The 122,708-nt window shown below is 32.0% G+C and overlaps 6 protein-coding genes and 1 long non-coding RNA gene across 21 annotated transcripts; 4 read left to right on the forward strand and 3 right to left on the reverse strand.

Moving 5' to 3' along the window:
- Positions 1 to 11,192: 11,192 nt before the first annotated feature.
- LOC135143067 (ethanolamine-phosphate cytidylyltransferase) lies at positions 11,193 to 24,163 on the reverse strand. The gene is made up of 4 exons (XM_064074911.1): positions 23,833 to 24,163; positions 15,923 to 16,240; positions 13,986 to 14,716; positions 11,193 to 12,750 (listed from the first exon to the last, which is right to left on the reverse strand). Exons 1-4 carry the CDS (start codon positions 23,892 to 23,894, stop codon positions 12,719 to 12,721), a joined length of 1,143 nt encoding a protein of 380 aa, XP_063930981.1. The 5' UTR covers positions 23,895 to 24,163; the 3' UTR covers positions 11,193 to 12,718.
- Positions 24,164 to 31,087: 6,924 nt separating this feature from the next.
- LOC135143153 (contactin-1-like) lies at positions 31,088 to 36,528 on the reverse strand. The gene is made up of 6 exons (XM_064075019.1): positions 36,281 to 36,528; positions 35,978 to 36,226; positions 35,740 to 35,918; positions 31,817 to 31,946; positions 31,480 to 31,623; positions 31,088 to 31,404 (listed from the first exon to the last, which is right to left on the reverse strand). The coding sequence occupies exons 1-6, from the start codon at positions 36,336 to 36,338 to the stop codon at positions 31,241 to 31,243; spliced, it is 924 nt and encodes a 307-aa protein (XP_063931089.1). The 5' UTR covers positions 36,339 to 36,528; the 3' UTR covers positions 31,088 to 31,240.
- Positions 36,529 to 36,668: 140 nt separating this feature from the next.
- LOC135143170 (protein retinal degeneration B) lies at positions 36,669 to 69,894 on the forward strand. Of its 10 annotated transcripts, none has more exons than XR_010282703.1 (22): positions 36,669 to 36,961; positions 55,282 to 55,401; positions 55,531 to 55,675; positions 57,459 to 57,591; positions 57,667 to 58,128; positions 58,177 to 58,329; positions 58,768 to 58,960; positions 60,131 to 60,282; positions 60,332 to 60,424; positions 60,481 to 60,832; positions 60,893 to 61,056; positions 61,112 to 61,276; positions 61,347 to 61,532; positions 61,585 to 61,755; positions 62,696 to 62,824; positions 63,302 to 63,564; positions 65,354 to 65,608; positions 65,679 to 65,839; positions 66,067 to 66,247; positions 66,304 to 66,575; positions 66,677 to 66,795; positions 69,705 to 69,894. XR_010282703.1 is itself a non-coding variant. In XM_064075044.1 (22 exons), the coding sequence occupies exons 3-21, from the start codon at positions 55,598 to 55,600 to the stop codon at positions 66,767 to 66,769; spliced, it is 3,639 nt and encodes a 1,212-aa protein (XP_063931114.1). In that variant the 5' UTR covers positions 36,669 to 36,961; positions 55,282 to 55,401; positions 55,531 to 55,597; the 3' UTR covers positions 66,770 to 66,795; positions 69,705 to 69,894. The 10 variants fall into 10 exon arrangements, 9 of the variants coding, with proteins under 9 accessions (XP_063931114.1, XP_063931107.1, XP_063931109.1 ...); XM_064075044.1 differs by having other exon boundaries at positions 66,694 to 66,795; XM_064075037.1 differs by lacking the exon at positions 66,677 to 66,795.
- Positions 69,895 to 70,261: 367 nt separating this feature from the next.
- Positions 70,262 to 79,106, forward strand: LOC135143174 (uncharacterized). Its single transcript, XR_010282704.1, has 2 exons — positions 70,262 to 74,098; positions 74,149 to 79,106. It is a non-coding gene; the product is annotated as an uncharacterized LOC135143174 (long non-coding RNA).
- A 12,080-nt stretch (positions 79,107 to 91,186) lies between these two features.
- LOC135143173 (chymotrypsin inhibitor-like) lies at positions 91,187 to 91,575 on the forward strand. Its single transcript, XM_064075052.1, has 2 exons — positions 91,187 to 91,265; positions 91,319 to 91,575. The coding sequence occupies exons 1-2, from the start codon at positions 91,202 to 91,204 to the stop codon at positions 91,504 to 91,506; spliced, it is 252 nt and encodes an 83-aa protein (XP_063931122.1). The 5' UTR covers positions 91,187 to 91,201; the 3' UTR covers positions 91,507 to 91,575.
- LOC135143172 (uncharacterized) lies at positions 91,466 to 99,789 on the reverse strand. Of its 6 annotated transcripts, XM_064075048.1 has the most exons (7): positions 99,570 to 99,781; positions 99,395 to 99,514; positions 99,163 to 99,339; positions 92,575 to 92,818; positions 92,327 to 92,520; positions 91,648 to 91,666; positions 91,466 to 91,550 (listed from the first exon to the last, which is right to left on the reverse strand). In XM_064075048.1, exons 2-5 carry the CDS (start codon positions 99,506 to 99,508, stop codon positions 92,348 to 92,350), a joined length of 708 nt encoding a protein of 235 aa, XP_063931118.1. In that variant the 5' UTR covers positions 99,509 to 99,514; positions 99,570 to 99,781; the 3' UTR covers positions 91,466 to 91,550; positions 91,648 to 91,666; positions 92,327 to 92,347. The 6 variants fall into 6 exon arrangements, with proteins under 6 accessions (XP_063931118.1, XP_063931117.1, XP_063931121.1 ...); XM_064075047.1 differs by having other exon boundaries at positions 91,541 to 91,666; XM_064075051.1 differs by lacking the exons at positions 91,466 to 91,550; positions 91,648 to 91,666 and having other exon boundaries at positions 92,276 to 92,520; positions 99,395 to 99,509; positions 99,570 to 99,789.
- A 5,541-nt stretch (positions 99,790 to 105,330) lies between these two features.
- On the forward strand, positions 105,331 to 115,150 carry LOC135143116 (myosin-11-like). The gene is made up of 6 exons (XM_064074980.1): positions 105,331 to 105,435; positions 108,771 to 111,007; positions 111,414 to 111,819; positions 111,877 to 112,092; positions 112,144 to 112,386; positions 114,823 to 115,150. Exons 2-6 carry the CDS (start codon positions 108,786 to 108,788, stop codon positions 115,057 to 115,059), a joined length of 3,324 nt encoding a protein of 1,107 aa, XP_063931050.1. The 5' UTR covers positions 105,331 to 105,435; positions 108,771 to 108,785; the 3' UTR covers positions 115,060 to 115,150.
- The last annotated feature ends 7,558 nt before the right edge of the window (positions 115,151 to 122,708 follow it).

The following is a 122,708-nucleotide window of genomic DNA, read 5'->3' on the forward strand; positions in this document are numbered from 1 at the left end:
CGAAAATGAAAAAAATTAAACGTTAACAATCTCTAATTATCCTAATTTTTATTCTATTCCCAAATTTTCGGAAAAATGGAGTAAGCCGTTTCTGATTTAATCAATAAAAGAGATTCATTAATTTTTTTGAGTCACTCTATATAAGTAATTCTAAAAAAATATAAAAGTGGCCATTCGTCCGATGATGAATATGAATTTAATGTTAATGATCAATTACAAGTATAGACTCATCATATTTTGCGCATTTTCTATAGGATTTGTTCGGCAAAATTTTGAAATGACATCATCATTTTTTAGAGGTGATTCACGGGATATATTCTGATTACAAATTTACAATACTTAGGATAACTTTAAAACGTCTGCAAAATTTCAGAGCATTTGGTTTTGGAGATTATGATTTGATCACTAAAATACATTGACTCATTTTTACTTTTTTTAAGTCACCTGTATAAGCAATTCTAAAAAATATGGAATAAATAAACCATAATTATATTTTGCACATTTTCAATAAGATTTATTTGACAAAATTTTGGGTTGACGTCATCAGGTTTTACGGGGTCGTAAACGGATAAATTTGGTTTACGATTTACCATGTTTCCGATAACCTTAAAGCGTTTGCAAGATTTCAGAGCATTCGTTTTGCAATTTTAATGTCAAATTGTAAACTGTTGTTATACAATTTTGATTTTTTTGCAAAAATCTGGATGGCTAGGATAAAAATTCAATGCGGATTCATAAACTACAGTGGAGGAATATGTTATTTTGTAAAAGTTAGATAACATTTAAATCAGACAAATTTTGGTTAGCATTTTACCATCTACACGATATTTCAAATGTACAAAATTTGACCACAATCGATCCGGTAGTTTAGAAGATATTATTATCTACCTAGTAAAAATCAACACAGATGCGGACAGGAGGCACACGACAGACGGCAGACAAACACACAGAAACGAGAGACCTATGTTTTCGTATTCTAGATGTCTTGAAACGTCGGAAAAAAATAAAGTTGCGAGTCGCCTGATGGACTCGATTACAATACTTCCCTAGCTTAAGAACTCTCGAGAAGTAAAAACATATTAAAAAAATCCAGATCAAATTTTGTTATAAAAATAACATCGCGACGCCACATTTGCATCTGAGGCTACTGTTCAGTTACAGTTTAGGAAGTGGAAATATATCCCATAAAATTTTATTACCAATAACCAAACGGACAGTAGTACAATGATAAGAAATATTTATGGTTCAGATTAGTTCACCGGTTTGTCCAATGTTGAACTCTAACAATTTCCATTTCGTATACAATTAGTTCATGAACTACAAGGGACTGACTTTCCTCGAAGATTAGCATTTTGCATTTTTTGGTGTATTTTTATTTCCTTAACTATGATCAAAATTTGTTCTAAAACTATCGATAATAAAAACAGTTAATGAAAGGTTCTTCAAAATAAGCATTATTTAGTTCATAGAAACTAAAATATCAACAATAAATGAATATGTGGCACACAAATTAAGATAGTTTGGTATACATATGTATTACTTTATTTATGATTCAGATAAAACAATAGTTTGCATACCCCAGACAATTGTAAATAACGTGAATTTTAATGAATCATTTTCTTTTTTATAACAGCAATGTGGGTATGCATGTATACTTTCGCAACGGTACTCACTCTCGTTTAAACTTTTATTTACATATATTATGTCACGAACAGCATGTCAAACATATTCTTCGTTTCTAGGTACTTACAAACTTGATAAAAATAAAGCGATCATGAATTTCTGGATAATTATATGTTTTCAAATACCTAAAGAGAACAACGACATATTTTCCTACGTTTTTAGCGTGCGCTCAGGAAGTATTGTAATAGGGTCCATCCATCTCTTTCATGTTTTTTCAACGTTTCATGACTCCTAGAGTACAAAAAAATTGGTTCCTGTTCTCGTTCCCGTCCGTCCGTCTGTCTGTCTGTTTGTCTGTCTCTCTGCCGTCTGTCCAGATTTTAATATTTTAATTAGATCTTGCAAGTATATTGGAAACTACTAAAGCGATTGTTGTCAAATTTTACATGTATTTTAGGAATATCGTGTAGATGGTAAAACGCACACGAAAATTTACAGTAATAAATAATATTTAAATTGTATAAAATAAGATATTCTTGCACATGTGGTTTATGAATGTGTATTGAGTTTTTAACCTAGACATTTAAAGTATTTTGGAAAAAAATGAAAATTGTATAACAACATTTCGCAATTTAATTTTGAAAATGCAAAACCGAGAGCTCTGGCATCTTGCAAAACGTCTTAAACGTTATCGGAAGCATGGTCAATCGTAATCAAAATTTAGTCGTTTATCCCCTCTCAACAAAATGGATGATGTCATTTCAACATTTTGCCGAATAAATCCTGTCTAAGATAAGATATATTATGAAATTATACTTGTGGATTATTATCAATGTATTCATATTCAAACAGGGTGACTAAAAAAAATGCGTAAGGCAATCTATTTTATTCAAATCAATCTATCAAAAAAAAGGACTTACCCCATTTTCCCGAAAATTAGAGTATGCAGTACCGTTATTATTTGGATTACACTGCAGCTATTCAAATTGTTATTTTTACCTCCCGAACGTAAGCGAAGGAAGTATTGTAATCGAGTTCGTCCACCTATTTTCTACTTTTACGTTTTCTCGAACTTTCATGGCTCCTACAGTACGAAGAAATAGGTCTCCCGTTTCTGTTTGTCCATCTGTCTGCCGTCCCGAATTTTTATTAGACAGATAATCTTCGAAAGTACTGGGCCGATTGTTGTCAAATTTTTTATTTATCGTAGGAATATCATGGAGATGGTAAAACGCTAACCAAAATTTGTCTAATCATCCCACCAATAATGTGAGGACATGACTTTAAAATTGTACTTAGTAAATGGGTTTTAAATTGTATAAAATAAAATAAAAATATAGTTTATGATGCCGTATTATAAAACAACATTTTGCAAGTTAATTTTGAATCTGTAAAACCTGAAATCTTGCAGTTGTTTTAAAGTTATAATAAGCATGATAAATTATTAATCAAAATATACATATTTGCTTATGCCCTCCAAAAAATTGATGACGTCAGCTCAAAATTTTGTCGAATAAATCCTATCTAAAATATCCAAAACACGTGGAGTCTATATTTCTGATTTATTATTTCCTTCGCATTTTTTGGATTTGCTTATACAAGGTGACTCGAAAAAATTAATGGATGCGTGAAGTTATTTTATTGATTACATGAAAAATTGCTAAACTGAATATTTCGAAATCTTGAAGACGTTTTGAAGTTATTGCAAACATGGTAACTTTTTAAGTAAAATGTGTCTGTTTCTCAACCCCAAAAAATTGATATGACTGCCGAATAAATCCTGTCTAAAATGTGTAAAATATAATCAGTCTATATTTGTAATTTATTATTGCATTCATATTTTTTAGATTTGCTTATACAGGGTGACTCAAAAAAATTAATGAATCAGTCAATTTATTTTATTGAATAAATTAAGAATTGCTAAACTGAATACCTTGAAATTTTGCGAACGTTTTAAAGTTATTGTAAGCTTGGTAAATTGTTAATCAAAATATATGTTTTTTCCTCCCGAAAGATTGATGACATCATCTCAAAATTTTGACGCATAAATTCTACCCAAAATGAGCAAAATATGATGAATGTTTACTTGTGATTTATAACTGCATTCATATTTTTTAGATTTTCTTAAACAAATGGCTCAAAAAAAATGAATGAGTCAGTTTATTTTATTGATCAAATCAGGAAAACTCCATTTTCTCAGAAAATTTTTGGGAATACAATACTGTTATTTTTAGTATCACACTGCACCAATCCATGTTGATATACGTATCCTTGCAAAAATATTGCTGACGTCATCACAAAATTATGTAAAGAAAAAACTCAATTCGAAAATGCTGGATATGTTGCATTGTACTTCAGAGCGAGGGAAGTTCTGTCGAAACAACTTTTGACCAATCTTTTTATTTTAATATTTTGTTGTCAACAGGCCGAGGCCTAATTATAGGAAATATGACATACACAAACAACTAGAGGCAGGGCGGGAATCGAATCCACGACCCAAGTGTAGCGGCCAGGCTTGAATCCAACTTACCCGCCCGTGTCGTTCCCAATTATATGTGTCCTTACTAAAATGTTGATGACGGAATTGCAAAAATTTGTCATGGAAAAACTCACTTGAAACACAAGCATAGCATACTTCTTTACCTGTGCTTTAAGAGTGCAGACTTATTATTATTTTAATTTATAGGGGTTATCATAAGAAAATTGAATTCACAAAATTTGGTTTTATAATTTTTCGAGAAAACTATATTTGTTCGCCAATGTTCCAGGGACTAGGGAAGTTCTAAATAATTGCAGACCAGTTTTTTGTATCTATATAAGTCTCTGTAAATAAGCATTATTTCCATCCCCCATGTCGTTTTTGTTTTAAAATTTCATTTTTACTTTTAGTTTATATGAATTTCTTTATTTGTAATTACTTTTGCACATATTTAGTTCTTATTTTCGATATGTCGTCTTATGGATCTTGTATCTTTTTCGACATTAAATACATGTTATTATTCTTATTATTATAAAGTATCCACCCCGGAATTTTCTGAGAAAATTGGGCTATAGTCTTTTTAATGCATGTCCTGTGTATATATATTTAGATAATTCTGTGAATTATCTAAATTACAGAGCAATTCTTGCAAGTATTTTATCTATTGTATTTACCTTAACTATTCTTGGTTGATGCATTTACCATTCCTATAAACATAACAAATCGGTTAGGTCAGGTCAGGTCAGGTCAGGTCAGGACAGGTACCAACTAATAACGACAGGCTAAATAGGAAAAGTGAGGAAGGGAAAGAATAATAAAAAAAAATAATTGGGAAGATGGGAAGATGACTAGGATGAACTTGGACACGGAAGAAGGAAAGGGTTTTAGCCCGTAAAAGTCCTGGCACTACCAGGGACGGTCGAACTTAGGTCCCTGGTGTCCATCACGGTTTCCCTTTTCATAGAAAAAAAATGTCTGGTCAGGTCACGTCAGCTCATTTACCATTCCTGTAAACATAACAAATCGGTCACTTCAAAATATTTTTGTAATATTTCTAAAAAACTGTTTGGTTGATTAATTACTGCAAATGATCGAGGGACTTGTGTTTTATTAGTGTTAAGTGTTGTAGCAATTATAAATTTCTTTTCGTCTAAAACATTATCTATACCTAGTCATCGTATCATCACAATCTTGAATAATTGCTCGATTCTAGCATAATCTTCCGTTTTGTTTGTCCCACTTTTTTTGTTATATGTACTTAAAAAAGTATAAAATAATTTTAAAAGCAAATAAGAAATTTTCCTCACGCGCAATAAGATTCGCTACAAGACTAGTTATTGTTCAAATCAAAATATCTACTTCATCACTATACCTTGCTATAAAATGGAATATCGTACTTATATCTTAGTTTTTTATGAAAAAACTACAGTCAAATTTCGACAAATAATATATTGCTCAAGAGATTTTTGTGACTTATTAGTTTGGAATGGAATCAGTTTCTGCCTCGATGTTTTATTACGTTACGAGTTATTCACGTTTAATCCGACATAACACGGTAACATAATTGTATAAGACGATGACAAGTTTTGTTTTTGTTTCCTTTCTGAATGAAAGAGGTATCCTAGTTGCTAGTATAAAATATCTTACATTTAGTTCAATAGGTTCTCTGTTTGACGTAAGTATGTGTTATTAGTATTACTTATGGGATCTAAAACACCGCTTTTTTCGTTACAGCAGAAATAAATTAACACTGTAGAAAGATATTGAAACTAAATCTATCGAGAGTGGTGACAAAACAATTAATTTAAATATTTTTGTATTTTTTACATGGCTGTGGGTCACTAAATTTTCAAAAATTTAGTCCCCTTAGTATTATTTCAGAGCTCATTTCAGTCCCAACGGTTGATAAACTTTTTAAATATCTGTACTTACCTACTACTAAATTTGAATCGCACAAAATATGGCAAGCTGTGTCAAAACCATGAGAAATGAATTTTGTTAAAACATATATACAATATTATTATTGTCAACTGAACAATTAAGTATCCGCAGTGTAACAGTGGGTAAAAAAACGATTAATTGACCTTATCTACCAATAAGTGAAGCGGAAAGCCTACAAATTAGTGCCTACGAAACAAACATAGCCAAAGTCCCCAGCGGCTGGTTCACGTTATATCAAAGCGGCTTTAATTGCATCCGCACTCCAGACACCTTAAAAACGTATGTGTGTTAAGCAGCTATTTACCATATTCATATTATCTTCAAGTGCATTCATTAGAGTAACCTAGATTCTTAATGCGGAAATATCTTACTGATTTTATAGATTATTTGTAACTGTTTACTATGCAACTGGTGCATAATCTAGAAACGACACACTGCTATTGCTATTACTGTGACAGTTTTTTCGCCACTACACGTGTACACGTATAATACTTCTCGTAAAAAATATGATTCGAGTCTGTTTGGAAGTAATATATTCCGTTACGTCTACATGTAGAACTGTAAATTTGTTATCAGATTCAAACAATTACACATAAGGTTCGATAAGACAATAACTCAAAACAATGCAAATTTGGAAGTTAAACAGTCAGAAAATTTTCCAAGCATAAAATGACTTCCAAGCGGCCTACATGTCCATGTATTATTGAGAGGACTTGAAACTAACAGTACATGTTTCACAATTTTGTGATCGTAGCGTTAAATTAGTGAGAGAAATACAAAAATGCTTGTTCCAATAGTTGCCTGATTTAAAATCAGTTTTTGTAGTAATGTAGGGTATATTTGTTTTCAGATATTGGAAATATAAATTTAAAAAAACGTTCATAAGTGAACATGTAACTTTTTGGGAACTGTTTTAAATTCTTGTTTTTTTTTCACAAATAAATCGGAAGTGAACAGGGCCTCATACATATCAGTTATTGCTTCTGTGCAGTTTTTATCTGACCTAGTTTCACGTTGAATGAATAAATTTACCGTACTTACGATTTAGTGGTTTGATTACTGTCTTTCACCAAACGCTTACAATAATGAAAAGAACACTTTTCTGAAACCGGAGCGAAAGTACCATTTTCGCGCAGCAAATGCGAAGCGAAAATTGCATTTCCCTGCCTAGGCAGGGAAATATTTAAACGTTTTTTTTTAAATTTTATTTAATTAATATTAATATTTACAGTTGTATTTTGTACACTGCACATGTTAATCGTAGACAAAGCGCTCTTATTTTTTATAACAGCATTATTTTCTCCACTAACTGTCAAATTTCGAAGACCCGGCAAGGCTTGATTTTTTGATTTGATATCCGTCAATTTGTCCGTTCAAGTACGCAATAAGCGTTTATTTCCATTAGCCTTACACCAATCTTCAAAAGCTTGATAAACCCCGTTGTACCTCATTTTTGAGTTTTTAGTAGCAGGTCCGTCACGCCCTAGATGCCTAAAGGAACCTCGTCCCAAATATTTCTATTGCAAAAAACTTTGAAACAAAAATTGCAAAAAATGACGGTTTTTGTTTATTTACTAATTTTTTTGGGCCCTAATTAGAAACGAACGAAATGCACCACTAGATATTTATAGAAAAACAGATTTCAGTATTAAATTTTAAATTAATTTTTATTGTAATTAACGGTTTCACAAAAAATGTAATACATTAAACATTACATACAGTAAAATATCCGCACTTGACTCGGAGCCTTAAATTACTCCAAGTAATTTCTTTGGCATTGCTCCAACTGAATGAATTCCTACCCTTTGTAGTATACACCTGCGATTTCTATATCTCAAAAACAACATTTTGTTATTTAAATTTTTTGGTCTTAGTGATACATATTTTTAGAATAATTTTAAAAAATTCAGTCTTACTTCATTAATTATAGTAAAAATCCTTATTTGATTCGTCTTTATATGAGAAATAGTAATTGCCAACTGGGACTCACTTTCTTGAATTTCGTCCAATGATATGTAATGCAATTCTTTCGGCCGGCAACCGCCGGCGCCGGCTGTTCCAATCATGGCTACCACTATACGTATAATTAAAGAAAACAGCTTACAGTGTGTGTTTATTGTTATAATGTTCATCTTAATTTTATCAGAAGATATTCATCAGTGGGAGCTTCTTGCAGAAATTTGTAAATCTCCTCCCTGGTTAATGTCTGTCTGTTTCGGTTGGTGATCAACTGATGGTTTCTTAAGAAACACTACTAACTTTGTGAAGCTGGAGATATCAACATTTTGATTGATAAGCAAGAATGATTTTATCATAGAATATTTTGACCATAATAATGACGGACACATTTTCTTAGACTGAAAACAATTAATTTGTGAAATAATCATTTGATTGAACATTTAATTTCTCACAAAAGCTAAGAAAAATGCAAACATGATTTCCTCGCCAATTGTTTGTACATTATTTTTCGATCGCCACTTTCAAAATTCGCTAAATTCTCTTTAAATATCTTTCAGACGATTTCGTCGAAATCAGTTGCGCACTCGCTTCTGCGGATTTTTCCAAATTTTTTTTTACTGCGAAAAATTCATTACAATAAAACAATAAACATTTTTTGCTACGAGCCCTAACAACTAAATATTGGGACGACAAAAAATGTTTATAAAAAAATCACCAAACTTTTTAACAAAAATTTAATTTATTTTAGATAATTAAAATTTTAAAATTAATTCGTTTTGCAAAACTGTTAATGTTTACAGCACAACAAAAACTGATTTCTAACTCAAACAGTGACATAAAACTCTAAAACAACGTAACATTTTGTGACACATAAATATTGGGACACAGCAAATTCAGTAACTGGTCACATCTCCTTTTGCCTTAATAACTGCAGGAATTCTTACCATCATACTTTCAACTAATTTTCTGCAATACACAGGGGTTGTTACCGTATCCTACACTCGCTAAATTTCCTGTTGAAGACTGACAATCGCTTGTCATGGATGATTTCCTAAATATTTTTTTATTCCACGCCATACCGTCTCTACTAGATTAGGATCTGGGCTATTCAATGGTCAGGGCAAACATTTATATTATTATTCTTTGTAATAAGCAGTGCGCGGAAATTTATCTTGCGACTGCAATTCCCCAGTTGAAGTAAAGTGTGTTTTACGGTGAGTAGCGGGGACTCTTTGATCTGGTCCACAACGTCGTAGCCAGTGCGTCTCTAGGAGTGTTTACAGCTAGTAAAAAAACTACTATATTACTGTATTACTTCAAATAATAATACTCAGTGCCCTTATTAATTTTTCAACCACAGGACTACAGATTTGTGATCTTGAAATGTTATATTATGTTGATATAGTACAAAAGAAAAATATATTTGTAATCAAAGTATCGACGCGGCAGCACTGGTAGAAAAAAATACGAGCGTCTGAGATATTATTCCGCCCGTTGGTAATAAGTGTTGTAGGTGTGTAACTTGAGGCATCATCCTGTTGAAAAATATAAATATCAACAGGATAGACTGCTTCAGTAGATGTTAATATTTTTTTTACAAAGTCTCTTGATATTTGTTTTCATTTGTAATTTCCCTTCCATGAACGCTGTTAACTGGTCTTTAAATTCCGTTAATAGACATGCACCCCCAAACCATTTTTCCGCTTGCAAACTTGACTGTTTGTTTGAGATAATCCATATTAAAATTCCTTTTTTATTTCAATAACTCTTTTTCGACTATTATCTCAGCCAGTGATCAAATTTGGACACAGCGTTATATATTACTTTTCTCCAGTTTTTATTTTAGTCATTTTAACCGATTTTTCTTGTGGCCAGTTTTTAATTGTGGTTTTACTTTAGCCTAAAATAATATAAATAAATAATAAAGTCCATCAAAGATAGCTTTATTTAAGATTTACAGTGTAAAAACCAAGACCTGATTTGTGTATCCATTCGCGACAATATTGTCTTGAAAAATTTAGTTGGTTATCGCTATTCCAGCAAGTGGTAATTTCTCTTGAAGTACTCCGTCGTCCACTTTTATAAATTTTCATCAGTTGTCATTGATCACGCGGCTTCACAAGTGTGGTGGCCTACCGGGAATTTTACCTTTTATTCCTCTGTCTGCGTAATATTTTACGATGTTTACCATCGACGACTAAGCTATTTGGAACAAATCTTCAGTTTTCCTTATCGATTTTCCTTTGCAGTAGGTACTGCGAAATTATTATTTTCAGAACTTTTACTAAAACTAGCCCACCGCTAACTATTTTTTTCTAAATAAAACCAACACTAGCATGAAATGCTACGATCCCTATACTAATGGCAGCATTTACCAGCTACTACGTTTGTATTTTGATAAAATAAATTTTGAATGACAAATAACCAGTTGGTAGGTGAGAGCTACTGGGTGGAAAAGGTTGATAATATTGGTAATTCTTGAGTTGCAGCCATCGACTTCAATTTGTGTTTAAACATTTCCAAAACGACCTTTTTCAGTGTTTAACTAGTTTGTCTGAGTCCTAAAAATTTTGATATCACCAACCGTTTTCTTAGGTTCCGTAGCTCAGTTATATCTATCTTGCCTATTAAGCTGAAGTAGTCGACAAGCACAAATTCTTGTTGGTTTCATGAGGAACGTTTTTTCAAACCAGTTGCATGAGTATTTCATGATCCTGTAAATCAATTTGATCGCACCGATTTTTAAACGAATCATACAGAATATAGTATAACGAAGTAGTTGACGCTTGTAAAACCAAATTTGAGTTTTTTCAAGTAATAACTCCACAATTCACAGGCCTCACACATTGACACAACAGAATAAATTATATTTAGCAGTATAGAATCAAAGATTCTGGATGGCGATGAGTTGAGTGTTGAGAAGAAGGGATAAAACGTTTTAAACTGAGATCCGTAACAACATAATAGCGTCATTGTAAAACCAGTTTTTTTTTCAAACTTTTAGATTTTAGAAACTAAATTTATGTCTTGGAATGGGAGGGTGCGGTCTTTACGCTGTTGTCTAAATGATGACAATTTCACTTACGTTATGTCAAAGATTCATGAAACTGGGTTTGAAACGAAGAGCCAGTTTCAACACTTACATTCGTCATTTTTGATAGGTATATACATTACTAATAATAGACAAAACATTTATGAACAATATATTAGATGTATAGACACATAATCACATAAAGATAAAATTTAATTGGTATGAAGCTATACGTACCCTGGAATTAAATCATTAAACTAAGCCTACTGCACTTGCGCCAAGAAATGAGTTTTAAACAAAATTTCTAATGGCGATTGATCTCACCAAGGATTTTAATTATAACATATTAACCAAAGATGTTATATTAAGAGGACGGTATCATTTCAAATATGTGACTCCTCCTACGAAAAGCCATAAGCAGTAACTAAAGAGAGAGAAGGAGCGTGCAGTAGTGACAAGCCAGTTGTATCACTCCACCAACCGTATGGAAATATTTTAAACATAAATAGTGATGAAAACTTAATTGGTTTCACCAAACACAGTGAACACAACAAAAACAATCGACGAGAGTAGTTAACGAAAATCGATGTAAAAAAGTTTAGCAAAAAAAAACGAGTGGCAGTGACTTCCTCGTTTTAGCCGACGGGATGTTTCAAAAAAGATTGTAAATGGCAACTGAGGAGTGAACGAATGGGCCACTTTCTCAACACACCAAACATACATTTCCGTCTTCTTAATACAACGTCCGTGATATTAACATTTAAAGCTTTCACAATAAATTTTTTGAAAATTTTTAGCTCCAATTTTTTATAATTACATTTCTCTTATGAAACAAAACTGTAATAATCAGGGATACAAATTTGGTACTGTAATTTAGCCCTGTACAAATAACACTTGCTCATAACGAAGGCCAACGTATTTCCTGATACTACAGTTTAATACAACGTTACTTAATTGCAGACTATAATTTTTGGTTAGAGTACTGTTGTATGATGTTATGTTATATTGACAATCAATCAATATTGAGTAAAATATTTTCTTCCTATTATAATTCAAATAAGTATATCATATCAAATTGTACAGTTACAGTATTCCAGTAAAAATTATATACAACGTGAATGAAGTAGGTCTGTTATTTGTCAGTCACACTTGTGAGAAATCAATACTACTTCGTCCTAGTTGTACAGCATATTTTTCACTAATCGTATTAAATATAAACAAAAAAAATTGAATAGAACTTCTACTAACTTATGTAATCGGTTTCATTAACTGACGTTTGTAATTTTTTCATTAATTTTGCTACACAATTAATATAAATAAAAATTCGCTTTCTATGTTGGTCAAGGAATAAGAGGTTTAATTTATTAAAGTCGAAAAATTTGAATACAAATAAATGTCATGCTTTAAATTACGAAACGTCAATCTATGATACACTTATAATGAAAAATCTATTGTAATTAAAGTACAGTAACAACTGTTAGGGGCTAATCTACTCAAATCGCTTTTCAATATCCATTTCATTCTATTCGTGTAATTATAAATATGACTAAACTGAGAACCAAAACTTCAAATATGGTACATTAATGCCAACTATCATAACGATAACTAAACACTGGTGAAGAGCTATTTATCCAAGCTGCGCTGGAGACTACGGACCGTCGGATGTTGGGTGGTAATCACAGCGTTTAAAGTCTTGCTGATATTTTAAAACTACTCTCTACAATAGAAACTGAATTACTTGACAATGATGTCTACTATTTCTGTGATATAAAGTACTCGCATTATTAACAAATAATAATTAAATGTTGCGTTCAGAGTGGTAATTTTTAATATTTTTTTTAACAAGTTTAGATTACATTTAACAAATCATTTTAAAATCTAGGAACAATATAAAAATAAATCCAAAGAAACTATAAACGTTGCAGGTTCCTTCATTAAGTGTATTTACTCATAAAACCAAACTTAACCTAATATAATTTCTAGCAATCGTAACACTACATCATTGCACTAATGAAACTTGACTGGTTTGTTACCATGATGCAGTAGTAACATCTCCATTAAATAAAATTTAGGTGCATATTTTTTTGCTTCTTAAATACACTTTTTTACATATAAATTTTTTGTAATAAGATTTGGATTTATGACATAACTAAACAAAAGTTCACATTTGCTTGGTACCGCATAAAAATGTTACATGATGAAAATATAACAAACACGTCTTTTAAATTAAAATAAGTAAACATTAAAACAACGCAACATTTGGCATAATAAGGCAATTCTGGATTTACATGAGTACCTATTCGAATAACTGATGCTATCAAAAAGTCCATTAACCTTTGTCCTGTAGTTAAATGTGGCAACAAATACAAAAATTCATTTGTAACAGTTCATCAAGTTCAACTATACACTTCCGTAAATAAGTAAGTGCTTAACACCACGAAACTTTTTTGCAATGAAAAAGTTAATTAAGCAATGATTAAGATTCTAATTCGAATAATGTCAAAGGTTAAAGTAGTCCAGAAACCTGCAAAGTCTTTTTTGCTTTTTTTTCACTTGCATTATTTTTCTGTGTATAACATACTGTGTACACTTAATTTCAATATCTACAGGTCTTGACTATATTACCATTCCTCTTAAAAGAAATAAATAGTTCAGTGAAGGCAAGCCTAGTTAACTATTATGTATATGATTATAATAATTCATTTAATTTTGTGAATAACGGAATGATAAACGGAAACAAGCTCAAATACGTAAACATTACAATTTCAATGTACTCAGCACAGTGATATGCTTTTGCGCAGACTACGTTAATTTAAGTAAAATATTTGGTATAAAACTGACTAGTAAAGCAAAATTAACAACAAACTTAAATTTTTATCGTTCTTCCTAATAAATTTGTACTTGTATAAACAACAAACAATATAAATTAACAATTAATATCAATAATATCACCTTTTAATTTATCTTTTTCTAGGAATTTTATGACTTCCAGTTCCTTCTTTTCTTTTTTTACATTTCTTGCTTCAAATTCCAATCTATTTCTAATAATTCGATCAACAATTTTTTCAGTAGTCATATCATTTCCTGACTCGACAGTAATAAATTTTTTGATTTGTTTAGGGTATGCAAATGGATCTCTTCCATCAACATCGTTCATAACAGGTGTGGTCCCATGTATTACAATGTCAACTTTAAAATGATCCATAAGATCTTTGGTTACCGTGTAAGGGGCACCAATAACGACCTCGGAAACATATTTACACGCCAGTACACTCAAAACACGTTCATGTAGATTCATAATCGGATAGTTGGAACCCTTGTAACGATTTACAACGGGATCTGTGTGTAACCCCACTATCAAATAATCTCCACACTCTTTGGCTTTTTCTAAAAAGTCTAAATGTCCCACATGAAACAAATCAAAGGCTCCTGCTACGTAAATGACTCTATCGCTTGGTTTGGGCGGCTTCCCATCAGAAAACTGAATAATTTTCTGAGTTGTTGGTAAAAACTGTGAGCATCCAGTCCATGGTGACCTTGCTAAAGAGTCTTGGCCCATTGTTGAAGAATGTTCTTTTTCAACGTCATACTCATGTTCACCTTGTCGAAAATGGTTTCTTGTAAGCAATAACATGCGACCAACTAGATCAGTTGTAGATACACCAGCAGTCCGTTGTACTTCTCTGAAAGAAACGAGAAAATTTATTAAAAAAAAAACTGTGCATTCAGGAATTGTGAAAAGTAAAAATCAAATGGAACATTGGTAAATACACTTTTTTAAAAAACAGCAATAAAAAATACCCGTCGCCGGTGAGCAATGGAAAAATGTTACATACAACTGAAGGTCACAAAAATAACTTTTTTATGATTCATACTAGAAAAAAATAAATTCCTGATATATTCAAGATGATTAATAAAGTGATCATAAAGTAACACTTATTTTTGTGTGTATACAATTTTAATTATTATTATACAGTGATTTCGGAGGCAATATCATAATTCATAATGCAGCAAATCTGTTCCCATAACAGACTTTAAGTCAAAGATTTTCATAGTTGTGCGGTTATTGCAACCACGAAATATGGGAAATAGCGATGTCCGGTTAGCAACCGTACATTTGAAAATACTTTTTAATGAAATGTTTAATAGTGATGTACTAAAGTTGTTTTATTATTATAAATTATTACGTCAGCTCTAAGAACTAACCAGCTTCATAGCATCAACTCAGTGGTAAGCTATAGCCAGAAGTTTTCTTAAGGACAATAGCAGGGATCACTTTTCGAGAAACTTGCATCTCATTTCGTTTTTGTGTGAAATTAATAAAATCCGTGTGTGTGTGTGATTTCTGCAGGAACACTTCCCAAAGACGTTGCCTATTCTCCTTATGAAATACTACTAAGAAATACAATGCAAGTGAACAATAAGTTGTTTATCACGGCTTACTGTCAGCATTAATACTTTTTAATGCTAAATAAAACTAGGAATTTTTAGTAACATACTAAAAATACATTTATGATATCAGATTTTTGCAAATGAACACCCGTTATTTACTTAAGGAACTTCTCATAAATAACCCTGTATTTAATTTCGTTTTAAAAATTTTTAACTTACGGTTTCCAAAGTAGACTTCACTTTAACGGAGCTGTATTTATGGAATGTTTTTCAATAAATTTGCATTTTCAACTAGATAAGTTACTTTTAGTGATTGCGGTATAAATAATGAATTATCAAACGAAATGCAAAACAACATTTTTCATATTTACAGTAACTAAGCAACTGTGTCACTACCAAACATATTTACGTCTCTCTTTGAAAAAAAAAGTCCAATCTTATTTTTTTTTTTGACAAATTACTGAAATAATTTAAAATATTTAAAAAATGCACAGTACCTGTACCGTCCGGCAGTTTTAACCATATGATAAGTATCTACTCCATCAGCGGTCATTGTAATGTCATCTCCATGACAACAAAAATCACAATCATATTTATCCAAAGTTTCCAGAGTAGTTACATATGGTGCTCCTTCCACTACTTCGTCTACCCACTTTATTCCTCTAACCATTTTATACCTCTCTTCTTGAGTAAATACCGGAGGCCCTTTATGTTTGGTAATTTCTTCGTCAGTGTGAACACCGACTATTAGATAATCTCCTAAGGCTTTCGCTTGTCTCAAAGAGTTTGCGTGACCAAAGTGAACCATATCATAACTGAAACAAAAAAAAAGTCAAACTTCGTAACTGATTTCACAAGATTTTTCACATTCATCGATTGGTAAAAAATGATTACTATGGAATTTTTCGACGAACAATTGCAAAATAATTCAGGATTGCCCCACTGTACAGACATATTCTTTCTCATTTTATTTAGGTTTTAAATAAAATGGATAACTGATAATAATAAATGATTAAATAAACCAATACCACAATATTTTAAATCTTTGTATGATTTATATTGTGACGAATAAATAAATAAGGAACACAACACTGGTGTTATTGTTACAATGTGTGTGTCAAAAACGATACATTTGTCTCCAATAAAAAGACAATTACCTTATCTCACAGTTCTGTAATGAAAAACCCATTGCAGATATGCTGCAAAGTCCCTTGCCTGTGATTCTATGTTTATTTTCATATAGGGGTTATTATAAAAAATCCATTATTGGTGGACGAAGTTTGGTTAGCGTTATACTAACTTTTCATAATTATTACGCATATAAAATTTGACAACAATCAGTCTGGTAGTTTCGGAGATTATCTGTCTAAGAAAAATCGTCGAACGAACGGACGGACAGAGGCAGACAGACAGACGGAAACGGGAGGCCCTTCCTGAATTCTAGGGGTCATGACCCGTCGAAAAAATTTGTTAGCAGTCAGTCGCCCGATGGACTCGATTACAATATTTGCTTAGGTTACGCTCGAAAAGTAAAAATAAAAAATGTAATGAAGGATAAAAAGAACTATATTTAGTACATTTATTTAGTAATTATGAAGAAATACATTTTTAATGAGAAATATTTTAGTATCATTCACTGTATAGTTTTATCGAGTTATCGATTCCGTACACAAAATTTAGATCATGACCCACAGTAGATAACACCGTTGATCTACGCAACACAAATAGATAATTCATAAAGTAAGTACCTTTGCAGTTTCTTAACATATAATGAGCCACTCAACAAAAATTACACACATTTTTTTGCCGGTACAGGCCTTTGGTGTTTATATTTTTCCATTTCCATATTACTACAAATTTTATGCTTTTTTATTGTTTTTTATGATAATCAGTTATTAAGACCAACCAAATTTTTCTTATCTGTCATGTTATTATTGTTTTAAAATTATAAAATTTGTAATATGTGGGTCATTTAAGAAATGGGCATTGTAAATAGCATTAGCATTTTTTTTATTTTAATTAACCTCGAAAGTTTGGTACTCTATACTTTGTTTTTGGTTAATGCCAGTAAATTAAGAAAATAAAAGAATATCTTTATTCGCAAAAAAAAAGTTGCTACCCCAGGATATGCTGTGCCTCAGGTGAGTTTGGCAACAATTCTAACTGTACACAATACAGACGCCTTCTTTACAATCAATACATACAAGCCACTGTTTAATTAATTTATTGTCACAGTTGCAATTTACACATAGTAGGTAAAGTAACTGTTCGTATGTAGAACTAAAATTTTATTTTGAAACAAATAGATAAGCTATCACTGAAAAATTTATAATTAGTTATAACTACAATAATTATAACCTAAAATCGAAATCATCGTATTTTATTTGTTTAAAAAATAAACAATCGGTAAATATTTCATAACTACCTGCTTACCAAAACAAAATTCATCGTAAAGATAATATTATAGGTCCTTGAAATTTATAAACACGAATATAAGGTATAACCTTATCAGTTACAGGTAGATTGTTTAAAAGTTATGCAAAGTATTGAAATATCAGTGACTCATGGAATGGAATTTTAATTTTTCTAGGGATAGATATGATACCTACATTCCGTAAGTTAAAGGCTAACACTAAATTAAAAACATGGTGTAAGACGAAAAAAACAATATTTTAGTCTAAGCATAATAGAAGATAAATTTATTTAAACGTAATTAATGCGTCAGTCTTTGCGCTTTTATTTATTTTTAACATACTGGTGGTCTTGCTGCTGGCTCAATTAAAAACACAACAATTATTATTAATCCAGTAAATTCGGCGTTAAAAAAGGGGAACTCGTGCATTTTCGGTATGCAGCGATTTTTTTTATGGATCCATAGGGTGGTAGACCGTGAGTATAAATCTGAGTTTTCGGGACTGGGGGCGTTGTCATTCGGCCACCATCCTCTCATTAGCTCCGTAACCGTGAAACCGACGAAAAATTTTGTAGATAGTATCTGTAAGTTTTATTCATGATTTTTTGGCATAACATTAGCAATAAAACGGTTATGGACAGAAAAATATGAAATATTTGAGATGAAAGATTCTGATGCAGTCTTCTAATGTTTTACCAGTGCAGAACCAAATGTGACGATGTACAAGGTGGCTCCTCAAAAAGAGACCAAATTCTACGATTGAAATTTTCATGTCTAAAAAAAATCTCTTCAAAAAATGTTGGTCAGAATCACCGTTACGAAGATATATAAAAAAAACTAATTGTCCCCTTCTTTACAAGATTTAGTTCCGAAAACTTAGTTTTGGTCTCACGGCCAACCCCCCTTACAAACCCCCCCAAAATCGCTACCTACCCAAAATGGACGATCTCATTCCGAATTGACTGTAGTAAATTAAATAATATAACAATAATCTGTTCGTACAGGCGGAATAAGAATTTAGCAGACTAAAGAAAAAAACATAAGACACATAATATGTATTATAAACTGTTAAAATTTGCCTAACCGTTATCACGTTACTATAATAAATAATATGTTAATTAATAATTAAGGTCTTTGAGGATTTTATACCATTACAGGTTTATTACTTCCCGATCGTATTATTGGTCTATAATGGTCCAGAATTCAGGTACGTTATTTGCCAAATAATACCCTAGGGCATTAAGCATTGGTGGGTGTGTAGATACCGTGTAAGCACTAAATATCTATTATATTATTGGAATCAGGGTCTCTGGTAACAAGCAAAATTTAATCTGTTTGTAAAAATCATTCGTCAGCAACAAGTAATAAGACTAGTAAAGCATATTTTTATGGTTAATTCGCTGTTTAAATCCAAGGAAATAAAATAGTTCTTCTGAACCAATAAAAGAATGTGCAAAGATGCCTCTTTTTCTAAATATCAAAAATCACATGATAAGTCATAATGAACGTGACTGATAAGTGATAACGACAAATAAATTAATCAGTGAACAATGCGAAAAAAAACCTTACAAATACTGTACAAAAGTGAAACAAATTGAATACCAATAAATCATCGAAATAAGTTAGGCAATAATTATTACTGACAGTTTCCTTGTGTCATTCGGGTCATAAATATTGCACACGTCCTTTCTAAGATAATAATCGATAAAACAAAAGCTAGACATGACTAATAGTAATTTTTTGTCGTTTCAGATGCATTCTTGTATTCACTAAAACTTAAAGGTTGGCGGCTCTTTAAGAGGTGGCGCAAAATTTTTAAAGTAACAAAAATATTTGTCACATTATTTAGGGTTATCATGGGTGCAGTGCAAAGACTTTTATAATAAGCTCAAAATCGGAGAAGTTAAGGCTGCTTTTCCGGTGGAATTATGCAGTTTTGTTAATTTTTTTCCGTTATAATTTGAGTTATCTAGATGCAGTTTTCACAAAACCGTTCTAAAAAATATTTTTCATGTTTTGATGGGAGCATTTTTTTCAAATTGTTTATAGTTTGTCTATAAAAAAATAAAATGTATATTCGCATTTCCTTACAACGTCGAATTTTAAAGCCATGATGACATAGAAAATAAAATAATAAAACGTACAGTTTTTTCCCGATTAAAATTATTAAAAAATGACACTAAAAAATGTACATAAAATTGTAACATTTTTCACAGTGTGCGAAGAATTCATCTAGTGAAACGTGAAACGGTGGTTGTCCGAGAGGCGGGGCCAAATCTCGATTTCAACACCGCATGCCTGTTGTATACCGCACTATTCTCTCTTGGCGTATTTAGAATTCTAGGGAAAGATCATAAACATAACACCCTTTTTGCCCTTTTGTATAGAAAATATCGCAAACGGACGACGGTCATTATGAAATGAATAATAAAAACGAAGATGATTCTATTGCGGTAATATATTAAATATAAAAATAAGAAAAAAACACACACCTACACAGGTGTCTCAGGTAAAACTCGGCGGCCTAATAACTTCAGAACGGATAGAGATATTGAAATTTTGTAAACGCCATTGTTTTTAGCTTCAAGGGAAATTTAATTTAGTACATTGCAAATATGACGCATATGTATCGTCAGTGTCTTGACGCAAACGCATTTTTAATTTCAACATATATTTTTTTTACGGATTGGGAAAGTCAATTAAATTACGATTACAATAAAACCGAATGCTTTGAAATCTTGCAGATGTTTTAAGGTTATAAAGAGCATAATAAATGTTTAGTCAAAGTATATTTGCTTATCCTCTCCAAAAAATTGATGACGTCAGCTCGAAAGTATGCCGAATAAATCCTATCTAAACTGTACAGAATATAATGAGTCTGTACTTGTGATTTATCACTCCATTTATATTTTTTGGATTTGCATATACAGGGTGACTCAAAAAAATTAATGAATGCGTAAATGTATTTTACTGGTTTACTCAGGAACTACAAAACCGAATGCTTTGAAATCTTGAAGATGTTTTAAAGTTATCATAAGCATGGTAAATTTTTGATCAAAATGTATTTGGTCGTCCCCCCTAAAAAAATTTATGACGTCACCACAAAATTTTGCTGAATAAATTCTATCTAAAATGTACAAAATATGGTGGGTCTCTTCTTGTGATTTATCATTCCATTCAAATTTTTTCGATTTCCATATACAGGGTGACTCAAAAAATTAATGAATGCGTGAATTTATTTTATTGAGTTAATCAGGAACTATAAAACCGAATGCTTTGAAATCTTGCAGATGTTTTAAGGTTATAAAGAGCATAATAAATTTTTAGTCAAAACATATTTGGTTATCTTCTCCAAAAAACTGATGACGTCAGCTCAAAAGTTTGCCGAATAAATCCTATCTAGAATATACAAAATATGATGAGTCTGTACTTGTAATTTATCATTCCATTCATATTTTTTTAATTTGCATATAGCGGGTGACTCAAAAAATAATGAATGCGTAAATTTTTTTATTGGTTTACTCAGGAACTACAAAACCGAATGCTTTGAAATCTACTGGGAAAAAAAAACATAATAGACATGCAGTCGTTACGTTTTGCGAGGGAAGTACTGTTTAAACTCTTTAGACCAATTTTTTAAATAACTAACGCTGGTTTACCTCTCACAAAATCATATCGGCTACGGTCCACTACAAAGTGTACCGCTTGCATTTCAGATTTATTACTTCCGGGTACGGACCAATCCCGAAAGAAAGAAGTGTTTGGCAGTCGGTCTAACAAGCGGCTAAAACCTATCTTTGTTTATTTACTGAAATAGAAGTATCTCTCATTTTATGACGTATTTCTATACTTGTTTCGTGTAACGAAAACAGTTTCCGCCTACATCGAACGACGAAGTCCACCAAAACGAAAAGACAGCCTTAACTTCACCTATTGACAATATTCCACCCGTGGTTACAAATTTGGCGGAATCAGATTCGGATGACCCAGAATTTAAGTTTGTACACGAATCAGATATATAGACTGACATTATTGACATTTTATGGAAAATTAATGTTCACAGTGACATAACTCAAAAAATAAAGACACTAGATTTAGCTACTTTTAGCGATCTGAAATGAATAATATGTATCCATTTTTGTCTGACATCGTGTGTAAGAAGTTATAAACAATAAAGAACTATTACCATTGTTGCACCTTGGAGCGATTTTTTTCAGTAGATTAATTTTATAATTTTTGAGATGATGTCAACTTTGATGCTCACAATAACCTTACCGTGTTTCTAGGACACTTGGAAAAAAAATCTAAAGTTATTTAAACAAAACTTCCCTAGTCCCTACAGTATATTCTGACAAATCCCGCTTCTTTAAAAGTTAAATATACTTATTAATTTTTTTGGTAATAATTTCCATAAATAAAAAAATAAATAATAAGAGTTCCGGTTTAAGAAAAAGAATCCTCTCGCCCATGTGCGTTTCGGAGGTACGACCTTCGCGGGTTATACAGCGTTGACGCCGACTCATAAGCTATTCAGGTAATAATTCACGTGTCGCTTATACTAGTATAAAAGGCTATTATACAATTTAGGTTTTTTTTGCAAAAAAAAAATGAATGCCTAGCGTAAAAAAATCAATGCGGATTCATAAACCATAAATATAGGGGTATGTTGTAATTTGAAACGGTAGACCCCTTTTTAGGTACTCTTGGGTCATGAAACGTCGATAAAGTATGACACTAGCAAGTCGTCCGATGGACTCGATTACAATACTTTTTTCGTTTACGCTCAGGTAAAAATAAAAGCATATTACTGCAGTACAAGTAAAACCGCATGTTACTGCGTTTGTGTAAAGTACAGATTTACTGAGATTTAAATATAATAAACAGATTTCCAAAAAAGCTGCCTCATTTTTGTGATGATCTATAAAATTTGGCGGTATTTTTTTTGACCAATCCATGGATATGTAGGGTTAGAATATTGTTATGGCAAGGTACATTTATTTAACAACGTCAACAAATTTTGATTAACTTTTTACCATTTCCATGATAACTTTAAAGTAGTTTTCTAAAATTCGTGACACTTGTTTGGTGGTACGGAAGTTTCCCGTAACTATCTACCTACCTAGTACAAAACTTGTCATACTTTTTATCAGTCATTATTAACGTGCTAACAAAATCTTATCAAACACTTTCTAGTATTTTTCGGTTTTGTCTTAAAACATCAGTATCTATGATTTCAAACTTTATAAAGACCAATTCACCAGTCGTGGGTGGATCCATGGTGGATCCGCAAGTAAAGATTGTCCAGAATTATATGAATTTTATGGACTCCCAAAATTAATTTGTTTTACAGCCCTGTTGTCAGTTTTATTGTTTAGCTGAAGAGCGGGGCGAACTCAGGTACAGAAAAGATCGGCTTTCCCCTGACAGGCTCTTTACCTGTACAATAGAATTGACGCCTGAGCTGTGAAACAAATTAACGTTGGGAGTCCATAAAATTCATATAATTCTGGACAATCTTTACCCCATTATATGTATTATGTATACACCTATATATAAATCACTGACGGAAAAATACTTGCCTGTGATGTCACACTCACAATGTCATAGATAGATGTCAGTAGATTTTACCATGACAATATAGGTACTTAATAGTAAAGTACACACACTTAAGTATCAATAGATCAGTTAAAAAATTCTGTTTGTTTACCATATAATTGTATATTGTATACATTTTTACTGGATCATTATCGTGACGTAACTACAACTGTTTTGATCAAGGGTGGTTACATTTTCTTTTATTAAAGTTTTTTTCATGCAATGTTAAATAAGACTGAGTAGTGGGTACTTATAATAATGCACCAACATTTACTTAAGAAGATCGTAAGGAGGAATAGCTGCTGAGGGAGTCCATAATTTTGCCACTTACAGGTGCAAAACAAATAACAAACTTTTAGGTTATGTTATTATCAAAAATTAATTTAATTTTATACTTACCACCCGTCGCACCAAACTCGAACTGCTTTGGTTCGACCGTTTTGTAATTTACTTTCTGGCATTGTTATTATTTAAGGCAGAAAATTGTAAGAGAAAAATAAATTTTACAAGTTACAACACAATCCAGTGTGTAGTATAAACCATCACAGAATCACTAATAACTTGATATTTTTAAATCACTTCCTATATATGTTGCTTCAAGTTGATAAGGTTGTTGCTGTTATCAGCTTGTACGTACACCACATCGCATCAAAACTGAATGAAAATATGACATCCAAATCAACCAACAACGCATGAGTGCCCTTTAGATGTATCACACCACACCAAGTCTAGCAAGCCACGTCTCTCTCACCCCCACCACTGCTTTATAATTCAGTTATTGATTTTTTTTACATATTCAAAAAAATATTCCGTAACAGTGAAACGGAAATTTTTCTAGGAAATGCTAGTCGTTTCTTTCCTAAATTAAATTAAACCACTATCATCTATGTGTTGAAGTAATACAGTTTAATATACCTTTTTAAGTATACAATTAAATTAATGTTTTCTGATTTTTTCTTAACTTGCATATAAAATTGTATCATAAAAAGAATATGAAGTGACAATAATAATGTGCATTATCTATAATAGATCTATTATACATATATCTTACTAGCAGAGATTGAGCCCAGGCAACCAGTAATACTTCACGCGTCGAAATGAATCACTATTTATTAGTAGATGCGGCGTTATTCTACTATGGTTCTACTACTGTTGGGTTGGGTTAGTGGGCATAACATGGCCATAATTTATTTATGAATTTAGTAAACATCAGTTTCTCCATTCGTTTTGTAAAATTAAAACGGCTGGTACGGGCTGGAATCACTTTAAGCAGCAATCACCCAAACAATTGAATACACTTTTATATAGTTATTATTTAATTAATTCATGTACCTGTTTACCCTTTTTCTACAACCCATTTTATTCTACAGTCTTCAAACAGCCAAGTTTATATGATAGGATCATACCAACAAGTCAGCTGTTTTTCCATGGTAGTAAATGTTACTGGCTGCTGCGGCTAACGGGACGGTGAGTGAATTACTTACCCTTTCGACGAACTGTATTCAAGATTATGTGATTTGTACGTGGGTGAAACCACAGCAACAAATTTTGAAAATTAATCACAGGTGTTGTTGATGTGTCTTTCAACATCACAAAAATAGCATCATAAAAAAGCTTGAATTTTGTCGGTCTTAGATAAAATAGTGTACGCAAACTGGAGACGTCGCTTCGTTCCGTCTTCAAACTTTTTTCTTTGACCAGTACCGTACTTAACATTTATTACGGTACTACTGCAGAACACTGAAGGATAACGCTTGTACAGTCGGTCTCGCTTATTTACGTTTACAAATATGTTGGCGTTGGCGCTTCAAGAGTTCACTCGCGTGGGTCCGTGACGTGGTAATAAATAGGTGATAAGCAGTGGCGGCTCGTGAAGTTTTCTTCAGAGGAGGCTCAAATTTGAAAAGCACTACTTTTTATATCTTTTATTATCTGAATAATTTTTTTCGTCATGCCCACGAAAAGAACACTCTTGTGTTGACAGATAAATTATATTGCATCGATTAGTCTTTTCAAAATTGCCCAATTTTCACCAACTTTCTCGTAATAGTTCTCCCTTTTATGAGCCGAATCTAAATTATTGGCAATGTTTTGCTTACCAAGTGTTTCTAATTTAATCGAAGAAAATATGTGTTCCTGTGATTTTTCTTGCCTTTCTATAGCTCGTGACAAATTTTGTAAATTATTATAGCCTGTTTTACCCCAAGCGGAAGATTTATCAGTTTATCACTTATAAATAATACATAATTCCAACAGTATAATTTGTTTCTTAAAACCGAAGCCGTTAACTATTTAGTTTTATTATAATTATTTTCATGAAATGCTCTGTTTTGTTTCTAATTGTAACTGTCAATACCATTAATGGGAGTGATGGTGTTGGTCTTTCCTTTTATACCCTTACCTACGTAAAGCCTAAACACCACCACCACTGAATAGAAAGCTCGCGAAACCACCTCAATGTTTTTCCTACTTACACCCGATTGCTCCAACTAATAAGAAAGAGATAAAGTTATCTGTACGACTTGATCTGAAAAGAGATGAACTAGCCGGAGGCTAGCGGCTTGGAGCGGCAGTCCGATCAACGTTTTAGCCAATGCAATACACACTGACGGTGCGTCAAAGTTAGGGTCTCATTATTCAGATGCATCGTCGTTCGGAGGCTAGCGGCTAGCAAGCCTCTGCCGCTGAAACCAAACGCGGAGTGGTGTGAATGTGAATTATGATTGTGAGGGCGCAAATATAAATTTTTCCGACATTTTAACCTGATATATGATGAAAGTAAATGAAATCCAAGAAAATATTCTGAAAAATAACAAATGTCTACAAAAATATAAATTCTTTCATCGAAAAAAATTAGAGGAAGCTCAGCTCCAAAAAATAGAGGAGGCTCAGCCTCCCCTGCCTCCTCTGAGGAGCCGCCACTGGTGATAAGACGGTGCTGTTCCATGCGAACCACTTTCCGTTTTGTTCGATAGAATATTCTGAAGTATTCAATATATTTTTCAGCTGCTGAAGAAGTTCGCCACCCCTCTTCTCTCCTCTTCTGATGTTGCTCAAAACCGAAAAATCTAACAGTATTAGAAGTAAAATAATTTGAGACTAGCAGACTTGTCGAGTGACCTATCTATTACTTACAAGTGTGCTTAAGTAACCGCATTTATAATTTGGTTATAAATATGATTCAGCTCCTGTTGTAAAAAAAAAACAGCTTTACGCTGCAAATATAGGTATTAAAAAGGTCGAAAGTTGTTTCGACAGTACTTACCTCGCCACTGAAGCACAATGAAACATATCCAGCATTTTTGAAAAATTAGAAAATATATAAATAAAAAAATTAATGCAATTATAAATCACAAGTATAGACTCATCATATTTTGCACATTTTAGATAGGGTTTATTCGGCAAAATTTTTGGGAGGATCATGGTACAAGAGGACTTCTGTCTTTTTGTACCCTGGGGGGGTTAAGCAAATATATTTTGATTACAAATTTACCATACCTATGACAACTTTAAAACATCTGCAAAATTTCAAAGTATTACGCGGTATTGCAGATTCAAAATTAAATTACAAAATGTTACATAATTTTTTTTTTCCTAAAATCTGAACGTTTCGGGTAAAAAGTCAACACGGATTCATAAACTATACGTGTAGGGCTATGTTATTTGATACAATTTAAAACCCATTATTACTATGAACAATTTTGAGGTGACGTCATTACATGTGGTGGGGATGATTAGACAAAGTTTGGTTAGTGTTTTACCATCTACATGATATTCCTGATACAGATACCTATAAAATTTGACAAAATCGGGTAATTTCGGAGAGTATCTGTCCAACAAAAATTGACATAGACGGTGGACAGACAAACAGACAGACGGAAACGGGATACCCATTTTTGCCTACTGTAGGGGTCATGATCCATCGAAAAAATATGAAAGCAGCTAGTCGCCCAATGGACTCCATTACAATACTTAGCTTACACTCAGGAAATAAAAATTAGAAATCTTTTAGTGACACTTTTTATAACGAACAGAGTAAGTACGTAAATGTTAAGATGAGTAAAAAAAAAACGTAGGCACAAAGTAAATGACAAAAGCAAATAATAATTCTTACGTAATAGAGGTCAATTGACAAACTATTAGTAAGATGCTTTGACTCCAGTTTAATAAATGATGGGCGGCGTATTCCTTTAATAAATGTTTTATTACACTAAATAGCATAATATTTACAACTGGTAAGCCAACTTATAACTATATTTGTTGGTATACGTAAAGGAACAATAAATTAAAGTGTACTTGAGATATTACAAAAATATGAGTTATGTACGTTCTACAACGTCCATTAATATAAATTAATAATATAAATGTACATATTTAGCCTAATTCTAAAAGAATCAAAATCGTCAGGTAATGCTCACAACCGTTATTAAAATTCTATATAAAAATTTAATACAAAAGTTTATCATATTTAAATTCTATTAGAATTAAGCACTTCTTGTGGTATACGAATAATGAAAAAAAATGCAACAAAACGATAATTCTCTGTAAAAATTCTCGTTATTGATATTGATACAAAATTTTGGGAGCTTATATTTAGAAACAAAATAGGAAAAAGAAATGTAGGTACTTCAACACAACATTATAGAAACTGTCTTCCCAGAAGTAATACGTAAGCCTGAGATCAGGGCTACCTACTCCATGGGGAATATATCCATTTGAATATCAAACCTGCAGTCATGGGTGAAAACACCGACCGCTATATATATATACATACATATGCTTAAAAAATGATTCATTACTTCATTACACGACCGAATATGAAAACCATAAGTGAAAAAATAAATTTATATTCGTATAACAGAATCGAGGTGATTTTTTATCGAAAGTCGAATAGTAAGGTTAGCCTCAATTGTATTTAATGACGGCATTTCAACAATTGTCTCCTGTTACGTTTCAACGGATATTTCCCAGTATATTAAAAAAAAAAGGTTGTTCCGCTTAAACAATACGATGGTTTTACTGATGACGTAGGACTAATGCTATAACTAACTTTATACTGTCCCAAAATGTCACCTTGATTTAAATGTGCTCTTATATTCTATGATCGGCATTTTTTTGTCATACAAGAATGTCATTGTAGCTCGTCTTTATGCTAAAGATTGTACATCCGGTACAGGCTTAAATTAATTCAGAAGAGCATAGTTTTAGACTTTGTGAATAATTAGTTACTGTGTTCATAAATATACACAAGCTGTATCACAATTTCAAATGCAAAAATTATATGTCGGTGACTCATTTTCAGGAAACTATTGTGCTTTTAACTCTTGCAATGGCACTGATTATACTTCTAGTGTGTAAAATAGATGCTCAAGTCAATTCTTTCTGTTTCATTGCCCACAACTTTATCGATTTGCTATGAGTAAGTCGGTCCATTATTTTTATCGTTTTGTTAAAATATTTTTTATAAAACCGTTACTTTTAAACAAATTTGATTATCTACTGCAGAATAAGCATGTATGCGTACGTTCGCGTGTTTTCTGTAAATGTTGTCTGAAATCAATATTGCATGATGTGCTAATACTCCCACAAAAGTGTACCAATACTTTTAGTCTGATTGACAAATAGTTCAATATTGTTTGTAGCACTGTACGTTTATCTGGTGCTGAACTATGTTTTGTGAAAAATTAAAGCAACTAATTATCATTAATTTATTAAAAAATGACGCGTTATGCTAGAGACAAAATAATATGTGGAAGATCAGGTTGAATTTTCAAATTTAACCTATACAAAGTACTGCTAGAAAGTGAACCGTAACGAATCTAAGGAAGCAATGGCACACAGAACAAATAAAAATACAGTTTCACAAAAGCTCAGTAGATATCACTGGTTATTATTAGTATAAAAATTAATTTTTTACGTTAATTTAATTTTTATGTACTTAGATATGAATACGACAATACAAAGACATACACAGTTACAAGTAAAATGTTATTTGTATAAAAGCACAATGTATAAATATGAATACATTTACCGCATATGAATATTAAACAAATATAGCTGATCTTACTTCATATCTTTCAGGTGAAATAACTAGGCAACCGTTATTTACGACAAAACAAAATCTACAAACAAAATATCGTTACCTAATTTACTTCTTTTGATCTGTAATTTTGCAATTATACGTATGTATAAACAATGTTAAGAAAGATATGCAAGACCAGCCTGTATAAAAACGTCATGACAATGAACAAATTTAATGTATGTATGTACATACAAATATGTTAAATTTTATTATTTTGTTCCGTAACAAACTTTTCCAACCTCATTGGAAAATTATTAAAACTTTTATCACTGAAATATTTACAGTCTGCTAAGTCTGATGACATGTGTAGTTAAATTAACTTTTCCGAAACTAACCTAAAATTTCACACAATACTATCAATATCCTTTCGTTTTAGTCCAAGATATCGTATTACTCTAATATCTTTGGTTTTAGTCAACACCATACTGGATATTATTTAGTTTCAGTGTTAAAAAAAAACATAGCGTAACCAATGTCTCCAATGAGATAAAAAAAATTGATAAGTGTGTGTATATTGTGTACAATAAAAATACATAATAAATGTCACACAGCTTATAACAGACTTTCTTACATGTCCTAGCAACAAAGCTAGTACGTTTATTAACATCGTTTTAATGCAATTACTTTACATTATATTAGAAAATTAAATATCAGTCTGTGATTATTACACTTTTTTGTCACAAAAATGTGCTCGAAGCTATTACATGTAAGTATTATCAAACTATCATAGGCACTGATACATTTTCACAACATAGAAGATTTATATATATAAAAAAAAACACCTCAAAGAAATTATTGCATCAAATAAGCGAGCATTAAGATGTTTTGAGCTGATATGACCGTAATATCTTTCGCCAATACTATTAGGCACAATAAAAATGACTACAACCTCATGAAGTAACTTTATTTTGTAGTTACAAGGTGTTTATCTACCTTGTACGTGGAACTAACTTATTTTTCACAACTCCGAGTGTAAAATGCATGAATAAATATACTTAAGCATTATGTGTAGCATAGAACTACAGAAACTAAACGCAGCAACATATTTCTATTTTCGATTCCAATATATTTATCTCTACTGTTTGGTTGTCATGATTCTATAAGATGAAAACAAAAGTAAATAATCAGAAGTTATGAAATGTGTTACGATTTTTTATACTTTAATTTTTTTCACCGGATGTTTCTATTTTTATGAAAAATAATCGACATATTAACAAGCTGTATAAATTACGGTTTACACTGACGATATAAAAAAATGTTTTTTACGGATTTTTCATTCTATAAAAATATGTTGCGAAATTTTTAGCAACGCTGTCAACCGTTTCTATGATTCTACTGTATAGACTGGAAGCCATTTTATTTTTGTAATTTTGTAATGTTAACGCGTTGATTTAAATAATTTTTCGAACTTTGATATGATGCACAGTGTCTACAAAGAAGGTAACTTATTGGATTAACTGCAAAAACATTTAGCAACAAAATCTCTAAAAGATGACTAGAAAAAAAAACTTGAGTTGAATAACCATAAAAACTAGGAACATAACATACGCTAAATCGCTTAAATAAAAAACATTTTAAAACTTAACATTTCTAACATTAAATCACATATGGGCAATACACCCTTGAACACAAGCATTCGAGAAAACTGGAATTATAAACTATTCATCATGTGTCCCCGTAATGTTTTCTTCTATTGTATTTGTAAAAGCGAAATCTAGTAAAAAACTATACATTCCTAGGCTGCACTACTGTATTATTGTTCAAACGCAAAGGCGTTTCATTATTAGAATTTTCGTCTGTGGGCATTTGTTCACTTTGTATGTTGCCCTCAAATCCAGGATTCAATATAATATTCGGAACTAGTTCTATAATCTCTTGTTCTTCTGGAACTATGAATCAATTACTATACTTCTACTTAAAATAACTGCAAAATGTAAAATAAATGTTAAAATTAACTAACTTACCACTAGGAAGGCGACATTCTTGGTATAATAAGAAACATGTTCCCAATCCCAGTAAAATAAGAGTTCCCATAACAATCCCAACGGCCACGGCCCATACTCTCGTGTCGAATTTGTCTGCTCCAGCTAACATGCGTCGAGCCAATTCTGGATTAAAAAACATCTTTTGCTACAAGTTTTGATTACAATTGACCACTTTGATAAAGAAGCAATGGATTATAATTATCAGCAAAAATCACAAGCGATGGCCATTATAGCAAAAGTGGTCCATTATACTAGATTCATAAGTAAACTAAATATAGCAATACTAGCGGATAAAAATGAAAATTTTAGCTCCTACCTTCTTCTTTATATTCATGTGAAGTAGTTCCAATCACTTCAGTTATTTCCCCCCTACCCAGTTTATTGGTAGCCCAAATTCTAAATTCATAGCTAGTATTCGGTTGTAATTTATAAACATCAATCTGTCGCTGAAACGAAAGAGTGAAAATTTTTAAATAACAGTTAAAGTAGTAGGTTTGTGATGCTAATACTATATGTTCTAGTATAGGCAACAAAATCAAAAACATTATTTAATAGTAATGCACAGAAATTATATAAAAGACACAGAAGATTACATAGAAAATAGATATATTTCCTTCATGACCTTCCTGTATGAAGAATTTCAGTAGCAGAACGTTTTTCATTATGAAACAATTCTTCACTAATAATGTTCCGCCGAAAATGTCGTTTGGTTTTAGTTTTATGCTAAAAAAATGTATAGCCTGTATGTGTTTATATTTCGGAAGAATGTCGCGTAGAAATATGTTTGAACTGGATGAGTTTGCCGTTTCAAAACAAAGAACTAACACTATTAATTATGCCACAGTTGAAGAAAATGTTCTGAATATTATTATTATTATTATAATTCTTACTAAATTGTAGCGTGGCATGCATCACCAAGGCTGCTGTCGGAAAGTCACCGCCTTTACGGTGACGAATGAATAATAATTTTAAGTCTTTATCTTGTTTATTAAAAAAAAATAATTAAGTTTTCTTTTCATAACTTAACTCTGCTCTCTCTCTCTCGCCTTTTCGAGAACACGAAGTGACTCGTTGTCAGTCTGACCAATGGAACATTTATTATGACGTCATACACCTAGATAATATATAATAGATAAAAGAAAAAACAAACGGCCAAGCTTGGCATCGAACGAGGAATCGCCGGTTCGCGTTTCGACCTGTAACCCACTAAGCCACAATCTGGATATCCTCTGGATCTGGATTTTGATCATTTAAAATTTAAATAATATTTAAATATAATTTTTTGAAATGACGTCATCAAATCGTTGGTGGGGACGATTAGCCAAATTTTAGTCCGATGGACTTTGCTTCGCTCGAGTCAAAATTAAAAAAAAAAGGTACATGAGGCGAAATCCAACGTATCTGTCCGCATTTATTTTTTATATAAACTCTCGAGGTCGGCGCTTCTACTCCTTATGATACGTATGTACACCGACACGTATAAAAGGTTGTTGTAGTTTGAAAATTTTGATGCCTCAGGTAACAACTCAATGGGGATTTAAAATTTTTGGCATTTTATATGTTATTGTATAAAATGTAAATGACATTAAAAAAAAAATACTTCCATTGAAGCTCGAGTGATCCTTCTTTTGAATGCTTATTCATTTTACACATGATATCAGTGTTTAAAAAAGTCATTGATGCAAACACAAAGGAATAAGCGTATTTCGTATTTATGGAAAATGTTGAATATGTAACCTTAATAAATATTTGATATTGTTACGAAATAAACCCATACGCCGGCCCCGGTACGATGCCTATGGGTTTTCTCAAGGGCTTTCTAGTATGCACGGCAACGATGGGTGACTCATCGTCGATGACGGCGACCGGACGGCGTTCGCTAAAGAAAAGCTTGGAAACGGAAGTCGCAATCGGTATTACAGAAAAAAATTATTCAGTCAACGAATCAACTCCAGTGAATGTTGAAAGAATCTAGTCAAGTTGCGCCGGAATTACTTTGTACATAATCGCTGTGTAATCAGTCGTGGAAGTTTGAGTCAGTAAGAAATAAATTGTTGAGTTTTACCCACGTCGATTTTAAATACCCGTCCAACGTAACAATATGGAACTCTTGGACGTTTCGACAGAAGTAAAACCTTATTTCAACTAAATGTTCGAGAAAGTCAATTTGAACATATTATGGTCGTCTAACTAATATATATACCAATTTATTAACAGCTAAAAATAATATTTATTTTTTTCTCTTGAACAGACTTTTGGCATCATGTGTTGAATGATTAAGCGCTCAAAAAGGGGGTCACTCAATCTTCCAAGCCATTTAAAATTTTGTACGTACATGTCAGTCATGAAATAAATCTCTAATGTCTTGATCACGTTTTTATTCTTCTTTGTTCCTTATAATATTGTTAATCCCACTGCTTCAAAAGCGTAGTAGTGAAGCTCCAGGGTTAAACACCGGAATGATCATGTTTATTCACAGTGTTAAATACATATTAATAAAAATTAAATGTTCATTAACGTTTGAAAACGATTTCATTTAAAACAATTTTTGGGAGTAATGAATTATTATAGGTACGGCTACGTCGACGCAAATCACGTATTAGTTGCGGGATGCAATATTGTAGCCTGTATCGAATTAATATTTTAAAATCTTTTTCTGAATTTAAATCGTACCACTGCTTGCAATATTTGTTTTAGATTCTTTTACAAATTTAGGGTATCGAATGGTGTGCTATTTAATTATTAAACAATATCTTAAAATTATTTTTAGACTGGGGGCAAGTGGATTTGGAATTTTGATCATCTTGTTGTCGAATCGGACTGTAAAATTCTCTTGGATGAAAAATTATATTTCTTCATTTTCTCTTGTAGATTTCTTCAACTTCCTATAACGCCATAATTTATATGTTTTTATAAATGTTCATTTAGCTTCATTTAATGAATTAGTTAATTCGTTAACTAACTCTTCCTTTCTTACTATTTTCACTTTAATATTATCTTCTTAGTTCATTTTAAATTGTGCAGTTTGTGAAGCTTTGTTTTGCAGTCTTGGCTAGTTTATATAGCGTTTGTTCATTGCAAGACAACTATTTAAATCTTGAAACGTCTGTTTTCAGAATTCTTGGTGAGCAAATTTGGTCGTTTCAGGGTAACAGAAAGACCATAATTAAATTGTGGAGACTGATATTTTATTTTCTACGAAAATAATAACAATTACAACAAGATTACTGTACAACTAATAAAAAGTGTGTTCATATTTAAATTGAACGTGTCATGTAAATTAAAATATTATACGATTCTCCTTTTTAAAACAAGAGTTCTATAAACAAGTATTGTGATCTGTTGTTCAGCATATTTTAAATTCCACTCAATAGTTTTCTTTTTTATTGTCATGTTAACAATAGATAGTTTAGCAAAATTATTTTCTAATATTGTTTTAATGAAAACTAATAACAATTTTTAATAAAGTTTTAATTTTAGTTACAAAGGGAAATTTTTTTACTAATCTTTATGGCTAGTTTATACAATATTTTAACTGAGATTAAGTTAATCACGCATTTAAAGAGGCGTTTATCGATGTGTGATTGGCGTAGAGTCGGTCACGTGGTACTTTAATAGAACTTTTAACTTTTATAAATCGAGTATTTCAATGTGTTAAAAACGATTTCGTTGTTTTATTTAAAAACTGGATTTTAATTAAAAATTGCAAGAGGCAAAAAATGAGCTAAAAATATAATTAATCTGAGTTTAGTGTTGAAAATGGTAGCAAAACTAAAAAAATTGAATTATTTAATTTCTAAGAAGTTCAAGGCCTTGTGAGCCCCCTTTAATGATTATGACAATTTTCGAAATAAACTTTACCAGGAGTTAGTTATCCATATTACATGTTGGTACTGTGACCAGAACTGTTGCTATAAAAAAATCTAATCATCACTTTTTGGGCATGATAACTCTTTTATTACGCCATATGTTTTCTTTGACATTTTGGGACTGGCAAAATTTCAAAATTAATTTTTTTAAATTTATCAAAATATTTTTATATATGCACTCTTTAAACAACATACAATTAAAACTCAATTCTAATAAGTGATTTCTTTACAAGAACGTCAACATTTTATGGATAAAAATTGACAAATACATTAAAATTTTATTACTTCCAAGTATTAAACAAAAATGTGTGCAGTCACTAGCATATTGATAATCATTACTTTTTTCAAATGTATTTTAAATGATACTTACAGAATTTGGTGTGATATGATTTGGGGATATAGGTAACCATTCACCGTTTGAACCGGCTAACCGATATTGAGCAGTAAAATTTATTATTGGGTATCCACCTGTGCCATTCACCTCCCACAATATTAAAGCAATAATAGAACTTGGTCGTACAGAAACATTCTCTAGTGCTGGAGGAGGTGCTGAAATTGTTTAAGTGATAATCTTTGGTTTTAGAGTAGACGGAGGGTTGTACACTCACTTCTCACAACAATTTTCATTCGAGATTTTTCATCATCCACACTATTAGCTTTCAAACAAGAGTAGATTCCTGCATCACTTCCCTCAATTGTAGGTATAAATAAAGAGCCATTTTCTAGTATTTTCATTCGAGTTTGCTGATGGTCGTTTCTTTCTTCTTTAATCCACATGACATCTTTAGTATTATGTACTGGACATGGCAGTGTAAAGTTACGTCCTACATCCACGCCAAATTCTTTAATTTTTGCACCTACAAAGATATGACTTCAACATGCTTTTCATCATATACAAACCGGTAACAAACCTTTTACAATTACAAAACAAAAAACTACACACAGAATTGATACCTTTTTAATGCACATACTTCCATATTTTTACGGAAGATTGTTATAAAAAATATTTTTATTATTCTTATTCACAAACATATCACTTTCTTCAGTTATTTCACGTGTTTACAAAAATTTACATATTTTAATATTACCTAAGTGATTCTGATTACCATCTCAAATATGATTGCAACAACACAGTGATAAAAATAATCAAATACAACACCCAAGTGTAAATTATTGATCGCCAATGCTGTGACACGAAAAACCCTAAATACCATTCAAAAATACGCTATGGAAAAAGTTATCTCCTTTGTAGTGTATTGGCAACACTGTTACCGGCGCATTCCTTCTGTCATCTGTCAGTTTCTGTCATCATGAATTTTTTGACGTTATCAAAACTCAAAACATGCATAAAATGTCAACACAGCAGCTAAGTGTTGAGTGCCAGCACTACCTATGAGCGCTACCAACTGCAAGTGCTAGAAGTAGACGGCAAGTACGCGTTTAAATGTGATTACAAGGAACGTCGTGTGCTGTTGATGTGATGTAAATTGATGTAAATGTAACAGAACGTGATCTTGAAACTGTCAAATGAGTTAAAGTTCAACTTCAAAGACCCTAACGATAAAATAAAATTTGGCTTCAAAATGAATTAAGTAAGTAGAATGAGTAACTCAGAGCGATAACAAGTTAGTTAAACTGATTATTGCCACAAATTTACACATTTTATAGATTTGTTAATATATAGAATCAGACCAAAACAACAGTTTTGATAGGCCAAAATCAAATCCAAGTATAGCCCATTTAAAACATAATACCTACCTACATTTTTGTCTCAATTAAACACAATAATTAATTTTATTTAACCATAATAATAAACGGATTAAAAGATATCGAATGTACGTACAGTCGCGGCCAGAAAATCTTGGACGTCATTTTCCTGTCATTTTGAAAATTTTGATGTAGTCCATACTTTATTGTCACCTTGATATTTGAAGTTTAAAAGATTTGTCACGTCGCATCCAGTGTTAACATGCCTGCAGCGTCAAAAATGACAAAACCAAAAAATAAGGTTCCAATACTTCTAAAGGTGTTTCACATTTACTAACAGAGGAATGACACTGACGTCCAAAATTTTCTAGCAGCGTTTGTATGTTCTATACCGGACAAAAATTTTAAACGGCTTCAGATTATATTGACATTGCCTTAACGAACTAACCTTATTTCTTACTTTTGATTTGTTTTGCATAACTACTACAAATTCATAGTGTCAAAATTTCAAATTTATCTTCAAACGTCAGTCAGGATGACAATAAGGAGTGACTTACAATGATGGTTTTTAAAATGACTAAAGCTTGTCTTTGAATTTTTTTTGTCATGTATACTACTTGTATCGTAAATTATTAGTATTTAATTATAATTTGAGTTGGACAAGAAAAGTATAGCGGGGTATTTTAAAATTCTTTACTGATTTTAAATAACTGTAAAATGAATGTAAATTTTATTTGTATTATTTGTCAGAGGTGATTTAAATCTGTCGTCGGAGAAGACTACAGCGAATAGTCAACAATTGTGAAAAATTAATATTGAATAGTCTAACTTAAGGAACACCGCTGTTTTCATGCTGTTACCAAGATTTAAATGTTACTTGATTTTTAATTCAATGGATTTCAGATTTTACCCAGATAAGACCGAAAATATTTTTTTGATAAAAATAGCAAAACCAAATCAAATTACGATCTCTCTGAATGAGGAAAAATAAAGCTTCACATTATAATGTACGTTCAAATTCACGTCAAATGTGTCACTTGTCATTATATTTTGCTGATTTTGACTCCATCGCGAGTCAATAATTTCTGGTTTATATCAGAAGTCATCATCTCTTTCAATCAAAAAATATTCTAAATCTACGTCAGTCTAGATAATAAAATAACACCATTTTCTTTTAGTTATATGCAGTTGACCCTGCACCTGATACATATAGTTGTGGTTGGGGTTCAAAATAATTGTATTATAGTTTCCCCAGTTCTAATTCGGTTTTATGATAATATCCCTTTGTGTAAAAGTTAGGTTCCTTGACAATAGCTTACTATATACTGCCGGTGATGGGACAGTCATAAATAAGGATTTAACCATAACGTTACCATTATACTGTATAATGGTTAAATCCTTATTTACGACTGTCCCATCACCGGCAGTAGTAATCTATTGTTAAGGCAGTTAACTTTTACACATAATAAAACCGAATTAAAACTATATCTGCATTTATTGTACAATAATTATTGAGTTTATTCTGAATAGCTTCTTTAATATTTTTATCGCAAGCCGCATATGAACATTTAATCTCTGCGATTGGATCAGAATTTATTAACCAATCTGGAGAAGCTCCTAGAAATTTCTGTTTTATGGAAAGGACTGGGCTCATTTTTTCGAAATTTGATAGCACTTATAACAATTGTTCTAAATTTTAGAATACTATTTTTAAGAACATTTTTAAGAGTGATATCTGCTTCCGTTGTTTTAACTATTTCCCTAATTTTAGAACAATAATTACGAAGCTGGTGATTTCTACATCGATTTTTTCTATAAAATAATGTGCATCATATGGTTTTGCAGCCCGAACTTTTTTTTAATACTATCATGTCGCCTACAATTCTCCTACAACGTAAATTGTAAAGTTCCTCAGACTTACACAATATTTTCTAGAATTTTTCTTAACATTTTATCTGAAAATCCAAAGGATTGATGACATTGGTAACTAACCACTCCTAATCCAATGTCTTCAGGGAATGCCTAATATTCTATAATGACTTCTGCGAAAACTTATTGTTATTGTTACAATATTTCGTAAGGGTGTATTTGTCTAATTGATAATACTAACTAGTCACGAATTTCACTAACTACGTAAAATTTTTTGTGATAATGTCAAAATTTCGTATTGAACAACGTTGGGTTTATTTAATAAGCAATGCAATGTAATAAATTATTGTACGATAATAAATAAAATCTGTCAAAAAAAAGTAACAAACCCTCTCATTGGGCCTAAAGTAGTGACAATAATAATAATTAGTGTAATTTTTAAAATCATTGTTTTTCTACAGTCACATATTTTTAATATGTTGGTGTTGAATGATGCATGCAATTTAATAGGTGTGGTATCCTCCCTTGTTCGCGGCCCCACGTGAGGGCGACAGATTGTGGTAGCTCAGCGGTTTATTAATAATAAGAACAATACAAATCAAAAGTAGGGTATAGGTTCTCGAAGTGGTGGCAATTCTCGTCGGGGATGGTGGCGGCTCCTGGGACTCAGAGCGTCGTAGGGGATGACGGCAGCGATGTATGTAGCACAGGGCACCTGGACAGTGCGACCCTGGAGATGACGACGTCGGCGATGCGGCACAGGGGACCTAGAGAGTGCGACCCTGGAGATGACGTCGTTGGCGATGCGGCACAGGGGACCTGGACAGTGCGACCCTGGAGATGACGACGTCGGTGATACGGCACAGGGGACCTAGAGAGTGCGACCCTGGAGATGACGACGTCGGCGATGCGGCACAGGGGACCTAGACAGTGCGACCCTGGAGATGACGACGTCGGCGATGCGGCACAGGGGACCTAGAGAGTGCGACCCTGGAGATGACGTCGTTGAAGCGGCGCAGGGGACCGTAAAACAGTGCAGCCCTGGTGAAGATCTCGAAGCGGCGCAGGGGACCGTAAAACAGTGCAGCCCTGGTGAAGATCTCGAAGCAGCGCAGGGGACCGTAAAACAGTGCACCCTGGTGATAATATCTCGAAGCAGCGCAGGGGACCGTAACACAGTGCAGCCCTGGTGATGATCTCGAAGTAGCGCAGGGGACCGTAACACAGTGCAGCCCTGGAAACGACCAGAAGGGGACCGAGACAGTGCAACCCTTAAGGTGGAGATGGTGGAGTTCCATCTGCCTGAAAAGCGGCCGAGTTGCCCTTTTATAGGCAGGGTTGAGATGCGTGGGAGTACCTGCACAATGAAGTAACTTCAGGTGGGGTGCGTTCCAGTGGGGGTGAGCTTGGTGGGGTTGATATCGGCGCTGCCGAGGACAGCGCCCTCGAGAGGGTACTAGCGGAGCGCTTTGAAAGCTCCGCTACATAGGTAGATTACGTATTTCCAAACAGTGTAATGTGAGAAAGTATAATAGCGAACTAAGTTTAGATGCCGGAAGAATGTATAATAAAAAAGAGATAAATTTGAAATAAACAAGTGCCAAACGTGATAAAGAAAGTTAAACCGCAAAGTTATCAAGTTAAAAATTGTGTTTAAATTCAGCGAGGAAGAGGCGAATGCAAAAGTCTGTACCGACCACCAGCTGTTGCTATTGTAAAGGGATAAATATAATTTCCTGTTGAGTTCTCGGTCCTAACCAAAAATACACGGCAGGGTACGTTCCATAGGTACTTAGGTAGTTAGGTATAGTTAGGTACTACAAGTAACATAGAAATTTCCGTGAGGTGTGATGGAGCCTTAAATGTAGTGGCTAAAGCTTCAAAATTTAATTGAAAGTTGAGTGAAACAAAGAACTACTAGTATTTTACGACAGTTTGAATATATGCAAAACTAGCTGCTTTTGAAGCAGATCTTATTGATTTTAAAATAAATTCCAAGTGGTTCATTTTATTCAACTTTTTTACTTGCCGATCGTAAGGAATCAGTCGGCCGACTCTCTACTTTTACATTTTTTTCGACCGTTCATGACCCCTAGAGGACAAAAAAAATAGATCTCCAGTTTCCGTCTGTCTGCCGTCTCCGAAAGTACTGGTCCGATTGTTGTCAAATTTTGTATTTATATTAGGAATATCATGTAGATGGTAAAACGCTAAACAAAATTTGTCTAATCATCCCCACCACTAATGTGATGACGTCACTTCAAAATTGTACATAGTAAATGAGTTTTAAATTATATAAACTAACATAGTCCGACACATGTAGTTTATCACTCCGTATTGAGTTTTTGCCCGAAATGTCCGGATTTTTAGAAAAAAAAAATTCAAAATTATAAAACAACATTTTGCAATTTAATTTTGAATCTGCAAAGCCAAAATGCTTTAAAATCTTGCAGCTATGATAAGCATAATCAATTTTTATTCAAAATATATTTACTTATCCCCTCTAAAAAATTGATGACGTCAGCTCAAAAATTTTTCTGAATAAATCCTATCTAAAATGTCCACGAGTCTATACTCGTGATTTACCATTCTGTTCATATTTTTTGGATTTGCGTATACAGGATGACTAAAAAAATTAATGAATGCGTAAATTTATTTTATTGATTTAACCAGGAACTACAAAACTGAATGCTTTGAAATCTTGGAGATCTTTTAAAGTTATCATAGGCATGATAAATTTTTGATCAAAATGTATTTGCTCATCTCCCTAAAAATGTACTTATGATTTATCATTCTATTCCCATTTGTCATCCTTCAAAATCTCAATTATCCGCAGAGAGGGTACGACCAGTCATTGCTACTTTCTAAATTCAAATTTAAGTCTTTAAAAACACGGCGTGTGATTCTATCAAATTTTTGGTTAATTTAGTTAAGGGTCAAATTGACTGCCAATATCTTTTGCAAAAACTTAATTTTCGCGTCAGTCGTTTACATTTTATTGTAGTACTAGTAGAACCAAACCATATTTTGCGAAAGTCACCTGTTTCTAATATGTAAAATTTATTTAATATAATTTCTTGTTGTGATATTAATTTTGATTCATGTCAGCATGTTTGTAATTGTGTTATTCTTAATTTTGGTATTTAGGATTGGTAATATGTTATAATTTGTTCATATAAAAAAAAATGTATTTGCTCATTCCCTCTAAAAAATTGATGACGCCACCCCAAAATTTTGCTGAAAAAATCTTAAATGTGCAAAGTATGATGAGTTTATACTTGTGATTTATCAGTGCATTAATATTTTTTAGATTTGCTTATACGGGGTGTCTAAAAAAAATAACTGAATCAATTTATTTTAAGAATGTGAAACCTTCTAGGGGGTCCCGACTGTTTTGTTTTAAGACTGTGAAACCTTCTCGATGGTCCCAACTGTCCTTATTTTAAGAAGGCGAAGCCTTTTCGAGGGCCCCAAGTGTCTTTTTTTTCAGAATATTAAATCTCCTCGCGACTTACAACTTTCTTTTTTTCTATTACACTGTGACCAACACTTTCTATATGGTTTTTACTCCAAAGAGGTTATCACGAAAAAGAAGTATTTGTTAGACTGTACTTCAGGAGCGAGGGAAGTTCTGTCGAAATAACTTTCTACCAATTTTTTATGTTTATAATTTGTATTTTATTTATCGACTGAAAATGTAATCAATATCTAAGTATGTATATTACTGTAATCGTAATTTAACGATGTATCAAAATTCGTAAAAAAATGTATGTTGCCATTTAAAAAATATAGGTTGCCATATATAATAATATTAATAATAATACTAATACGGTCTTTATTGAAGAAAGGCGAAGTCTAGCCGAGGCTATTCAATTTAACCTTAAACAAACCTTTACTGTGTATAATTTTGAGGTGACGTCATCACATTGTTGGTGGGGATGATCAGACACATTTTGTAGCGTTTTACTATCTGCACGACATTCCTGAAATACAAATCGAACAATCAGTCCAATACTTTCGGAGATTTTCTGTAATAAAATCGACACAAACGAGAGGTGACACACAGATAGACTTACTGAAACAGCAGACCAATGCTTGAAACTCTAGGGGTTACGAAACCTCGAAAAAACATTATAGTGGCCGTTCGCCCAATGCATCTTATTACAATACTTCCCTAGCTTACACCCGAGAAGTAAAAAATTAAAAGAAAATTAGCGTTTTATTTTATTAGAAATGTTTTATTCCAGTTAGTGTTCAATTTATTTTGAACTGCCTTCAAAAGGCGTAATATGCAATATATTTTCGTTGTTTGAAAAGAAACTTAAAAAAATAAGAATGATCTAAATCGGGCCAACCCTGATAAAAAGACAAGGGACTGGCAAAATTCTACAATGTATAAACAAAAGTTGACAGTGTTCATTGTATGAAGCATTACTTAATACATATAGGTATTAATCCGACAACTTTCTTTTGTTTAAACGCCATTCGGGTGAATTGAGTTTCCCCATAATTGGATCCCATAGACGATATAATATGTGAATAAAAGTTGAGATAATAGGTCGTTATTAATCCAACCGTTGAATGAGACAACTTTGTTATGTTTTGATTATTTTTAAAGGATTTTTATTATCTGCTTATATTTATCCAAAATATTTATTCTTAATATTATGACGGTGTAAGACTAGTAAAAAAACGACGTATAATGTTAGTCTATTTTTGTCAAACCGTTAAATATAAAATAAAATCAGTTTATGTCGGCATGTTTATACCTACTATTGCGAATAAATTCGTTTGATGCTATAGACTAATAGTAGCACTTTTATTAACATTGAATTTAAAATAATATTTAGGTATAATTCCGTTATTGGAAAAAATAAAGGACCTCTCGAAGCCGATGCGCAGTAGGAAACCTTTCGTAACCTTTGACATTTCACTAGCTCGAGCCGGGCGAGGATATTATTCTTCCTATTTCCTCTCGCTGTCGTTGGGATCTCTAGTTTTTGAATATCTGTATCCACATAATATTGGATATTTGCAGCAGAAATTTACAAAGGGTACAGCTACGATGTAAGGAATGAATTATACAACGCACAAAATAACCCTGACGTGTTACTTGTTTGTCTAAATATATTAGCTGCTAATTGTTTGTTAATCAGGTTTACTACCTCAATATCTATTATTATTTTAAAGCTTAAAAAATTTAGCAAGTGTTATTAATAACTTCAAATACGTCTCGTAGTTGTGTTTTTATTTAGAACATATTAATAAAAACATCTAACCAATATTAAAAATAACTATGTAATCCAAATCATTCAACACATGCCTCATTTCTTTTCATTTCAATCAAAATGTAACATTTTTATACTTTATGAATTTTTAAATTTTTTAAACGAGTAATGGATTCCACTTTAAAATTGTAATATATAGGTATCTGTCTAAAAAAAAGATTTTAGAATTTAGAATCTTAAAAATAATGGTAGGGCACCATAAACTTCCGGTTTGACCGCAAATGGTGCTAATTTTTGTTTTTTATTTAAATGCAACGTCTTTTTTTATAACTTTCTTCGAAAAAATATTGTTTGCTCTACATCTGTCACAAAATTGACAGTAGGTTGATCGTTGAACGATATTCGTGTAAGGGTAGCATTAGTTTTAATTATGCTATATTTTTTAAGTGAGCGGACAAGTTAACATAAAAATGTGTATTATTAGCTGCAACCATTATGAAATAACGTATAATTGAAAGTAAATACATTTATTTTACATATGCATAAGTATTACGCAGAGTGGTAAATTTCGATCGTTCTCATGCTAAAATACCTAGTAATAATATTCTATTTAATATATATGTATATACAGTGCAACACTAAAATTATAATAATATTAATTATTGTTATTATGCAACTGTGTTCACAAAATTTCGGGGAAAATTAGATGATCCGTTTTTCAGACAATCGAGAAAATAAGTCTGTATAAGCATTCCCAGCACCCACGAGCATCTTTTTCAGTAAATACATTTTTGTAGATAATGTCATCAACTCTCTGGAGGAAAACTCAGTTTTGTGATCTCTGAAATAAACTGTAAAATTTGATGATTTAAACCTATCTGTTACACCAAAAGTAAAAAAAGTTTCGCTTTAACCAAGTCACGGATATGAAGATGTGAATATCTTATACCGCGTGATCAGAAATAACTGAGTCTGTTGGCAATTTTGGACGGTTGTCAGTGTCAAGAATGATAGATTGTTGACATTTTTAATTTGCAAAATGTATCCAAAACAACATAAATTTATCACATGTCACGATTGACGTACCTGTCACACTTGCCAACATAAACGCAAGAAAAATTCACCTTTTTGTTTAAAAAGTACTGCCAACAAACTTAGTCATTTCTGAACACGCGGTGCATATACAATATAGCCTGGTCTCGTAGTGGTTTTATGACACCAAACGGTTTTTTATTTTTATTGGTGCTACAATCGTAATTTGCCCCATATCGGAACCTTATCATTGTAAATCTGTACTAGAGAAAATTTGGTTAGGGTTTTATTATATGCACAATCATATTGCAATATGTATATCTATAATTTCAAACTATGGTGGTTTTTGGAGTTTAATAAAGAATTAAGGAAAACATGCAGTTAACGGTTTAAGAAAATGACCCGGTTACAGAGCTCCTCAAAGAAGTAGTAAGAAAAAATACATTTCTATTTGAAAAGCTGCTTTTATTTCTGTTGAAATTGAAAATGTTGGGATGGAACATAACAAGGTTTTACATATTGTATACTTTTCATAATTTGTGTTGTGTAAAGTTCACGTCAGAACTTCTTGGACATCCCTCAGTATTAAAAACTCAATATAGTTGAAGCTTAGCTGTCACTGCCTGACGTTTTTTCTTAAAGTCATCTTGTTCGAAATGTCATATCTAAGCTGTAAAGTCAGAATAATATCGTTGGTAGAAGGTGCTATGTCCTACCGGCAAATTGCAGCGGTTTTAAGGTGTATTCTTAATAATATTGATAAGTTGTCACATTTTGTGAGGGATTGCCAGAGTGTCAAATCAAAACGAAAAATAAGGTTAGTAAGTACTAAAGGTCGGTTTACAGTTTGTGACAACTTGTTGACATTGATGTCTAGGAAGTTACGACGGGAACTGTACAGGTAATAATTTTGAATTAATTCTCATAAAGCATAAACCAAGAGGACTATAACCTATTATAATAAATCACTGTCATGATTGGATTGATCGTTATCGGATTCTACTGACATTACATAATATCAGTGCATCTATATTTGCATAATAATGAATGAATAAATAGGCAAGTGACTATACTACGCTAGCAATTGTAGTTACATGTGATATAGGATGCTAGCGTATAGTACGGGTGGGCGATACGATATTTCGGATATCGATAATACATATAGATATATAATCGGTATTACATTTGCACGGTAAACCACGATATATCGGAAAATATCAAAATTTGACATAACTGATAAATATATCGTTAAAATCGGAAAGTAATAAATAAATGTTATATCAATAGTTTCGTTTCATTTATAAACAGTCTATTCTAAAATAAATTATTATTAAAAGAAAATATTAAATGCTTTATGGTTTGTATGATATAAAAATTCAGTTGGTATAATTTAAAAAATAAATCTACTCACACTGCTAGAATTGTATAGTCATACTTGATCAGCCAGTTGAGAAAAATTAATATTTGTCAGTCTGGTTCAGCGAAAGAAAAATGTTTTTCTGCATATTGTTCCGTTGGAGAAATCCGTAAATCGGTTGGAAGTTATAAATTAGTACTATAAATTGTAATTACAAACACACAGCGTACTTTTCTGGCATATATGCTCAAATGAAGAAATTTTTTTGAACGATATTTCTTCAATCACGTGAATCTATTTTAATATAGTCTAAAATATTGTATTATTGACCAGTTTATTAATCCACAATACACAATAATTATTCAGTTTCTCGGCGTTTCGTGGGAAGCAATAGATTCCCCGTTTCCATCGGTCTATCGTCTGTCGGCGGTTTGATTAGATATAATCGACTAAACTGCTAGACTGATTTTAGTTGTATTCTAAACGCTTCGTGAAAGTGAACAACCGCTAATCAGAAGTTGTTTTGTTTTGATTAGAATAATTATTCGTAAAGAATTATGCGGTCGAATTTACGTAAGTGGAGACAATTATCTTTCTACGGAGTAATATCGTGTATATTAACAAACTCAAAGCCCTTTTTTGGTGTACAGAATTATTTAAAAAAAGACCAATTGAATTGGAAAACAGAAAGAGTGAAACGGAAAGTTATTATTTTATTCAATTTTTTTTTGTTTTGCCTGTAGCGTATCTGTCATCTGTTATCCGTCATTTTGTTAGACATAAAATTTCCACAACTACTGGACAGATTGTTGTGAAATTTTTGACGTAAGATGTGTAAAAGAATGTTTTTTTTTGTGTACAGATAAATGTTTAGTATGTATTCTAAATGCCGTAACAAAATTTTGCAATCTTACTTTACTGGATTACCCTGAACTTTAGTATGCACTTTAATATTATCGTAGATATGGTAAATTTCTAATCAGAATTTATTTGTTCATCTTTTCCAAAAGCTTGATGGCGTCATCTCAAAATTTTCCAAAGTCAATCTCATTTGAAATATTTAGAAAAATATGCCTTTGTATATGGGGTTTATTTATGCACTTCTATATCTTAGAATTGTTTATACAATGAATTACACAAAATTCAAAAGATTTACAATTTACCTAAAATTCTAGTAACGCAGTGATGTTGTTATTGGTATTAAACTATGCCTGTCGTAGTGGATATTGTGTCCCTATACAAAGTGTCACTAAGACAATTCCACTTGAAGCATAGCATGCGCTTTTACCTGTAGTTTAACAATCCACCTCTATCTTATATTGGTTAGGGTAACAAATATATAAATGTTCGCAGAATAAAAATTTATGGGGTATTAATGAAACTAGACTTGTTTATAATAAACTGTGTTTCAGGGACGAGTGAAGTTCTGCGTAAATCCACTTTTTGAAAGGAGTGGTAACACAAAAATAGTTAAAGATAGATTTTGATAATAACTCGCATCGTCAAAAATATCATTAAACACGCAACAAAATGATGAAAGTAAACAAAAGTGGGTGAACCATTAGTTTATTCATTGTACTTTAATTTTATTTGTAAAGGATTTTTTTATTTTGCTTAGCTCATAAGCATCGTTATTTCTGTGCTTCTAATTTTTATATAAAATCATAAGAAATGTGTGTCACATTATTAACTTATAAAAACTTGGAGTGTGTTTGCTGGAAAAATTTGAAATTGCGTCTTTGTTTATCTGACAGTTTCTATGATCAGTCGTATTTAGAATTTACGAACAATCAAAATCAAACTGAATAGTTGAAACAATTTAGTCATAAAGTGTCCACAACTTGAAAGATAACGTGCCTTTTGCATTCTACTATTAAGCATATTGTAGATTATTTCTCCGTCAACGTTTTAGTGGGCTCCAGACTCAGAGTTGGTCGATCAATAAGGTTTCGTCTCGACGCCTAGATCGGGTACACCCGCAGATTCGCACCTTACTCTAAACCTTATTGCGAAAACATCAGTTGGTGTTCGTTTTTCGTATAGGCGGTAAAATGGATTTAAAAATAAACTCGATGTGTTGTCCTACACAGTTCATAGTTAAGTGAAACATGAAACAAACTGTGCTTACGTTGTCGATAACATATAGTTATGAATGATTGTTTTATTGTGACGACTTCAAATACATCACACGCAGTAAGATGTTTGTTTTTTAAATAATAATAGAGTTTCACTGGATTTCAATTCGATGACTGGAAGATCTGGTCTATGACTGCTGACCAATATTCATCTAAATTTTATTCAGGTGCACATCTATCTTCAGTTTGTGCTTTTTATGTACGTTTATAGTTGATTGTATTTCCTGTTTATCAATCCATGATGTGATACAACATACAAGCAGTTATAGCTACACAGGTATGAACAGGTAGTTAGTCAGTCATCTTTTGATAATTATTTGGGTTCTGTGCTACAGTTTGGATTTTATTAGATTTTTTTTTGTATGTAAAACTAAGTGTTACTTGTGTGTAGACTACTTCACCCAGACAGGTAATTCTAAAAACTTTCAGTTATACGAACCTGATTGTTATTCACTACGTGTTTCAAAGACTAGTAAGTTCAGTAAAAAAATTGATAAAGGAGGAAATATGGAGTGAACATACAGCATGTATACTCGTTACCTGTGCATTTGTTGTAGTCAATTTATTTTAGAATTCAACTAATGAAATTTTTTATTTCATTAAAAAGCTCTTATGATTTCAGTTTGATCGCGTGAATGTGAATATAATTAATCTAGTGCGTAGGATTTCTTTTACAATGCGTCACGCTAGATTTGTAATTGCGCTCGCTGTGAGATTAAAATTCTCTTTGCGTTTTTAAAAAAGTATAAATGTACTAATCATGCTAATAATTCCACCAAAAACTTTCTGGAATTTTGTTTCTGAAGGCAAGAAAACCGACCAGCAAACGAATTGCTTTTCTTGATAATGAAATGAAAGCTCTAGAACCCAGTGTATTGTCATTATTATCATTGTTGTTGTTGTTTAGCGTTTAGAACAACGCCAGTATAACCAATTCAAAGTTCTATTGCACAACACATTGTTGTTAAATTCTTACCAACGAAAATGTTAGGCCCGCTCAGTCAAAGAGGTAAATGTCCCACAAGAATTTTAGGGAAGACCGAGCACCGACTTTCACATACAAATCGTCCACAACCTTCAGATACTGAAATAAACATTTCTAGTCGTAAATTGGAGAACACAGTGCAATATAATGAGTGTGAGTAGTACTTGAAAAGTTATTCATGTAGGTTGAAGTGTAATAAAGTTTATGCCAGTTAATGCTAGATAGAAACAAGAAGGATAGACAATTTTCAATTCTGTACTTATTGCCTTAAAACGTGAGTATATTACTTGATCTCTAAATATAATAGATAAAGAATCGAATAGCGGAACAAAAATTAATCAAAACCGACAAGGGCAAAATTCATCCCTTGAGTCGGAGATATTATGGGCACCATCTTATAGGATAACTCGGCAATTTTATTTCCGGATTTTACCGACAGACGTAGAACTAATGTTCTTTAGTATGGGGAATTGTAACTTGGAAAAATTAAAGTGGTTTTTTGGGCCAAAAAAAAACGAAAGCGTTAAGTCAGCGGTGTGATTCGTCTTCCTCAGGACAATGCGCGACCACATAATAACACAGTAGCCAGTCTTGATTTGTTACTTTGTAATTTTCGTCTTTTTGGTTACTCAAACAAAAGTTGCATGGTATATATTCGGCGACGACAAAGAATTTTTTTTTTGACAAAATTCAAGGGACAAAAAAACTCATTGTAGAGAATATTACTAACCCACTCAACAGATGATGAAGATTTCTATGAACATTATATGAAAACTGGATTTTGTGAGATTTGTTTATTGAATGAATTGTTACAATTACCGAGTGTTTCAGACCGGTTATTAACTAGAATTTCGCTATCTGCGCTAACTGAGAACATAAAGTATTATATGTTAGATTGCTAATCTCAGCCAAAGAAATTGTGCAGAACAATATTCCACGTTCATACTACATTTCTATTCTTCTTTGTAAAAATAGATTATACAGGATTATTCACGCCAAAAAGTTCAAGACGCAACCACACTATTTAAAAAAAAAAGTAAAACACATATATCTGTTTTGTGTAACAACATTGACGTAGTGCCAGATACTGTCATGCCAAAACTGACATTTCGTTATTGTCGGTATTGGAGATGCCTTGACGAGCTCTTGTTTGGAATAGGTTTGTTTTTGGGTTTAACCTTGATGGTTTAAACCACAGGTTTAACCTAACAGTTGACGTTTATTTCGAAATTAGCAAATTCAAACAGCTGACAATGGGTGGTATGATTAAAAGAAGCATTTGCTTTTACTTCAAGTAGATGCTTCAAGGCCGAAGCATATGCTTAAGCATAAGCTACAAAAAGTAGCATTTACTTCCCCTTTTATTTGAGCAAATGCTAAAATATAAACTAAAAATGTTTACTACACTGATAATTTTTTAGAATATCGCGTGGAGACAAAAGGTGCAGTGTTATCGTCTGTTCAAAAGACAGAAATATTTGTAAGGAATCTTGGTGATCCCAGATTTCAAGTTGGAGTAGGGACAACTATTGTTATTCATCAAACCACAGTATCTAAAGTGGTCAAAGAAATGTCAACAAAAATTGCCGAGAAAAAAAAATCTGTGGATGTCGTTCCCTCAAACACTAAACGAACTAGAGGTTGTTAAGAATGAATGGCACATACCTGGTGCGATAGGGGCATTAGAATGTACTCACATAAAAATTTTACAACCTCACGATCACGGATCCGAATATTTGAACAGAAAAGGGTTTTGTTCTATTAATGTTCAAGCAACATGTAATTATGCGAGCATATTTACATCTGTAGACGCGTCGTAGAATAACCAGGGAACAATTTTGTTAGAGGATGAAGGATTGGCATAACACCGTGAGTGTTAGTTTCTTATAAAAATCCTCATAATGAAGTTGAGAGAATTTATGACAAACTGCATAACAGAGGCCATTTGAAAATAGAATGCCCATTTAGTCAATTAAAAAGACGATTTCCCGATGCTTCATTATACATTGTACGGATAAAAACTGAAACACTTATGTAATGGCAAGATTTATACTTCACAATGTTGCTAAATATCGATCCAGATGATTTTGATGTTATTGATGACAATAAACCACCGTGCTATGCACCACCTGCTAGTGAAGCGGTTTAGATACGAGGGCTAGGTCAGCCACGTAGGAACGCAATAACACAAGAGCTATTTCTTATTATACAGAGATATACATTTTAGAAAATATAGAAATACATAATTATTACTTAAAAAACAAAACAACTTACTCTAAATGAGACACATTAAAAAGTCCATGAACATCTCTTTTAGCTGGAGATGGTTCTTTTTTTGATAATATTTCTGCGATATATGTAAGTATACTTAATTGTTTTGTTATAATTGAATTATTAAGATTGTGATGTGCTTACCGGGTATTTTATTAAGAACTGGATTTTCTTTATTTTCTTCATCTGTTCTATTCGACATGTCAAAATTTTTTCTGCTAAGCTGTATGTATAATTTTTTTATTGCCGGTTCGTTTAACGTCCGTAAAATGTTTTTACTTTTGATTTCACGAAGTTGAGTTTCTTCATCACCTTCAAAATATTTTTTTATCGATTGCTAAGAGTATTGTTTAAGTGTTGAAGTGCGTATTGTGCATTGAGATCGGTATTTTTTAAATTTATTCATTTAACTGAATTACAAAAGATAAATAAAAATATGAGTGGCATCGGCATAAAATTATTTAATTATAAGAGAGGATGTTAGTGTACTTGGAAGAATGACTACAAAATAACTTACCTGCTTTGGGGTAATCTTTCTTTTTTCGTAGTTTTGTTCTAAGCCTCAGCTACATCAGTAGCATCCTTGTCTTTTCTCTTCTAATAGAACAACAAATGCCATTTGTTCATCTTGACCTTCATTCATCCACACTATCAGGTTCACTATCGCTCATTTTATCGAAAATTTTAATCGTCTCGCGTTGCAATTTTAATAGTAATAATTATATTTTTGACATTTGTCATGTCAAATCAAATGCTAGAGTAAATACAATCGTTTCCAAAAAATTGCAGGCAAGATGAGCAAATCAGGTTCCCATAACCGAAGCTTTTACTTGAAGTCAAAGCAAATGCAACTTTTGTTAATCATACTTTATTTACTTTGACTTAAAATAATAGTGTTGTAAATATCAAAGACTTCTGTGTAATGGTATTGTGGGTTGCCTTTTGATTTCTTTAGGCGAGAAGCTTGTCGTGAATTACCCTGTATTATTGGGACATATCCCTACATTTTCACAGGTGAAGCGATTGCAGACATTTTAAGAATCTGATTTTTTTTTTTTTAAGAAGGTCAAATGGAAATCCTAAGTTTTGTATAAAAAATATCTACAACAAAAACAAATGCAGCGATTTTTAAATACCTACGTAATTCAGCGTACCAAAACTATATTTTTTGTAGTCGGCAAAAACAGCACTAATGTGCGCCTCTTCAACGAGGTTCTGATTTGTTACTCAGTAGAATGACAACAAGTATTCAGCTAGACCATAAAAGCACCGTTGTAATATCAGAAAAGTACTAAGTATTAAATTAGTAAATATTTTGGAACCCACTCTAAATGACATGGTTTTTCCGGTATTCATTATTAGAAAAAGATCATCCAATGTAAAATTCCAACAGTGGATAATAATGATGTAAAATATTGTAATTTAACGCGTATAAGTCGTATAATTATAAGTGTATAACTGTCTTTGTTGTTTAATTGACAAGTGAAAAATAATAACATATTTTATTTTGCGCTTTCGTATATTTATAATTTACTTTCCGTTAACAGCCTTGTAATATTGCTAATAATTTCTGACATATAGTGAAATTAACGAAGTTATATAAAATATTATTACTCACAGTTCAGACTAATTCCCGTTTTTTATGCGGTTAAGAATAACTAACAAATTTTGTTATATCTCCAAAGGTAAAAAAATAGTCAACGTTCAAAACGGAATATACATATGCCTAAATTATTTTTTATAACGCCAATAAATTGAATAATTAAATGTGTCGTTGTAACGTAGGAATCCCAATAGATCGGTTGTGATAATTTCTAAATAAGATTATCAAATAACGTTAGTAGGACTTCGGCAACTTGCTTACGTGTGACAATGCCTACGTTAGGATTACACAAATCCTCTGTTTTCGTTTTTTTTTTGCATCCAAATACGTTCGTGTACACATTATATTTGAATGCAGTGAGATAGTCAGATTGATAATTCGATAATGCAATTTGTCTTTATGTCTTGAATGGGTAAAGAGAGCTATCAACATCAATTTCATCCCAGTTGCAGACAAGGGAATTATTTTAATATGTTACATTCTCATGTCTCCGTGAGAAGATTGGTTAGAATAATCAGCATAAGTAAAATAAACACATAAACCAACAAACTAAAAAAATTGCGTAAAGACTGATTTTATAGTTATATTTGTAATTGTAATTATGATACGAACACTGAAAATATATATTAATAAAATTTTATAGTTTAAGTCAAAGAGCCGAACCCGCAAATTTCTAAAACCATTAATTATCTTAGTACGATCTTTTGCTTGGGACAGCACAGGGCCATATTTGTAACTAACGAAACCTCGTGGGACGTTCGTCGCAACAGCTACTCGAAATTTCTGTAACAAACTCTGTTGTAAAAAATCAGACAACCTTATTATAATATATTTGATAAAATTAGTAACCCAACAATAAAGCAAATGATTTAGTAGTTTTGTCTGATATAGCAATTGACTAATTGTACACTTACAATATTTTGGCTGAATACAACTCTGGGACAGAATCCGTCTTTTTTGGGAATTCTGCAGGCACGTTGCACGGTTTACAATTTTACAAGGGTCCTAATGCGAAAAGCCGATTCGGCATTGTCGACCAAATACTTAATCGTAATTATGCTATAAAATTTACTTACCATGTATTTTTGGTTATCGTACTGTTTACACTCATCCTATGTATTGCCCATGAACGTCTTTGTATACACCTACATTCATGTTTGTTGGATATGCTGATCTATTGTAAAAATCAATAAGATTTTGATACTACACATTTAAAATTTAAAAAAATCTTATTTATTTTTTTACGGGAACTGATGTGGCATTTGCAGAGTTTAACTAGTGAAACATCAGCTTACAAAAATAAACAAATTGTATTTCAGCAAGAAGTCATTTGTACTTGGTGTTATAAATTATGTGAATTTATGTAGACTCTTATTTTGTTGACTAAGAAAGTATCACTAGTCACTAGCCATCATATCAGCCAAAATTAAACTTGAATTAATAAACTTAATATGTATATAAAAAATTGGCAAATTAATCCTTTTCTTTTTTCGAATTAATTTAAAGTAAAAATAATATTTAATTGCAAAAAACTTTTAAAAGAAAAAACGGTTTTAGTAAGTACTGCAATTTTCCTGATTTACCTGTTGTCGTTACTGCACTATCACTATTCAAATTATTTTTTTCGGTTGATTGTATATTTCTACGCATACTTACTTAACAAGTTCTATTTTTCTTTCAGTTGGTTTTAAGCATGTTGTGTAACAGTGAATACATATGTTTCAGTTCAACCTAACATGTCATTTGGATATCAACAGCCTTTTTTGGACAGTGGAAAAAATAGTCCGAGTCCACGTTATTTGTCACATTTTTTAACCTCTTTCGGGAGCAAAACTACATAATTGGGTAAGCTGTTTTATATGAAATACAATAAAGTTACCTTAGTGATTACTGAGTACTGATCAAAGGTACATCTAGACTTCGCTACAGTTAGGTAATTTATAACTTAAACAAGTTTAAATATTTTATTTGCAGTAACAAGATGCCGATATTTTGGGATTGGTTACTGACAATCTAAGGTGGACTAACGTCCTCGTCAGCCATGCTCATCAAGGAGTATCGTATTCCTCTGCCTCTTACGGTGGAGGAGTATCGAATTGCCCAGTTATATATGATCGCTGTAAGTAAGAAATGTGTGTGTGTGTACAATTTAAAATATTGTTAATGATATCAACTGACACAAAGGATTACTAGAAAAATTCTCAAAAGACTTTCCAGGGGGGAAAATTGGTCTAAGGTTATTTGAACAGAACTTCATATTACTAACATTACAACATATCTACTTTTTTCTAAAAATTACTACTATCATTACTATTATTACACTAAATAATTTAACGAACTGATAGAAGCATGATTTTTCGAATAAGGTCGTACTGTGTGCATTAGAACAATAAAAATATGTTTACCTCTGGTAATCATATCTAATAATCATATTGTTTAGTTTATTCTTACACAATTATTATTACTTTGTTCATGTTGTAGACAAAACCATTCTTTATCTATTTCACCAGTACCTCAAAAAATTGTATGAGCCTCTTTTGCCAACGGGTACTGCCATATTGCTTCACCACACTCACAATCGCAAATTTATCATAATACAAAGTTGTATTTGTCTCGTTACTTGATTTCACTATCATACTATACTGAGACTGAATCGGGTGAAGTTCCAGTGATGAAGACGTATAATTTTAAAAATATTTTAAATTTTGTCGATATTTTAGGATTATCGTGTACGTGACAAAACGCTTTGTTTTTCTGATTTATTTTAATGAATTGCATGCAATTTGTTAGAATACAATACACGTATTTTTTTTACTGTTCACAGATGCCATTTTTGACTACTTTTATCAGAATTTTAGACTGTCAATTAATGTTGAACATTGAAACATGTTAAAATTACGAACTTAATTCTTCAACTTTGAAGTTTGATGTTTTAAAAATTTCGGTTCAAGTATTTCTTTATCCATTTTTTTTTTTAGTTATTCAGAACCTTCATAATAACGTACCATTGCGCTTATCCGTCATTTATTTTTAAGTCCAGTTGTGTAAAAAACTATTTGCGTAACTCAATCGCGAAACGTCATGCCACTTTGGAACGATCTTTGAACTCGGCTACGCCTCGCCCATTGCTGTATTGATGATGAGAAAACCACTCTAGACAATGGTTAAAACTGATGTGAAAAAAATCGGCAATGTATCTCTTGATTCGATTTAGTCTTACATACATCTCTTAAGCGAATTAAATAAAACATGATAAGCTATTACGATTCAGGTAAGCATATGATCATGCCCCTTGGAATTTGTATCGGGGATCGAGTTCAGGGCGGATAGTTTAAGAATGACTAATTTCATTTTAATTTTTTAATTAATCGGACCATAACATCGCAATTGGTTTATATCTTGTAAAAAAATATATTTGTTTATTAAGAAATGTTAATATTTCGATGAGTTTTAATCAAAAGTTTGAAGATATAATATTCAGGTTTCTTTTCACTGTTTTTGCTTATCGGCCAAATTGACCTCAACTGATTGATCAAATTGTTGTAAAACTAGTTACTATTTGCTTAGGGAAAAAACCTCTAAAAATTCGTGTTTTTAAGGCGATAACGATAAAATCATTAAATAAAAATGATTAGATAAATTTATTACATTTGCGTAAATTGCATAGATACAAACTAGGGAATATTTGTTTTAAAAATATCATCAGGCTGACTGTTGTTGACTATTATTAAGAATTAAGTTTTGAGCAAGAAATAAAATTCTGTAGGTTTCAACTTCATGAGGTAAAATATGTATTGTAAGTTAATAACGAAGAACTATTTATTGTCAATTTGAACTAATTTTAAAACAAATGTTTAGAGTAGTATCAATTCAATACTTAGATTAATTACTATAATATTTAGAAAAAAAGTCGTGAAGAGAGTAGCGGAGCTGGAAGCGGCGTTGAAATTTTAGTAAACGAACCTTACAAAGATGGGCCTGGCGGACAAGGACAGTACACACACAAAATTTATCATGTAGGCAGTCATTTACCAGGCAAGTGTGATGGATAGAAATAATTTAATACACGATTTAAAATTTAAGAACATAGTAATCGTAATGTATTTTTAGGATGGCTGAAAGGAATTCTTCCAAAAACAGCACTTATGGTTGAAGAGGAAGCCTGGAATGCTTATCCCTATACCAAAACAAGATATACTTGCCCTTTTGTTGAAAAATTTTCTTTAGAAATTGAAACTTATTACTATGAAGATAATGGGCATCAAGAAAATGTATTTCATTTAACAGGTGGTGATCTCAGGAATAGAATTGTGGATGTGATAAATGTTGTTAAGGATCAATTGTACGGTGCTGATTATTTAAAAAGTGAAGATCCGTCTTTTTACAAGTCGGAAAAATCGGGTAGAGGACCGTTGACTGAAAATTGGTTAGAAGATTATTGGAGAGAAGTGCAAGGAAAGCCCCAACCATTACCCAATGGAAAAGCTTTAATGTGCGCTTATAAATTATGTAAGGTGGAATTTAGATATTGGGGCATGCAAACAAAAATAGAAAAATTTATCCATGATATAGGTAAATATGTCGCATTAATATTTTTATTAAACTAATGTTGTTATACAGCTCTTCGCAAAACAATGCTTAGAGCGCATAGACAAGCGTGGGCATGGCAAGATGAATGGCATGGTCTAACTATGGAGGATATACGAGAAATTGAAAAACAAACTCAGCTTGCATTAAAAAGAAAAATGGGACAGAATGAGGATGAGGAAATTGGTGAGAAATCATTTTATACTATTCATGTAAATAACGCTATTTAAATCTTCACACAAATTCGCAGTTTACATGAAAGAATTTTTTTGCTAATTAGTTTTATTGCATAGTGTTGTAACTCGACTTTTAACAAACATTCCCATACAGAATCCTTGAACGCTCTAATTTTAGCAAGTTCTCAAAATATTTATTCTTAATTGTTTGACTTGGTAGAGAAAATACACTGATGACTTTTTTATTTACTGATCTTTGCTGGAAAAGTGTTGTATATCAACAAGCTATTATTAACACGCCAAATCCGTGATGAATAATTTATAAACTGTTGTTTGCGTAATTTTTCATTAAATTTAATAAACTCTTTGAAACGAATAATAATTTACAGTTTTTACTGTTTACGAGTACCCATACTTCATTAATGGAAGTTCTTTCTTTATCCCTTAGATGAAGATGATAATTTAAATAATAGCACATCCAAGGAAGATCCTGTTAAAACTTTAGCAGCAACTCTTGGAAGTATAGAAGTTTCAGAAGACAGTCCTTTAATGACTAAAAATGTAAACATTCCTTCTATTCAGACCGCAATCAGTTCAGATCCTGACCTCTCGCCAGACGACGAAATAGCAGGATGTCACAAGTAAGTATGAACCCCAGTTGTATATTTTACATTCTTTTTCTAAATTTAAAGTTGTTTTTTCTACGCCCAAATTTCATTGTAATTACCAAAACACCTGGTAAATAAATGAATTACTAAAAAACTATTCAGTCGTCATGACTTTATATCAAAGTGAATAGCGTTTATGTGTCTGTTTTAATTTATAATTATTATTACTTTCAGATTTCAGTGCATAATTAAATCTATAAGTAATACGGCTTTTACAGTGCAATAAAAAATTCATAAACTTTTGCATTGTTTATGTTCTCTATTGGAGTTAAAGTTTGAATGATCACTTTTATAGTACGCCTGTCTTATCAAAAGAAGAAAAAGGTTAGAGCTATAAAATGTGTTCCAACAACAGCAAGAATCTCTCTTCATGAATCCGCTTTAAGCTACATAAAAAGACAGCTTTAATGGTTTCTGAATCAAACGCAATGATCCGTTTATAACATAAATATTGGTCCCACAAGAAATGTAACAGTTATTTTCACATGCGCTATTTTTTTAAATACACGTTGGTTGAATGTCTACGTTTAGAGAAGAATACAGAGCACGGAGATTTAATTAAAACTCAGCCGCTTCCGATAAACTTCTATGCATTCCCTTGGACTAGTGTCTGATCAATATATAAGTACCTACTAATCTGTTATTCTGATTTTACCAAAAATACCTCAGCACAAGTCACCATAAGTGGACGCAGTTGAGAATAAACCTACTTTCAGGGCCACTCATAGAGTTTCATGTCTAAAGGAAGTTTTCTTAATTTAGTTTTAAATTTACAGTTGCATCAAATGAACCTAAAAATAATTTATAAAAGCTATCGTGAATAAAAACAAAATAACTAAACTTTGCAAACTCTTCATAAACGAATAGTACATATCTTTGAAGCAATTAATGTCAATGGTTGAAATTCAGGGAGTGCTTCCTAGTTGAAATCAACATCTTTTCTCTGTCGGTTTCTTCTTCTAACATTGTCATGAGATTCAAATATTACTTGCATTGGATGTCGTTATATATTGAAATTTGGTTCTTGGTTCTGCACGTTATGTGTGTACTGTCATTCTCTGAGTTATCAATTATTTCTTACGTTATATTTTAGTTGAGTTTTTTTTTTAGAAACTTCCTTCATGTGTCTATTTTTAATTTCAGACGTGAAGACAAATGGCAACAACCTCGTGGATTACACTCTCCAAGCTCATCTTCTATAAAAAGTTTTGATTTACAAGTTGCGAATTGGAGAATAGAAAGTCTAGGCAGAGATTCAGAGTCGGGATCCGATGAAGAATTTTTCGATTGTGAAGGTATGTTACAATACAGGTAGTTTTTTTATACATCACTCGATAACTTTAGATTCTTCATCTCTGGCAAAGTGGAGTTCTTTGGACCTTTTAACAGAAGAAGATAACGATACTACCTCACCGACTGTTGTTATTGATAAAAATGGTAAGTGGCAGTTTTGAACGTAATATCCTGTACTTAATCGAAATAATTTTTATTAGACGACAGCATATTTTCTCCTACATTCCTACAAAGAGTGGCCAGCGAACGGAGCAGCCGGAAATTAGTGCAAAGAGGAAAAGTAAATTCCTTGGATGCATCATGTCCGGAATCTCCTAGTGCATCTCCTGCGCATTTGTCATGTAATACTACAGTATTACTTTTGGTGCTTCACGCAGGAAGCGTTTTAGACGCCAACATTGATGTAGCTGCAAAGAAATCTGACGTCACTACTTTACGAGGAGCATTCGAATCGGTTATACGTCAACATTATCCCTCGCTATTAGGTCATATTGCAATAAGATTGGTGTCTTGCCCGTCTATTTGTACAGAAAGCCTTGCAATTTTATCTAGGTAATCTGTAGCTTTAATCAACAATTTAACAACTCAACTCATATTTTCTTAATATTTTAGCCTTAGCCCGTATAGTTTTGATGTTTCGCCTTCTTGCATAGATGTACCTCAAATCACGCATGACTCTATACCAATTGGTGCTATTCCAATTCTAGCGACTTCAACATCTGACTATCAAGAAATTGTGTCACGGACAATCACTGCAGTAAACGCAACTTATCAGGGTATTTGGATCTATTAAACTTTGATCAATTAATATTTACGTTAAAAAATATGTAGAATTTTTGAAGTCAGAAGACGGTCAAGGCTTTACTGGACAAGTATCCATTGTTGCTGATTCTATAGGTTCAATTTTAGCCTATGACGCGCTCTGTAGAAGTACCAAATATCAGTCCAGACATGGCAGTGAAAATAGTATTTTAGACAATGATAATGGCCAAAAAGGTAAAATGGTGTAGAAGTAAAAAATATAATATACATTAAATTTGGTAATGTTTCTGTGTTTATGAATTAGATGAGGTGCAAGTAAATGAGACAGGATATTTGACAGCTCCTTCTCCTCGCAGACGATCGTCTTCAACAAGTGAACAATCTAATCAAATGAAATTCGAATTTGACGTCACAGATTTTTTTATGTTTGGTAGTCCGTTAGCATTAGTTTTAGCATACAGAAAGGTAGCGGCCATTGACGAGAAGTCGTGTAAGTGGCATATTTACAAATAAATCTTTGTAACTTTAATGATACATTTTAGATGTTATAACCCGTCCAAATTGTCTTCAAGTTTACAATTTGTTCCATCCCACAGATCCTGTAGCGGCACGTTTAGAACCACTTTTATCGGCAAGATTTTCAATACTGCCACCAGTTAATATAGCTAGATATGCTAAGTATCCCTTAGGAAACGGACAACCGTATCATTTATGTAAGTTTTTCATATATTGAGAGATTTTGTAATAGACACAAACAATTTATTTATTGCTACTTTTGAAACATTGAGAAGTTATTCTCAACTGATCAGTTAAATTACTTCAAAATTATTCCCTGCGCAAAAAAGTGGGAGACTATAAAATTCAGCAGTGGTACTAATAAAATTGCTGAGTTTTTAACTATTTTTGCTGAGATTATTGCTTCCAGAGTATATTAATATTAACAGTTTTTCTAGCAGTGTTTAATAAATGCAGATGTGGGGTCAAGAAAAGTTGAAAAAATTGATTTTGAACAGTCTAATTTTCATGTTGCCTTTATTTGATTGAACAACGCAATAAATAAGAATAAACTGCAAATACATTTCAAAATTTTGACGAAGTATTTAAATTAATTAATTTAATTATGAGAAAGATTCTATACTATATCAAAGCCTATTATAAGAAGTTATATTTATTGTAATAGTAATAATTCTTCAATAAAAAACCATTTTTTTCTTTATTTAAAAAAACATTTTTTTTAGAAAGCGAACACTTAATCTGGGACCTTTTTTTTAATAGAAAACTTAATTTGGGACAGAAGGAATATTAATTACCGAAGAAGAATTCCTCGGAAAATAAAACTCATTATAGCATTTCGGCCGAAGGTTTCAATCTAAAACTGTGCTACTGCAGATAGCTTTATTGAAGTAATTTAATTAATTGGTTAGATCCAACACCTTACATATAATAACGAGGGTTTAACAATGCATGTAGTATGTATGTATGTAGGACTTTAGGAATATTTAATTTCGACAGTTTTTGAAAATAGTTTCATGAGGGATCAGGTCTCTCTAATTCTTCAACGAGTTGTACTTTGTCCTTGCTATCTTTTCTTCTTCCAACTAAATAAGTTTTAACGTTTTCATTCACATTAACATATTTTCTTGATCCTTCTAGTGGAAATTCTTCAAACTAATCCCCAAATGTTTAGTGATACTTCCCAACATAGACGATTATCTGAAGTTTCTATTCAGAGTACAGTTTCAGGACTAATTGATAATATTCCTCTGCAAGCTGTTAATGCTTGTAAGTATACGAATAAGTACATGTTGCATGTCTGACTGTGTATATAAGTTCGTTTAGCAGTCCATTAATATATAAACATTTTTTGTATTTTTTGATATTTGTTAGTAAGTAGTTGCTAGTCTTTTATTTAACTATTTATACAGAATATCAAACGAAGCGAACATTAATAACACAAATAAAAAAAACTTAGATGAATTTACTTCTTGAAAAAAAAAAGTAAACTCTCAAACATGTTTTATTGTAAGAAAGGATTCATTGATACGTGATAGGTTATACCATCACATAAATGATAATAATATTTTAAAGGCCCGACAAATATCGCACAATTATTTGAACTACAAATCTTATGTACATATCTGATTTGAATACACTTATAAAAAATATGTATGTACTTTACCTAACTCAGTTATTTATTTGGTGTAAAAATGTAATTGGAATATGTAAGTATGCATTTATAACAGTGACGTGAATTTTTAGTGCAACAAAAATGGTGGGGTGGGAAAAGAATGGATTATGCTCTGTATTGTCCAGAAGGTTTATCTAACTTTCCTACAAATGCATTACCACATCTATTTCATGCCAGTTATTGGGAAAGTTGTGATGTGATCGCTTTCATCCTGCGACAAGTAGGTGGAATTGAAGCGGCACCGTTATCAGGCGTTGAGGATAGGGAATTGTGTTTCAAACCTGGCCAACCTAGAGAAAAATGGATTAAAAAGAGAACGTCTGTTAAAGTTAAGGTAAGTGACACATTAAAGTGTAAATTTTTGATCGAATTCCTTGCTTGAAAACATAATTTTCTTAAACATTTGAAGAAGTTACAGACTACTCTTAATTTAACAATTATTATGTAATCTTTGGAATTATGCCAGTTTGTCTAAAGTCTGCTTTGTTAACATTTTTCTGCTACTAAATATGTATGAATTTATTGTAAATCGGGCGGCGAAATATTGGTACCGTTTAACATATGTGATCATTCCATATCGTGAAATATGGAACTAACTTCTTTGTACATTACAATAATTTGATAATATCAATAGTTATACGTAGACAAAAATCTTGTTTCATTTTTATACGTATAAACTAAAAAAATTGCTATAACTGCCCTTGTTCATCACCCACGTTAAGTAATTGATTATAAGTTAAACTTTAGTAAAAAAAAAAGTTTTATGAAATTATCTTGGCAACAATGATGTTGCACATACTGATCAGGCAGTGGAAATTAAAGTAGAACCTAGAAGGAAGGCTATTATGACGAATGTGTTGTTATTAATTTATTTCACTTTGTACATAAAAATCACGTTTTTTCTAGTTTCTTATACATTGTTATAAAATTTATAATCTTACGTATGGTCGAAAAGTTTTTTTTTTCGTGTTATTTCTAGTCAGCGACAACACAATTCAGACATTGTTTAAGACGTGAAAATGGGATAATAACAATATAACAAAAAATTGTTTTCGCCCAGTACGAAATAGAGATCTGTAGAACAGTTCGACAACAGGACAACGTCTCTTTAGTCTGTACTTTCCTCGATTGCTAAAATTGGCTAAAAATTAAAAATGACAACATTTTTCAGTTTTTTTAATACAACATAGTATGATTATATTAATGACTAATCATTACTCCTATATGATTACTTTGCTGTTTACATGTTTCACTTTTCTGTTGCTTTTATCCGTAACTGATACAATCTGGCACCAGGCAAAAGTCACATTTGACTCATTTTTGTCGGTTAGAATCATTTTTTTGTTTATATAAGGAAGTAGTCGGTGCCGTTGTTAAAATATCATTGACCATAATTAACAGGAGTACATACTAAACAAAGTTTAACCATTCTCAAACATAATTTGATGTACTGTCAACATTTCATAGCAATGAATGTAGACTAAAAATATCAAGTCAGGTGCTTCAGTAGAGAAGAACAAAATTAGATATTTGTTTAATGGCAAACAAGACGAGGAGAACATGAAAAGCGGGGAAAACACACCTGGGAATTGAGACACGAGGAGATGATTATAAGTATATTGGTAACTTGGAAAAACAAGCTAAGCATCTTGAAACGAAAATTAAGAAGATTCTTCTGCAGTGTTTCTTCATGGTAATTCCAGTGTTATAAAAGATTTTCCCCCTTTGATGCATTCGCTGGCCATGGTGCCGAATTATTACACTATTTCGTCAAGAGTTCTCTGTTAATGGTATTTTCGAAAGTACAGCAGCGAGGTGAGGTGAGGAATAGCGAGTCGCGTGTTGAACTCGAGTAAAAGAAATAGACCTACACAGGTGGTTAACTACGCTCAGCATGGAGGAAGGGATTTATAGGGTTAATTATTGAGAACTAAGAGCTGCGTAGTAATAAAACTGACTATGCTTTAAAGTTTCTGCTATTACTGAAGACCGCCACGTAAACGTCCATTGTAATGATATCATTCTCGCAACCCTTTTTCCTCCAACGTTTTTTTTTTTTTTTTTATTATTATTTGAAATGAAGTTTATGTCGAATTTGTTTTCATTTTTATTTTTGTTCTTAGAATGTGACGGCCAATCATCGAGCAAATGATATAATTGTCCGAGAAGGTGCACCTCAACTTTTAATGGCAAGATTTATGTATGGTCCATTAGATATGGTTGCTTTAACTGGCGAAAAAGTAGATATTCATGTAATGAGAGATGTGAATATTGGAGAATGGGTACAGATTGCTACAGAAGTGACTGATAAGGCGGGTAGAATAACACATACAATTCCAGACGAAAAATCATTGGGGTACGGTTTATATCCGATAAAGGTACGGTGATTTTATAAAAATGTAACAACAGAGGCAACAGGTGGTTGTACTTATTTATTTATTTTTTTAGATGGTTGTAAGAGGCGATCACACATCTGTTGATTTCTTTATGGCAGTAGTTCCTCCTAAAACTGAATGTATAGTATTTAGTATTGATGGTTCCTTTACTGCTAGCATGTCAGTTACTGGGAGAGATCCCAAAGTTAGGGCAGGTGCAGTTGATGTTGTAAGGTAACATTACCAAAATTATAGTTTGTAGACATTTACGACTCCTGTTTAGATAACATAGGTTTTCAAGTGATGCCACGGTCATCGTGTTTAGTTGACTGTCACATATACTGCTTTTTACTAGTAAGAGTCTAGATTTGTTGCATACCTGTTTAACATTAAGATTATGGGATCACCTGGAAATCTTGTATCATTATGCTTATATTAATTATTTTAAATAATTATTGAAGGCATTGGCAAGAGCTGGGATATCTCATCGTGTACATAACTGGAAGACCTGACATGCAGCACCGGCGAGTTGTTTCTTGGCTATCGCAACATAATTTCCCCCATGGACTTGTGTCATTCGCAGATGGTCTTTCTACAGATCCTCTGGGACATAAAGCCGCTTACTTACATAACTTAATCCAAGTAGTGTAGACAATAACAAGTTTCGAATATTTAATCTGAGATAATATTTATTTTAGAATCACGGTGTAATAATTCATTCCGCATATGGTAGCAGTAAAGACATAAGTGTATATACCTCAGTTGGACTAAAACCAAAACAAATATTCATCGTAGGAAAAGCGTCAAAAAAACAACATGCTCAAGCTACAATACTAATTGATGGTTACGCTGCTCATCTTACAAATTTGATGGCCCACGGTGGATCGAGGCCTGCTCAAGGAAATGCCCGTATGGTTATACCACGGGGATATTTTGGTTTGCCGGGTCAAAGTTTTTCAAGGAGAAGAAGGTATGACCGATTTTTGAGAACATGTTTGCTCGTATAATTCAAGTGGGTTGCATTTTCTTTCTATTAATCGAATGGTAGGTGGTAGTTTAATATGCATGTAGTGGTGTCACTGTTTCAGCCACGACACGGGCATCTCATCTCCTGCGCGCAACAGTGGCTTTCTGAAGCGCAAAGTTTACATTAGTCATGTCTAACATTGACGATAGTTACTTAGGATATGGTAATTATTTTCATAACTTTGCACTAACTAGTAGATATTTTCGCACAAAAAAGTTTTGTAAATGCTGCAGTTAAATGAGAATTTCTTTAAAATATTAATATATAAATATTTAAACTAAAATACTTGGCTCATTCACTAACTACACAATAAAATATTTGGTAATTTGACTTAACTAAATAATGCTTCTTAAAAAAAAAACAACACGCTTGTATATGTGCTTTGCATGCAAACTGTGGACTTCATGAAATCTGAAATTTAGCAATAATTACTCTGAATGACCGTTGTATTTATTTAGCACATCCATTTTTAAAAGCTTTGCTTATTTTATTTTTATAATTTATGATTTTTTTTAAGTCCAAGAGATTGCTTTGACTTACGAATGTAGGAATTTTTTAACCGTATGTTGACTAGTTAGCTACCATGTTATACTAAACGTTTTAATGGAAATAATTTTATGGAGTCCACAGTTTAATCATAGCTAAATATTGTTTCAGTTATTTCGTTCATTGAGTCTTCTAGAACTGTAGTTTCTAATTTTAGCTGCAAGAATGATTTTTTTTGGTTTAAATATTAAACAATATTTAGTTGTATAATCAAACTGAGCTTAACGAGTACTGCCTGCTGCTTCAGATGTCTAACAAGTAATTATTCAAAATATCTTCACTTTATGAAACATCAGACGCGCAAGGATTTGCCTAATGATGGGGAGCATGAATTTAATTATAATCACAAAAACCAAAGCTATTGCCAAATTGGAGGAAGAACAATTCGTGTAAATGTAAATTTAAGCGAATTAATTAATTATTAATTAACGTCACTTTGTCGTCCTGCATAGTCAATTTATAGAAATTAATGATATTGATCTCATATGGACATCATAACGTAACGGTGTACGGTGTATTGTGTAGGTATATCACGAAATGATGACTTGAGCGGTTTTATCACATAATGAGTGTCATTATGATGCCACATCCTAAGGTAACGGTCCTAACTTCTACTAAAGTAGAAAAATATATGGAAATTTTAATTTATAATTTTTAAATAAAAGGGTGTATTCGACATTGTTACGATAAGCGTATTTGTTTAATTTAAACAGTGGCACAAAAAAAATAATTTTTATGAATTGCGACTATTTTTTGAGAAAGAACATAAACAATGTGTAGTATATTTCCGATCCAGAAAACATTAAGTAAAGCAGTTGAATAATATGTAAATTGTTCAAGGGTCGCAAATACATCACTTTAACACATCACATTAATCCTAAAACACAGTGAACAAAAGAGGTCTGTATATGAGTTGTTTTTTTTTTTTTCGTTTAAACACAAAGACAACTTACCTAACTGAAAATACATGTTTTATTTGTATTATATTTTTTCATAATAATATAAAAGTGACATTTACAGACTGCACCTGAATATATCTCTCATGTGTGAAAGAGCATGTGCTCGTTTTTAAACATTGATGGAATGGTTTTTGTTCATTAGATTTATTTGGGGATATTGGATAGGCAGGTTACTCAATTGGATCATTTTGCGAGGTATCGAGCACATGTTGTATAAGTGTCATTAAAATTACCTTTAAAATTAGTGATGTCAGGAAAATTCAGATGTGGCTTCTTCTGTAATTGTTAAGAGGCGTTATTAAAATAATAATAATAATATTAAAGTGTTTCCCATTACGTGAGCTTTAAACGACCGATTTCGCTGCTGCTATATACAACCTTCTTAGAAAGACATCACTATAAATATCAAAATCGGTGTATTTATGCCCACCAACAGGTTGAGTAGACTCCGAATTATTTGAGAACAGCGTAGGTGATTCATCACCAGTAAGCGGACTTCTGTCGGGCTACGTCACGATTATAGGTGGGAACGCGTGGATGGCCGGGAATCAGTAGCGGGCGATAATCAGCGAATTTAATCTAACTTATTTCCATAAATAAAATTAGCAAAACGGCTAATGAATATTGAAATTTGCAATTTGAAAGTGGGCTCGACTGGTCGTGTTTTTCTCTTCTGCGCATTGTGACCGATGCTATTTTCAAATAATTTGAACTTTCATGAAGAACAAACAAATTTTAGTTAACAATTCACTCACCATCGACGCCATAATTTGAACATACAATCTGTAAAACATGATCGTAAATTATCGTCATAATGATGCGATTACAATATTTCCTAAAGTTGTGTCATTGATCTTTGATAACCTAAGACAGTTTATGGATTCAACGGACATCATATTTCTCGTTATTCTATACAGGTTCGACATACCGTTCTATTTACCATCAAGAATTGCATGTTAGAAATCACTTAAATTTTATCTCTCCTAATTAGGTAACTAAAACATATAGCAAAACAACCAAATTTCTGCAACAGAATAACAATCATGAGTGTTAAGTTGCTAGATTTAGAAGTCAGTTAGAAAGTGTTGGTGTTTTCAAATGACCCCTTTTCTAATTTTTAGTATCAACATGTTTTATGCAGCCATTAATAATAATAAATTCTGTAATTTTTTGAAACTAAACTGCTAATTAGCTGATGGGATGCCATTTCTGTATTTATAAAGTATTTGACTAAATAATCCTGTGTTCATACGAGTATAGCAAAAATGTCCAAGTCTTTTCTTTACACATTACTACATGTACTACTACATACACATTCAAAATAAAACATAAGCTAAAACAAGGAGTATTAATTTTAGAAAGGATTTGTATATGCACTAAAACAGATAATATTAAGTGTGTCATCAATTTTGAATTAAGGTCCCGGCACGGAACATTTGCAAATGTTATTTAAAGAATTGGTAATTGATGTAATGATAAGTGAATAATAATAAAGGTGGTGTAACGTGGTGAATATTTTATGTTTAGGTAAAAAGGTTAAGTATTAAATGTTAGTCTTATTTCGCAGCCGATCTGCAAAAAGGGCAACATCTTACCCGATAGCCACAGAAGTAGCACCACTGGAAAGATCTCTAAGTACTCGACGTTATCAGTTGCCAAAACCTACGCTTTCAACTATTGGAAATCATAGTTCCGGATAATAGCTCCTATTGAGCTCCAGAGTATACATGTAGTATTAAATAACACTTTTAGATCTTGCCGTTGTTTATATTTTTCTACCTTTAACACAAGAAATTCTACTATGATTGAAAAGTGTTGTTGTCGAATGTTAATTGAACAAAAATATTTTTTGTAATAATTAATTTCTGATACTGTTGCACACAATGAACAAGTAATAGTAGCGTTTGTTTTAAAACAAATTATAACAAATTTTGTTATTAATAATCAAAATTATTGTTACCGCAGGTCTTCATGTGATTTAAGCGGTTAAAAAAGTGTAATAATTAGATACTTATAACTGAAGATAATTAGCTAATTTAAATAAAATATATAGGTAATTAAAGCTGCTTGTTCATTGTTATAAATGTGTTGTGTAAATAATAATATATTGTAAAAAAATAGATATAAATATATTTAAAGAAACGACTATATTTTCTGAAATAAAGTACCTATTCTAATTTAAACCATAATTTGTATTCACAGTGTAGTTATTAATTTCGTTTTTTTTTTTTTTTTTAGAAATTTGCGTAAGCTAAAATAAATGACACACTGATGATTATTGTCTTTTGAACATATACACGACTATAACTTAAATATTATATTTTTTTTACTATTTGGTCAATTAATTCTTTTCCGTATGTGCGGCAATAAAATAAAGGATTATACAAATATACAACATGCCTATGCAAAGATTTCGGTAATAAAATGTTTCTTACTCCAGTTTTCAAGTGAATATTTGAAAGAAAAAAAAAACTATTCCTGGTTTATTTACAATTTATCCAAAAATTCAAATTGAGAGTTTGGGGAATATCTCAGTTATTTCATGGGAAGAAGAAAAAGAGTGGTTTATACATCGGTGCCGTTTAGACTTTTAAAAATAAATGTTTAAAATTATTATAAATTATAAATTTTATAGTTCATTTTTTTTAATATTTTGAAACTTATTCAGGATACTTAATGCAGTTATCATATACATTACTTTCACATACCCTTTTCAGGTTTATACAAAAATGATTTCAGCCCAGTTGCACAATGAAATTAAAGTTATTTTTAAGTTTAAAGCGTTTTTTTTTACAGAGAAATACCTAGCAATAAATTAAGAGCCCTTTAAATGTAAAGTACTTTTAGCTCTGATTATGACTATAGTTATTTTCATGTAAGTCAATCATGCCATCCCTAGAATTTGCGAGATGGTCAGTTAAAAATAAGTACAGTTGATGACAGCTTTATCAGTTCAATCCCAACATGTAAGACAATGTAACTTTGAACTTCAAATAATCCCTAATATGAAATCTGCTAGTATCAAATTTGAAAAATGTATTTAAGATGTTTATTTCTAAACATATAATATTAATGACGTTTTTCTGGGTTTGGACCATGTCCATCTTCAGGAAATAACGGACAAGAATAAAAAGTGCGGGAGAGAAGAGGACAATACTGATGGTGAATCTTTTTTGGCATCGTTCTTCTTGTTTTTTATTTGCTGAAGATGCATCTAATGAAAATGAGCGAATATTGAAACCCTTTTCAAAATTGACGTGGTTCAAACCCCGAAAACTCTAGTTGCGAAAACTTTCGGTTCTATAACGTTATAATTATGTGGTCATATTTTTTTTTATTTTTTAAAATTGAATTTGAAATTTTAATTGATTACAATTTAATAACATTTTAGTTAAGGCATTATTGAAAAAACAAGTGTTCGTTACATTGTTTTGGCTGTTTTTTCAGTCGAATTAATAATTGCACGTTTTTTTATTAACTAACATGTACTTCTGTTTATTTTGCTCACATAATATATTTTTAACTATTTAATTATTCAGTATTTTATGTCCGGTTGTTTCGACAATATTATAAATATTTGGTTTTATCATTAACTTAGCTTAAATAACACACTATAAGAAAAGACAAAGTTCACTATATTTGGTTGTTTCAAAGCTAAGTTAAAGCAGTTATATTTATAAACACCTAAAAAGGGAGCCGCTTTTTTCCAAACACTTCTATTACATATACGTATTCATTTTAAAGTAATTTTATTGCCGAATAGACTTCGTTATACCAATGTGCAAAAGCATTGATTTTGGTTGTTTGGTTGGTTGATTAGTTTGTTTTAACAATAATTAAATTAAATATTGCTGGTTCCAGCAGTATGATTTTCATAGCATTAAGATGTTTACATTTTTAAATAGTAGTAATAAGTTTATGCATTGTGTATAAAACGTGTCACGAAAATTTAAGCACGAGAACTTTCAAGTTGATAGTAATAGAGTTATAAATTATACTTTGAAATATATTGGCCTGTAAAAATTTAAGTCTTTGTACTAGGAGTAATAAATTTTAAACTCGAGTTAAGAAAATTGCAACCGAATTTTAGTAAAATAAATTTGACAAACCGTGTGTATTCACAAATTGGCAAAACTCATCTAAAAGGTGTTAGTATTTCTTACGGGCTTTATATGTGCTGTCAACTACACAAAATAGCGAATATTTTTTTTTGTTGCTCTCTTGGGTATCGATCAGCAAAATCTTTAATTACGCTGATTGCCGTTGGCCTCTAATTTATAAACGTGTTTTCTTTAAATAAACGGTTTTGCTTAATTATTTCAAATTTAAATGGAAAACTTATATTTTTAACTGCAATGTCCACAACAACGTTTGCAGTTCTGCTTCAATTAAGGACTGACAGTGATCACCAAGGCACGGAATAAAATCTCACAGCTCGATCCAGTGCTGCTGCGTCGATACTTTGATTACAAATGTATTTTCTTTTTGGACTATATCAACGTAATATGGGACAAAATACGATAAAGGGCAAAATCACTGAAAAGAAAAAAATAAAAACTAACATGTTTTAGGTGTAATTTTTTGTTAATAGATTAACACTACAGGATGTTAAAAAGCAATTTATAATAATGTCCGCGAAAATATTTTAATAGGCAGCAAATGAAGGACTAGATTTTTTTTCTAAGCGAGGAACAGTTTTAATTATAAAATAATAATAAATTTTAATACGTTAATAACATTTATTTGGCCTTTGTTGAAAGGAAAGTGGTTACAAATACAATTAAATGAGCATTCAAAATAACTTAATTCTCTACAAATATGTTTTTTGGCTTCAATACTACACGTAATTTGGTGAATCGACGAAATGCCTGGAATGTTGAAAATATCTCTGTAACGCTTAGTTCTTAATTTTTCCTGCTGTTTTACTCGCATCTTTTCATTTTTGTTCATGTCATTTATTTTCTTTCGATTTTTTGGATTGTACTCCGTGTCTTTCATTCTTTTTAAATTTCCATCTTTTTCCGACATTCTTACACGTTTTTTTTTTCTTTTCACGTTTATATTCTCGTTTTCAGCTGCAGTTTTCTTCGTTTTCTTAAACATAAAATAATATGGCCGTTAGCCACTATAGATAAGAATTTATCGGTAAAATTAAAAATAAGGGGACCGGCGTTACAGGGGACCGTCGTTACAAAATACGTTTAATATATATATTTTGTAATTCGCAATAATCTGAAATTTAGCACATAACCATTTAATCAAATTGTTTTCAATGCTTTATTGGACAAACATAATACTTACGCTATAAAATTGAAAATACCGTTTATATCAGCGGGGACCGTCGTTACTTTAGAAAACATATTTTTTCAAATTACGAATAAATGATGTAAATTAAACGTGAAAACTACAACAACAGACAACTTAACTGTTTGGCCATTTTTTTACTCACTTTGTCAACTTGTCAGAAGCAGTCACAGCTTCTTCAGTTAAAAGCAATGATAACAATATCCATAAATGCTTACCAAATCTTAAATGATGCATTTGTAGGTACACATTTATTTATTTTTTTTTGTACAACAATAAAGCAATTAAAAGACTTTTAATTATGTTTAAATAAATGTTCACGGTATTGAGTTTACAAAAATAAATTATACGTAAATAACATGAATGCAGCAGTTGCCCACAATACGAAGCTTTTTGTAAATATCGCCTGGGGACAGGGGACCGGCGTTACATTTTTTAAAAGTTTTATGGAAAACTGCAACTGTGTACCATTTAATATTAGTGAACTGTGTAATATCTAATAATTATAAAGTCATTGTTTGTGATAAATTCAATATTTAAGAAAAAATTAAAAGAAAACACAGATAAATGTGGTAGGAACACGTTTTTGCCCATTATCGTATTTTGTCCCATATAACATTTCAAGATCACAAATGTGAGGTCCTATATTATTATTGAGTATTATTAGTCGACGTAACATAGTAATATAGAAGTAGTTTTTTTAGCAGCCGTAAACACTCCTAATGCGAGGCACTAGCTACGGCCTTGCGGACCAGATCAAAGCGTCCCCACTAGTCGCCGTAAAACACACCTTACTTCAAATGGGGGACTGCAGCATTGAGATTTAATTCCACACACTGGTGATCACTGTATTTCTCAAACTCAAATTGATCCTAGCAATGAGATGGCATTCTTGATAACACAGATAATCTGGTGCATTTTAAATCAATTGTAAGTATCAAAACAATGATGAAAGTTATGAATGCTGAATAAGATTTCGCTTGAAAACAATTCATACTTTATTTTTTGCTTTGGTTTATACTTTATTTGCCCGACTCAAGTAATCCAGTATAGCATTCGAGATTCTAATTCTACGGCGTGGAACTCGAATTTAAATACTCTGGTTTAGCATTTGCATCACTAAAAACTCCATACTCATACTGATATCTTTTTGGGAATTTGTATTCCCTACCATAGAAGATAGTAGTTTCTACATCACAATAATGATGGATATAAAAAATTGAACTTCAAAAAAGACAGTAACAACATTTTTGTCAGTATTTTTAAATTTAGGTAGCTGTATATTAGTAATTTTGTTGTAATTAGTACGATCCTTGGGTGGTACTTCTGCTTTACCAACCGCTAAAAGGCGAACGCTTTAAAATCATATACTTGAAGGTTAACTTGTTTTAATCTGCTGTCAATATTGTAGATCACAGTATCGAAGCTACTGCATACTTCATCTGTATACGCTTTATGTTTATATGCATACAGAATCGACAAACATTAAACCGACTGCAACGCCACCTATGTCCTACTTTGTTAATATTATTTATTAGTGTAATCTAATTCTTGGCCTACAAATCAAAAGTAGAAGCTTTAGTTTTAAAGTAAAGAGGTCAATCACATTTTTATAAACCAATGCTCGTTTATGATGAGATATTACCTACAGTTGTTTGGTAACATTTTGGAACGTGTTATCGTGTTTTTCTGGAAAAGTTAGAACTTTTATTTTTGTTTTTTGATTTTGTCGTGATCTTTGCACAATACGTGCGATATAGAGAAATCTGTTGGACAGCCTCATTTTTCTGAGATATGGTCACGGTGTATAATAAGTTAGGTGTTACGACGAAGCGTATTCACCGTGCATCGACTTGACGCCGGTTTAGTCACGATGAGCGCTCGAGAGAGACAGACAGCGGCGGCCTGTAACCTCTCACTTAGATCTGTTTAGCAGCGTTTGGCGGGCTTTTTCCCTCTCTCGGTGTGACAGATTTTGCTAGGTTTTCTCTGCGATTTCTTACTTGTTTTTTGATTTATCAATAAAAATGGGTAGAAAATGTGTTGTGCCTAATTGTTCTAGCGGATACAATGGTAATCCCGAAAAAGTGTCGGTGTTTCGGGTACCTAAAGACAGATTACTGGAATGGCACTTTTATTGCAGTAGTGAACTGCTGCTTTTGAACAACACTTTGCACTAAAAAATACTGGTCGTCGCTATAGTAATAGTCGGCATTTTATGTTGAATTTTATTTTTACTTAAAACAATTACTCCCTTTTTATCGGTTATGTGTTATGTTTTAACATTCAAGAAACAGAATTTATGTTTATTTTCAGAGGGTTTTTGAATGCGATATGTATTTTTTCTTTATTCCACATAAACTATATTTTTTGCAGAGATTTTTCGGCACAATTCGACAAGCAGGTTGTGCCAATGGACATCCTTATCTATAACTCTTTGCAGCTATACCGAATGTTATCGGTTTATAAATTATTAAAACCTCCGAAATTTGGTAATTGCACACAGATGCAGGACAATAGTAATGCAAATCATTCGTTATCATTTAATGACTCCAAAAATATTTTTGAAACAAATACCAGAATGCGGGAAAAATCATGTTGAGAAAATAAAAAGGAAAATTGAATATATTTTAGATACAGATTCACCGATTAACGAAATAGACGAACAACTATTTGAAGATGTCACTACAACTAAAATTGTTGACAACATCATTTATTACTTAGCTGGATTTGTCGCAAAAAAAATTGTACAATACTTCAAAATGTAATATTTGCCGTGAACAGTTATATAACAAAGAAGATCCATGTTCTAGTACATCTGAATTTACTAGTACAAAACCCAGGGGGTGGTTAAACCATCCAGATTTGTTAATGTTTAATATGTTCCGATGGGTGGAAGGGATACTTATGAAATATATCGATTTTGTGGATGTATTCGATGCAACAATTGAAGAGCTATTCGCAACAAAAATTTTATGACTATTTACTTTATTTTTTCTTGTGAAGAGCATAGAATGGAAATACTTTCAAAGGCAATATATTTTTACACAATTATGCGAATTAAACAATTTTATAAACAGGAACAAGAGAAAACAACCAAGGCATGTGCAGAAAAAAGAAAAGAGTCTCGATTACAGACTACGTAATAATGGTAAATTTTTATTTCTCAAACAGTAAAGCAGATAATGGTTAATGGATATTTTTTGGTTGTCTTGTGAAACGAACAGAAGTGAGTGAATCTAATATAATCTGTGAAGGCGAAAAGAACTATCTTTAACAACGAGTTCACATTCATCTTTTTAAATAAATTATTATTTTAAAAATGTTTAAAGTTTTTATTTTAATACAATGGATAATTAATTTTGATGATTTTTGGACCTAAATGGCTTTAATTCCGACAAATACTTCTCCCGTCTCTTTCCCGTCAGTGCGATTAAATGACGGCCGCCCTCTTCTGTTTCTCTCGCTCCAAATGTGTGACTAGTTGGGGACACGTTTCACGCGCTCGTCGGAACACCTAACTTATTATACACCGTGGATATGGTTAAATATTCAGTATATGGAACAATGATTGTAATTGTTTTAGATGTGTATTTACTGCGTAAATCAGGGGGTATACTAGACAATGATCTCTGTTCCAGTCTTTTTTTTCGATGTTTTTTATTACAATTGTGTTTCTATAGAATTATTTATTCACTAATTTTGGTAATCAAGTGGACTAGCTATAGCGAAATTGTTGCGTTCACGCTTTCAGGGGGAACTCCTAATTTGTACTAAAAATTTAATTAATTATTCTATATGAAAAGCATCTTACACCCATTTCAGCAAACAGGTAACATACTGGACATGAAAATGGATTGTGTAACTAACTTAAAATCGAAATACTTTTTTTTCCCCTGTTAATATTTCAGTATTATTTAATTATACAAAAACACAAATCGACACTGCTTAATCATATAATTGATAATTAATTTGTAATCTTCATTAGTTCTGTTAGTTTATATATGTATATTATTCCAGTAAAAATGTAAAATGTATTAAATGTCCACTTTACTATTCACTGAATGTGTGTACGAATTACATTTATAGTTATAGTGGGTGAATGCATTTAGTTAATTAACACATTTATTTAAGATACATTAGAGATACAATACAAGCGAAGAAACAAATCGTATACTGATGTAACATTTTAATTACTTCATAATTAAAGAATTGTATGTTTCTCTTCCATGCTGAAACAGCATAACACAAAGTAACACATTCCACACGGCTGAAAATATGTCTTAAAAATGCACAAAAGACAATTCTATGCGGGTTTTGTTCATTACTTTTCCTAACTCCATCGAGGAACGCTTTTCTTAAGAATTGATTCTAATCAAATTAATAAAACAACTTTATATTTTTTTATTTAAACTTTTATGAATAATTGTTTGCCTTTTTAATTTTCCGCTTGTCGTAGCTTCACTAAAGATTTTTAGTTCAGATATGATGAGATGCACTTCATAACAGTAAATTTTGGTTTTACATGTTGGAATCTTACATCACCTAGAAATGATTAATATAACGTCCTTGGCCAAGAACTTATAAATCTCCACATATGGTATTTCATATCACGTAAGTTTACAAGGCGTTATTTTAAAAACTCTATTTTTTTAAACGTTGTGAAATTTTAAATTTTGACACCGCCTTGTATATCACTGTAGGGTGTGCAATTTGTTCTACTAGTTACTGATGTAATGGTAGTAAATTTTAGGGGTTCGCAGAAAAATGTATTGCTGATGTATTGTAAACACACTGATTGTTATTATCTTTTTCCATTATCATTAATATATATCGTTATCAAAGTGACTGTCCTGTACGTGGAAGTGTTCTGTATGAAGTTGATTCATTAAGTTAACTTCATTACAGTTGTTTCGTCGAATTTGTGGTGGGTTGTTGTCATATTTGTTAATCTATAGTAATCGTTCCTAGTCCACAGCTTTAGTATTATGATTTAGAATACCACTATTAATTGTAACCGGCATTTATTGTTTTCAAATAAAAAATAACGTGTTGTTCTGCCTTCATCGCAAAAAATTTTCTTTATATATTATTTCCACGAGTTTAATATTGGCAACCTCATAAAGTCGTAAGGTGAATAAAATCTGGACATGTGAAAATTGGTCTAAAAGTCTTAGGTGCATTCAGTAGAAAAGATGCGTTAGGTACATAAATGTAAAATCATAACTGCCAATTTCCATAAAAAACGAAATTAAAGAAAAAAGTGAAAAGTTAATATTAAATTACGTTATCTGAAATTTGCTGTAACTTGTTACTAGAATTGTTAATAAATCCTTCTAAAGAATGAGTGGGAATAAAAAATTTTCCGACACACACATGCATAAGAAATAAATGAGGCTATTTTCTTTTTAAGGAGTTTGTTCATTTCATTCTCTATGTCGTTATATGTTTTAATTGTTACGTCCTTTGTTATAGAAACTTACAATTTTGTTTTAAATCGAAAAACTGAAGAGACTTTACGTTATTTCGTAGTTATTGCTGCAAAGAAAACAATTTGATTACAAATACGAAAACTTGTAAGTTTCTACGTATTAACTACTTTGTGTATTATTTTTATTGTAGGTTGTGATAGATAAAAAGGCTAAATATATGTATATTTAATTAATTTTGTGTATTTTATATCAAAACAAACCCACGATATCCAGCATGTGTTTTTTTTTGCTTTTTGGAAAATTGAAAATGGCGTTCGCATAAAGAAAAGCCTGGAACGGGTTGCCGGAAGTTTCGATGGCAGACTCCAGAAAAACCTCGAAGCGGCGTTTGCGAACCGTCCAAAAAAACACAAGATTGTTTAAACAGGGACCACTGTCGGAAGCAAGTCGAGTCGAGTGCAGTCAATGTTGAGGTCTAGTTAAATCCATTCCTGTCGACTCGGAATTATTCTGTACATATTCGCTGTATAGTTAGTCGCGTAAATTAGCATTACGGAGAAATAAATTGTTGAGTTTTACCCATGCCGATTTTAATACCTGAAAATCGTGACAGTATTTTAGCTAAATAAAGTTGCCTCCGAGTGCATCTTGCATCATCAAGAATGTATATGGGAGATTAGACTTATTATGGTTAAAAGTGCTCTTAAAGAAATTCGAAAAAGAATAATCAATTTCCACTGATCAAATAAATTCCTCTATTGGGTTAAGAAAATGGCTGTATGGAGGTACACAAACAGGAAAATATCCATGGATTCGTATCAATTGTTGAATTTCTTCAGTTTTCTGAAATCTTACATTGTCCGTTACAATATGTGCGCCCCTAATATTATTTTCTTGTAAGTGATTCAATAGGGTTGTTAATAAAAATTCGCCAAAGTCTACAGCATTATACGACCTGTCTTGAACCGTAAATAAGTATACGAAATTGTTTTAGTAAAAAGGAAACTGTTTTGACACAAGGTGAAACAATTTGACAAACAGCACACTATTTAATAAAAGTAGGAAACAGATTTGACAAATAAAATACAATTGATAAAAGACGAAATCAAAAGAACAATACTGTAGAATCCGCATTCGTTTAAAATGATATGGTGTGCCATTTTAAACCGATATGATGTATATATGCCATTTTATCCAGAAGGCCACAATACATGCATGAAATTTATATTTTAGAAGACACTCAGAATTATTTAAAAAATACATAATAGCTACAACTTAAAAGTCATTTACTTGTTCAAAACAAATATATATGTGGTTGGGAAATACCTAAACACTTTGAACGAACAAAGAATATCCTGTATATAAAGTCTTTCAACTTTTATTACAGTCCAACACACTAAAAGACGTTAAAATGCGCATTGATTAAGTCTTAATTAATGAAATGTGTAAGCTAAACCGCTCAAAGTGGCGCTACTTTGACGGGAAATACAAATATTTTGGATGTATTGTTTTATCCTGGTATGTCATTTTAAACAAAATTTTCACAGGCCGCTGAAATCAACTTCAAATCTGAATTTAGATACGTGTTTTCTTGATTTAAACAGAGATCACTTTGCTTGGATGAGGTAAGTAATAAAACTTTTATACTTATAATTAATCTATCTTAAAGAAAATATACTTGAAGGTTATACTTAAATAAAGAGTGTTCGAAAAACAGAACCTGAAGTTAACGTCAACACGATTAATAATCACGTTGAATACATTGTTGTAAAAGTGCTCAATTTATTTGCTAATTATAAATACATAAGTTGTTGTTTAGCAAATTTTGTTTTGGAATTTATTCAGTAGTAATAAGTATCCCGCGTACATATCAAATGGTCGACAGTTTTAATTTTCTCGAGTGCACGAATGCCCGAGAAAATTAGGAGACAATTTGATTTGCACGAGCGGATATTTTACAAGCTATTTTCTGAAAAAAAAAAAAATGCATTTATCAAATATTATCATTCTATTCCAATGAAATCAAAAGATTAACATACTTTATGCATAAATTAAGAAAAGTCAGATATTTTCTGGATCTGGATCCATGCAAATTTTTGCATAACACACAACGTAAACTGTGAACTATTAATACATGTCGAACGTTAACGTTAACTAAAAAATCAAAAAGATCTAAACTGAAGCAATTAAAACATTTTTGTATGTCAAACAGGGTATGTTTTTGAAACAAATACAATTGTATCGGTATTCGTTGTAATATTAAAAGATTTTGCCTTCAGTATGAGACGATATGATAGTACAGAATATAAAGAAAGCGTAATCAAGATTCGATGGAGTACTGTCGCACATAGTCTGCAATGTAATAGAAAAAATGCGGGGGTTGTTATCTTCTTGTCTACAAGAGAATTAGAAGGCACAAGTTTCCTTAATCGTTTATACATGTAATAATTGTACAGTGGTGCACAGTAAATTTCGTCCGTCCAATTTCTTTGACTTTAACCCTTACATCTTCCTAACTTTTTTTTTGTCATTTTGATATAAATGGGCAAACTAATTTGCATTTAGCTCTCCTAGCACTTCTGAGAAGTTCTGTACAGTAAAACAGGTACCTATGACACTGGCTAAATTTAGTAGCTAAATTTTCTATGAAAATTCTCTGCAAATTTTCGCTTTAATTAACTCTTTCTAACAAACATGCATTCGAACGAAGCTAATTATTATCTGCATAATTAAAAGCCTCGTATTATACCTGCTTCTCAGATTATAGAAATCAATCCAAGACCAAACAGAAAACAATCTCAAATTATAAAATAAACTCCAGAAACTTTATTATACATAAATGCAGCAAAGACAGGTGTTTAGAATACAACAGTCAAAATATTTAATTTTTCTGGCACGTGTAACATGACCCTGCAGAAATCCATGCCACATGTTGACAGATGTTTCGGTTTGTTAACATTACGGTGTTGACATGTTTGAACATATCTGTCATTGTCATTACATCATATGTTTCGAGGCCTATATACTTTTAACTTGCGATTTTGACAAGATTAAAAGACTTTCTCGTCTGAGAAAATAACTACAAAACCCTTCAGCCTAATTAGATGTTGTAAAATAAACCCAATACGGGCGTCCAGTCCATATGTCTAGAAGTAAGCTTTACTTTTTTTTTGCTGATCAGTGATTTTCAAGTCCTCGTTCCCTAATGCGTCGTCGGACAATTATTACTGATGATCTGGGAAAAGTAGCTTCAACTGTGGTTGTAAATGACATGTCTTCCACAACTTAAACAAGCGCATGATTTTCACCAACTCTGGTGATGCGTCCCCCATTTTTTTTTTTAGATAACTTGTCCACGATATGCCCAAAAGTGTATCGACACGCCTCTGTGACATCCCCTCTTGGAAAAAATCGGAGTTGAATTTGACAATACGTCACTCATCATAACAAAAGCAAATTGTGATGACAATAAAGCATCGACTACAGTGAATTTTTGTGACTTCCCGTGAATTGCGTGGACGAAATTCACTGTCCCCAACTGTATTTTACAAAAATGACACCTACCTTTTGTAAATAAAAATTTGAAATTAGTCAACTAAGTGTCAAATGTGATCATTTTGCAGTTTGCACTAGTGCAAATTTTTCGCTGAAATTCAATTCTTATTGATCATTATGTATAGAAATGTAAATGGTTTCACTGGATCAATTTTTTGAAGGAAATAGTCGATAAAATTAAACTTAGTTAAATTGTGGCAAAATGGTATCTAGTTAATGCAAATATATCGCATAATTTGCATTAACCAGATACAAGTAGTAACCTTATAATTACACATTTAATATTATCATTTAATTACAGTATTTCCTTTAGTAATTATTCATTTATGTAAGATACAAGTATCAAAATTTCTGCCGGTTTTTAAAAACTTACGAATGTTTTGAAAAAATACATAGATACATCAATCTGATGTAATTTCGGAGGCTTCCATAGTCGGAATCAATAGATGATCGTTTTCCGGGTTGGAACCCTGTTAACCGTTTCTTCAATTTTGCGGTTTGCAATTTTCACTGTTTCATTTTTTTTGTTTCTTTAATTGTACGATATAGAACTCCTCAAGATTTCATTTTTACATTTTTTAGTTTTCAAGTTTTCGATGTTTCAAACTACAGATTTTTTAATTTTTCGTTTTTCCTATGTTAGATTTTTTATTTCTCGATTTTAATTTTTTTGTTTCTTCAATTTATGATTTGCAACCCTGCATTTTTCTAGTTTTCATTTAAAATATGTAATAATAATAATTATAATTTTTAAACTTTTTCACTTTTTCAATTTTACGGTTTTAGAACTTTTCCATTTTTCAATTATTGTATTTAAAACTTTTTCATTTATTCGAATTTTCAATTTTTATATATTTAACTTTTCAATTCTTCGATCCTCCAATGTTAAGCTTTTCGACTTTACATTTTGACAATTCTATAATTTTTCGAATATACACTTTTTGGATTTCCCAATTTTTTGACTCTGTGCGTTTTTTCTTGTTTCCAATTTGTCGATTCATTAATTTTTTTCGATTTTTAAATTTCTCAATTTTTGGTTTTTCAGTCATTCAATCATTCGTTTCTTCAGTGCTTCGATTTGCAATTTTTCGGTTTTTCGATTGTTCAGTTTTTCGAATCGAAAAGAAACGCGTATCAAAATACCGCTTGCTGCGCGTTTGTAAAAACAATGTCTACAGATACTTGATATCGAATTATACACTGTCACTCAAACAAAAACACTTCAAACATCAAATAAAGTGATAAAGGTCCTTCAGGTAGCATAACTCCACAAGTACGACTGATATTTTTTGTTGTGCAGTTTTTCGAAGTCACTGAGATCTGAATCTAACGAGACAAACAAAATCATAAAAATTCTTCCATTCTTTTCTGTGAACGGATGAACCGGCGTAAATAACACTCCCCAACTCCTGCGCCACGGGGGCGAATTTGAATTGTCTTACCATTATTAAATATCGGCGGGCGCATTCTCGATTTTCGGGAAAATAAAGCTTCTGATTAATAAACAATCTTGTGATGACGTGATTAACATTGATAAATAATACTACTCATCGAAAGTGGGACCACCGGTCAGCGTTCTCCTAAAACCACCCTGCGCCACAAATCCTTATATCTCTCGTGTTGGTACTGGAATGGTATTATAAGTATAGGATTATATTGTTGTATTATATTTAAATCATTGTAACAGATTGACAGGCAGACGAAAACTGGAGATCACTTTTTCGCACTCCAGAGGTCATGAAACGTCAAGAGAATATGTAAAACCGTAGCTCCTAAACGGATGAACCGATTTCGATGCGGTATTTTTTAGTTGAAAGCTAGTTTACTCGGAATGGTTCTTAGCTATGTTTGATGATAATCACTTCAATCATTTCAAGATTATCGGCAGATGTCTGTGTCTCTCTGGATGTTTCCTACATTGTACGCATACTTTTCTTATGAAGCCATTGGCATTTGAGAGGCGTTTCTAATTTGCAGACCACAGTTTATCTTGCAGACTGGGGGTTAAAAATGCTCCAATCAAGTTGAAACTCAACATTTGCTTATTTCTCAATACGAAGATTATTGACACAAAATTTCAACCCGATCGGAGAAACCGTTAAAAACTACCCCCAAAACAACCTTGCAGACTGGCACTTAAAAATACTCTAATCAAGTTAAATTTTGACATTCGCTAGTTTTTCAATAGGAGGATTATTGATGCAAAATTTCAGCCCATTCGGAGAAACCCTCAAAAATCACCCCCAAAACAACCTTGCAGACTGGGGGTTAAAAATCCTTCAATCAAATCAAAACTCGATATTTGATTATTTCTCAATACGAAGATTGTTGATACAAAATTTCAACCCGTTCGGAAAAATCGTTAAAAACTACCCCTAAAACAACCTTGCAGACTAGGGCTTAAAAATACTCTAATCAATTCAAAATTTGACATTCGCTAGTTTTTCAATACGAGGATTATTGATGCAAAATTTCACCCCAGTCGGAGAAACCCTCAAAAATCATCCCCAAAACAACCTTGCAGACTGGGGGTAAAAAATGCTTCAATCAAATCAAAACTCGATATTTGCTCATTTCTCAATACAAAGATTATTGACACAAAATTTCAACCTGTTCGGAGAAACCGTTAAAAACTACCCCCAAAACAACCTTGCAGACTGGAGCTTAAAAATACTCTGATCAAGTTAAATTTTGACAATCCCTAGTTTTTTAATACGAGGATTATTGATGCAAAATTTCAGCCCATTCGGAGAAACCCTCAAAAATCATCCCCAAAACAACCTTGCAGAATGGCACTTAAAAATACTCTAATCAAGTTAAATTTTGACATTCGCTAGTTTTTCAATAGGAGGATTATTGATGCAAAATTTCAGCCCATTCGGAGAAACCCTCAAAAATCACCCCCAAAACAACCTTGCAGACTGGGGGTTAAAAATGCTCCAATCAAGTTAAAACTCGATATTTCCTTATTTCTCAATACGAAGATTGTTGATACAAAATTTCAAGCCGTTCGGAGAAACTGTTAAAAACTACCCCCAAAACAACCTGCAGACTGGAGCTTAAAAATACTCTGATCAAGTTAAATTTTGACAATCCCTAGTTTTTTAATACGAGGATGATTGATGCAAAATTTCAGCCCATTCGGAGAAACCCGCAAAAATCACCCCTAAAACAACCTTGCAGACTGGGGGTTAAAAATGCTCCAATCTAGTTAAAACTCGATATTTGCTTATTTCTCAATACGAAGATGGTTAATACAAAATTTCAACCTGTTCGGAGAAACCGTTAAAAACTACCCCTAAAACAACCTTGCAGACTAGGGCTTAAAAATACTCTAATCAAGTCAAAATTTGACATTAATTTATTTTTTTATTATTTTATTGTTAATTCTTAGTTAATTTATTAATATTTAAATTTAAAAAATATATAAATTACGAATATAGGAGTATTTGTTACAGATACGTGAATTGTGATAATTTGAGTTCATGTTTATCGCTGTTAGATAATTGTTGCTACTATGTAGGAATGCATAAGTTCGGCATTTTTTCGTTCAATCTCTCATTTTTGTGCGTTTTTACACGTCATTTTTGCTGTTAACTTGGTTCATTCAGTACATACTATATGCTGGTTTTGAGTTCTTTGAGATATAATTAAACTTTCATCATCAGTCAAAAAATACAAAGTTAGTGGTGTCCAGAAGAGAAAATTTAAAATTCAGAGGAAACAAAATCTTAGAGATATTTTAAAGAAAATTAGAGACATTTTTAATTTCCGAGAAACTTAACGTAAAAAAAAACGTTTTGAGAGAAAGTTTAAATTAATAACAGGAAGCTCAAACTTAATTTTATTTGGATTTCAAAAAGAACCCAGAAATGTGCTAATTTTTTAATTAATTATTATTAATGGGAAAACAGATAAAGATTCGTTATATTCAATACGACGCAAAATTGTCTTCATATGTATGGGTCTTACAGCCTTTGGATGGTGTCCACCTCCATCTCTCTAACTGTCTGGTAAATTGTTCTTCTTAATTGTTCTTCTAAATTGGCTTCCCAGCCGTTGTTGTAAACCTTTCTACTTAGTATTCCCCAAATTTTGTTTTCGATTGTTTGCAGTGGGGGCACTATGGGGGGATTACCTTTTCTTAGGTACAAAACTTATATTATTGCTTTCTAACCAATCCCTGGACATTCTAGTATAATGGCAACTTGCTAAATTTGGCCAAAATATTACATCTTCGTTATTATGGTGTTCCCATATACGTATTGTTATGTATTGACCGCGTCACCTCTAGCACGGCCAATGAATTGTGCTGAAACGCCGGCCGGAGATATAGCCCATCAAACCAAAATTTTATCTTCAAACTTTGCCTTCGACTTAAATTTTACTTGTAATTTCTTCTATATTGTTTGTATAAAATCCATCGTTACCTTCCATCTCTGAATGGGCAAACGTAAAATATTTTTCATCGCCCAGCACAACCACACGATTGTCCAGAAAATGATGAATTCTCAATAGCCGGCAACATCTAAGAATTCTCTCTAACTGCGATGCTGTATGTTTTGAACATTTAGCTCTTTTGCTGTATTTGAAGTTGTTTTTGCCTATTTCTATAGAAAGTGTTATATAGGAACTCTAAACAATCGAGCCAATCTTCTTGTTGATGTTCCAGGCTCTTGTCTTTCTTCTTAATCTTTCTAAACTTATTGTGGTATTGCTACCTCGCAGTCTTTAATTGTTCTGTATATAGTTGCGCGTGTAATATATTTGGTCCAAAATATATTCACTATATTAACTGGTATATGGCTCTTTGCAACTCTATTTTGTATGACATTGTTTAAGCGTTAATTGACATAAATCTATGACATAAATTGTATAAAATGGGAAATAAGAAAGGTGTTTGGTTACGCTGTTGCAAATGTAACTTGATTCGATTGCATTTTAAGTTAAAAAAAAGATAGGAGTATATGTAAATTTTTCTCAAAACTCTTTTACGTACTAGCGGTGAAAGTGACATAGAATTGGAACATCTTAGTAAAAGTAAAGACGACTACAGTTAAGACTAATCTAGTTGAGTGCATGTATTTAGAGAAATTTTAGTTGTATTGATAAATTAAATTCTTAGATGGAAATAACGATATAGATATGAAAATGCAAGAAAAAAAATATAGAATTTGAAAATATTCATGATTTTAATCTTTCCAATGGCACTACATACCTTATTTATAAACTGTTGACACATGATGTACAAATTAACAAAAAAAAGAAGACAAATAAACGCAAAATTTAAATTAATTTAACAAAATAACAGAAACAGACCAATTAGGATATTTTCTTAATTAAAATAATAAAGGAGGTTGTTGCTGTAAACAGTGTTTTTCATCATTTGATTATAAGTTTGGCAGTTAATAAACGTTTTCACGCGAAAATAATGTCGTTAACTCTTACAGACGTCTCCCAAATTGTCGCTCTGTTTCTGTTATTTTGTTAAATTAAATTTAATTCTGCCTTTATTTGTCTTCTTTTTTGTTGCTAATTTATACATCATGTGTCAACAGTGAATGGTTCTTTAATAAAATAACGATCACTAGGTAGTTAAATTAACAATTTTTAAAGTTTGGTTTTGCGAAATTTTACAGCGTGGTAGGTTTTTTGCCGGTCAGTGTATACGCATAAAAATACAGTTATAAAAGGTAACAAAACAATATTTTTCATAATTAACAATGCATATTAAGATCATTAGGTGATTAATTATTGTAGGAATAAGCTCGGTTTGCGCAAAGGTGGAGATAACACAACGACCGTAGCAACGAATCTTAACTAATTAAAAACTCAAGTAAATTTGCTGCTGTTACTTTTATATGCTTTCTTATGAAATTATTTTTGTTTTATGCCTAGTATCCCGCAAACGCTTTCGAGCACGCCACTGGAACAACCAGTTTCTCGGAGGACCTGGAAGAACCATTTATGACCCTAGTAGAAAACGCGGTACCAGACATTTTTTCAAACAATCTTCCCTTCTCTCATTCTAGACATAATGTACTGTCTCTTTATATGTGTCTGAAATTTTTCTGCTACTTGTACTTTAAATGAATTTCAACTATCAATCATTTTTTTAAGTTGCTTCAAGGTGACTAAAATTTGACATGATAATTTTTTGTGTAAAGAACTCAGCAAGTGGTAACTTTCGACTCAATTGGAGTATTTTTAAGCTCCCGTATGAAAGATTGCTTTGGGGTACTTGTTAAGAGCAGCTTAAAAAAGGCTGTTTTTTTGCATTATCACTTCTCGTATACATAAAAACTAAACACCAAGTTTCGATTTGGTAATAATATTTTTAAGGCCCAGTCTTCAACGTTGTTTTGGGGGTAGCTTTTAACGGTTTCTCCAAACGGGTTGAAATTTTGCATCAACAATCTTCGTATTGAGAAATAAGCAAATCTCGAGTTTTGACTTGACTGAAGTATTTTTTACCCCCAGTCTGTAAGTCTGTCTGGGGGTAGTTTTTAAGGGTCTTTGCCAACGGGTTAAATTTTTGTGCCAACAATCTTCGTATTGAGAAATAAGCAAATGTCGAGTTTTGACTTGATTGGAGTATTTTTAATCCCCAGCCTGCAAGGTTGTTTTGGGGGTGATTTTTGAGGGTTTCTTCAAATAGGCTGAGATTTCGTATCGATAATCCCCATATTGATAAACTAGCAAATATAAAATTTTGACTTGATTGGAGTATTTTTAAGCCCCAGTCTGCAAGGTTGTTTTGGGGGTAGTTTTCAACGATTTCTCCGAACGGGTTGAAATTTTGTATCAACAATCTTCGTATTGAGAAATTAGGACATATCGAGTTTTGACTTGATTGGAGCATTTTTAACCCCCATTCTGCAAGGTTGTTTTGGGGGTGATTTTTAAGAGTTTCTCCGAACGGCTTGAAATTTTGTATCAACAATCTTTGTATTGAGAAATTAAGAAATATCGAGTTCTGACTTGATGGGAGCATTTTTAACACCCAGTCTGCAAGGTTGTTTTGGGGGTGATTTTTAAGGGTTTCTCCGAACGGCTTGAAATTTTGTATCAACAATCTTTGTATTGAGAAATAAGCGACTGTCGAGTTTTGCTTTGATTGAAGCATTTTTAATCCCCAGTCTGCAAGGTTGTTTTGGGGGTGATTTTTGAGGGTTTTTTTCGAATAGGCTGAAATTTTGTATCTATAATCCTCATATTGAGAAACAAGCGAATATCAAATTTTGACTTCATTGGAGCATTTTTAACGCCCAGTCTGCAAGGTTGTTTTGGGGGTGATTTTTGCGGGTTTCTTCGAATGGGCTGAAATTTTGCATCAATAATCCTCGTATTAAAAAACTAGGGATTGTCAAAATTTAACTTGATCAGAGTATTTCTAAGCTCCAGTCTGCAAGGTTGTTTTGGGGATAGTTTTTAACGGTTTCTCCGAACGGGTTGAAATTTTGTATCAATAATCTTCGTATTGAGAAATAAGCAAATATCGAGTTTTGATTTGATTGAAGCATTTTTTACCCCCAGTCTGCAAGGTTGTTTTGGGCGTTATTTTTGAGGGTTTCTCCGAATGGGGTGAAATTTTGCATCAATAATCCTCGTATTGAAAAACTAGCGAATGTCAAATTTTGAACTGATTAGAGTATTTTTAAGCCCTAGTCTGCAAGGTTGTTTTAGGGGTAGTTTTTAACGGTTTCTCCGAACGGGTTGAAATTTTCTATTAACAATTTTCGTATTGAGAAATAAGCAAATATCGAGTTTTAACTTGATTGGAGCATTTTTAACCCCCAGTCTGCAAGGTTGTTTTGGGTGTGATTTTTGAGGGTTTCTCCGAATGGGCTGAAATTTTGCATCAATAATTCTCGTATTAAAAAACTAGCGAATGTCAAAATTTAACTTGATTGGAGTATTTTTAACCCCCAGTCTGCAAGGTTGTTTTGGGGGTGGTTTTTAAGGGTTTCTCCGAACGGGTTGAAATTTTGTACCAACAATCTTCGTATTGAGAAATAAGCAAATGTTGAGTTTCGACTTGATTGGAGCATTTTTAACCCCCAGTCTGCAAGATAAACTGTGGTCTGCAAATTAGACAGGCCCGCATTTGAGTTAAAAATTTGAAGTGCGGGAGAACATTCGTTGAAAACGCATCACAGTTTAGAGCACCAAAAACTGTCGTCATGCCCAAAAACATTGACAAAGTTCATAAGAAGGTTTTGACCCATTGATGAATGAAGGCGTGTGGATTAGCCGAACCTAATGGTAGCTCAACTGTGAGAGTTCATTTTATTAACCCGCAATGTAATGGAGAAATCAGCTCTCTTAACAAATTTCAGACTTTTTAAGGCTTAATTTTTTGTTGGGGGTTTTTAAGTATTACACGTGTTCACTAGAAATTATTCTTTGAAATCTCGCCGTCAACTTTCTGGAGATGGTGAACAGACAAACTTTGTTAGCATTCTGTAATCTCTAAATAACTAATGTTAGTCTCATTTCAAAAAAGTCCATTATATAGATGTAGATTTTATTTTCAACTCCTACATTACCCATAGTTAAGAATTTTTACACTGAAATTCTATTTATCAAGTGATTTGAGAATCACTGCAGTTAACAGCAATAATTATGCTAAACATACTTATAAAATACCCACCTTTATAATGTATACCATATTAAAGGCTGATATTATGCAAACAAAGATATGCATATGCTATATAAACCAAAGTATTTTTGCAAATTTAGGTAAAAATAAGGAAGTCTTAAGACATACAACATGAAGCAAATCATTTGTATCATTTTAATTATTTGCTCTCTTTCCTCCATTTATTGCTACTCGGGTAAGTATTTTATTGAGTACTAAATTTCTGTATTTTACATGCACTGGTTTTAGGGCCAACCGAGTGCCAGGGCGCCAATGAAATATATAATTCGTGTGGTTCTCCTTGCGTCGCCACATGTGGAAATAGACAATTTGCAAATTGTGTAGCAGAATGTGAAGCAGGTTGTTTCTGTAAAGATGGCTACTTGAGAAACGATAACGGAATCTGTGTATTACCAAAGGATTGCTATTCATACTGAGACACTTATATACAGCTGCCAGATGTTCTTGCTGTTTGATTCGACTTAAAATAAATAGGTTTTAGCAAACATTTTGTTTCATTTAGAATCATCATATTGATCTTCTTGACTTTGGGCTTCCATACAAGTAAACCTACTTACCTAAGATATGACATAATTTCTGGAAAAACAAATTAAATAAAAGTCATTAATTACTTGGATTAGCATGACTTTAACTTTGTTTTTTTTTACACTTATTTTCTACGATTGAGAATATTCTTTTCATCCCGTCCGATGTCATGTCACATCGGTTTTATTAGTTTCATCCAACTGATAACTCATATCACATTGCATTGATAACGTACTGAGCAATCAAGACTACTGACTTGATTATGGCGTTTTTGAACGTTTGTTTTCATCAAAATTTTTGAAAGATACGCACAATTAACAATTTTGAAAACCGTTTGTTCAAAAGCCACTTTATCAACTCCTTCAATTTTTAATGCATCGTGTTTTGATTGTAGGTACTAATGACTTTTCTCACTTTATATTTTATATGTAGTTTCGCTTAAAGAAATAGTTGTTGCAACTCGTAACAAACTTAGTTACTGCAACCGATCGAAAGAGTGGAAGACTAGTAAAAGCGGCAAACAGCTGAAATTTTGTTAAATACCTAGGAAATTAAGTGTACGTAAAATTACTAATTTTTATTTTAATCAATTATTTGAATACTAGTCGAAGTTTAGGAATAAGAGCAGTATACAGAAGGAAATAAAAAAACTGTAAGTAGTAGTTTTACTTCAACTGTCATATATTCAGAAAATCACAGAGTGATACATACCTGTGAACATAGCTTTTCGGCCTAATTTTCTTTTAAGTACACTAAAGCCAATTCGTTTTTCAAATTTAAAATTTCATTCATGATCTCTGCATTATTTTCTTCAAGTTTCTTTAACGCTTCACAATACATTTCTTCTTTTTGTCTGTAAGTCCTTAAAATTTTCAAAAATTTCTCTTCCTTGCTAAAGTATTTATCTGAAACAATTTGATCAGAAATTAAGTTCTACTCCTAACATTCAAATTCCATACCTAAATCTTTTACACACATTTCTTTTAAATGATGATTTTCATTCTTCAGTTTATTAATATGATGAACGAATTGGTTTTCCTTAGAATTGAAAAAATGTTTTAATTTTTGGGTTTCGGTATTATGCATTAACATTTTTTTACGCAATTCTTCGTTTTCACTATTTAACTTAAATAGTTTTCGTTCTAAATTGGTGTTCTGATTTTCCTTTGATTTAAGTTGTGCTTTTAAGTTCAAAACACTTTTCTAAAAAATTAATGTTATTAGTTATCGGAAAAACGGATACATAATGATATTCTGTAAACGTTTTTGTTTTTAGCTTGAAGAGGAAAGCTTAATTTAATACACTGTGATGCATGCATGCCGTCGGAATCACGATGCAAACCTGTATTTTACGCTTATAGACATTTTTGTAATTTGCAACGTATTATACAAGGCTAGTATAAAGTCCCGGAACAGTCGAATAAGATTGTAAAAAAGTCAAAAAAAGTAGGCGGCCTTGTGTGTCAAACCGAAAGCGATAAAAAAAGGAAAAATATTGTAATCATGTCGCCATGGTTAACTACATATCCACACCAAATTTCCAAAAAAGTTTTTCAAATAACAACGTTATTCAATAGTTCCGGGACTTTATACTAACCCTGTATTTTTTAACAAATTTTGATGGATCATTAAATTACGATTACATTGATATAAAACGCTATGTATTTATTTTCCAGATGTTTAAACAGTCCTTAACAAAACTTATTAGTTTGCAACTTGTGGCGGTTAATAGAATACCACGCGTTAAAGAGTGCATTCCTAATTTAATTTTTGTGATCTAAATCACACAAAGGCCGCAAATATGCCGAAATCATTTATGTATAACAATAAAAATTGGTCTAAAGAGTTTAGACAGTACATCCCTCGCTGTCGGAAACTTGACGACTGCATGCCTATTGTGTTTTTTTTTCTCATTACATTTTTGTAGTGGGAATTTAAAAAAAAATTGTGATGACGTCATCAACATTTTTGCAAGGACACGTATATCAGTTGGGACAGATGTAGTGTAATACTAAGAATAAAATTATTGTATTCCCAAATTTTCGGGAAAATGAATTGGGTCGTTTTGAATATTGATTTCTTATAATCAATAAAATAACGAAACAATTTACTCACGTATACGGCGCCGGTGTGTAATATCTAGAGAGCGGATTTCTGTCGGGCTAGGCAAGGCCAAACTCGGTACGGCTCGTACGGGATGCGAATTCATTGCGGTTGCGGACTGCACTTCGTTTATTTGAGATTAGAATAACGCTGTTTCGTTGCATCTGCTGTTAATTCCCGTTCTCATTTACTTAGCCGTTTGATTAATAAATCGTTAATTATATTTATGGAATTAGTACTGATTAAATTCAGTGATTATCTATCACCCGCTACTGAGTCCCGGCGATCCAGCGCGTCACCACCTATAATCGTGACGTAGCCCGACAAAAATCCGCTGTCTAGTAATATGAAAGGCAACTGAAAATCGTTTATGTATAAACATTCTTAATTTAAGATGACAAGCGTAACAGCATACGTGAGAGTCAAACAGAGAAACTGTAAACAAAACGACCATCGGTTTTATTGCTTCGACTTCCGCTTATTATATAAAACATTGGGTTTTATTTTAATTCTTGACGGTGAAATTCACAATTGGTTGATTATAAACATGTCTATTTCACATTCGCGGAACCAAGTGAGCGCATAAAACAAATGCAGGTCTGTAATGTTAAAGTCGATGTAAATAAGCGTGCTACCCTTATGTTTCAACCGAGTTTTTCCTTTAACAAATTTTGTGTCTACCAAATTGGGTTGGTTGGGGTTTAATACTAATAATAAGTGTTGCCTTTAATTTAATCAAAAAATAAATTGACTTCATTAATTTTTTTGAACCACCTCTTAAGAAAATCTAAAAAATATGAATGGAATGATAAATCACAAGTACAAACTCATCATATTTTTTGCATTTTAGATAGGATGTTTCAGCAAAATTTAAGGGTGACGTCATCAATTTTTTTAGGAGGGATGAACAAATACATTTTGAACAAAAGTTTACCATGCTTATAATAACTTTAAAATATTCCCAAGATTTCAAAGCATTCGGTTTTGTAATTCCTGATTAAATCGATAAAATAAACTCACGCCTTCATTAATTTTTTTGAGTCACCTTGCATATGCAAATCCAAAAATATGAATGGAATGATAAATCACAAGTACAGACTCATCATATTTTGTACATTTTAGATATGATTTATTCCACAAACTTTTGAGCTGACGTCATCAAGTTTTTGGAGGGGATAAGCAAATATTTTTTGACTAAAGATTTATGATGCTCTTTATAGCCTTAAAACATCTGCAACATTTCAAAGCATTCTGGTTAGCAGATTAAAAATTAAATTTCAAAATGTTGTTTTATAATTTTGATTTTTTTTCCAAAAATCTGGACGTTTCAGGTGAAAAGTCGATTCAGAGTGAGGACTATGTTATTTTATACAATTGAAAACCCATTTACTATGTACAATTTTGAAGTGACGTCATCGCATTAGTGGTGGGGATGATTAGACAAATTTTGGTTAGCGTTTTACCATCTACATGATATTCTTAATATAAGTACAAAATTTCACAACAATCGGTCGAGTACTTTCGGAGATTATCTGTCTAATAAAAATCCGGGACGGCAGACGGACGGACGGACAGACGGACGGACAGACGGACAGACAGACGGAAATGGGAGACCTATTTCTTCGTCTTCTAGGGGTCATGAAAGATCGAGAAAACGTAAAAGTAGAGAGTCGGCCGACGGACTCGATTACAATACTTCCTTTGCTTACGCTCGGGAAGTAAAAATAAATTTAAGGGAGTAAAATTTGGATTGCGAGCTGGCCATCATGTGGGACCTTGTACTGACGACCCAATTTTCATAATAAGGTTTTCTGAACCAAAAAAATTAAACTATTTCAGACACGCATTAAATAAAGACGGGCAGTAAAGCAATCTTGTTAAGTGTTCAAGATTTTCAGGTTAAAAGTTAACAGTAGCAGAATGTATATATATACTTGGAGTAGGCCTTCGAATTGTTATTGCTTTCATAACAGGGGTAATTATTTTCGAACATTAAGTAGGCAACAGAATCTACCTTGAAGCTTGGATAGTTTCACAATTACTATCTTAAATGAGGTGGACTTAAATTGAGGACCAGCCTGCAGAGGCCGATTCATAAATTGCGGACCGAGTAAGGGATTAGTACCTTACACCGCGGGGGTCGCGATAGGGTAGATTAAGTTTAGTTTCCCTAGTTCTAATTCGGTTTTATCATGTGTAAAAATTAACTTCCTTAATAATAGATTACTACTGCCGGTGATGGAACAGTAATGAATAAGGATTTAACCATTAATAAATTGAATAATGGTATCGGCATGGTTAAATCCTGATTTACTACCATCGCCGGCAGTAGTAGTCTAGTGTTAAGGAAGTTAACTTTTACACAATAGGGTACTATCATATAACCGAATTAGAACTGGGGAAACTATACCTACCTGGGAAGAGTACCACATTGACTACAGGCACTATCTGATGATATTTATTAATTTCTAACTTATTATTTAATTATCGCTAATGCTAAAAATAAAAATTCCCGAAAATGGAAATTCACATACAATCTTCTCACGAATAAAAATTAGAAAAAAATAGTGGGAAACGGTGGTGCTAATTTGCGCATTTTAAAAATTATTATCTACGTGCCCCGACTTCTGATTGGTTCCAAAATTTTGGATGGACCCATCACATGTGATTTCACTCCTTAAGTCTTCTTCTTGTGGCTACATAAAAAAATTCAATTTATGCAACACCCTTAAATGACTTGGAAGAATTGCGGAATAGGATAACATAGAAAATCAATAAAATTAGTAACAATGCAAGGGTTTTAGAAAAAGTGGTCAACGCAGTAAAGCGCTGGGATAGGTTGTGTTTACAAGAAGGGGTTCCCATTTCCAGCATTTGTTGTAATTTGATGTTGAACTTGTTTAATAGCTCAAAATGTAACAGATACCAGACCATACAGAATATTCGACCGAATTATGCGGAATATTTTGTTATTGTTGTTACGGAAAATTTCAATAAAGTGACGTATTTTTATGTTTTCTTTTACTTTATAATGGAACAAAAACTTGCCTGCGGAGACTGTAATGAAATGATCGTTCTAATAATCATTACGATTTTTGATTACTTCATATTTTTTACAAGTAACTGGTCAACACAAGACACTTATCATTTGGTTTTTTAAAAATAAATAATTAATTTTGAAGTAGTGCTAGCTAACCAAAGTTTTTTAAGAGCTCGAAGATGGTGTTTCTTATGTTGACCTGCAAGTGTCGGTTAACAGATAATTTGTGGATGTAATAATATTATAATTATCGATTAATTTTATTTTAATTATTTGCTTTAAACAGATTTGCAATAAATTGAGAAACTGTTGTCTAACCTTACATCATTTTGTTGTTAACTGTCAGTTTCCTTGTCATTTTCTCATTTTCAAAAACTGTTAGTTTTTGACGTGACTCTTTCAACACTAAAAAAATTTATTGTACACCCGTTGTAACTGTAATCGGAATTTCATGACCTCTCAAAATCCGTTAAAAAAATAGAGAGTCGTAGACAAAACTTAACGGCAAAGGAACATCATTTGCGTCAAAATTTTCCAAAGATTTGTACATTAAGTATAATTTAAACTATACATAAACGTGCGTTTAGCCACAATTCAATGTGATAAAAATTTAAGTTAGCACCATAGTGTCACTCATACGCTAAGTGAATGTTACATCCACATTATATCTGTCACTTGTGTCACTCTATTTTGATACTCAATGCAGTAGCTAAAGTTGCAAAATTTTGACAAATCAGGTGTATGCTATTAGAGCGACCCCACTTTGTCATTAAGTTTTGTTTGCAACTTTTCGTTGCAATTTAAAAAAATCTAGGTTTAGATCCCGACGCCGATGCCATACATGCATCGTATTTTCAATTTACTGAATTAAACTTCTTCCGATAACTACAAACAATGACGTTTACAGAATTTCAATATTTCTATCCGTTCTCAGAATGCAAGACTGCTGAAATAGTATGTATGAATGTCTTATTTCTCTGTAAATTTTCTTAGTTTTAAGCATTCGGAAGTTCTGCAGATTGCACTTTTTTCGTGTAATATAATCAGTCAAGAATAAAGGGTATACTATGACAACTCTAGGGGTCATTTAACGTCAGAAAACATGAAAGTAGCCATTGACAGAATACAGCATATTACAATATATATTTCCTTAGCTTATGCTAGAGAAGTAAAAAGCTAACTTGAACTCTATCCATCAAAAATGTTCAATATGTTTTAATCTAGATTCATTAAAAAATAATTTCCAATGATGCAGTACTTTTTCGAGTTAGAATCCTGACTTAATTATTTGTATTTCGTGTCTACCGAATGATACGTGTGATACCGACTTATCATTAAAATTTCAAACTTGCCCGCAGAACAATTATTATTATTGTCGCTCTTGAATCTTTAATAAAGTTTATAACTCTTGTATAGACTTTCAGTAAGTACACGGCCAAAGGCAGTGCGCGCTGGATGTTATGGCAATTACTAATACACATTAATGAACTTCCCTCACTTGTGAAGTACAGTACAACATATGCGGTTTTTTCGAAGTTATAAAATTTGATTTCGCGAATTTAATTTTATTTAAAGATAATCCCTGTTCGTTAAATGATTATATAAAATAATTTACAAAGCAACCAAAGATATAAAGCACAGCTTTCATTGTTGCTTTCGTAAAAATTTATAGAAGGGTTAAACATAGTGACCTCATTTCAGTTTGATTAATAGTAACGTCAAATTTGGGGTTTTAAGGTAATTCGCCCCTGCTATGGTGAAATGCTAAGGCGAATCGTCCTGGTGAAGATTGGATAAACGGACGTCTGCTGGTCCCAACTTGAGCTATGATTGTTTCTTCACTTTGATGTGAATTATCATCTACCATTGTAATAGCTGTGGTCCTGTGGCGGCAGGGCCACAGTTATTACAATGGTCGATGTGGCCAATGTTATCTCAAGCCTTTTAAAAATTGTATCTGAAGGTGCTATTCTGTTTGCGAAAGATTTGACAACAAATTCAAGTGATTGAAGTCAAATTGTCGGAATCTTAAAGGCACGGTTGCTAATATTTTAAAAAATTAAAAAGATTACCTGCAAACGCCATCAGAATGTTTTTTGTGTTGCACTTTTAAAAAAGTTAAGCTGATTAACATTCATAAACAACCCTGTTTTTGGCTTATAGGCATAGTATAGAGATCATTATTATCATCAATGATCTCTATACTGTGTTATACTGTGGTGATATAGGTTATATCATATGCAACCATGCACGCAGTAAACAATTGTTTGTGTTCTTTTTTAAGCTGTCCAAATTTTTTCGTAAATACGACCACAACTTCAAATACATTCAATTTCAAAGTTTTCTGTACTTATATAATCAACGCAGACAAACAAATTATTTAAATATGTAAATTTACACAAACCTGTAAATCTTCCTGTTTCACATCTTTTAATCTATGTGTTATATTCTCTTCTGTAACTTGTAATAAAGTTTTCCTATATGACTGAACTAATAAAAAACTGTTGTTTACTATCGAACGCAACAATCTTGAACCAGAAGTTTGTAAATCTATTGATGGGAGTCCTAGTGTTTCAAATTCCTGTAACATTAATCCAAATATTTATTATCCAAATAAATATAATTCAAAAATATACTTGTGATAGAATATGCAACTGTTGTTGTACTTCGTTCGTAGGTACAGTACCACCTGACACATATTTTTGCTCAATTTGTTCAATAAATTCATCAATTTTTTCGTGTTCCGTCATTCTGAACTTGTAACAAAAACTAAATTATTGTGGTAATTTCAGAAGTATTACCTATAATCACTTTTTGTTGTTCTCTGAAATTCAATTACGAAAGTAAACTGAACTAACTCACTCTGTTTGTGAAAAATCTGCTTCCTAAAACAAAAAAAGTTAGGTTATGTTGGTCATATAAATTTTGATTGGGGCGGGGGGCAGTCAGGGGAGCAGCCTACTTAAGGTGCGATTACAACAAATGCTAGTCAACAGACCAGTCGGTTCTGTCAGTTTGAGAGTTCGCTTAGAACGTTGACAACTTCATTGGTTACAGGAGTTTATTGGTAACATTTATAATTAATAATTTGTAAACATGATGATACATACTACAATACATTTTATAGCACTAAAGATTTTAGACAGCTCACTACCCACATCTCTGTAATATGTCTCAGTAACAAAACAATACATTTTGAATCTTGATCGTTTCGATTATGTCTATTCTAATAAAAGATCCGCAATTTCACTATAAATAGCCAGTTGTGCCAGTACAACTGCAGGTTAAACTATGTCGCTAAATAAAATTGTATTTATTTTGTATTAGGTAGTTACACATATTATTGTGTATAACAGTATAACTATAAATAGTATTTGCTAATTTTACTGAGATGGCAGCCAAACAATTGAATCAAACGATGGAATACATTTAAATCAGAGATAATAGAGATATGACAGCTCGCAAAATTAAGCGACAATAGTCCTTATGTACTGTGCCCCAAACCGTCACTTTCGGGCGCGCTATTTAAATTTGAGTGAAACTTTCGTAGCGCGGCTATTTGATTACCAGGGATATTTCCAATCGTAAGAATATACCAAAAGTGGTTAATCTTTCTTCCAAAAATACTAGGTTGCTCATAAATGGAAAAAGACAAGATTAAAAAAATTACAATCATTAAGTTTATTCGAAAAATGATTGTATTATATCTAACATTTGTTGGTGCTTTTGTAATGTTTACATCCTGATTAATAGTAAATGGATAAAAAAAACATTAAATTACTCAAAATGCTTGTATTAACTTTTCTTATCCTTTAAAACTCTAAAATGTGCATACACAACACAAACTGTACAATTTTATAGCGAGGATAATAATAAAAGTACCCTCTAGCTCATTCAAAGATTGTTATTACAACCTAACGTTGAAATTCAAGGACGACACTTTAAGGGGTACAAATACAGTTATAATATTGAATGTTACCTTTTCATTGCGAAGATGACTTTAGTCACTTTTAGTTCTGTGCGGGTGTTAATAAAATTATTTTTATCCTCATATTATTAATAGTTATTTACATCACACTTTATTAGAATATAACCAAATACAAGCTATTGTTCTGTATAAAATATATGTAGCACAATCCAACTGGTAATTGTGCTTTTGATTTAGCAACATTTTGTGGGGGCTAACAAATCCCACAAAATTGTGCAACATGTAATATTTGTATAGTCTGTATTTATTGACTTCCAACCACTATCATCCTGAAACTTTCTCTTCGTACACCTGCATGTCGTAAAACCTATCTTTTGTTCGCCCTTCCCAATAATTCTTATCCTTCGAAGATTTCGAGTACCTTCTAAGAACCCTTTCGACACAACCGTTTCACCGCTCTCTACCGACCTGTCTTTTCATTTTCAAAATCACAGACAACACTCTTCACTTTTCCCTTATCTACTGAACCGACAACATTAAAAATAAATACACCACAAACGCAAGTCCTCTTTTAATCATCTGATCACACCACAATTCTTATCTGCTAATGAAGATATCTCCAATTTAAGTGAGAGGTACAACATCACCACCATAATTAATAATTCCCAACCATCTCATAATGCCCTAAAAATAGATAGGATAGAGTACAAAGAGTTTGATTTAGCTGAACAAAATATCTTACGATAAATATGTGGATACTCAGTGGATGCATGCTTAAAACACTCTTCTCAGATATGCTGTGAATATACAAATGCATGTGGCAGAAATTCTAGAACTACATTATTGTCGTTTCCAAGCCCACAATTCTGAAACTTTATCTTATGGCAATCTTAATGTTTCGTATGAACAGTTTGCATATTACATTGAACAATTAGAAAATGCCTTCAGTAGATAATACACTTTCGCTTCAAGTTCCCAGACAACTTAAAAACCAGCTGGCCTTAATAGCATCCATGTAGTAATCTCCCCCTTGATTACCTTTTGTCATTATTTGTGCGATTACGTATATTTTATACATTGAAATTCCATAATAGGGAACTACAGAAGCAACCTAAAAAACAGAGTAAATTAATCATTTTGTCCCATTTATAGAGCATTTGCCAGTTTCATCGATTAATAATTAATTATAGCTGCAGAAAATCATCGGTTTACTTATCGATGTTATTTTTATAGAACTATTCCTGTACTTACCAATAGTATATTGTTTGTTAAAATGTATGTAACTGTAATAAATACATACATACATATGCAGTTAACATGACTTTTCTTTTATAATTTGAAACCATCGCATCATATTTAATTGAGGTTATCTCAGAGTTCGTGTTTTTCGTTCGTTATGTCACTTTTACTAGTAATATATTTAGTAACATTTAACATAGATATTAAGATATCAGGTTTACCACCACAAATGTTGTGCCCCCAACCGTCCTTTACGTCAAATTCTGTGTTCACTTCGCTCCCATGCATTTCTTATGGAGCATTCAAAAGCTGTCATATCTCTGTTATCTCTGTTTAAATTAAGTTTACGAGGAACTGGCTACACTTGAACTACTTGAAGCGTCATGAGTCATTGTGACTTAAAAATGGTTAGAAAAATATATAGATCTCGGTGTATTATAGGTAATAATAAATTACAATTTATTTACAACTTTCATTATTTATTCTGCACATAATTAATTTTGATGAGTTTAAATTATTAAGGGTGAACTGTTGACATAAGGACGTATATACATCTCGCCAAAAACTACATATATACCTACTTACCCTACAAAAGTGTTCATTTGTGTTTTATGCATTAACTAGATAATCTTATACATTTAATGATATGCTTAGGAAATGTGTTCACGATGAACGAATTGTAATAATGCGAGCTTTTCATAGTGGACTCGCTAATATTTTGTGTGCTCTTAGTTTAAAGACCCCAAATATATGGTTAGGCTTTTTTCAACTCAAGATTAAGTACCATGTACATATATGTTTTGCTTAGTATTTAACAATTTCAGATAGGTCTATATTATTTTGAGTGTTCTACAAAGTTCTACAATTACATCGAAAAAATGCCATAGAAGATCTATATCTGTTTTTTTTTTCTTTGTTATGTAACAGAATTTCATGTTTTTGTGTATAAATACAAATTGGAATTTGCATTATTGAAGCTTTTACTAACAAATTGTCTGATTTATTAGTCCGTTTGTCCAAGGTTATTGGAAATGTTTCTTATATCCTAGGAAGCTTAAAAAAAGTTTCGGTCTATCTATTTACCACTTTCCGTTTTTGTTTAAGCCACCTACGATGAAGAAAAAATTATAATAACCATGGAGGTAATATCACAGGAGAGAGCGTCCCTCATTTAACCAATGTTAAAGAAACGCCGGTAAAAGAGTTCCACGCAAAAGTCATTTATGACCCTTTCCGTAGTACACCGGAAGCGGTAGATTGTCAACAGAGGATCAGAGGCGGTGCACTTTGGTTACGAATGGGTGCATAGGTAGTATGTACTTAATCAATGCCATTAACTTGCTACATGTTAATTTTTGTATCGTATATCCAACCTCTCGACAAGCGCTTTAGAGCACGCGACTGGAACAACAGTTTCCTTCTTCTCATTCTACCTTCGTTATAAAGTAGTCTATAAGAGTTATAAGGTTATATGACCATCATAAAAGTAGTTATCGCAAATAAATACCCCCTTTGTGTGGTTATTAAGCACTTCATTTGAAAACCGATTAACGGAGTGGTGGATTTAGTGAAAGTCACCCCTGAAAGAAACGACAACAGCCGGTCGAGCTACAGTGGACACATTATTTACGACCCTAAAATCTTTTCTATTGTAAACAACTTAACTTCGACACAATGGGATAATTTTATGATGGCCATATAACCTTATAGCTCTTGGACTACTATACTATGGGACATCTTACAGTTAACATCGTTAATATATACATTTCCTAGAAATTTTTGATATAAATGACATTTCTTTGTCACTAAGTTTTGTCTGCAACTTTAATAATATAGTCTTTGCCATTTCTATTGAAACACCATTTGTTGATCGTAAATTTGGCAACGTTCATATTCACACAATTTTCTAACTAAAAGCCGTTGTCAATCAACCTAAAACTGTTAGCAATTGCTAAATTTTAGGCAAAATCAACAGGTGGTGTTTCAATAGAAATGGCAAAGACTACCTATATGTTTATAAAATAACTAAATAAGATGCTTCAAAATAATTTAGACCCGATTTAATAGAAAGCGAAGTTAAAGTTAATTCGCGATTAACTTTTAATTGAGGTCCGTTGCCAGGCAACGCGCATATTTTAACCAATCACGGGCTCATATTCCACATTTTAATTCTCTGTTAAACTAATGGAGGATTAAATATTTAACTCGCTTTTCTATAAACCGGCCCTTAGTGTAAAAAAAATATACAGGGTTGGAAGGTACAATGGGCTCAAAGGCGAGGCCTAAGTGCTGGCTGACTTCGGTCCGCACCCAAAATTTAGAATCCAGAACATACAGGGTTATTCAGCTAAGACATTGATTGCTAAGATGACCCACCTGAGTCTTTTATTAGTGTGGCAACCCAAAATAAATTACAGTTTTGCTGCTGGATTTCAACTTTTTTTAAAAAATAATTTGCCTCCAAGTTTTGCCTTCAAATAAACTTATTAAATTAAATTATTATTATTAAATTTGAAAAAAAAATAGAATGAAACAAACCTGAACTAATTAAACAAAGACTTACAAAAACTAGGTACTAATAAATACTCAATGTAACCTCCATCGTTCCTTTCGCAAGCGTCAATTTTGTGCATACGATCTTCTAACTCAAGTAAATAGTGCGGAACCAAATGATTTGCAAACTTTCGTTACACGATTCTGACTTTAAAAAATATAATTAAAAGGTATTTATAAACTTTTTCTTTAAAAACTTCCAAAAAAAATGATCTCGTGGTGTGAGATTCGGACTTCGAGCAAGTCAAAGGCCAATAGAACCTTGTCGTATCCAAATATCAGTTAATTGTTGGTTCAAGTATCTTCCAAAGATTCTACTATTGGAACCAACACTCTCTTCACAAAGCAAATGGCAAATTTTCCAATCGAGGCTTCGAGTAATTTTGCAATAAATTTATTTCGCTTAAATTACTACATATAAGAATGCATCGGTACTTTTAATTACTGTCAAATGACAACAGCTCACATTGACATTTTTACCAGCGTCACACACTCGGATTTATGTAAATAAATTTTAAAATATAGGTTGAAAACCAGAAACAACTGCAATCGGTATTTTGGGTTGCCTCTCTAAAACGCTTAAATGGGACTGGAACTGGATGGATCATCTTATTAGTCTATGATCTTAGTTGAATAGCCCTGTATTTGTGAATTTGTGTGCACATGGAATAATTTCAAGCATGTGATAAAAATCATCACTTAGAACTGAAACAATGTGCGAACTTACATTTATTCACCATGTAAATAACAACCATTTTTGTGAATATCAAACGATTTTGTGTAAGCAATATCGCTATGTAATCGCACCTTAAGGTCTTGCCACGTGCTTGGTATCTGACACTGACAGTTATTTGTGTGAACTGTCAAAAATGGAGTAGATGAGATGTTAACAAATTTTTGTGTTTTGTTTTTTGTTGTGCCAAAAAATTCAGTACCCAAAACTACAAACTGGACACAGTAAGATAGCTATATTCAGCATATTATGCGTTTTTTTTTTCATATTTTATTTATTATTTCAAGCTGTAAGGTGTGACCATTATTTTGCACTCGATTTACATTATCACGTAGGTAGATACATATGACCTGTTTGTTTAATAAATAATTGATTTATAATTAAAAAGCAAATTATGGACATACATACTACAATCTACATTAGTTATTTTGTTGTGTTGTAGTAGTAATGGCCAATTGCAAAACAAAACGTGCATTGTTTATAATTTTTTGAAAGAGGATCTGAATGAATACCTACTTTTTGTTACGGAGCACTACTCTCAAAATAATTTCAGCGGTATGTGTAACCATCATCTGAAATTTGGTGATGATTGTTACATTTGCTTTTGTTTATTATTAATGGTAAATTACGGTGTAATGTATACAGGTTTACTCACAACAAACTTGACGCCTGAAAAATTTAAAACCCAATCAACAGTACAATTTCATAGCAGTCTTTGATATTTAACATCATTTCTGTTCCAAGTTAAACATAATGAGCTGTTTAGTTTTGATAATTTGGAAATAAACGTCAATTGTTGGGTTAAAATAAAAAAAAAACAAACAAATTCAAAACAAGAGCTCGTCACGACATCCCTGTACGAATAATGTTTTCTACACAACCGTGAAGCACTCACACTATAGTACGGCAAACAATAAATAATGCAAATGACTCCAATTATGGGTACTGTTACTGTAAAATCTCCAGTCACCTTCGACGCTGTACCCTGTGTAGAGGTGTCAAAATTAGTGGCTTGTAACTTTCGATCGTATTTGTTCTCTATTAAATGCGTTCCTAATGCGCAATGGTTTTATTGCAGGTTGTGGTCTAAAGTACCCCTCATAAAATAATTGACGGCGTTTGCATTTATCTTTTGCCGTACTTTATATTAAAATCATGTCAGTCTTTCCGTCATTTCAACACACTCTGCATCAGTTCTGACGAAATGTCGGTTTTAACCTGAGAGTATCCGACACTACGTGAATGTTGTTTTACAAAACAAATAAATGATAAATATGTTTTCCTTAAAAAAAAAAATAGGTCGAAGATTATTTTGACAGAACTTCCCCGCCCTTGAAGTACAATAAAACATATGCACCTGTTTTGAAAAATTACAAAATTTGATTTTGCATATTTTATTTTTTTAAGAGTACCTCTATAAGTTAAAATAAAGGTAAAGAAGCGTGCTACCGTGTGTTTCAAACGAGTTTCTCCGTTAGAAAATTTTGTGAAGACGTCATCAACATCTTTTGCAAGGACACATGTTTCAGTTTGGATAGGTGCAATGAATGTAATACAATATTGAATTCCCAAATTTTCGGGAAAAGGGAGTGAACCGTTCCTTAATTTTTGGAGTCACCCTGTATAAGTAATTCTAAACAAGCCATCACATCATAAAACGAAATTATGTATTTCTTTTCGAGCATAGTATAGTGTCGATAAGAAACGATTATTTTCGAAACTCAAGGAATTATATGTGTAAAAGTTAACTTCCTTAACAATAGATTACTACTGCTAGTGATGGGACAGTCATAAATAAGGATTTAACCATTATACTGTACAAATGGTATTGGCATGGTTAAATCCTTATTTATGACTGTCCCATCACCGGCAGTAGTAATCTATTGTTAAGAAAGTTAACTTTTACAAAATGGGGTATTATCATAAGACCGAATTACAACTGGGGAAACTATACCAACATAAAAATGCATTCGTCTGGCTCATCAAAATGGGAGACTCTGGGTAATTCTGTATACGAAACATTCAATGAATGGCGCTAGCTAAGCCAAGGAGGAAACACTTGCAATTTTAACTGAGAAAAAAATCACCGTGATGTATCAATGTTTACCTGTATTTCTCAGAAGTATTTTGCTACGCATAAGGGTTTACTCTTTTATATATAGAGTGAGTCATTTAGCGCACGGTCCTCCATTTCTCATTCATTTTTAGAGATAGGAAACAAGTTAAAAACCAAAGTTGTACGGTTCGTTGCGGTTGAGGAGAATGCATAAAAATTATTTCCGAATATAGTGTTGTTTTTTTGAGAAATAGCCCATGACTTGGTTTTTTAACTACAACACCTAGTTATTTTTAGATCTTCTTAATAGTCTTCCTATAGGTGTCATAACCATTTTTTAATTTAGAAATTCTAATGTGACGTTGCAAGGTTATTGCAATTTTCTTGAATTTGTTTCATAACGCGTGATTTAATAAAAAATCGCAATAATCTTATTTTTAAGATCTGCGATGCAATATTTTATGGAAGCGCCCTTTGCAGTGTCGCTATGAAGATGAACCTAGAAATTTTTCACAGAATTTTTTTAACTATTTATGTTGAAGACCGTTGCTGAAATTAGAATTTGATTAATAACGGAGTTAAATTTTAGCTGGAGACAGCTATAAATTTAAAAAAAAGATCAACAACAGATTCCTATGTCTACCGATACTATAAATTCTGAAAAAATATGATGGTTAAGAAATTAATTATTTTAGTGAGATATAAACGATTTATTCCAAACTGAATTTTACGTATTCGTAAACGCATATGCAGGATATATATATTACTGTTAATTTACTTTTATAAACTGAAGTCTGTTTACTTTAGTTCAATAAATTTCTCCTCGATTTTTAATCAAATATTTATTATGGAAAGTAACATTTCGAAGACTGATTATCTTCTTTATCGATCTACAATAATATTATTTTAAAATTGATACTAGGGTAGGTAATAATTAGAATTTACAAGCCACTCTTGGCGCGTGATTGCACTTATTTTATAAGCTGAAAATTTTTGATAACATTTTTTGTCACAAAAAAATTAATCTTCCAGTTCACTTGATTCACACTAAAGAATAGATATGGCTGTTATGGACAAAAAAGTTAAATTCGGCTGCTTGTTGGAAGACAAAATCAAATTAAGGATCTGCGATTTATGTTGTTCAACATATGGCCACTTAATTATTGCATTTTGGGCATCAATTCTTTTCACTTAGAAATTACACCGGGTGATTTTTTAAATTTCTCTTCTAGTCACTCAATTTATGACGCTTACGTCAGCTGTGAAATTGACACTACTGAAGGAAGCGTCATGGGTAACCAGAGCAGAAATTTAAAAAATCACCCGAATAAGATCACCTCAATAAGTGGCCTTCGGGAAATTCTTTATTAAAAAAAAGCCCCAAATTTCGCGAGTTTCATATTCTCAGTACATTTATGCATACATTTTCGTTAATATGAATTGATATTTTTTAAATGAAAAATTTCGAGTTACAGAAATGTTTTCACTGTTATTTTGTTACAGGTTTTAAATGCATCTATGGATAACTTTGAAACCTTGTCTAATTGTTCTGAAACTTCCAGAAGTTCGGAATCCGTGTCTTCCAATATTTCAACTTTATCCACCTTGAGTGACTATCAGGATGAATTTGTAGAATTAAAGCAGGTACTAAATGAAGAAAATGTATTGACAGACACTACAAAAACTGGACTTGTTGCGACGAACATTATACGGTGTTATGATAAGCAAATTGTAAACTTAAATGCACAATTACAAAACGCCTTAAAACAAAATGAGACATACAAAAACGAAATTTATAGCTTGGAAAAGAAAAAAGATCTTTTAGATGGCGCTAAAATCGGAAAGTTGTTGAAACAAAATAAACAATTGGAAGATAGTCTATCGGCAGCTAATAATCAGATTAAGCGATTAATTGATATTTGTCATAAAAGGGATGACTTTGATGAAAACATGGTTATTTTAGAAGAAAAAAATTTACATTTGGAAAAAGCGAACCATGAGTTAACAAATCAGATTTATTTATTATCAAATAAAATTAACCACTGCAGTTTTCAAAAAAATGAAATTGAAAATGAATGCAGAAATTTTAAATCTGAAATGAATGATTTAAAGTTAGAGCTAGCTGTAAAAACGGAATGTGTTAATGAATTAAAGAGGAAGTTATCACAACAGCATGTTCAATTAGAAGAAGTATTACAAAACAATATAAAATTGTCGCATTCACTTGAATTAATTTCAAATGACCTACAATATGCAAAAAAATCTGAAAATTGGTATAAAATGGAGTTACAACGTATTCAAGAAGAAAAAAGTAGCCTCTCTGATAAGATTTTTAAAAACGAACGAATCATTGCGTTACAGGAAGAAGACATAGAACAGTTAAATTTAGAACTAAATAGTATGAAGTGTGCTTTTGATGGAATTCGCCTCACCGCATTAAAGGAGAAAGAAGAAATGTGTAAAGGTGTCGAGTCTGTAAACCGTGATAAGCACTTAACAAAGGATAATGAAAGCCTTAACATTTCTGACAGTATTATCAGTAGCATTGGAGGTATCAGTAGTCATTACGAAACAGTCATCAGTGATTTAACAAATGATGTTCAAAAGATAAAATCAGATTTTGAACAACAACGGCAATACTTTGAGAATGTTTCAAAAGAAAAAGTTGAAGTATTAAGTAAATACTTAACTTTACAAAGTTCTCTTGCGGAAAAGGAAAATACAATAGAAAAATTAGAAAGCAACATAAAAGCTTTAAAAAATCAGTTACTCTTGGAAAATAGTAGACGAGAACAGCAAAACGTAGAATTGCTTGACTTAAAAAAAGCTTTCACGAAATTAGAAGTCGAACTAAATTTGAATAATAAAGACAAGGAAATGTTTGAACATACGGTTACTACGATAAGAGAACAATTTAAAGTATTAAGCGCCAAATATCTGCAATTAAAAAGCGAACAACAATGTGCGAATAAAGAAATATTGCAGTTACAGTACGAAAAGCAGGAATTATGTGTGGATAATAATCAAAAGACTGCTGAAATTAAAAGAAACAGGGAAAAAGATGCACTGGAAATAAAAAAATTGAAGCAAAAAGTAGTTTTCTTGGAGGGAGTTGAAGCAGAAGTAAAATTTGAAAATAAGAAGTTATTAGAGACTATTAACAAGTTAAATGAAGAACTAATGCAGTTGAAAACACAAGTTAGCAAATTCCACACTCAATATGCGGATATTACTTCAAAATATGAAGATAGTAATAGTGTTCAAACTCATTTACAAGAAGTTGAAGACTCAGGTCAGTTTTATCCGTCTCTGGAAACGAGTCGAGAAGATTCCCATTCTTTCAGACTTACGAACCTAACAGATACACTAAAATATATTTGCCAGTTATGTAAAATGCATGAAAATGAGTATAGGAGAAATTTTAGCGAGCTTTCAGAAGACGAATATGTTAAGTTGTTATTGCATAAAATCGAATCATATCATCGTTTCGTTGATACACAGATTAGTGCAAATGGTAGAAAAAAGTTATGTGTAAGTAAAAGAAATATTTTATCGAAAATTTTACGCTTGGTTGAGAGATGTAAAATGTTGGAGAAAAAAACGGAAGACAATTCAGAAATGTTAAAATTAAATGCAATAGACGGCAAACATGACAAAAATAGTATTTTCAACGAAGAAATTCGGCGTCTACATGTGAAGCTTGAAGTAAAAACCCAAGAAGAAAAGGAAAAACGGAAAAAGTAAGACATAAATGTACCATTTGTGTTATGTTAGTTATATTGGAACATTTTACATTGAAAAATTTCGTAATTTTTGCTAAAAAAAAATAATTAAATGAATTAAAAAATAGAGTCCTGTAGTTACAATCATTTGTTGCAATGAGGCCGTTCATCGTTGCGAGGTATGTAGTTTTGATATCAAACAAAAGGGCACTTCATAGCATAGTAGTTCTAAATACTTATTATTGAAGTTATATGCTGCCGCCAACAGTTAAAACTACAATTACTAGCGATATTTGAAAAGAAACTTAGTTCGGCCTGTGGAAGTATGTCAATTGTTATTGAAATCAGCAGCTACAAATAATTTGATAGTTTATTTACACTACTGTATATGTCAGTTATAGTTTTTGTGATTTTCTTTTTTAAGGTATGAAAGAAATTATCGCACTTTATTGAGGAAAGTAAAAGAACATATGAAAGGACGGAAGTTTGCAGAAAAACGTAATGATTACTTGCAGGAACTGCACAGTACATTATCCAGTGAACGTAATACACTTTGTCTGCAATTGGATTTAAAGCGCTCAGAATTAAAAGAACTCCAAGATCGCGTGGAAAGATATTCTAGTGCTAATGAGAAATTAAAATCCGTTGTGTCTAAACTTGAGAATCAATTTGCTAATTTTACTTCACGTTGTAAATGTGATGAGTTGGAAAAAATCGAAAGCAGTTATATCCAGTTGGAACGATCTTTAAAAGAATGTGAAAACCATAAAAATGCTAGTATAGCCGAATTAAAGTTAAAAGAGGAACGATTTGATATTTTACATAAAGAGGTATCGTTTTTTCAAGCTGGTTTTTTAATATTTTTTTTATTTATTTTTTTTTTGTAGAATAAACGTTTACTAACAGAAAATTCTTCCTTGTGTGCTAGAGTATTAGATCTTGAAAGTGAATTAACAAAAATAAAATCTTGTGAGGCGCAGTTAAGAAACGAACTTGTTTTTGTGCAAAATAGTATTTCTACAACACGTGCTGATAATGCAGAGTTGAACAGTCAGTTGGACGAAATTACAAAAAATCACATCCAGCTGCAGCAAGAAGTAGAAGTAATGAGTGAGTATTATGTTAAATTCAAATAACTGTTGCGTTTGTTTTAGCAACTGAAGTCGTGCCTTCAGAGAAAATCCGAAGAGATTAGCGAATTCAAATTACGGAAAGAACAGACCATGCGCAAATGGACAGAAACAGAAACAAACATGCAGAACTTAGTAACCACTTTAAAAAATGAAGTTTATAACTTCAAAGGAGAAATCCATTTACTTAAAAACGAGAAGCTTTTTCTCCAAAGATTGTGTAACGACTTAAATGTAGCACTGAAAACACATGTTAGTCAGAATAAGGTAGGTATTTATTTATAAATGCTTAAACGAAATTCTTCGTGTAAATATTATTATCAAAGTAAACATATAAAACAAATGCATGTTAATATTGCAGATTTTTTTTTCGTATGTCCTCTTCTCACGAAGGATCTTTTCTAAAGGCATTCAAAACATCAAAGCGATATTTTAAATCAATAAGAAAAAATAAGATGTGTTGGGAATAGAAGTATTCGATTGAGCTTATCAATAACAAAAAGCATTTTAAAAGACAAAACAACAAAAGGCCCATATTACTTTTTTTATGTCTTCTAAGATATTTTGTTGGTCGTACATACCCAGGAACCAAGTACGTAATTTACGTGATTTCCAAAAATCGTTTTTGTGTAATTCGTAAAAATTATAAGTTTTTTATGAAGATTTGTTTACTAACAGGTAGTTAGCGTACTTTTATCATGTCGCTTGTTGATAACTGAAGCAATTAGGTATGAAGTGCTTTATACAGGAACACATTTTTATACTAGATGGTACAGTGAGTCCAAGGGCGTTGTATTAATTAACTAATTATTAGTATAACGTCCTTGAGTGAGATCAACATAAATTAATTGTGCTAAATTGTTGTATTGTTAAAATATATAAACATAAATCAGCTAAAAAAATTGGATAATTTTTGTTTAAGTAGGAAATATGACGAAACGAAAAGTTTACAGTCTTTTTTTAATAATAATAATAAATAAATAAATTTATTCTCCAACAGGCAGTGTTGCCTATAATGGATACAAAAATTAAATAGCAATACATGCGACAAATACATAGTAAATAAATATATACCTATAACGTAGAGACATTTATGTAAAAACACAATTGCAATCTTGATAAAAAGCTAACACTCTCTTTTTGAATTTAGAAGAATTAAAATTTATTTAGAAAATATCTTCATCTAAGCTCAGACAATTATACAACTTTATGCTGGAAATCAATGGGCTGTTAAAGTGATGATGTGTATTCGGAATTCTGTAGAAAAAGGTGTTGTATGATCTGGATCCTATCCTGGGAACTAACAAGTTTAACTCATCTGTTGATCTGCCCATTGAGGACTTTTTGTAAAAATACCAATTTGGAAATATTTCGCCTAGCATATAGTGAACTTTCATTAGCAGACCAAATAATAAGTTTACGCTGTTCATAATGCCGTATTGGGTAATGCCCAAACATTTTAAAATATAAGTGTTTACAAAATTTTCTTAATATATTTTCTAAACTATTAATATGTATTTGATACAATGGACTCCAGATGATGCTACAATATTCCAGTTTGGAAGACCATAGAATAGGAGTTTAATACATGATACATTTTGAAAATCAGATGTATTTTGTATAATAAATCCAAGCATTTTTAGTGCAGAACAATTAATATGTGCGGAACAAAGGTTAATTTTGAGTCCATCATCACACCTAAGTCTAACACTTGATCACATAACTCTAAGGGAGTGCCTTTAACATTATAATAAAATTAGAAAACGAATGTAATATGTAATACAATCAAGTGAAGGCCAAATGATAATGCAATATTCAAACTTGAATTAAAGAAAGAATTTAAATATATTATTAAAGGCCAAAATTCAGAGATCTCAAAATAAATCGCAGCAACTTATTAGCTTTGGGAATCAAATAACATTATAAAAAGGAAATAATAACTCATATCCAATGCCACTGGATTGACGCGGAACTGATGATACATATTTTCTTTTAATATTCTGTGAACTGAGCACAAATTGATTCCCATTTCTCTTGAAATTTATCTTTGGCTGGCCTGTGAATTTTCATCGATTTGTTAAATCTATCTCTTTTATCTGAAAATAGCATATAACCGGCAAGATGCAGAAATTTTTTTCTTACTCTGAAGATAAGTTAAAATCATCACATTTCTCATCGTTACATTACATGCCAAATAATAATCTATTATGGCAAAAATGTAATCAATATTTTGAAGATAAAAGTCATCATAGTTTTATGTTTAGTTTTAAAATAATAAATATAAAGTGTGTAAAAATGATTCTAAGTGGAGACACATTTCTATCACACGTTATTTAAAAAGTATCTAATTCGTGTGAAAATTTGTAAGAATTATACCTATATAGGTGTTGCCAGCTTGAACAAATCTGATGTCAAAGATCGATCAGTACCTACACAGTTTGTGCTGTAACTGCTTTTAGTATTGAATACAAAAAATAAGGTCTCTAATGTTCATGCAAATTTTATATTCATCTTACCTGATGGTTAATCCAAGTTTACGTACTTACATGTCAATGACCAAGTGGGATACGGACAAATATGCCAAGTATTTACAACAAAGTTCGTATACACATTATATTTTTACGTTTTTGTTTGTTTTGCTTTCATAATAAAAATAGGAGTTTATACTAACCGCGAGAGATTAATATATTTTTTTTATTTCAGTTGCTGAAAAAATGCGTGGAAAGAGCATGTGAGGAACGAGAGCAAATTGGTAATGATACCGATATTTTGTCCAGTTTTCCCAGTCCTATAAAATGTGATGATAGTTACATTGAAAAGCTGTTGCAAGAAAGTACGACACCTATTCAGGATAAACCTTACTGTGATATTCAGGAATGTCTTAATACGCTCAGAAAAGAAATTTTATGTTTACAAAAACAAATAGTCGAAAAAATGTAACTTGTTGAAGATGTTTGAAGATAATATTATTTGTTATGTTTTAAAAATGTACTTAAACATGTTGTTAAACAAATTTTATTTATCAATAATTTATGTTAATTTTTATTTTAAAAATCCAAATTTATTTGGTTGAGTTATTCAACCAATAATACGGAAAGCATCTACCTATTATGCGTGAGCAGTTCAGTCGGACCTCACTGGCATGTGTTTAATTGTCAGTTAGATGTACGGATGGTTGAAAGTTGTCAATTTTGACATAGGCGTGTCTAAACACGTGTTGGGAGGATAACAACTACTGACTTGATGTCAAATGCCAATTGGACAGTCACGTATTCCATAATAAAATTTTGAATATGTGGCCAATCTGACCAATAAATGACATAATATTTTTGTACGACCATTGCTTTTTCGATCATTTACCGTGTAGGTTTCCATAGCAGTAAGTTCAGTTTACGGGTTGCTACGACTAACAACCAAGAGGCGAACGGTAAGCAAATTACTTACTGTTCAGCTGAACGGTAAGTAATCACGCATTCAAGATTTTTTAAATTTTAAATTCCATGCTTGTTCGACTTCGATATTTTCGCTTTCAGAATCACTCATGATTGATATTTTAAGCAAATAAATCACTCACTAATAGTCGCGGAAAGAAAATTAACTCGAAATCAAGCCAGATCAAATCTAAATCGACAGCGGTCAAAATGGAAACTGATTTTTAAAATTGTTGTTTATATTAATCGAAACCATAGTAACAAATTTTTATTAAAAAAAAAGACCTGTTGATGTTTGATATAAATTCTTTCAATTTATGAATTTGATAAAAAGACGCAAATCTTTTGATGGTCGTACAAAAAATAGTATAAGCATCACGAACGTTAAGGGGGTTTACTGGTCTCAGACAAATCGGAGACGTCGCTTCGCTCCGTCTCCAAACTTTTGTCTTCGACCAGTAAACACCCCTTACCGTTCTTAATATTTAATATACTATTACGCTATATTTACATCATGGACTTTTTTAAAATTCTTTAATACCTATTAAGAAAATCTTCTTTATTAACCATCTTTAAAAAAATCCATGACGTCATTAAGTCTGGAGCTAATTTCAACAGTATTTAATAGAACATTTTGTGTATTGTTTATCGGGAAAAGCTGCAAACTATATTTCAAAGAAGTTGACAAAAAAACTTATAAATAAAAAACTCCTTGAAATATGTATATGTAGTTACGAAGCTGCAAAAATCCACATTTTCTTTCCAATCAAAACCCTTTTTTGTACACTACAGCAACCCCTAGCATTCATCAGTGCTACACATTACGTAAAGGCTAGGGTGTTTCCAACAAGAAGATATTTTACAACTACCATCTAACTGAAGGACAGAAAGACCATTGTTCTTGTTAAAGAAAAAAGTTATCCGCCTTCACACTATTCTGCTGTAAACACATCTGAATCAGTTAAGATTCCAAAAACTAACGTATCCCTATCTGAAAACGAATTTTTGTCGAACCCGACCGTACTGCTAACGTCAAATCGAATGTTAATTGAATGAATCAAGATAATTTAATAAAGCAAATACGAATTACCATCAAAGTAGAGTACTTCACAATGTCAGCGGCAAGGCAGAAAACTCACATGTCTCCCTTCAGGACGTTTTTACTTGTATTTTACAAAAAAAATATCAAAGCATTAAACATTTTGACTTGACTCAAATAAGTACCTACATATTTCACTTACCAAACTTTGTAAATAATGCAGATTTTTTTAAAATAAATCAATCTTTACATAGGTAATTTAATAAAAAAAATTGTTTATTTAAATGCATATTTATACCTCTGTACTTTTAATCGTAGAATTGGTTATATTAAGCGAAGCAACAATTTTTATTCCTTTGACATTTTGTTTTAGAAAATCGCAAATAATTTTTGAATTGAAATTATTTTGGTGAAGATTACTACATTTGTTTTTGTAGAAAACGATGAACGATTTTTCTAATTAAGTTACAAGTGATTTCTCATAGATTGAACATTGAACCTTGATGTGACACACAAGAAATATTCTTCCATATTGTCTACGTCTATGAAAAAAATCTTGTTTAGTTGAAAACACTATATGAAAAGACTTACATTTTAAATATCTGGATTTTTTTCTCATGTGACATTCATTGTTTTCTTTCGACATCTTTCAGTTACGGTATTGTTATGGATGTATAGTTGATCCAAAAGTTTTTAGGTAAAGGTAGGCTGTGATGAACACACGTAAGCTTGTCCAATTTCTTTCCAATGAACTTACGCTCTCTGTGTATCATCCTCTACATGCGTTCGTCACAGCTCCTATCCCCTTTTTTTGAAAAACTTTGGATTTTAGGGTATGATGCAGTTAAAATACATGAGAGTCAAAGAAATGAGCAAAATATATAATTCAGTTACGAATTGTGAGGTATTAAAAGTGAGTATATTGTTACGAAATAAACCATACGCTGCCTATGGGTTTTATCGAGAGCTTTCTAGTTTGCACGGCGATGATGGGTGACTCATCGTCGGTGACGGCGGCCGGACGTCGCAGCGTTCGCTAAAGAACAGCCTGGAAGCGGAAGTCGCGATGAGTAGTTTGGAAAAACCTCGACCGCCGAATATTTAGAAAGGAAGTTTAAATAGAGGCCACTTTCGGGAACGAGTCGAGTTCAGTGAATGTTGAGAGAATCCGGTCAAGTTGCTTCGGAATTATTTTGTACATACTTAATCACTGTGTAATTAGTCGTGTAAATTTGAGTTACTAAGAAATAAATTGTTGAGTTTTACCTACGCCGATTTTAAATACCCGTTCAACAATATGTTGCTTTATTGTGAGAATAATTTGTCGTTTGTCTGTCGATAGTATATCACTAATCACCGAAACTACGTGACAGGTTGTAGTGAAGTTTTGCATGTAATTTAATAATATTTAATAAGATTATGATTGCTAACCCAAATTTGTCTGGCCGTGATCATCTTCACTAAAAATATAGAGATCATTTCAGATTTTGCTGAATAAGTCCTACCTAACACGTAACATACGAAAAATAATATGTTTCTGTACTTGCGATTTGTTAAAATTCAAAATTTTAGAATTTATCTTAGAAGATTACAAAAATTAATTGCTCTGAAATTTTGTACAGGTTTTACGGTTTTTGTGGACATCGTAAATTGCAGTCGCATGTTCGATGCCAAACCTGAAGGTTTTTTTTCTCTCGCGTTGTGTATTATCTATGTTTATGACATCATAACATATTTTTTATTGATCAAATTAAGAACGAGTCACCCCATTTTCTCGAAAGGGTGAGAATACACAGGTCTTTATTTAATAAGAATTGCAATAATAATATTCAGAATATTCTATTCGACTGTGGCTGAGGCAAAAATTTTTGTCCCATGTTTTGAGGCGACGAAGTCATTCATATCAAACACGTAACATTCTTCCGTTGTATAAACAAACACGTGAAGTTAAAGCTTGTTATTGCTAAGAGCCTATTTTTTTTTCCGTTGATTATCTGCTTTAAATATTCTCTCCATTATTCTTTTGCAATTTGCAGAATCCCTTGTAATTTGTGCCCCCACGGCACAGCACAGGGGTTGTGGTAGTGTAATTTATGCCGCTGGTTTTCAGTTTATAGAGGTTATCGCAAAACAAATATTGGAAAATCTAATTTTATAATTCTTCAAAGAAACGAAATTTGTTGGACTTGTACTTCGGGATCGAGGGAAGTTCTGTCGAAATAAACTTCGACCAATTTAAAAAAAATATATTTTTGATGTCAGGTGATACGCAAGTGTCTTATTAAACATTCATAAAAAAAATGGTTCAAGGTTATTTAGTCAATACATCCCTTGTCCCTGAAGGAAAGGTCAACAACTACAGATACATCGAAAAATTATTAAATTTTATTTTGCGAATTGTATTTTTTGATAACAACCTTTAAGTTTAGTTAAAAAAAAAGTGGGATTTCGTCTGATGGACTCGATTACTATACTTCCTTAGCTTACGCTCCGGAAGTAAAAAGATAGGTGTGGGCTGTCAAAGTGCAGGTAAAGAAGTATGATGTGCGTATATTTCAAGTGAGTGTTCCATTACAAAATTTTGTGATGACGCCATCAACATTTTTTTCAAGGATATTATATTATTTTGGTTAGGTGCAGTAAAATACTAATAATAACAGTATGTTTCTCAATTTTCGAGAAAATGAAGTGAGCTGTCCTTGATTTAATCTATAAAATAAATGCACTCATTCATTAATTATTTTGACTTGCCCTGTATAAGTAAAATATGTATGTACTGATAAACTACAACTATAGACTGAGAATATTTTGCATATTTTAAATAGGATTTATACGTCAAAATTTTGAAAGGACATCATCATTTTTTTACAGGGGATTCACAGATATGTTCTGATTAATTACAAATTTACAATGGTTACGATAACTTTAAAACGTCTGCAAAATTTCAAAGCATTCTATTTTGGAGTTTCAAAGTTAAATTGCAAATGTTCTAAATTTGATTTTGTTTCAAAAATTTAGATGTCTAAGGCAAAAACTCAACGCAGATTTATAAACCACAAATGCAGGAGTAAGTTATTTTATAAATTTAAATAGGGTATATTATAGTAGATTTTGGAGACGACTTTATCCCATTGGTGGTGGGGATGATCAGACAAATTTTGGTTAAGGTTTTCCTAACACATATAACATTTGATGACAATCGGTCCAGTAGTTTTTGAAAATCTTTGTCTAACATTGGCACAGCGCGGATAAACGGTAAGCCGACAGACAGAGAGAAAACTGAAAGTAGCCAGTCGCAATACTTTCTTAGCTTACGTTCACGAAGTACAAATATAAATAAAATTCGCAATTACTTTCCACCAATTTTTTTCATAGGAAAAACCTGAAACATGCCGAAAACGTACATCTACATAATTTTTAATGAATAAGATATACCTATTACATTTTAAAAATGTATTGAAAATTGCAGTAGAAATAATCTGGTATAATTATTGGTGTGTACGTATTTTTTTTAAATAGCCGTGCTGTTCAATCTTTATTAGTGTTTTTTTCCAAACCCAGCCTATACATGTAATTCTGAGAACTTCAGAGAGCAGCATCATAAAATTTGTTGTTTTGAATTTCTGAACGGTATTTCTAGTCGGCGCAATTTTTTCTAAAAACTTATTATTATAAAATTATTATTATTAATATTATTAAGACCCACCACTGACTCGGAAATGACCGGCATTCAGGCAAGACTTCTATCATTACGGGTACTAAGACCAAGTAATGATATGCATTGATTAGATTAACAGAACAACTTTCGAGATTCTAGAATTACAGCATACAAATTAGTCTGCTATTATTCTCTAATCTCACCCCATCCCCAAAAGTCCAGCGTAACTACCGACCATTTATCCGCGCATCACATGAAAAGTGACCTACACTACTCTGACCTACTGGTGCTAATCTAATCTGACTGACATGATCAGACTGTTCAAGAAACTTACGAACAATATGACATGTTCCTAACAAAACAGCTTTTTGAATTTTGACAATTATTGAATCATTCAAATGTAAAGACTTTAAATTATTATTGTGCTTCCCTACAGAGTAATCCAATTATTGGGGAGAATCAATCCTAAGGTTCCAGAAAATAAACAAAGTAAAAATAATTTAGTGATACAGCAAAAATCCGTAATAAATATGTGTATTAGCAAATGGTGTTATTTTAAGCTAAGGTTTTTAATATCGCCAATTTTACAATCAAAAATGTCGAAACTGTTGTGAAAGAATGATGAATGTTAATCCTGGGCGTGTGAACATAAAAACATAAGTGGTCAGGACTATTTACTATGCAGAGATAGTTTCTCCAGCAGTTGGGAACAATCATATTTACTATTTATGATTTTATATAGAAAAATGAGTAAATTTAAGAGACGCTTATTTTCAAGGCTCTGTAACATAAAAATCTTCAAGAGTTCTTGAGGAAAACCTCTTTCTGGATAAAACCCATACTTCTCTTGACATGTAAATATTTTAGAAAGCGCCTTTGAACATTTTCAATGTTAACACAGTGAACGTTATAACCGGGAGACCAAATCGTGGAAGCAAATTCGAGTTTAGAACGTACAAAAGAGCAATATAATCTTAAAAGAGTATCACAATTGCTAAAATGTTTGGAATTACGAATTATAATAAAACCCAGAGACTTAGAGGCTGCAGACACAATGTGGTCATGATGATAACTAAAAGACAATTTGCTATCAAACACCACCCCTAGATCTTTTCTTTTGTCAATACGGTTTAACACGGTGTTTTCTAACTTGTAGTCAAAGTTTGAAACATTATGTTCAAGTGAAAATGACATCATATTACATTTCTCAATATTTAAAGGTAATAAGTTTTTAGTAGCTACACCAATCACTAACCAAATTCAAATCATTTTGAAGTTTAAGGTAATCAGATACAGAGTTCACTCGCCTGAATAATTTCATGTCATCGGCATATAGAAGACAAGAAGACTCTATATTTTCTGAGATATCATTGATAAAGATGATAAACAGTAATGGGTCCAAAATTGTGCTCTGGGGCACGCCTGAAGATACATTGATGTTAACAGAGCTGACATTGGACATTATTGGAGCAAGTGACTGACTGAGATCTTCCTATTAGTTAGATACGATGAAAGTAAATTTATTAAAGAATCCGCAAGACCAAATTTGTTTAGCTTGTCAAGCAATATGAAATGGTCCAGCCTGTCAAACGCTTTTGAAATGTCGGTAAAAATAACATCCACCTGACTTTCAGCGTTAAGAGACTCGGCAACAAATTGAGTGAAGCAACAGAGATTTATGTCAGTTCATCGCCCCTTATAAAATCCATGCTGGAAGGACGAGATATAAGGTCGACAGTAGCAAATTATGTCGTATAGAAGAATTTCATAAACCTTTGAAAAATTACACATGAGACTAATAGGTCTGTACTTCTCGATTAACGTTCTATCACCATTTTTAAATATAGGACGAATAACCGATCTTTTCCAAAGTGAAGGATAAATACTGAGCTTGAGAGACAAGTTAAACAAAATAGTTAATGGATATGCAAAGGCATTAGCGCAATCATTTAAAATAAAGGCCGGAACTCCGTCTGGACCTGAAGTAAATTTGGATTTAATTTTTCGTAAGGCCTTAAAGACGTTTTCTTCTTCAAATTTACAATGCACAATACGGATGAAGAAGTAACTGTAGATAGTGGAGAAGACTGGGACTGTACATAAGATTGTTGAAAATGGTTAGCGAATGAGTTCACAATAGATTTTAAATCTGTAAGTTTGTCACCTTTATAACTCATGATTCCGGGAATACTATTTTCATTTCTTAAGAGACGAATATGAGACCAAAATTTAGAAGGATTTTTACCAAGGTTATCTCCAATATTTTTAATGTAGTTTGAGTAGGCAGTCCGAATATCATATTTGACCTGAGCTCTCAAAGATTTAAATTCGTTATATAAACGCGGTTGGCGATTTTGTTTATATTTATTCCAAGATTTCCATTTCAGTTTTAATTTTCTTATAATATCGTCAGTAAACCATGGCGGATATTTGAATGTAGAAGGTTTACTGACTTATTTAG

This window comes from Zophobas morio, unplaced genomic scaffold (assembly GCF_036711695.1).
Source record: "Zophobas morio isolate AGI-343-1 ecotype UQ-CSIRO unplaced genomic scaffold, CSIRO_AGI_Zmor_V1 ptg000058l, whole genome shotgun sequence".
In the NCBI taxonomy this organism is placed as follows: Eukaryota; Metazoa; Arthropoda; class Insecta; order Coleoptera; family Tenebrionidae; genus Zophobas; species Zophobas morio.

Bases quoted from the DNA above. Each gene is read 5' to 3' on its own strand.
- LOC135143153 (XM_064075019.1), bottom strand. From the start codon at position 36,338: ATGTGCATTAAAAAGGTATCAATTCTGTGTGTAGTTTTTTGTTTTGTA. The intron at 35,919-35,977 runs GTGAGTGTACAA...AAACAATTTCAG, and splicing joins AATGAAAATTGTTGTGAGAA to CACCTCCTCCAGCACTAGAG. The intron at 31,947-35,739 runs GTAAGTATCATT...CTTTCGTTTCAG, and splicing joins ATCATATCACACCAAATTCT to CGACAGATTGATGTTTATAA.
- LOC135143172 (XM_064075048.1), bottom strand. From the start codon at position 99,508: ATGACGGAACACGAAAAAATTGATGAATTTATTGAACAAATTGAGCAA. The intron at 92,819-99,162 runs GTTTGTGTAAAT...TTAATTTTTTAG, and splicing joins TGAAACAGGAAGATTTACAG to AAAAGTGTTTTGAACTTAAA. The intron at 92,521-92,574 runs GTATGGAATTTG...AAATTGTTTCAG, and splicing joins AATGTGTGTAAAAGATTTAG to ATAAATACTTTAGCAAGGAA.
- LOC135143067 (XM_064074911.1), bottom strand. From the start codon at position 23,894: ATGCCAGAAAGTAAATTACAAAACGGTCGAACCAAAGCAGTTCGAGTT. The intron at 16,241-23,832 runs GTAAGTATAAAA...TTTTTGTTTCAG, and splicing joins CGAGTTTGGTGCGACGGGTG to TTATGATATGGTTCACTTTG. The intron at 12,751-13,985 runs GTGATATTATTG...TTTCTATTGTAG, and splicing joins AGAAAAAGATAAATTAAAAG to AGAGTAGTTTTAAAATATCA.
- LOC135143116 (XM_064074980.1), top strand. From the start codon at position 108,786: ATGGATAACTTTGAAACCTTGTCTAATTGTTCTGAAACTTCCAGAAGT. The intron at 111,008-111,413 runs GTAAGACATAAA...TTCTTTTTTAAG, and splicing joins GAAAAGGAAAAACGGAAAAA to GTATGAAAGAAATTATCGCA. The intron at 112,093-112,143 runs GTAATGAGTGAG...CGTTTGTTTTAG, and splicing joins AGCTGCAGCAAGAAGTAGAA to CAACTGAAGTCGTGCCTTCA.
- LOC135143173 (XM_064075052.1), top strand. From the start codon at position 91,202: ATGAAGCAAATCATTTGTATCATTTTAATTATTTGCTCTCTTTCCTCC. The intron at 91,266-91,318 runs GTAAGTATTTTA...CACTGGTTTTAG, and splicing joins CTCCATTTATTGCTACTCGG to GGCCAACCGAGTGCCAGGGC.
- LOC135143170 (XM_064075037.1), top strand. From the start codon at position 55,598: ATGCTCATCAAGGAGTATCGTATTCCTCTGCCTCTTACGGTGGAGGAG. The intron at 57,592-57,666 runs GCAAGTGTGATG...ATGTATTTTTAG, and splicing joins TGTAGGCAGTCATTTACCAG to GATGGCTGAAAGGAATTCTT. The intron at 62,825-63,301 runs GTAAGTATACGA...GTGAATTTTTAG, and splicing joins TCTGCAAGCTGTTAATGCTT to TGCAACAAAAATGGTGGGGT.